General features: G+C 36.1%; 4 protein-coding genes across 6 annotated transcripts; 2 read left to right on the top strand and 2 right to left on the bottom strand.

Moving 5' to 3' along the window:
• The first annotated feature begins 26,357 nt into the window (after nt 1-26,357).
• On the top strand, nt 26,358-76,825 carry WDR17 (WD repeat domain 17). Its single transcript, XM_032186851.1, has 31 exons — nt 26,358-26,405; nt 26,829-26,929; nt 36,054-36,182; nt 38,924-39,107; nt 40,904-41,134; nt 45,100-45,351; nt 46,023-46,145; nt 46,496-46,683; nt 47,867-48,035; nt 49,875-49,966; nt 51,058-51,140; nt 51,845-51,931; nt 54,367-54,531; nt 54,983-55,185; nt 55,294-55,443; nt 55,534-55,664; nt 57,463-57,588; nt 59,427-59,582; nt 59,865-59,929; nt 60,317-60,449; nt 61,922-62,013; nt 62,939-63,038; nt 64,101-64,240; nt 66,676-66,696; nt 67,901-68,012; nt 68,716-68,857; nt 68,953-69,055; nt 69,918-70,019; nt 72,255-72,350; nt 72,532-72,715; nt 74,435-76,825. The coding sequence occupies exons 2-31, from the start codon at nt 26,864-26,866 to the stop codon at nt 74,552-74,554; spliced, it is 3,945 nt and encodes a 1,314-aa protein (XP_032042742.1). The 5' UTR covers nt 26,358-26,405; nt 26,829-26,863; the 3' UTR covers nt 74,555-76,825.
• A 58-nt stretch (nt 76,826-76,883) lies between these two features.
• Nucleotides 76,884-82,979, bottom strand: SPATA4 (spermatogenesis associated 4). The gene is made up of 6 exons (XM_032186853.1): nt 82,891-82,979; nt 82,682-82,811; nt 82,170-82,288; nt 81,553-81,773; nt 78,883-78,996; nt 76,884-77,988 (listed from the first exon to the last, which is right to left on the bottom strand). The coding sequence occupies exons 1-6, from the start codon at nt 82,977-82,979 to the stop codon at nt 77,912-77,914; spliced, it is 750 nt and encodes a 249-aa protein (XP_032042744.1). The 3' UTR covers nt 76,884-77,911.
• Nucleotides 82,980-85,328: 2,349 nt separating this feature from the next.
• Nucleotides 85,329-124,020, bottom strand: ASB5 (ankyrin repeat and SOCS box containing 5). Of its 3 annotated transcripts, none has more exons than XM_032187347.1 (10): nt 124,000-124,020; nt 114,057-114,193; nt 113,726-113,980; nt 111,336-111,628; nt 91,288-91,367; nt 90,057-90,164; nt 88,375-88,525; nt 88,107-88,241; nt 86,096-86,287; nt 85,329-85,830 (listed from the first exon to the last, which is right to left on the bottom strand). In XM_032187347.1, exons 4-10 carry the CDS (start codon nt 111,529-111,531, stop codon nt 85,703-85,705), a joined length of 990 nt encoding a protein of 329 aa, XP_032043238.1. In that variant the 5' UTR covers nt 111,532-111,628; nt 113,726-113,980; nt 114,057-114,193; nt 124,000-124,020; the 3' UTR covers nt 85,329-85,702. The 3 variants fall into 3 exon arrangements, with proteins under 3 accessions (XP_032043238.1, XP_032043239.1, XP_032043240.1); XM_032187348.1 differs by lacking the exon at nt 124,000-124,020 and adding an exon at nt 114,837-114,879; XM_032187349.1 differs by lacking the exons at nt 111,336-111,628; nt 113,726-113,980; nt 114,057-114,193; nt 124,000-124,020 and adding an exon at nt 99,405-99,679.
• SPCS3 (signal peptidase complex subunit 3) lies at nt 123,759-131,618 on the top strand. Its single transcript, XM_032187350.1, has 5 exons — nt 123,759-124,074; nt 126,379-126,452; nt 129,149-129,225; nt 130,624-130,739; nt 131,192-131,618. The coding sequence occupies exons 1-5, from the start codon at nt 123,932-123,934 to the stop codon at nt 131,322-131,324; spliced, it is 543 nt and encodes a 180-aa protein (XP_032043241.1). The 5' UTR covers nt 123,759-123,931; the 3' UTR covers nt 131,325-131,618.
• Nucleotides 131,619-144,179: the final 12,561 nt, after the last annotated feature.

The following is a 144,179-nucleotide window of genomic DNA, read 5'->3' as shown; positions in this document are numbered from 1 at the left end:
TAAACATAGTAGTCACTAGCAAAATATTCACTATTTTTTCCTATGCTATATCAGTCCCTTGATTTGTTTATGCTATTATCATCCTCTTATTCCCCACATTAACTACAATGATTGCCCAAGCTTTCTCATACAGTATCTAAGCATATCTAACAATACTGTGACCAATTTCACCACTAGAAACAGGATTCTAAGTGAAAGTCAAAATGACTCAAGAAGATATCACAAAAGGTTGTTTCTTTTTCTTTTGTTTTAGACATGGTTGTTGTTTTTTTCCGGGTGGTGTGGGGGGGAGGTGGGGTGCACACTCAAGAACACTTCTTTTTTGAAAGATCACTGAAATGCTGCATATTCCACAAGCAACATTTTGGAACAAGCTTTTTCCAACAGACTCCCTCCCACTCACTACCAGCAGTATATATTATTTAACAGAAAACATTACTGCAATTTTGTTGAGCCACTGCTTACCCACCTCAACAATATCTGAAGCAACCACTTCACATGTTTAGAATGACAGAAACAGTCACCTACCAGCACTAAATAAATAGTTCTCTTGGCAAGAACCTGGGTGCACTGGCATGATGCCACCAGCGCCTACTGTCAGTCTGTGCTACTGACCTGCGACAAGTCCTGGGTCACAACAGTCAGCACCACTATTGCTGCTGTTTGGTGATGTTTGGGCACCCTTCCCATGTCTCCACTTTTACTAAGAACAGCTTTAATATGGCACAAGTGGCAGTTTAAAACAAGTGCTCCTACACAGTATTATCATTCTGTATGCAGCATATGATGATTAATAACAGAAATATGCACAAACATACAGAAATACGTTCAAAGCACTGTAAGAATCACCTTTGCATTTTTTAGATCTATTTCTACCAAAAATACAGAGCACATTCTGCAATTTCAATGCATGCTGGCTGGCAGTGCAAAAGCAGATCTACATGAAAGAAATCAGTCCATCAAGACTGAGAAGCTGAGAATGCTGAGAAGCACAGAATATGATATGAAGAGGCTGCACTTGAAACTGGAAAAAGCCCAGATGTGATATCAATAACACATTTGCCTTTCCTTCATTACAATAAAAGGATTTCAGAAGATAAAGAACCAGCATGAGAACATTTAAACTATTTTTTTTCAAGGTTCTGCTCTTGGAAATAACAGCTGCAGTACCTTGAACCACTAGCACAACCAAAGAAGTTTCTATTTTTAGCAGCTATACCAGACTGCATTATTATGTGAATGCCTTTTACGCACACATATGATGTGCCAGCAGTTGAACAATGAGCAAGAGTAAAGTACTTGAGATTCTATACATACTTCACATTGTGGAATTACAAATATTCCAACTAGAAAAAAAAATAATTAAATTATTTTATATTAAATATATTAAATATATTCTTAAATTAAGAAGCTTAACCTGTGTTTTTTATCTGGGTATGTCTGATTCTGTATTTAAAAAAAGAATCATTGATAGGCTTCATAAGAACAACATTATAAATACAGATGCTAACATTTTCTTGATAGCTGACAAAAAATAATTTACTTTTTCTGCAGGGCACAATCTGGAAAAACTTTAATGCATGTATTCTAAAAGATGCTATGAAAACAACTTATCTTACAGACTACAGTCAAATGGAAGAGCCATTCCCATAGAAGTGACGTGGAAAGTTAGATATCATTATTTTATTATGACTGTGGAGATGAAGACAACTCCACTGAAAAGAAAATCTTTAACATTTTCTACAATATTCACGTCTATGAATGAATAACAAAGTTGAGTCTACAGGTCTGTGAAATTGTGACTCTTCTACAACTGAAGAGGGAGCCATACCCCACTACTACTAATATAATGCCATATTATACAATATTTTCTTTAGAAGAGTGGAGCTTGAGGGCTCTAACTGACAGGAACAGAGATTTTTCACTCTGACTCCTTGTATGAGTATATGAGCTATTCCTCAACAACATAGCAGACTACAGTTGCCAAACTCCAGCTTACGACACAGCATTTCCAAAACAAAGTGAAATCACCAATACCTAGGTTGGAAAACTGTGTGGTAACCTTATAAGCAATCCTCACTCATTTATCTCATTTATCAAAATGTCATATTTTTACCCAGGTTGAATAGCACATCATAATCCACATGACTATCTCATGCTGCACCACAGTTAAAAGCTCCTAGAACAAAAAGGATGTAGTGTCCGTTCCCCTGCTTTTTTTTTTTTTTTTTAATGCCAGACATGATACCCAAAACATTTTCTAAGCCAGTATCTGTGTAAAAACCTGCTGATCTGAAGTCCAAGGGAAAAAACAACCCCTCCTTGAGGTTTTTGAAGGGACTGAGACTTGGAATCAGAGTCACCTGAAAAGTCTTGCTGGGAAATAAGGGAAGGTGAACAGAAGGACATAATGAGGCCTTGTCAAGGTCTTTATCAAGACATAATAGTATTTTTAGGTTCTCTACCTCTAAGCAGAGATAGCTATAGTGCCCAGATGATTGTATTTAGTTTATTAGTTTAGTTTTTTAAGAAAGGGTATGAGCCAATTCTGTTAGTGTATTACTATAAGCCCCTTGAACATTAATCTAACCCATTGCAATCAACATCAGAAAGGCTATTTTAAAAGAATTAACACAACCTCTTTTATTTTCATAGATGCTGAGAGAGAGGTTCTTTCTTTCCACATGCAGGTTCATAAAACAAGTTAAGCCGACGCAGGGCTCCTACAACACATGTGTTTTCCTGGTCCTTGCTTTATATTGTCCTTAGTTACCTATCACCAGCTTGATACATGCTGGCTTCAATACAAACTGCACTCCTCCATGAACCAAACCAACTCTAACCAAGCAGAAAAAAAAGAAAAAAAAAATGGCAAATTTTGTAATAGCATTAGTGACTTGAATCAAGATCAACAATTTTGACTTCAAGAAATTCCTATGATTAGGAACTGTGTTGTCTTCTGTGTCCTCCCCCATGACGTGCTCCCTGTCAGACCTTATCTTATCCTCCAGTCCTCCATCTGCAGGCAGGCAGGCAGATGCACCCACATTCAGCACGTCCTGCTGAGAAAAACATTATCAGCCTGACTTCACTCTTCTCCTCAAAGAAAAAGCATTTCCATTCACTTTAAAAACAGATGATGAAGTCATTGTGATTTTTTAATAGAACAGAAGTGACTACCATAGGCTACAGGAAAGGGGAAGGCAGAAATAAATGTCATAAAGAAAAAGCAGGATGGTAAGAGATAAAATTATTCTAGATAATGTTCCCATTTTCATTTAGTTCCATTGTCTTTAAATGCTCTGTAGTTAGAAACTGTGCTCCACTTCTCACGAATTCTCAGCGAATTTAAAACTAAAGGGAAAGATGAAGGAATGGGAAACGGTTTATAAAAACGTTTTCGAATCTAAACCAAGAGCATCCTTCCGACTCCGGAGCAGAAGGCTCCTACCGGTTTCCAAAAGCGCATTGCCCTCTGCTGGGCGCGCTCCCGCACAGCAGGACTCTGCAGCTCCTGGAGCCAGGCCGCCTGAAAGCACCAGGGCTGGCAGGACGTGGGTGTTCCTGTGTTAGTGCTTTAGATGTGAAGTCAGCTGCTGCAGAGAATAAAGTCTGGGGTCTGTTTGTTGTGCTTTTTTTTTCTGTTTGTTTGTTTTGTGGTTTTTGTTTTCTTTTGTATCAGGAATGAGTGGTTTCAAGGAGCCACATATCTTATTTATTTATCTATTTATTTATTTATTTATTTATTGCTAGCTCTTGCTGTAAAAGGAGACCCTGCCACAAACCTATTATCCACACTTCCCTGCTGCTCTACAGGACACCAAAATAAGCAGTGTTTAAGTTCAGAGAACCCCAGTCAGTCCTCTGAGTTCACTCAACAAATGGAGGAGTCTCAAAATCTTAGTAGCCAGCCGGCAGATAGCAGGTAGGAGCATTTGCAATGCTCCCATGTTTACAGGGTCTGGTTTTGACCTCGTCTTTATACAGCAGTCACAGCATAAAAGAAGCTCCCGTGTACTAACTTTCATAATGAGGAAATACTTCACCAGGCTTTAAACCTGCTCTTTTTGTGCAGGCTGGAAATATCTGCTCAGATAAATTGTGTCACTATCTATTTTTATGCTACAGTGCATTAGAAGATTGTAAAGAAAGCCTTAAAGAAATCCTCTCCACTGGCCAACAGTCAACTCACCTTATTCAGCTGTGCCAAATTAAATACATCACTGACATATGCTGCAATTCAAATATAAATTGTCTGCATGTGGTGCACCAAATAAACAATTTCTGAGAACACCAATTCAAAGTCAGTATCTTTTATGCTGATCTTTAAGATTCCCAAGTCAAATAATCCTGAAGGAAAAAAAGCACTTCTACATCCTCAAAACTAACCCTGCTGATGCTACATTTCTCAGCAGTGCTGAATGAAGCAGTCAGCCTCAACAAGCAGTGTGTAAAGCTGGGAGATGAGGTCCCAGCAGGAAGGCAAAAGCTTTGAGCCAATTGCTGGAGAAGAGTGTTCTGAAATCTGCAAGATTTGTGGTTAGAGAGGAAAACTCACTTGGCTTATCTTTTCTAGAGCCACAAGTAAATGTACCAAGGATTAAGGAAGGAAATAAAAAAAAAAAAAAAAAGAAAGGGGGGGAGGAGGGAAGGGGTGGGACGGGATGGGAAGGGAGAAGGTCATATAATGAAGAGCAAAGATTCTAAAAATATCCTTATCTATGATTTGGTTTGGATATCATTGTCTTAAGCTTCAGTTACACAGCAAAGGGGACATTGTAATGATTTCAGATTTGGTAAATCGTATGGTACAGAGTATTGGATTAGGACTGTGTTGAAAGTAATGGAGTATCTACTGAAACTGGATTATGAATGTTCAACATTATGAAAAGCAAAACTAGTTATTTTGTTGAAGAATATATTACTCTTGTTTAGGCAAGTCAGGCAGATATATGTAACTATTTAACAAGTATAGCAGACCAAAAAATGTTTTTGCCTTATTATCAGTTGCGTTATATAAGTTTTCAGCAACTGATAAAAAAAAATGCAATTATTACGTTTCACATTCTGTATTTGCACAAACACACATATATATATTTTTGCTTACGAATTCTGGAATGAAAGCAGACCACCATTTTTTTTAAATGTTCAAAAAATCTGAGCAAGACACAGCCACAGAATACAAAACACATCTTCAGAGCTGTTAGAATGCCAGTTGCAAGAATTAGCAATATGTTTACAGAGTGCCAAACAAACTCAAATCTATATACTATGGGCTACAGAAAACTTGACTGTTATCCTTCATCTGAAACATGTTTTCTAATTGCACATAAAAGTAGATTGTTACACTCACATATTTAAGATGGTAAGTAATATGAAGAATTAGCATTCTCCAGGAGGTTAAATTGTTAACTAGAATTACAAGTCCAAAAACTCATCAGCTCCATCCAAAACATTTGATATTAACCAACACAAAATTATATATATATATATATATATATATATATATATATACACACACTAAATAACAGCTACAGATAGGTATTATTCTTTAAACATTCTGAGTAAACTATCAAGATTTTACAACACAAATTCCACTACCGGAAAAACAAGACAGTGTTTCCACAGGAAACTGGTTTAGTTTAAGGGGTTATTTTCCTGTCAGAGATGTTCAATTTCATGTATTTCATCAAAAAGAAAAGCTTGCTTTTGACAATGCCGAACATGTTAAAAACTTACATTTTGTAAAATGGGGCATCTAGTTGGAAGGCATCTGATGAGAATTCACTGCCCATGATTATTTCTTCTATTAATCACATTGACAGAAGACAGCATGAAAGCCCTAGCAGAGAATAAATTGAACAGCTTTCTGGCCCCTAGACAAATTCTTAATGCCAGCAAAGAGTTTTTATCTACAATAGCTGTACAATATCAACCACTGACTCTGAAACATGTATACATACCAACATCAGAGGCTAGTAGAATTTCTAGTATAGTTATTATTAGAAATTAACATATTGATAATTTTAATAGACTATGGAAATATGTACTTTCAAAGATAACAAACTCTAAAACTCACTGTTAAGTGTCTAAGTGTCACTTAACTGTGCACATATACGCAAAGTATTCAACTTTTTTGCTTCCATTTGTTGCCAGGATGGATTAGACCAGTATGAATATCTGCACGCTTCCCACAGGCAAGAGGGACAAAGATTATTTCTTGCTATTCAGGTTAAGAGAGCAAGTTAATAATAAGCCAGTGCAAGTCTTTCCCTTTCACCTCCCATTTTGTGTTAAAGCTAGCTATATATTTTGAATCTTTCTCAGGTTTGTTTTTTCAAGGCATCAAGATAAATTCAGTTTACGTTTCATTTTTTAATTTGGGTCTTCTTGCTAGCAAACTAATTTTACTATAAGTCTTAGAAATACACTTGAAAATACTCCAAACAGAAATACATATAACTGCTGAAGTCACAAAATGGAACAGAAATAAGCAGCTCAAAAGGAGTAAAATGAAAACTCATGCTCCATGAGCAATCACATGCAGACTGAAAGAAATTCAGATTCTTAGTGTAATATTAAGCCCATCAACTAATCAATATATAATACTCAATTATAAATTATAATTTGTGCCTCAAACAAATATTTTCAAAACTATGCCTACCCCAATAATAAACGAACTGTCACTTGCACTTATATCAATGAATAAGACTGAGTTTGTACATATGATTAGGCAGAGACAGAATACATAATGTCTATGGTCAACTGATTTTTGTTTCCACATTTAAATAACGATTTGCAGATGAAAGCTACATTTCATTGTAACACCACAGAAGTCTAAAAGCAGATGCGTTCTTTCTTCTCTTGCAAAATTATGCATAAAAGAAGGTATGTTTCCTACGCTTTTGAAGGTTTCAGACCTTTCATAAGAGCTAGTGGGAAGTTAACATATTTTATGTTGATGATGCGCATGTCAATCTTAACAGTCATCATTTATTTCTCTCTTGCTATTTACTTACGTTAGAATTACACTCTTCAGTAATTTAGTACTGCACCTACAAAAAACAAGAACTTATAATGACATGCAAATGAAATTAATACATCTATATAAAGCACAATATCAACCTAGTAGCAATTCCTCTAGGTTTGCCAAACACCAGTTTAGGATATGCTTATGCATAAATGAAAATTTTAAAAAGGTAAAAAATTAAACAAATGAATATTCTAACTAGCTTGTGTCAGACAAGTTTTGAACAAATTTTGTCTTTTCCTTCCTCTGTTTTGGTTAGGATAGAAAAAATTACATGGCAGATCAAAACAGTAATACAACCAGACACATTAGTCTAGATTACTATAAATCTGAGCCACTGTGACAGCTCTTGAAAATAGAGTTCATTAACTAGAGCTCAAAAATGTACAGTTTCCAACACCTTAAATTGAAATGGTACAATGCATTTATGTACTACAGTAGTTCTGTTGTACTTGCCTAGCAGTATGTTTGAGGTTTCAGTAAACTGTGAAGTCACAACAAAACTGACCTTGATATTCATCTGTCTGTTTCAATTACCTCCAAGTGAAATCTTGCCCCCACTGAAAACAATGACAAAACTTTTGCTTGATATAATGACAGGCAGAATTCATTATCCCAGTAGCTCAGTACTATAAAATTCTCTAAAAGGCAAGTTTTTTTGGTGAAATGCTTCTATAAAAATTGTTACTGTACATTTTATTTAATGTAGATTACAGATTTTTTTCAATATGAAAACAACAAGGTCTGAGTTCTGGATATTAGTCCAGTTCCAGTTACATTCACTATGTTCCTCTCCTGAAAAACACTGATTTAGCCTCCAGAGATGAGTAAGCAAGCATGAAGAAATTACACCTGCATGAAAGCACCTGACAAGAAATATAATATCCTATTTTATTCAATGAAAACTGAAGGATTTGAGTGACACTGAGGTGATAGGAGGGCGGATATAGGACAGGGAAGATGCTGGAAATAAATGTGAAAGAAGTAGAATTGTTCTTTAATCCTCTATTCTCTGCATATGAAGGGTAATACTTATACCATCCTAGTATATATAAGAAGAGTATGTGAAATCCAGCTGTTGGGTTTTTGTTTTTGTTTTCATTTTTTTTTAATTCTTCAGATGAAGAATTAAACTGTCACTACCTGATATCACATTCCTTGGTATTGACTAAGTGATCATCCCGTACTTACGCTGCTAGTTTTCAACCTGTAATCAAGAGAAAATGACAGGAGAAGAAAGGCAAAACATTCAAGTAAGAGAAATCCTGCCAAGGAGATGCTACAATAAGGTAGATTTAAACATTAGAAAAAAAGCATAATAAGACAAAAGAGTTGGAAAAAAAATGATTAGCTGTGCACTTGGTCCCTGAAAGTCTACTCAAAGATAAAAGAAACAGAAGAGGGGCTGAAAGGAGTAGCAAGGAAACAAAATAGGCGGGGACAACTGAAGTTCATGGGAGGACTCAGCCAGAGCAGTGAAGAGATGACTTCACAGATCCAGAAGGGCAGAGATCAGACTCTAGCTCTCCCTCATGATCTAGTGTACAAACAGTGAACTCATAGGACTATCTTAAAAACAAAGTTCTAGCACGAACAGTAAATTGACTCCAGGCAACTTCTGGTCTTTTTCTCAAAAAGCAGTGAGGTATGTCCCAACACATGCCACAGACCCTGCAGTGGCTGCATGCAGCACCATTGCATACCCCCATCCCACTGTGTGCCCCAGGGAGCTCCACAGCCCATACATGTATCAACCTTAGCCTTGGCACTGAATCTGAACTCATCAAATCCACCATATCTGGATCCAGCTGGGGTTGTCAGAACACGACAAAAAGACTTTTCTAGCCAAAGTAGTAACTTCAGTCTTTGTGTCTCAAAGCTGATGAATCTGGGCCTTAGCAATGCTGTGACATCTGACTACTTGAGACAGGGTCAGGCACCCTGTGAGACACTGTTTCCCACTTCCTGACATTAAAACACTTCGGTTCAACCTTTATAAACATACATAAAGAAGCACTCAGCAACTGCTTTGCATGAGTGCACAATACAAGCAAGATTTCAAATGCATGCAGGTGTCTTTGTAGCATTTTTAATAATGGCCAAACCTTTTAACCTGAGCCTGATGCTGATATTGCATGAACAACATCCCACTCATATGCTAGCCACAGCCTCCCACAGCCCTTTGAGGGGAGCCGTGGTTATGGACTGTAAGGGCACAGCAAGGCCTGCTCTATCCCTCCAGTCATTCATGCTGAGACTCTCTGCACTTCACCGAGATTCACGACACATCATTCTGCCTCGTGGCATCTCATCCTGTCTCATGGCACCTCAGGCCTCATTTTCTTATGAACCTAACTTGGGGTTACTCCGAATTCATTGTAAGTGATAATATTTGCAGCACAAACAAGGATAAATTTAAGCCAATTCATCACAGTTGTAGTAGCATTCACAATATATTCTTCATCCTTTCTACCTGCAAAGAGTTACTGAAAATGACTAGAAAATATATTTATCATTAAAGACTAAAATTACTGCTGTTTTCTGCAATTATCTAAAACTAAACAAATTGAGTGCTTTGTTATAAAATTTAAGCAACTCATAACAGTAGCTTCTGAGTCAATGCAAATATTTCAGACTTCTTTATCTATTAGTTCAAATTAGTGCCAAGATATTTAGGAAAAAAGAAAGAAACACAGTTTACAGGGTTTAATTCATGCTAAATGTAAGATGAGAATAATTGCTTCAAGTTTAATTTGAAATGTATGAAATAAATCATTTGAGAGAAAAGATGATTGCTACCTGTGTAATAGGAAGTGTTGTTAGTGGGACTGAATGACAGGATAGTTAATACCCTTCCCTTTCTCTTTATATCTCCAAAGGCTATAAAGAGGAAGGAAGCAAGCAAGAGGGAAAATACAACATACCTTGAAACCAACAGGTCTATTGACTACATATTTTGTAATATCTGGGAAAGTTATAAATGTTAGTTCTCATATTTATCATTTTAGGTTTTTCATTCACTTTGCACTTGATATTTAGTTATGCAGTACGCTGTAGTGGCCTCTGCAGAAGACACTTTAAGACAGCAATTTCAAGCAAAATGTCAGCAGTATACCTTGGTTGTACAGACCTATATGTTGATAGGAGTGACTGCTATATGACCTGAGCACACACAGTGACATGTGCTGCCTTTTACAATACAACTTGTACGTACAAACAGCAAGAATTCATTCAAATGGAAATGAAAATAATATCTATTATCCTTCAGGGGAACCCAGAAAAGAAATGAAATGATAAAAATATTGCTTACAGGAAGGGTGAGCACAAATGCAAGGTGTTTGAGGGGTAGGAATTAAAACACCTGATAGGTGATAGGTGATGCATGCTGTCCTGATGCAGAGGCTAATAACAGGAATATGAGGAACAGGTAAGAAATTTAACAGAACAGTTATGAAATATGAAAAGGACTATACTGTGAAAAGACAGCATTTTTAACTTCCAACACTGCTTTAAAATCCTCAGATAAGGTAGAAATTTCTGATTCAAAAACAAACAAACAAACAAACAAAACAACAACAACACTAAATGAAATTGTCCATATTTAATTGATAGGCAACCTTGAGGCAACCTTGACTTATCTTAAAGCCAAACTACAGCAACCAAATGGCCCTGATAGGTCTCTTCATTTTGTTTTACAGGGTGATCCTCTCTGGAACACCAACTTGAAAAAAAGCAGCCAGTGATAGAATTGTCAGATAGAAGCTGTCTTTCTGATATTGCTGTCAGATAGAAGCAATAATGAGAATTGTCAAATTCAGCAAAGTTTTTTAAGAGTAACAGAATGAACCTAGGAACTAGAACCTAGTGAACATTAAAGGAGGATGGCAAGGATAATCATTAGAGGATACTCATACCAGTCCAGTAAGTACGCTTAACAGCTGTATTCCAGTATTTCTAAAAGTTAACCCTAGCAAATGCATGATCCTAAGAAAGGTGCTAGTAACACTTAATAACACATAACGCTTTCCCTTTATGTTATGTATATATGGTTATTCAATTGTTTCTTGGAGATTAAAAAAAAAAAATTAAATGATTCGGAAGTCTGTAGAGTACTGATGAAAGCTTACAGAGGTTAATGGCTTATGATTGCTAACATTTCAGAGCAATTTCCCAAAAATTCACAAGTCACATGGTTTTCAATTGGTCAGGTGTAAGATTCTTTCTGCATCTCAGTAAGAGAGGTGGCTCAACATGTATAGGAGTTTAAATGCTATTTCCTGAATATTTAGAATGCGAGAGTAAAGAATGAATCCTATGTCCTTTCTGATGCTAAAACTGCTGAGGTGTGTCAGCATCAGACAGTCCTCTTAAAGGCGGCCATGGCATGCTGCACAGAATTCCCATCTGTGGAGAGGTTCAGCACACCTTGGCACCTGCCACACTTTTAGAGTCCTTTTCCTCACCAGATAACCACTAACCTCTCAACTAAAGGTGATCTTTTTTCCCACTACTAATTTCTCACCTAAAGAGTGTGAAATGTTCGCAAACGACAGGTCATACATGTCAGAACATCAGGTAGGACCATCTGTACATCCTCTTGTAACATCTGCACATCCTCCACAATACCTGCAAGCTAGCGTAACAGGGTGTGGGGTGGTGTCATTCTGTGGCCACTCAGTCTAAGAATGGGCACTAGCTAGGGAGGCTTAGCAGGGTCAGCATAGACATCAGGATCGTTTCCTCTGTGTTGTAATGCCTTCCAACATGGTTCCTACATGTAAACAAAAGCTGAGATTGTGCTATAAAGCAACTATTTGTGACTTAAAATATTAAAGAGTTAGAATATTAAAATTTTAAAAAGCCTGGACAAAATAAGTGCTGCATTTTTGATCACAGAAGATGAAGCTAGGGCTTTGGATGGGCAACAGATTATTTCTGCATTTTTAGAGTCCTAATTCTGAACTAATTTGGGTTGCAATGATTGTACTCTGGCTTTACAAGCCTTAGCCATTTCCCTGTCCTCAGTAGTCCTCTAGCACTGTATCTATTCTGGTCTATTTAGAAAGGAGAAACACATAATTGCATTTTCCAGACCTTTGCTCTTTCTGCCTTGAAGGAATCCTGCCAAACCAATAATACCCAGAGAAGGGAACAAAATATGCCTTGGCGCTTTTTGGATTCTTAAATATTTGTTTAAACTACCATCAACGTGCCCTTAAAGTTATTTTTTCACATTTGGTTGTGTAAAAAAAAAAAAAAAAAAAGAAAAAAAAAAAAAAGAAGGGAAAAATATAGCAGAAAGGGAGGTGTTTTGCACCAGGAGATTCTGGTTAGTTGTTATCCCAGTAAGAGGTGCACCAAGGCAGTGAACAGCATTATTTAAAAGGCTATTTATTAGAGTTAACAAAAAAAAAAAAAAAAAAAAAAAAAAAAAAAAAAAAAAAAAAAAGAGAGAGAGAGAAAGAGAGAGAATAGTATAGTTAAACTTACCTTCCTTCAGATGCCAGGAATCCCAAGCTGAGCAGCATCAAATAGGCCTCTGAGCAGAAAGCAGCACACTGTGCAGACCCTGTCTGTGGAAAAGGTATCCCCATGGTGGTCATTTGAGTCACTATAGTATTTTCTTACAAGAAAACAACTCTATTAATTATTTCCACTGCCAAACAGAAAAGATGTTCACATGAAGACTTCCTGCTGTGGTTTTAGATAATGGCAAGGATAAAGATAGATAAATAGATAAAGGCACGTGCTGTAACTGCCAAGTCCCAAGCAGAGGCTGCCTGCAGGCTCCTCTCAATGAGCTGGCTGAGTTTATCTTGCAGCTGAGGGCACCTGCACCACAACACAAGCCTGAGGAGACCTGGCCTCCAGCAAACCGGGGTGCTCTGAGAGACTGAAAGATCTTGGGGGACTCCTGTGAGACACTGGCTGCAACAGCAGGTTAGATACCCACAGGCAAGTGCGGGTAAGTGCTCCAGTGTCCGAATGAATCTCACCCCAGTGCGAGATTTTGGAGCTAGGGCCTCCCCGCCAGCCGGGTCGAAGTAGTGAGCACTCTGGGTTGTTAAAAATGCTGCTTTTTGAAAAATATTGCTAACCATCAGCCAGAAAGAATCTGTCATTATTCACTTCCCTAGGTCATGCAGGATCTCTGCGTTCAAAATCTAGCTAGTACAAGTCATTATGGGCAAGTGGGACTTCCTGATTTTGTCTGATCTCATTTGCAAATGTTGGATTCTGTGACAAATATTCTACTTCCAGAAATTAATTCTAGGCAAACATAATGCTGTAACTACCAAGTGACAGCTTCAACAGTCCTACCAAGGTGGCAGCTCCTCCCAAGGAGTTCATTCTGGATTATTAAAAGCTATTGATTTTTGACATAGCAGGGACTGTATGCATGTAACAAAACAAATACATGAACTAAATGTAAGGAACAAAACTTCTTTCATGTATTTTCTTTTTTGACACCATTCTGTAAGCACTTCTCAGCAAGAATGGAGAAAAACCATCAGCAGCCTGATTGCTACATGGAACCCTTTGCTGAAAGCAGTTCAATAGCTAACATGAGATAAAAATCCACACGATCACTGCCAGGCAGCAGGATAATGATAGCACAGGATGACTAGTGGAAATAAAACATTCCTATTGAAAAATTAAAATAAATTTGTATTTGCTGACTCCCACCAGAGGTCAGTCACATCATAGGAATAAAACAAAAGTCAGCAAAGTTTAAATACTCATTGATTCTACGCATGGTAGAAACTGAAACTCCATTTTGGACCCAATCTAAAGTTCCTTTTCTACTCGTTTTATTGAATGATTCACATCTGGGATAAATGCTTTCTATCTTGATTTTATAAAGCAAGTAAAGGAGAAACTATTTAACTCTGGTAAGAAAAAGAAACAACTAGTTTGGCTTTCAGTGATGGAGAAAGAGCAAGACACGTTTCTGTAAAAACCTAAGGTTCTGGTAACTATAACTAAAGCCCCAGATAAGATTTTGTGTGACAGAAGTAGATGGCAAATAAACCAGCACATTTCACCACGATACCTCTTGTGATCTTGAAGTCACAGAGAAGTGGATTTGGATTTGTCCTTAGTAGTGCAGTAGAGAGACACCTTGCATAAAGGAGTCTGTACGTATGCTGAGATTAATCACAACTCTTGGCACTTAGCAAAAAATTGCATTATTTTTCTAGCTAAATAAAATAAAACACAGCATAACAGACTTTGTAGGAAGGAAGCAATTACAGCAAAAAATTTCTCTGTCAGGTGGTGTGTGTTGGAGCTGTATGCTTTCCATCCAGTAAACCATATATAAAATGAGATTCTATCTACTTCCTCTCAATTTCTTCTGCTAAATATATATATATATATTTGTATAGGAAGTGTCAGGAGTTACACAGTAGGACAGCAGACAGCACCCATCTCCTCAGGCAATGGATCCTTTTTATCCAGAGAACAGAAAAAGTAGACAGTTTTTTCTTATTTGAACACTACCTGAATGGACTCCAACTGCAGGATGTTGAGGTAGTTTTAATTAAAGAAATCGAGAACTGTCTTTGGAGTTGTATTTCCCCAATTTGTAGGCTATACCCCCACTATTTGTATTGCATTGACATAAATAACAGCACTGGTGACACAATGAGTTGAATCAGGAAACCATTCTGACTAAAAAATAATCCAAGGAGAAGCAGCTGTTCAGTAAACAAATAAAGTTTCCCAATGCAAGTCACCATCCACCTGCACAAACAACTAGAGGAAGAAAGAAGTAGAAAAGGAAAACAGGTAGATGGGAAGGGACATAACTGAACAGGGCTACAAAGCTGGTGAGAGGCCTGGAATGCAAGTCCCATGAGGAGCATCTGAGGGAGCTGGGGTTGTTTAGTCTGAAGAGGAGGCTCAGGGGAAACCTTGTTGCTCTCTACAACTACCTGAAAGGAAGGTGTGGGGAACTGGGGGTCAGCCTCTTCTCACAGGTAACTAACTAGTCATAGGACTAGAGAGGATGGCCTTGGGTTCTTCCAGGGGAGGTTCAGGTTGGAAATCAGAAACATTTCTTCTTAGAAAGAGCAGTCAGGCATTAGAACAGGTTGCCAAGTGAGGTGGTGGAGTCACCGTCCCTAGCGATGTTTAAGGAAAGGTTAGACGGGGCCTTAGAGACATGGTTTAGTGGGTGACGTTGGTGGTAGGGGGATGGTTGGACCAGATGATCTTGGGAGGTCTTTTCCAACCTTAATGGTTCTGTGATTTTATAAATGAGCGCTGTTGTCCAGTAAACACCTGTGGACTGAAAGCCCACAAGAAGTACCTGATAGCTCCAGGTAGGTGGCATTAGGCCCAGCAGAGTGGATGTCATGACTTGTTGCTGATGGGATTAATCTGTGTGTAACGTGGGCTCTACAAATGAGGCACTGATACAGCTAAATGGCTCGGGATTCATGTCATCTTAAAATGCTTAACTTTTTCTATGATCAGACTGGGGCTGCGTAAATACCTTTTAACTGGAAATTTTTAACAACGGGAAGTTTTGAAAATGAGGGCTGAGCGCACAACCACCCCCTTAGCCTCCACCGGACGCCCGGTGGGCTGCGCGGCCAGCGCCCCTCGGGGATGCTGCCGATCCCTGGCGCACTCCCAACCCCTCCGAGCCGCCGCCGGTGGCGCTGCCATGACAGAGCAGCGGGCAACCGTCACCTGCCCTCCCCGCTGCCTGCCGTTAACGGCTCCAATCGGCGCGCGGCGGGGGCGGGCCGCCCGGGTTGCCGAGGCGACGGGGCTGGGGCGCCCCTGTGCGGCGGCGGCGCTGGCGGTGGGGCTGCGGGCGGGCAGGTGAGGGCCGGGCCGCGGGCATAGGGGGGAGCCAGGGGTTGTGCTGGGGTTCGGGGCGCCCTGCTGCTGCGTGCGTTGTCTCCGCGGGTGTGGTTGCGTGGAAACGGACGCTTAAAGTCGCGGAAACCAAGGGGGAGCGGTCTTTGGAAGGGGTAAAAAGGCTGGAGCTGCTCGTCCTGCCCCCGGAGGGAAGGAGGGAGAGCTCTGGGGTTCGCCCTGCTTCCTTTGGCTGGGAGGGACGGATCTGGATTGGGGGCAGAAACAAGCACGGAGAATTAAAAAATTCTCCAAGTGCAAAAGCAAGGCATGCGCTAAGCAAGCAAAGCTCACGAAGGCCAGCTGAAGCAGGCTCTGCAAATCACAAAGTAAATATTTAAAGCTGCTTCCTATTAAATAGTTCCTCTGATGTCTTAGGGCTGTTGTTTTATGGAGTACCGATCTGCTTTGGAAGGCTTGAAAGCAGCAGGTGTGAGTGACATTCAAGGCTGGGAGAGTTCTTCGGTTGCTTGGGGTGCTGTAGTAAAGGTCATGGTCCTGGATTTCAAAACCAATAAGGGGCATAGTGCTCTTAATTATTTTAACCACACCATGATGTAAAACATGTATAGCTGAAATTTTGTTTTTGTCACCCAAACTGGCTGTTTCAGGAATATCTTTGATGGACATACACTCAGTATTTCAAAAACATGTGGTAGAGAGTCCATTATGCCTCTGATTCGTTCTAGGGTTTAAATCTCTACTAGAAGTGTAGAGCTTGTAGTAATTACTCTCCCTCACGAGGTATCTATTATTTTCTTTCATCTCTTTGTTTCAACCAGTGTCATCCTTTGCACTCTGTTGCAGCAAATCTGGGAGTCACTGGGCAGCTCTGGCTATTTAAGGGAGCCAAAACGCAGTGATATAACTGTAATTTAGCCCTTTGCTATAAGGAAAATTTTCCCATAGGAAGAGCATAAGTCCTCATTTTCTAGTGAACTATTTAACTCTGTGGGCCAGTATTTATTTTCAACGGCACTAATAGGAGATAGTGTAGGGAAATATTTCTTCTTCCTGCAGTCCTTAAGTCAGAATTGACGTGGACAATACTGCCGCAAATCCTGGTGAAGATACGGCATAACTTATATTTTGCTGTTTTGCTTCTTTTTTTTTATATGCAGTAAACAAAGAGATGTGGGCATCAATACATTGAAATTACAGCAACTGGTTATAAGTGCTGAGGATTCACCGGTAGGATATAGGTACTTCAGTGACATAGAGTGTCATTCAGGATAGGAGTTACTTATGGTAGCAGCTGAGCTGTGCTCTGGGCACTGGAGAAAGAGAGAAGCTTTGTACGGTATTTTTTCCCCATTTAAGTACTATAATAACTACACCCTGGCTGAATCCATTGGGGCTGTTTATTCCTTATCCTGTTCTGGCACAGATTGGAGAAGTTGTTTTTGCTGCTGTGTGTGGCAATTTGATGGTCTCTTGAAATCAATCTCTACCTGCAGCATTTAGTGAATGGAATTCATTGCATACTTTTGATTTATGTTCAAAAATCTTAAGTTTTGTTTCTGTCTTGGGTATGGTTGTTTACTTTACTTGCTCCAATTGCACAACATGGTTTTTGCCTCTTATCCAGTAGCTTTTTAATGAGACGTAAACTTCCTAGCTTGCTGATATCCTGAACCCTAAACTCTGGTTTAGACTTTTCTGTTTTTTCTTTTGCAATCTGGTTAAAGAATTATTTTGTTGTTGTTAGAGTTGTTGTTTTGTTTTGTTTTCTTCATGTAGACAAAACAAGATGTAAGAACACTAATTAATGCTACAGTTTTCATTCTCTAAAATTTCTGTTCTAGTTGCTACCAATTATCTGAAAACAGCTGTATTGGGAGACTGCTGATGTTGGAATGAGAGAGGATCAATCAGATTCCAGAGATAAATTTCATAAATAAGTTGATATGCCAGAATATAAAACTAAGACTTACTCAAGTGGGAGGTTAGCGTTGAACAGGGCTCTGTAATTGTTTGTTACTAACTACAGAATGTTTTCTGTACTTAACTTGCTAGTTCTGAACATGCAGGTGGTTGTATCCCCTTCAGATTTCTAGAGAATGGAGTGTGGTCTTGTTGCAGGTAAAGGGTTTTCTGGTGACAGTGCTTCCTTTGGGTCTTCTTGCTTCTGTGGTTGGTAGCGCACATGTGGCCCCTTCAAATGTCTGAACAGAACTGTTAAATCTGCAAACTGCCCTGTAAAAATTGTGTTTTAGAACATTATCTTGGAGACAAACATAATCCAGCATTGAGCTGTTTTCACGGAAAAAACATCTTGGTCTTGCCTGTGTCCAGCTTTACCTAGCTTTGTCAGTTAGCATTGGCAGATAGGCAAGAGAGTACAGTTTGATCACAGACAGCTGGATGCCATCCACACTTTTTCTATTCAACTTCTTGGCTCACCAAAATCTGTTAATGACTACAGAGAGATGATGAATAGCACAGGGACACGACCAAGCTCTAAGGGATTTTAAATACTTGCTTTGAGCTTCACAGACAGAATTATTTCTCTATTTTTTCATAAATTTTGTCCTACTTGTAAGTTATGTATTTTTTCTTCAGATGCTGAAAATTGTTTTTTGCGAAGTAAAGTTCTTGGCGTGTTGAGATAAATATTCTGAGGAAACCTTTTATTTCTAATTTATATTTAAATATCATTTCTATGGCAGATACTAAATAGCAAGTGCCATTATCTTAACATCCAAATCAGAAAAATACATTTTTAAAAGTTATTATTAATATATTTTCTTACAGATGTGATCATTATCACTCCAGAGACTTGTACTATCACTGTCTAAACTTTTTTCTTTGAAAAACATGTTAGAATGGAATGACTTGCATTCTAGGTAGACACATCCTATGGACATGATACAACAAATACAGGTAGTGTCTTTCTTGCTGTGCTGTCTGCTGGTAAACAAATGGGTACTTAGCTTTGCATATGTCCAAATTTAGTACATGTGCAGTGATTATGTAACTGAGACAAATAATTCAGTATAAAATTAGTTTTAGGTTATAAAGTAAGGTTATAGCTTTTCTCAACACATAAGTGGTGTGCCCTTTTTGTGTTTTTTCTAAGAAACTTAAAAATAAGAGATATATACATTTCCCATTTCTTAAGTTGTATGTGCTCTTCACTGAATTTGAATGGAGGCATTTATTGAGCAATAGTAACTGTGATACTGCGTACATACCCGTTTATATTTTTTTCTTAACAGGCGTTAAAGTTATCTACTTAAAAGGAAAAAGTAAAAAAAAAAAAAAAAAAAAAAAAAGCAACCAAAAGTTTCATTGGATTTGTTTTTCAAGATCCAATTAGGAAGATACATGATCAAATTGTTTCTATTGTTGGCAGCTAGAGCTTAATCTTCATAAACTGATAAAGCTTAGTCTTAAAAGAAGCTAAGACTTTGTCCTTGCACCCTTACAGGAAGGTTGTTGTAAAGTTCCACCCCATTGCGAATCTGGTGATGATGGTGCTGTTGCATATGTGTTACTAACAGCTTATTCTGATCCCTGTGGGGTGGCCTGGTCATCCTGTTTGTCATCTTGTCCTGATAAATCCATACAGCTTGTTGGGAAAGAGCAAACGGGGAGGGGGAGGAGGAAGGAAGTTCAACTGATTAGAGCCCTGCTTACGTTTGTACCATCCGTAGCTTGGGATGAGTAGGGGGAAACCTAATTGCTAAATGACCTCGTGGGACGTAGGATCACTGACAGGTTAGCTGTGTTGTTATCCTGTAATTGCTTATTGCACAACCTTACTGTAAACACTTATTTTAGGATTTATTTTAGCATATTGAGGATCTGTACACACTTCTTACTCTAACTGTAAAAATTCTTAAAGCATTAATTAATAAATAAAACCTGAGGATTTCTAACTGGTTTCTTTACTGTAGATACTGATGCAATTATTTTACATAATGCCATACGTATTACGAAAGAAAAATAATGCATTTCTATGCTCTTGTAACTTAAGTAGTTTTTTAGAAATTTTTTGTTCTTGGGTTTTTGTTTTTCTGTCTTTTTTTTTTTTTTCCATGAAGACTCATTAATTCCTATCCTAAATTCTGTGGCTTCAAAATATGAGAAAAGAACTAATGCAAACTTGTAGCACTAGTATATAGTCAGTAGATAGTTTCAGTGCTGTGACAGGGTATAGTATGAAATAACATCTACAACCTGGATTGACAGAGAATGAATTTAGTGACCTGGATATTCTCTCTTATGACGAAAAGGCAGAGAGAGCTGGGCCTGTTTAGCCTGGAGAAGAGACGGCTGAGAATAGGTCTTACCAACGTATGCAAGTAGCTTCAGGGAAGTTTCAAGATGATGGGGCCGGACTTTTTCCAGTGGTGCCCAGCAAGAGCAACGGGCACAAACAGAAACAGAGAATTCCTTCTGAATGTGAGGGAGAACCTCTTTACTGTGAGGGTGATGGAGCGCTGGAACAAGTTGCCCAGGGAGGTTGTGGAGTCTCCCCTCTGGAGATACTCAAAACCTGCCTGGACATGATCCTGTGCAAGGTGCCAACCTCAGACACTCAGACTGACTCTGTGATTTTTTTTCACAGAATTTATTTAAGTGAATTCAGAAATGATGTGTAAATATAGCCCAATTATTTGAAAATCATTCTTAATTTTGAAATGTGCTTAGTGCTACTGTTTTACAGTAAGCATGTGTCAAACCTGCCTGTCTTAAGAAACAATGTAGGCAAGTGTCTGAGTATTTCTCTGTATTAGATTTAAGCAGAAACCTAAATATGGTTACAAATCTATTTGGAGAAAAATAGAAGCACATAATTGATTTGACACAAGATATCAACTACAGTTTATTAAATAATAGCAAACTGTCTGGAAAAAGTGGTACGTTAAGATAGGGAGATTTCTTACCCTCTTATTCGTGAAAGTCTTTTGTCAAAACTGAAGTGAGTTCTTGACTTGAGATGTTTCCAAATAACATGAGAGAACATTGTTAGCTTGTTTGTTACATCTGAAAATAATGATCTAAATGTCACTGAAATCTTCTATCCTTTGTTTTCTAGATAAGCTATGTGTGTATGTTAGATTCAGGAATATATTTTAGTGTATAGGGATTGAGGCCACAATACTCTTCAGCTTATCCTTTATGACACATCCCATGTCATGCCTTTATAGAGGGCAGTAGCTTAATCTCTTAGTGAAAAGTTACCTGCACAAGAGTGTCCCGAAGATCAACTTTCATATCATAAACAAATGGAAGAAAATCATTAATTTTGTAAGTCTTGAATTTTGTAACTCTGAACTTTACCCACACATGTTGATGTTTTTATGCTAAAGTATCACAATTTACCATCACTTCGATTTTATCCTTGTCGTTTTTGTTTTTGTTTTGGTGTGTGTGTGTTTATGCCTTATAAGCCAAACTTTGGGGCTAATTACTCATCTGTTTTATCTGCATTACTGGAGATGGTGACCAGCTCAGGCACTGTCATTATACTGAAATTGTACATCTATCCTTATTATAAAAAGCAGAATGATTAAAAGCAGTTGTAAAAATAAATAAATAAACAAAAAACAACAACAATCCAAAACCTATCTTACTCTTGTTGGACTCTGTCTTAAAGGAAATTTTATAGTGTATGTGCTTTCTGTGTTGCTGAGGAGCCACCCTTAAAGTAATCAGAGGTCCTCATTGTCAGTGAAGTAAGTCTTCATTTGCAACGAAATCCTCTTCTTGAAGCAAGAGGAAGCTTCTGATTCTGAAATTATATTAAACAGTTTAGTATTCAACTGCTTTGAGACTAACTTGACTTAGGAATGCAAATAAGGATTAAAGACCCTTGTACGTGTGGTTGAATGATCTGCTGTCACTTCATACTCAGTAGTTCTGTGAATATGCACATTTTCTGTTATCCTTGACAGATTGTGCTCAGAAACTAGAAAAGCAATTTCATGTGAAGTCTCAATATCTGAGACTACAAATGTTACTAAGTGGTAAAGCTGAAAGAAAAAAAAATAGCATAGCAGAGTACAGACCTGATTTCCCCAATATACACACGTTATGTGAAGAGTTCCCAAACTTATTGGTTTGTGTTCTGAATTCTATGGTAGCACACAGCTGCTTACTACAGTTGTGCTGATCACATATGTAACATCCCTCATAGGAATTGCTTGTATGTGTAAGTAGAAATGGCCATTATTACCTCCTGTATGACCTACCCACCCAATAAGCTGTGTACTCCATCCTTTTCCTTTATCTGCCTAGTTTGTGTTCTTCATCCTGAATCAGCAAGCTTCTATGAATCCCTGTAGCTTGTGGTTTCAGAGCTTGCAGTTGTGGGGTTCAGTCCATCTACACTTTATATGGTCTTTTGTTTCAGTAGAGGCTTGGCTTATGGAGCATCCAGGCATATTTGACACTGGGGAGCTAGACAGTATAGCAGGTTCCCCCCGTCCCCACTGTAGCTTTCACCTTATTAACCATATCCTTTGTTCCACTTCTGTCTGTCTACCCCATTCTAACTCGCTTGGGAGATATCAAGCAGATCAAAACAAGAAAAAACATCTCATGGCACCAAGACAGAAGTTTTTATTTCTCTGTTGAGGTGGAGGATACCAGTGACTCAGTAAGCAGAGGAGGTTTTCAGAACCCACAAGTAGTTGAACATTACCTTCTCAAAGCTAATGCTGCCAGCAGCAGCAGCTTCTTGCTAATCAGTGTCATGCTGTGAGAAGATAAAATTGGCCATAGGGATGCAAGCTAAAGATCCTTCTAAATCAGAATCCAAAGGTGGTGACCTCTTGCCAGCCTACAGGAGTGCCTGACCTGTTGGTGATGTGGATTTGAGAGTGCTGCTACTCTGCATCTCCTGCTTCACCAACACCCAGGCTCTCGTTGGCCTGAGCAGCCCATAACTCTCTCTGTAGTCTCCTGTTGTAGGTACCTTTTTTTTTTTTTTTTTCCCAGTGCTGGGAGTTTAACACCGTGTTCACAGCAAGCTCTGCTTTGGTGCAGCTGTATAAATTTGGATCAGACTGTGAAAACAGCTAAATTTGGGGAAAGACATGTGAGAAACCTTGTCTGGGACCTCCATTCACACACCTCTGCCCACTGGCTCTAGAGCAGTATTAAAGCTTGGGCCCCTGTCTTTGTCTTTTGCCCAAATTGTGCCATGAGGATGTTGTGCCCGGCCTTGCTGGCTTCATCCCTTGGTCTCAGATTTGCCTTGTCCTTGTGAACCTGTCTGGTGATCCCTGGACTATCAGCTGAACCTGGTTGTCATCACCAGACCTCTTGACTACCAAGGGACTGTGCCCCTAGTCAGCAAGGCCACCCCCCTGTGTGCCTTGCTGTTACCTTTGGCTCCTGGCTTCAAATCCTTGCAAAGCAGCATATTCGTGATGCACCCTGTTAGTTTTATCACAAGTAGGTAAGAGCTCTTCTCCTAATGGAAACTCATCCTACAAGTCCAGACAAAGGGATAAGGAATAAATATTGCACAGTTATGTGAAGGGGATAAAACAGTGTGATCCTGCATTGCCAGACTACCTGTGTGGAGCTGTAGAATTTGGCCTGGCTCATTCACAGCCCTGAAACACAGTCTCAGTGTAACAGTGGGACTTGGTGAAGGCTGCGGTGGTTGGTCTGGACAGCACTCTTGAACACATTCTAATGTAACTGCAGATGCAGAAGGTGCTAAGCATTGTGAAGTTATCCAAACCAGCATTACATCCAGAATACTATTTTTGTATGCGTTTAGTTGGTTTAGTTTGCATATCTCACTTGCCTTATAAAACGTGCGTGGCAATTTTAAAAAGCTGAAGTGCTGCATCTGGCAAGATACCAGAGTATGATCTTTGATTTCTCTAAAATATGTTTTTATAATTGTATATATTTCTCTCTCTTATATTACAACTCATAGCAATGCAATTTCCACCCCAAATGATAAGTTTGAGAGAACTAAACATTAATGGATCTTTTTGACTTGTATCACACATTGACAATATTATTTTCTTTGTATCATATGTTTACATATTAATTAATACGTATGCATAAAAACTTCACTTTCTAAAATACAGTTACTTTATCAGAATTGTTCCCTAGGAGGTAAGTCCTGACTCTTAAAAGTGTAAAATAATTCTTACGTTTGCTGAGTACCTATTTCCAAAGGGAGGGTTGTGAAATATTTGCGTCGTAGCATTTTTCATTAAGTTGATATCAGCTCAAGAATTAAAAAATTATTTCTGCATGAAATGAATAAGATTTTTTTTATTCCTTCTGGAATATTTTAAATAGATGTATTGGGCCTTCTGCTTTAAGGCTGTATACACCTTAAAGAAGTCTCTTTTGGTCTAATCTATTCAAATACTTTACTAATATCCAGTGCTTGAACAAAAACTCAGTTTTTCAGTTTGTTGTATTAGGACTTTGATGTCATGGTACCTTTGGTTGCCCTTAAAAGAAAGAAGAAAAGAAGACTTGCTAGCTGTACAAGTGGATTTTTGGTTAACTGCATGCTAAGTGATTTAGGAAACGTTTAATAATGTTAAATTTAGTTATAGAAAATTAAGGGATTATATGGTTTGAGATTTTTCACATATCTTTATTGCAATATTAGTACATGGAGTTTTACTTCATCCTCCACTGGATGATTACTGTTTTTTGCCAGCAGTTGGAGACGGATGCAGGAATAGGCAAAGATAATTGGCCTATGATGCATTTGCAGCTACTAGTGTTTCTTGTCTTATTTTTTTCATATATAATTGAGACAAAGCTTTTTGCTTTATTTACAGGTAATCATAACAGTTTTCAGCAGTTTAAGTTCCCATCCACTGTCACGTGAAGATTTTAATTGCATCTATACCTTTGAGCTGAAAGTATCACCAGTTTGTTGAAAGGGTAATACAGTATCTCTATTCATTTAGTCCCTGATGATCCTGACACTAAATGTGAGCCGGTGTTAGGTTCTCTTGACAGACTTGTCATACTAACGTGTTGGTGCTCAGACTAGAAAACTCAGTTCACGTACATCGTGGAACTGCTGTAGGCTTTGAACAGCAACAAAGCTCAGTTAGTGCTTAACTAGGGGTGATGATTAACATCGTTCAGAATCCTGAGCAAGGTGCCCTTATACAGGGGCAAAGCAGCCTGTAAGCAAAGGCTTTCCTAAAAATAGTAATATAAATCTGTTTGAAATTGTGATTTTAGGGTATAAGAAGCAGTAATAATGCGGGTATGATTCGTTTAGCATACTGTAGAATTTTCTTTCCCAAGAGAGGTACATCAGCAACATCTTTATCATTTAGTCATAGACCAAGACTACTGTCAGGCATTTCTTCAGCTGTGTGAGATGTGTCTGAATTAATCCTGTATTTCCCATATATTTTATGAGATTGCAACATACACAGAATTGCTCATTGTTTGTGGTTGAGGTGAAGTCTTGATAGGCAAATAATCTGAAAAGTTTCAGTAGTAGGGTGGGAAGTTCCTTTTCATTCTCGTGTGTTTGTCTGGAATACTACATAACAACAAACCATCTTTTGTTAATCTGGGAATGCCACTTTCCAGAAATGTAGTGGGTGTCTTGATTTATTTTATTTCTTTTTCCCCTGGGGTGTCATAATTTCTGACTAAGAGGTTAAAAAATAAAAGTATTGCTTCTATTCTTTATTTGCCTGCTGTGTATTTGAGAACTTAACTTCTTTGTGATAGTCTTAATGGAAACTGTGCTGGAGTAGGACTGGTGCTGACACTGAGGTGCATAGTGATGTTGAGGGAATTCTGCTCTTTTAAAACAGAGTAATGCTGACCACCAACACCGAGTTAATATCTGACACTTCAGGCTGCTCTTTTCTCACTTTGCTTTGTTTATTTGTTGACTGAACAATTCTAGCTTTTGCATTTGTTGTATTAATAACTGGGGAAACAACTTGTTAATCCAGTCCAGAAGGGCATGGGTTGTCTGGGTTATAAGCTTCTTAGGGAATTGGGATTTTTATTTTAGTTCTCTGGAATTTCTTGAGGATTTGGTAGTTGCTGTAACCACACAGCTGGAAAGTTTTGTATGATAACGTCCTAAAGAGCACAGCTGATGAAATGTGCTGCTGCAGTGCTGAATTGTGGTGTGAACAATACATTTTTTATTTCCCTTCCCACCTCTTTTTTTTTCCTTGGTACACTGCGCTGTCTGACATGAAACTCAGGAGCATACCAAAAAATTATAATTAGCTGCAGAAGGAATAAATAATCAGATCTATGAGACTATCCTGAAGGAGAGAAAAGAAGCATTCCGATGAATTAGGGAAAATCAGGCTTTCTACATTTCCCAGCCCCTGCCGCGAGCCTTTCAGGCTCTGCTGGCTGTGATGGAAATACAGTGCTTTTGTGGGTTTTTGTTTGTTTGTTTTTTAATGTTGTTAAACATAGGATGTTCTGCATTTGCAAAGGTTGTGACCACTCCTCCTCTGCCAGTTGAAGCCACTCCCTACATAACCCAAACACGTTACACGCCATGATTCTGAAGGTATTTTACATTTTAACACTAGCTTTTGTGCAGTGAACCACTTTTCTTACAGACAGTACATTTTGGGGGGGGGGGAAGAAAAAAATGTTTGTTTTTTTTTTTAGGAGGCAAATAAGAATGATTCAAACAGCACCTCGTTTTCAGAGCTCAGAAGCACTGTAAAATCAAGCTTGAAACACTGACCAGCTTTAATTTAAAAGACAGCAATATGTAATTCATTAATTGTTTTAGTGCTGGTTTCTGTGTTCCAGTTCAGAATCCTATACATAGATAGAATGTAAATTGCTGCTAACAGCATTCAGATTATATGTTTAAGAATTAAAAGCTTACTGGTATAGAATCATGTCATAGAGTTCAGATCTGGGTAGCGTTTAGTTTTGAATAAAGTTTAGCACTGAGCTCATCATACTTGCATATGTTCAGGTTTTGTATTTTTAGTTTCCACTGTGCCTTCTGTCATGGCTTGGATGACTTACATTTCCCACTGGTTTGATGAAGATGATTGGTATGAAGGACAACAACGAGTAAGATTTGTTTAAATTAATATTTTTTCTTATCTCCATTGTTTCTCTTCTTTAAGCTGCTGTTTATTACATTACTAGCACCAAAATTAATGTTTCCATGGTACTAAGAAGGGATTTTTTTGGTACTTTTATTGGGATCTAGAATCATAGATAATGACATCAAAAATGATTTTAAAATGTTTCTAGCTGGATGAAATATATTGGAAGTTCAGTGGACAGCTGTTTGTATTTTTAGTTTGCATAATTTAATGACTAGAACCCTTTAATATCTAATGAGATAGAAATAGAGCACTTAAGCTTCTTGTATGGGGAGGAAAGAATATACTCTGCATGGAATAAACTAATTATAGGCGTTAATTGAATAAAACCAAGCAAAATTGGGGGAGATGAAATTCATCTAGGTTCATTTCCAAGTTGTACCTTGGATATTTGTGCAGTTTTTTTCCTAACATTTTTCTGTAGAGGAGGAGTGGTTACTATAGCAACATTTGCAGGATATCTTGAATTCCTTTTATGTTTGTTAACTGCATGCCTTGGGCAAGCTTGATCTACTGCTGCTTTCATAGATTTAGGGTGAGAAGTGAACATAAGTCACATTTCTTGCACTGTATTAAGCTCCTTTACATAACCATGTATTTTTGTAATTTCTATTCCTCATTTTGATAGTATTTTCTTAGCTGTTGAATCGGAATGCAGATGATGCTACTGAAACATAAGGGACAGCAGCTTTTTTAATTGTATTGTCATGTATCACTTGGTAATGTCATTTATATGTTCGTAAATATTTAAAAACTAGCAGATTTTTAATGCTTTTTCAACTGTTGTAATTTTACATGTCTCTTACCATATGAATGTCTCAGATGTAGAATAATCTGTTAATCGGTGTTCATCAGGGACTTGGATGTGAGATGTGCCCAGAGGTAAATTCATCTGATATCACAAGTTCTTTCTTGGCAAGTAGCCAGCACAAAAGCAATCTTCTGGTGATTGTGGTAGCTCTGGGTTGGAAGATGAGAACAGAATTCTTATGGAGGGAATGAGATGTTTTATAGCGAGATAAGACGTGGTTATATGTATTATATAAGGCATCTAAAAGCTGGAGTTCTTGTACCAGATAAATAATAAATACTCTAGTTTTGTTACCACTGTTATGTATCTCAGGTTGATTGTATGTAGCTCAAGATTCCTGGAGATGTATTAATGAATCATCAGCATTTCTCCTTAGTCTGTTTCAGACCCTAGTATTTCTATTTAGATTGTCGTTGTAAAGTTGCACATTAAAAGATACTCACATTAAACTATACAAGTAGTGTAGTCAAGAAAGTCAAGAATGCTCCTTTGCAAAATTTTTGCCAAGTTAGTTTTTGTAATGTTAAATTATTATCCTTACATTTTCTAAGCAGGGTATCTGTCTTAGATTAATGTTTTTGACTTTAATTTTTGACTTTAATTTCAGATAAGAATTTGTATCTGCTTTAAAATTCTAATAGTCATGTCCATGAGATGCTTCTCTGTGTGTTGTGGAAAAGGAATTTGAAATTGTGGAGGGTTTATGAGTGTGGATTATAAATATAAAAATATATCCTTAGTGATGTTTTCATAGCTAGTCGAAGTGGCTGAGTTAAAAATTCATACAGCACCTACTTTATTATAATTTCTAATACCTGAGTGCTTGGCTTTGAAATAGTGTTCTATTACTGTTGATTCCCTTGGATATGTTTATATACTTCTGACCTGATATAATATAATTATATATTATATATATAATTATAATATATAATTATATATTATATATATAATTTATATATATAATATAAATACAAAGAGAAACATTTGATCAAAATTGTTTCAAAAAAAAATTTTTTTTGTCATTTACTACATATCTTTGCCCCATGTCTGATGCCATGTCATCAGACATGGGCAAAAATACCAGTCTGCAGAAGGACAACTCTGATTATAATTGCACAAATGATGTATTCGTGCCTGTACAAAGGGATTAGGGGAGCAGATAAATGGAAGAATCTCTGTTTGCTGAGCTGGCACATAGTGCTTTGGCTTTGTGTTTATTGTGGAGGTTTAAAATCATTGTGAAAACTAGTAGAAAGTTTTTCTTTTTCTTTCTTTTTTTTTTTTTTTAAAGGTGTGCTTTTCCTAGTCAGTGTCTGACTAGTGTCATAACTGATTATGCTCACTTTGAACACTTGTTAGGTTGTTTTCCATGCATTAGGAGATTTGCAGCCAGCATTTGCCTAACATGAATCTAGCCCAGGTTTTGGATATTTTTGAAGAATCTTGCTAAAATTCAAAGTCGTCTTCAATTATTCAGTACACCGAAAAACTGCTCTGTCTTGCAGACATGAAGAGACTTCTCGTTATGCTTAAAGACCTCCATGTTTTTAACGAGGTGAATTCTTTGTCTATTCTCCGGTGCTTCGAACTGGCAGTTGAATAGGGCAATGAATGTGAAATGCTGTGGTTCACACATCATGTTTTCACCTCTAATGGATTTTCCTACAAAGTTGGACGCGTATGTCGAATGTTTTTTAAAGAGACTTTTTTATGTCAGTAAAGTAGGTCTTTAATTATGACATTATCATTGACATTCCCGAAAAATGGGGACGATGGACTGGATGAGAGGTAATACTGGTGCGTGCCACCCCTACAGGTGTGACAGCAAGTTTTCTTTGTAAGAAAACATACACACTTAATTGAATGATAGTGACAATAGAACTAATGGAAGCAGAAGCACTTGACACCTGAGTACATACAGCTGCTCCAGCTGGATTGACCAGCCTTTTGGTCTATACAGAAGTGTAATGATTAACGTATGGATACTGTATATTCACTTCTGTGCACATGCCACTTTGTAGATGTACTCATATGGACCCCAGAGGCTCACAGTGTGGGTGCACGTTATTTGTTGTGGTTGATGGTTGTAAGTTTGGGAATATTTGCAACGTGCAAGCATAGCTCCTGGTAATTAAAGGGTGCCAAGTGATGGCTTTAAACAGCTGTTATTAATGTGTAAATGTTGCTGTAGTAGTCAGATAAAAAACAACAAACAATGAAATGCACTGAGTACCTGAAGCAGAGGAAAAGGAATTAGGTTGAAATTAAAATGGTGCCTGTTAAAGAGCTGCAGTTGCCAGGCTACTGACACCGCTGCTGTGTGTGTGGTGGGTGCGACACAATGCTCAGTCTTTTCTCCTGCATCCTTTAGTAACTGCATTATTCTGTGAACATCAAGGTTTAGTTTCTTCATCTGTCAAGTTAAGTGATATAATTCAACAACCAGAACAAGATTTTACATTTTTGGGAGCAGCAAGGTATTGGAATGAACATGGAAATTCGTAAGTGGTTTACAAAAAATGATACCTATGCTAAGGTAGGGATTATTAGGCATTTATCTCTAAGTCATTGATATATAGCCATGTCTATGTATCTAGTCCATTCAGATGTTATTTTTAAATAATATTACCTCTGTGGAATACAGAATTTCAATTTATTTTTTTCCTATATTTAGCAGCAAGGAAGGACTTTAAATGTTGCTGCTCATGCCAATTGGGGAAAAAAAAAAAAAAAAAAAAAAAAGGTTTTTGTTGTCCTCCCTCTTCCCCTCATCTCCTTGGAAACTGTGGGCATCCTTTGATAGCTTTCCCAGTGCAGTATTTTTATATTCACATTTTTTTCCAGTGTATTCTTCAGAGCCTAGTATAACTGTTTGTATATCCTTTATATTGAAAGAAAATATTTTTAACAAAAGATGAAAAAAAATCTCCATTATTTAAAATGCAACATGTATAGTCATATATATGTCTATAATATATATTCATTTATATTGCATTTGTAGATTTTTGCCATTTTACTCGTGTTGTTTTGGTGAATGCTGTTTTATCCCATGTACTATAAGCATGTCCAACAGAAATTTGTAATGGCTGAAAAGACCTGCAAGAAACTGCTTTGATACAAGGTACTTGAGAGACGTAACAGTGTCACGCAACTGCAATTTCTTCTTCAAGATACAATTATAATGCATTTCAAAGCAAATGTTTCTTACTAATTACAATATATTTAAAGAATAGGGAAAGGGAAATATTAACAAGGTTAAAACAGCACATATTAGCAAATCAAGTTTAAAGTGCTTGTTAAAATACAGCTCAAAATATTTTACATATGCAATGTAGTTTCAGTTGTGAATATTTTTATTTTTTTTAACCTAAGGAAAAAACTGTATTAGGAATCAAAGTTTAATAATGCTTCCTAAGCATAAGCTACTAACTGGAGTGAAATAATGGAGTATCACAAAGCAGCATTTTTTATCCAAATGGTAATCTTACTGAGGGGACATTTTCATTTGGATATCAGATCTTAAGAAAAAAAAAAAAATACAATATCAAAAACAGTTGCTTTAAATTTAAGTTATGAGTGAAGTTTCTTATGGTGAATTTCTTCAAAAGAATTAAAGCTACCTTTTGTCTTTAACGTAAGTGTGGAATAAAGAGAAAGCATAGTCAGATGTGTTCTTTTATTTGGAAAACAGTACTTGGTGCAGCATACCCAGTAAAATTTACAGGCATACATTTAGAACTAGGCTGAAATAGTTTTTTAGCTTTTTTTTTTTTAGTTTTTAGTTTTTTGATCATGATTAGTGTAGCCTGAAATCTAATCAGTGACGAATGCATTTGAAGACTTAAAATATCCTGAAACTACACAAATGTCCTGATAAAACAAACAAACAAAAAACATGTTAGGTCTCTTAGGTGTGTTAATAAGCAGCATGGAAAACATGGATATAGTACTAATAATGGAACCACCTCCAAACCCAAAGTGCTAGTCAGTTTTGTGTGATGATGGTAATTGTAAATACAGCAGGTGGTGGTTGTTCTAGATTGCAGCATTTACGCTTAAAATCCTTCTCAGCTGCTTAGAATAATATTTTCTTATAGATTAATTTTCATATAGTCAACAATTACGTTCCTCTCTCATATGAAGGTGAAAAAGACAATCTTCTGATTATGATAACAGGATTTTTTTTTAATATAGATTACTGTGGAATCCTACAAGACAGGTATGCCGTTACTATGGAGAGAAAAAAAAAAAAAAAAAAGAAATTCTGGTTTATCATCTATTTGAGTTTTTAACTTCCAGTTAGTTTTGCCTATAATCAAACCATGAATAAAACTAGATTTAAAATATTTTCTTAGAGATTAAACTTCATCAAATCAGGAATATAAAGATTCCAGGTAAAGAAAGAAGTTTGTTTTTGTTGTTGTTGTTGTTGTTTTGTTTAAAAAAAAAAAAAAAAAAGAAAAGCAAGAGAATATGTACAAAATATGAGACAAATCTGTTAATTATATGTATTTGTGGACTATTAATTTTTAAAGAAGAGTTCATTTTTTAATCACTTTTATATGCAGTTAATCTATAAATTAAACCTATGAAAATCTAATGTTATGTATCTACCTTCTGATTATTCATGTGTTTAGGTTTTGTTTGTTTTTTCCAATTTTCATTATTTTTGTGTTCACAAAAATTTTTTGTATCCACAGTTTTAATTGTTAGACCATTACTTTCTGAGTTTTAGCTCATTACGCTATTTTGCGTTTTAGTAAATTTTTATGTAATCAGCTGGATGACTTTAATTTCAGAAAACATGGCTGTTAATGGTGCCAGCTATTTTTTTATTGTGACTGGAAGAAATCTTTGTTGCAGTTCTAAATGCCCAAAACACAAATATTTCTGAATGTGATTGATACTTGTAAAGAAAGGGCCTTTGGATTTTGTAATCTTATTAAGAAGTAAAAGACTAAGTGGCAAATTCAGAAACTTGGAGACTATTTACTTTTGTCAGTTTGTGAGAGTGGGGGTAGCGATGATGATTCGTTAATTAATAAGATAAATTGATTTCCTAGGGACTCTTATTGATAGCATGAGAAGGATTGTAAATGAACTGCAGGGTAATGCAATTTATAGCATTTACGGAATGTTTATGTGCCAAGTATATGCCCCAAGCACGTAAGAAAAAAATTAAAATAAAATTAATCATTCAGCTTCGTTTTCATCCCTAGTATTGGAATTTCATTTTAATACATACATAATACTTTTCTCATAAGTTTTTGTCGATATAGCCTGATAGTTCCCTTTGCACTATAGGTCACTGCTGTAGTTGTACAAAAACAACCCTTACACTTAATCAACAAATGCTTTTAGCGTTGCTTCATATCAAAAGTCTTTTTTTTTTTTTTTTTTTTTTTTTTAATTCCCTCTCCTTTGTGGGGCTTAAATTTACCTGATGCTTGGTAAATTGACCATAACTCTCCTCACCTTTTACATTTATAGGCACAGTTCCTTGAATTAAAGACCCCGTCCTCCTTACTCCATGTAGTGTTTTTCCATATAATGTCCTTCAGTCTGTTTACCTATCCACAGTATAAGTATGTCCTTAAATGAGACATTCTTTAGTGTAGTTGCAGATGTAAATTGTCATGTGTGGACCTTACCAGAGCCCACGCTGAAGCACGCAGCGATATGGTGAAACTCAGCTAAATTTTCCTCCACCCATCTGCCCAAGAAGAATCTTTTCTATGGGTGCTCTTACTGATACAAGTACAATAGTTTTCCTTGGATTCCTTCTGCAGTCATTTGGACTTTGTTCTGACACTTAGATCACCATGTTGTGATCCACCTAGTCATCCTTATCAGCCTCAGTTGCAGTTGTTAGGCCACTGGAGTGATCAAAAAGTCATAAGTATGTCTTCAGGTTGATGGAGTTGGCATTGCATCCATTTGCAACTGGGTTGAACCTGGCTTTGTGTCACATGAGGACTGGTTTTTAAGTGATTCAGAAATTCTGTAAAAATTGGTGGCCTTCCCTACTCATCTGCTGTAAATAAATTTACCAAGGCTTGTTGTGAACGTTTTCTTACATCTCAGAATCACAGAATGGTTGAGGTTGGAAAGGACCTCTGAAGCTCTAGTCCAAACCCCACCCTTGCTTGAGTGGGGCTGCCTGGAGCAGACCATGTCCAGACAGCTTTTGAGTATCTCTAAGGATGGAGAGTCCATAACTGCTCTGGGCAACAGTCACCTGCACAGTAGAAAAGTGTTCCCATATGTTTGGGCAAAACCCTGTGTTTCAGCCTGTGCCCATTGCCTACTGTTCAGCACCACTAGAGCCTGGCTCTGTCTGTACAGCCTTCCTTCAAATATTTGTGCAAATGGATATGATCCTCCCCAAGCATTCTCTTCCCTGAAGAGTCCCAACTCTCTCAGCCTTTATTCGTGAGAGAGATGATCCAGTCACTTGCTCATCTTCAAGTTCCTTTATTACATTCTCTCTACTATGTCCATGTCTCTCATGTACTGGGGAGCCCAGAACTGGACCCAGTATTCCAGGTGTGGCCTCACCAGGGCTGAGTACAGGGGATAACCTGCCTTGACCTGCTGGCAGCACTTCTCGTGCAGCCCAGGATACCTTTAGCCTCCTTTGCCACAAAGGCATGGTCCCTCCAGTATTCTTATTACTACTACTTTCATGGTTTATTTATAAAAATAGCACTAAAAAATTGTTAACATACTAAATAAATAATGAAGTGAGCCTCTCCTTAGCGGAGACGCTTTTTTGGTTCAAAGTGTTCTGGTTTATTCTTGTAAGCATGTAACTATGCTTCATAAATAATAATTTAACTAAACTATTTCTGGATACTTTCATATCTCATAAAAGAAAACTTTGAGTTTTCTGCTTCTTAGTGAGTTTTTACTCTGAGCTCCAAGTTTGATATGGTATATAAATGTAATTATGGTTGAAGTTATGCCAGAATGTACTTCCATATGCAATAACACTTGCATTTCTCAAATATATAAAATAAATAAAAAATTTACCTCAATAAAATAGTGAAAGGCTAGTGCCTGTCACTAGTATATGCATATGGAATAGCCAAGCTATCCACAGATAAAACCTTAGCAGAATTCTTTCTTCACATGCATCTAAATGACTTGCCAGATTTCCTTAATAAATAAAACACAAACAAGCCCTGTTGTGTTGCTTTTGTGTTTTTTCGTTTTCTAAAAAAGCAAAATAATTAATGAAGTCCTGATGAAAAGTGCCTACTGATAGGAAATTATTTTCCTAATTTAGTGTGCTTTTAATTGAAAGTATGTGTTTGTATTGATTTGTTATGTTTCATCTTGGTAGCATTTAATATATTGAGCCTTTGTGTTGGTAACAGTGTTTTGGTTGAAGATATTGCAGCACTTTGTTAATGATCCATAGTCTTATAAGGATGAGACTGAAGTGAATTGTACTATAAAATTGAGAATAACAGTATGATAAAAGTATTAATATGCAGAGAGTGAGTAAAGGTTCAGCAAACAATTCCTTTGTAAATGTGTGCGTTCTTGGTATGTCAATGGGGAAATGGCCATGCTCATGCTCTATCTAGCCAGCCTTTTGACATTACCATTGATCAAATATTGACCTAGGCATGTAATTGATCTGGCTCAATAGGGCATTTCTTGTGGTTTTATGTTAAAGTCCCCTCATTTTAAGCACAACAAGTAGTTTGAGAAACAATATTACAAAAATGTCTAGTATATGTTGGTTTTTTTCTTACTATTTCTTGTGTTTCACTGTTCTTACAAGGATCTTGTGTTACAGCTTTTAAATTCCCTGCAAGTGGATATTTCCGTCATACATAGCAGAGAAAATTTGCACTCACAGTAGTGGTCAAATATTGTTTGTGTGATTTTGTGCAGAGCATTATGCTTTTATTTAGAAAGTTTTGAACCTGAGTGTAGGAGAAAATAAACATGGTGAAGAACAGCTTCAGCTACTGCAAACCAAGATCTATTCAGGTTTTCATGTGCTATCTTCCACTCCCACAAATAGACTCCTGTGAGTGGTTATAAAATCCCTGCCATGCTTCACACCGAAGCCCGTGAATGTCTGGTCAGTGTATTTCTGGTTGTTTGTTTATACCTCATAAACACAAGATTTTACTGTTAAAACATGAAGGTTAGCTATATTGTTAAGATACGTATGCATTAAGCATGGGAACAAAACTGCATTGTTCTTTTGTTTAACATTCTGCCTTCATGTTGTAGTTAATGATTTTCTGTTTTAAAGGCAAAAATGTCACAGGTGAAACAAGTGGGTCTTTTAGCTGCTGGATGTCAGCCGTGGAACAAAGATGTGTGTGCTGCTAGTGGGGACAGATTTGCCTACTGTGCTACCCTTGCTATTTATATTTATCAGGTAAGATTGTTTATATTTAACAGACTAGTTATTTTACATTATTGCTTATCTCATTTTGAGCCCTTTCAATATATGTTTCTATTATGCTTTTGAAAGTATGATTACTGCTGAGAAGATATCTGTATAAAACTCAATCTCCCATTCAAGATACCTCTTTCAAAGTATTTTTTTTTCTGCTAGTTAAAAATAGTGCATAGAGTTGACGTGTAAGCATTGTATTTGAAGTTGTACGTATCTGGAATTATTTGTAAAAGGCTCTCAATCCAGCAAATGTCTGAGATGAATGAAAATCTGTCAAAGAATAACAGCTTTTGAGAGAGAAATGAAGCAATTCTTTGGTTTCATTTGAAGCTGTAGCGTAGAAGTAGTAATTTGAAGCAGTTTTTAATCCGCTCTGGGAAACTTTGAAGATGGAGCTACAGAGCTGTGGATTCAGTGGCCCACGTTATCTTTGGTTTGGAATAACTTATTACTTTCTTTGTTTCTGAACTGCACAGCAGTGTGGTCATTTACAGTCCCCGATTACTGTGCATCAACATGTAAAAAAAAGTATAAATGCTATCACATAGAATTTTCAGATTGAGAAATACTGCATGAAATAAGGATAACCTTACTTGAACTTCATGAGTTACGCTGCTTGTGGGATTAAAATAAACTTTTCTGTGTCAGGTTTGGGGTTCCATGTTTGTTTGTTTTTTTGTTTTGTTTTGTTTTTGTTGGTTTGTTTGTTTTTGTTTTTTTTTTTTACTGCACCAAGCAAATTAAGGAGTTAGGTTTCAAACTCAAGGGATGGAACATGGAAATGTAGATTAACTGTAAAGAATGCATTTTAGTATCCTTATATAAAAATCATGTTAGAGTGCAGTTTTTAAAGAAATATAATGAGCCTGTTGCTACCACCTGTGGGGGGCAAAGAGACTGTGTGCGTGAGGTGCGAGCAGGTGGATGACCTGGTCCACCTCATGGCAGAACTCAAGGAGGAAGTCGAGAGGTTGAGGGATATCAGGGAGTGTGAGCATGAGATAGACTTGTGGAGCAACTCCCTGCATGACCTGAAGGACAGGCCCCAGGGTGAGACACCCCAATTGGGGGTGGACCCTCTGCCCTGTTGCTGTCAGGCAGAGGCAGGGGACCTAGGAGTTGAGGAGGAATGCAAACAGGTCCCTGCTCGATATCACAGGCGATGCCCTCCCCCACCAGCCCGACCTTCCCAGGTGCCCTTCCACAACAGGTTTGAGACCCTGGAGGTTGAGAAGACCAGTAGCTGAGGAAGAGGTAGAAAATCTTCCCAGGAGGATGTCTAGGGCAAGGAAGTCAACTCCACGCCTCAGGACTGCCTTCACCAGGACAGAAAGAAGGGTGATTGTTGTGGGCGACTCCCTTCTCAGGGGAACAGAGGGACCTATTTGTCGACCTGACCCTACCTGTAGGGAAGTCTGCTGCCTCCCTGGGGCCAGGGTCAGGGACATTGCCAGAAAGCTTCCCAACCTGGTTCTCCCCTCTGACTATTATCCTCTTTTAATAGTCCAGGCTGGCAGTGATGACATTGAAGAGAGAACCATCAAACGGGACTTCAGGGGACTGGGACAGTTAGTGAATGGATCAGGAGTACAGGTGGTGTTTTTGTCCATCCCTACGGTGGCAGGAAAGGGTACAGAGAGGACATGGAAAGCCCACCTGATAAAGACATGGCTCAGAGGCTGGTGCCAACACAGAAATTTTGTTTTTTTTGACCATGGGGTGCTTAACTTGGTACCCAGCCTGATGGCCGCAGACGGGTCCCTATCTCTAAGGGGAAAACTGATTCTTGGCCAGGAGCTGGCAGGGCTCATTGAGAGGGCTTTAAACTAGGTGAGAAAGGAGACAGGGCTGAAAGAAGGCTTGTTAGAGCTGTGCCAGGGGTAACAATGGCAAGGCTGGGAGAGAAGGCAGTGGCCCAACTGAAGTGCATCTACACTAATGCACGCAGCATGGGTAACAAACAGGAGGAGCTGGAAGCCATCGTGCAGCAGGCAGACTACGACTTGGTTGCCCTCATGGAAATGTGACACACTTGCTGGATGAAGGAAAGGCTGTGGATGTGGTCTACCTTGACTTCAGCAAGCCTTTTGACACCATTTCCCACAACATTCTCCTCAAGAAACTGGCTGCTTGTGGCTTAGACTGGCGTACGCTTCGTTGGGTTATAAACTTGCTGGATAGGTGGGCCCAAAGAGTCGTGGTGAATGGAGTCAAATCCAGCTGGAGGCTGGTCACTAGTGGCACAAGTGTGTTTTAGGTTGGATATTAGGAAGAAGTTTACTGAGAGGATTGTGAGGCATTGGAATGGGCTGCCCAGGGAAGTGGTGGAGTCACCATCCCTGGAGGTCTTTAAAAGACGTTTAGATGTTGAATTTAGCAATATGGTTTAGTGGAGGACTTGTTAGTGTTATGTCAGAGGTTGGACTCGATGATCTTGAGGTCTCTTCCAACCTAGACAATTCTGTGATTCTGTGATAATAGTTTATAAGTGAAAACAATAGAATGCTAATAGTGCTTGGGATAATTGAATATTTGACACCTTTTCAGTGTAAGTAAAATACATAGGAATTTCATTTATTTAAATGTCAAGTACTGAGAATTGTTAATCCACAAAAATTTCATTTGTAAGCCTGTTACATGAGCAGTTCTCTGACCCAACAGTATTTAAAGTGAGCTTTCAAAATATGTATTTCTAAAATGAATTTTTACTTTTTGTTTAGCTGGATCACCGTTACAATGAATTCAAGCTCCGGGCAATTATGTCTGAGCATAAGAAGACAATCACAGCCATATCCTGGTGTCCGCACAATCCTGATATGTTTGCAAGTGCCAGTGCAGACAGTTTAGTAATTATTTGGAATGTGACTGAACAGAAAGTTGTGGCCAAGCTGGACAACACAAAAGGTACTTCAAACATGGAGATCTATTTTTCAATAAAGTTCTTTTCATCTCCACGTATCAGAAATACTTGACATAAAGTAAATTCAAAGCATTCAGTAGGCCAGTGGTTTAATAATTGCATAACACAATATTCTTCTGATTGTTATAGTTCGTTTTAGAAAATTATGATAGTGTGTTAGAGGAAATTGCTCTGAAGTATCTAGTAATTGGTGAAAAGTTTATTTTCTCTAAAGTACTTGACCAACTGAAGAATTTACTTTGTCATTGATTATTGGTTGAGCAGAAATAAACATTTTTTATCATAAGAAATAAGAATAAATAATTAAGATTTAAACATTGGATCATGTATTTTCATGATAACTTTACAGTTAAAGTGAAAAATAAGATGTAGCATTCTTTACAGAAGTGAAAGCAAATAACATGTAGTGTTCAGCAGGTTCAAGTATAAATTATCAACGAAATTGAAAAATAGTTTTTGTTTAAATACCTTAACTCTTGTCCACCTGCATCTTATCTAAGGACTTGAAACTGCTGACAAGATTGTAATAGAGGTGTAGGGGGATTGAAAGTCTATACCTGTCACCTTTCCCTGCCCAGTTCTCACTCATTCCCTTCAGTCAAAACCAGCACCTGTATTTCTGTTCTTATAGGCAATCTCTCCAGCTGTGCTTGACTCCTACATTTGCTTTCTTGGAAAATAGGTGTAACCCAAGGACAATCAGTATCTCAGGTTCTTCCAAGATATTTTGGGACTCTCTACTCTGTTCTTTTCAGCGGATTTAGAATACCCCTGAAAATCTTGTGTATCATGCATATCCTGCAAAAGGAGTAAGTAGGGAAACACACGATGATTTGATCTAATCCAAACAGAATATTTGCTCAAATTATGCATTAATATGAAAGCTGATATTTATTTTTCAACACATTGCTTGCTTAAAAAGCTACTTCAGCCAGTGAATACATGTGAAGTAATATTTTTTCTTATTTTAAATTTTCTAAAATCGTATTATTTTTAGGATAATATACTTAAACATCCTATTAACAAGGTAGTATTAAAGAGAGCAAAAATAGCATTAAAGTATCAAAATAGGAACAGTTGTGAATCTTCATCTTGAGAAGTTTGTCTTACTGTCATTCACCCCTTCAGACACATGTTATTAAATTATGGGGATAATTAGCGTTGGAATTGTTAAGGTCAAAACCTTTAAATGGCAGTCCTCACAGGTAAGTGCTACGCAACAGAGTTAACTGGCAGATGTCCAGAAAGAAGTTATCAAGAGTTTGCTGTAACTACAGAGTTTTCCAGTTCTATCACAAATACCTGCCTCTGTTTTATTTATCCCTAGATTAAATTATGTTTTTTGTTTGTTTTTTTTTTTTTTAAAAAAAGAAAATTGTAAAATTGTCAGTATTTTACTATTTTACTAGCTTAATAGCAAATAGCTAGCAATAAAACAATAGTGGTAGATGGAATTGTGAATGAATGACAGGATTGTTTACAGGATCAGATTTAACCTCTTTCATATATGTGATTGGCTTTGGCACTAATGAAATCAAATGTAAGTATCATGAAATACAGCCGATCAAAGTAGTATTAAAATAATTTGAGAAATATTTCTGCTTTCTGCATATGGATACTTGTAGATTACTTTTATATTGTTTAAATTTCAGTCTAATAGTTTTTATGTAGAAGAATAATTGTTTCTACAGCTTGTCAAGACAGTTGCTGATACTGGGCCCAACAGTAATATACTGAATTTCCTATTCTGGTTCTAACAAGGTTTACCTGTGTGTTTCAGGAATTCCTGCGTCACTTAGTTGGTGCTGGAATGCAGGTGATGCAGTTGCATTTGTGTCCCACAGAGGTCCCTTGTACATTTGGACTATCTCAGGACCTGACAGTGGAGTAACTGTACATAGAGATGCACATAGTTTCTTGTCAGATATCTGTCTATTTAGATGGCATCCGAAGAAAAAAGGAAAAGTAGTCTTTGGACATACTGATGGAAGTCTGTCTATTTTTCAACCAGGTAAAAACTGATACTGGAATATATATGTATATATTTTTATTATTGTCTGTTGCCTCTTTGCATGTAATTCTGTTTTTTTTTCATTTAGGTTTTAGAAATATAGGCACATACATAAAACTTGTTCTTAATTCATAGTATTTCTCTTCCTTCTATATCACAGAAATATATTTGTTTAGTTGAAGTGTGCAGAGCATTTTCTTTCTCGCTTCCCCCTTTTGATAAGTCTAACAAACTTTTTCTGGGGAATGATAACAGCCACAATTTTCTACTGAATTTTCTGTATTTCCCAGTAAGTTTGTTAATCCAAATAGACAGACTTGAATTTTTCACTAGTCTCTTACTTTGATTCTGTTTGTTCTAGAGCCCCCTGCTTCATATTCTAGAGTCTGCTGACTTTTTCATTTCATTTAATGAATAACAGTGTGTCAGAATTTGTGTTAGAGAGTTTAGGATTCTCTTCTCAAAGAGACTACTTGGGCAAGAGTTTTTCTCCTTATGTTTGTAATGCACAGCGCATGTGTATGCATACTTCATTAGCAGAATACTAGACTAATTAAAAAAAAGTGTTTTGCTGAATAAGGACCTGTCCTTTCAAGTTAAAATTCGGCACTCTTTCATAAACAGTTTTCTGTGAAGACACATAACAATATGAGATGGACTATTTAGATTTTTTTTTTCTTTTCTGTCTATTTCTTTTTCCTCCACTGAAACATGATTTTTCAACTTTGAGAAAAAATAGTTCTTTAAATAAATCATTCATTTTACACAATGTTATATTCCAACAGCCATTGAAAATTTGTTCCCCTTCAGTTCACTGTAATAAGTTGTCACTAAGGATGTCACAGAAAATAAATTCCCTTGCTTCAGCAATGCTGGCTGACTTAGTACTAGCATAGGGAAATTAAAATCTGTTTTAATATCACCTCTAAATATGTATCAAACAGAGTTTTCATGAATAGTTTGCCTAGAATTATTTCAATATGAAAATAGCATTAATAGCAAAAGGATTTAAAATGTCAGAATTTTTGTCATGCAAATAGAACATTGGCTAAAAAGCTGGCATCAATGGCAGTTCTGTATGTACCACAGTACAAGTTCCATTATTTTTTTAATTGAAAATTGTTCATACTGAGGGGGGGTGGGGGGTAGACAAAAATTTTGCTTGTATCTATTTAGAGTATTTTTTTATTTCGTTATTATTGTAATATTATAAATATTTTCTAAGATCATTTAAAAATAAAAATAAATAACAGTGGTTTTCTGTTTTTAATCTATATAAAATTATTGGTTTCCAACAAATTGTAAATTTATATGCAATTGAGTGATTTTTTTTTTCAGAACTTTTCCACTGAAATTCCTGGATATAAATAATGCAGGTTACTTCTTAAATTATTTGGAACTGCAATTGACACTTGAAAATGAACTTCTCAATTTTTTGTTTTTAAATTATTTAAAATTTTACTTTTACAAAATTTTTCAAGGAAATTAATGCATTTTCTGTTGGATTCTATTGTGTGTGTTGTTTTTTTTAATTCCGAACATACTTCTTTTAATGAATTGGATGTAAGATAATTTAGTCAAATAGGATTTTTATTTGTTTTTTTTAGTAACAAATAATCATGGATCTGCAGAGGTCCACTTACAAATTAATTGTCAGAGCTAAGTAGCAAGTTTTACTATGTGGGATGAATTAGTTTGACAAATTCAGATGTATTCAAGACCACGCACTAACTGAAATACCATATTGCTGCCATTCAAAGCCCAATCTTGCATGCAGTAAGAAAATTGAGTATTTCAAAGGATTATATTCCTGAAATTAGGACAATGACATTTGAGCAATCATAATGATTATGAAAGTACACAGGCAAGTCCTAGTTTCTTTTTCCAATGAGTACCCTTACTGTGGTTACATCTTCATGAATGACTAGTTCTTTAAATGTAATTGCACCTTCATGAACTACTAGGATGTCTTAACATTTGGATATAATTGAAAATGTAGGCTTATGTAAGCTAACTAATTTTATCAACCTTGGTTTTCTAGTTTACAGTTTATAGTCATTATTGATCAGATGTTTGTAACTGGTGGCTTCTAAAAAATAACAGTACTTCGAACAAAGGGATGTCAGTAGATTAAATATAGGTCCTTTGTGTTTATATTTTTATTAAAAAATAAAAATAAAAAAGAGATGGGCAGGGAGCTGGCAGTATCCAGTACAGGCTAGTAAGCTAATATTTTGCATTCTGAGCTTAAAGTTCAGCCCTCATGTACCTACTGTAAAATGTGTACAATGGCTTGTTGGACCAGGACTTACTTAAAAATCAATTTAAAAAAAAAAGTTCCTTTTCCATTCTTTTAAAGGGTCCAGTCCTTTTGCAGAATAAGTAAAATACACTTATTGTGGACACTTACTGATTCTACAAAACACTCTCTAGAGAGAACCTGAACATCCACAGCTTCCTGTTAAGTGTTTGAGAGTGCAGTGTGTTGACTTGTTGAAGAATCCAGTCTTTCTGTTTGAGTCACTGCTGAATAATTAGCAGACTACACTACTTACGTCTTTCTCTTGTAGTTATACTTTCTTTTAATTAATTCCAGATTATCCATTTTTGTAGCAGAACATTTAGTGTGAAGAAAATACAGGCAAGGATTTAAGATTAGTAACCTATTTAAAGAAATACAGTGCAGTCATTTAGAACCAGGTGTTCTATACTAGATTACCTTTCATTTGTTCTCAGAATTAAGTACAGCTTACTTAAATCACCTGTGACTCAATCACATGATTCACAGTACAATTGCTTTCTTTTAATAGAAGATAAAATTTAACAGTTAGGGGTTCCCATGAGCTTTTATTCCTGATGCTTGAGAAGAGATGACTACACCTTAGCAGTTTTCTTGTATAAAAACATAAGTGGAATGGAGGAATCAGTTTATGCAGCTGTTAGTTGTAAAATCTTAATTCATTTGCTCAATTTCTGATAAATGATGGATAAAGTTAATGCCAGATACAATGTACAATAACAGAATTTTTATTAGAAAATAATAGTTATTTTAATATTAAGAATGTTCCACAGTGATCAACATTGTTTCTTTTTTGGTTCTAGTTGGGATAGGCTTTGTTCTACACAAAATCATAGTATTACTTAAGTTGGAAAAGACCTCCAAAACTATCAAGTCCAACTGTTTAATCTAGCCAAATCTGCCACTAAACCATATCCCTACGTCAATCATTAACTAATACAGTCAGGCCTTGGCATTTATCAAAATATGATTAATTATATTTTTTGTTATTAAAATTGAAAAGTAAATTTAAAACTGAATAGTTGAAGATGTAAATTAATTATTTCTAGAAAAGTGGTGCAAAATAGTGGATTTTTTTCTTAATACAAGGTTATCTGTTATGCAGGTGTCAAATTCGATATCTAATGGCTTGTTCTGGCTTTAAAATGTATGAATGCTTCATAATTGCACAGGTAGTTTTGGAGAACCAAAAAATTTGAAAGCAATTGTTTGTAAACATTACTTTGCTACTATTTTTTTCTTTTTCACATTGCTTTTCTTTTGCATATTTTTGCTGTTGTGCAAATGTAATACGCCTGTTATGCATATTTGCTTATACTAAAATAGCTCACATCTTCAACTGTGCTGCATACCTCTTTGCTCATGGAAATTATTTGGACAATGTATATTTAACATATTTTTCTTTAGTATAAAATTCTGTTGATAAATCTGAAAGTTGTTTCTATCTTCTGCTGTATTAAAAAAACAAAAGTCTTATCTGATGGAGCTAGGACTACTTTAAGTCAAATATTGCAGTGCCAGCTTCGTTGATTTCACTGGTACAGACAGTAAGGCAAGCTGCTAACAATTTCAGGGAGAAACAAAAATTAGATTTGCAATCCTTGTAAATATCTCAAGGATATATTTGATTTCATTTTGAAATAACTGTATTCTCGTACTCTTAAAGGCTCTAAAAATCAGAAACATGTCTTAAGACCAGAGTCTCTTGAAGGAACAGATGAAGAGGATCCTGTTACAGCGCTGGAGTGGGACCCTTTGTCAACTGACTACCTTCTTGTTGCTAATTTACACAATGGCATACGACTAGTTGATTCTGAATCTTTGTCCTGTATCACAACGTTTAATTTTCCCAGTGCAGCAGCATCTGTTCAGTGTTTAGCCTGGGTTTCTAGTGCACCAGGAATGTTTATAACTGGAGGTAAGCCTTTTCTTTCCTGATTTATGGAAAAGTAGTGAATATAGCACTGAGTCTTCTGTTTCTTAACATTTCTACAAATTAAAGTATACATGTGTTGTACAAAGAAAAAGATGTATGGAAAAGAACATGAAATGACAATAAGCAGTTTTTACATATTTTCTATTTGTGGGGTACAAAAAAGTGATATCAAAGTATTTATGCTAAATAATGTTTTCCTTATGCACACTTAAGCAATATCATTAGAGTTTTTTTATGGAATAGGAATGAACTGAATTGGCACTGAAGGGTGCCAATTCTTGTTCTTCTGCTTTTCTTTCTCTATTTCCAGAAGGATTTTTTTTTTCCTTTTTCCTGCTTCTTTTCTATACTGTAGTTTCAAGGTAGTATAGTTTCAAGGTAGGAGAACCAATAAATAAGGAAAATGAAACTATGAGATTATTTTTATAAAGAGAGAGTTTCCATAGAGTTTATCAGCTGAATTTTAATTAACTAATGTTACTAATTGCTATTGTTAATAGTGAAATTACCACGGAGACAACTGTGCCTGCCTATAAATATTTTTAGGATTCTAAGTTTAATTCATTGTCTTTTTTTTTTTTTTTTTTTTTTTTCTTAAACAGACTGTATACATTAAAAAATTAAAAAAATAAATTGTTCTTTTTTAACCACAGATTCTCAAGTTGGTGTGTTACGTATTTGGAATGTTTCACGTACAACACCTATAGATAATTTTAAATTGAAGAAAACGGGTTTCCATGGTTTGCATGTACTAAGTTCTCCTCCAAAGAAAAAGTGTAAGTTTACATTTGATTGTTATTCATTACAGTTAGAAGTAAGTTAAGAAAATATTTTTGTGAATCTTGGTATACCCAAGATGATCTCTGAAAACTTTTCTTGGCTCTCTAGTTCTTAATTAAGCAAAGTGCTTGCTCTCTGGTGCTGATGGGTGGGACAAATGAATGTGTAAAGGATCAAACTCTTTATAATGTCCTTCTTTAGTAGGCCAGGCTTTGTACAGCAATTGTCCATTTATTTTTCCTTTTTAAATCTCTTTGTAATACAAAGCAATTTCCTCTATATAATTATTATTTATTGCTAAATGGAAAATTAAAAAAATAATCTTATGTTTCTATTTTTTCTTAAGCATTTTTATCACCATCTCCAACTAAAAATCATCATACATCCTCGACAAGTGAAGCTGTTCCTCCGCCAACTTTAACCCCAAACCAAGCATTTTCTCTTCCTCCTGGTCATGCTGTCTGTTGTTTCATGGATGGTGGTGTGGGCCTTTATGACATGGGAGCCAGAAAGTGGGATTTCCTTAGAGATTTGGTATGTCTTATCTCTGTCTTTGGAATGACAATTTTGCTTATATAGCTTTTCTTTTTTTTTCTTTTTTTTTTTTTTTTTTAACAGCAGAAAACAAACAGGAAAAAAAAAAGGAATAAAGTTTTTATAGGAATCTCAAACAAGTTTTATCATTAAAAAAGAGACTAAATTTGTTGTTAGCCAGTAAAGATTTAAGGGTGTTATGGTGGTGGTGGTTGTTTTGCTTTTGTTTTATTTCTTTTAGCTAAAATTTTAGTTTAATTTCATCATCTCCACTGAAATATTACCTAAATGGCTTTCTATAATCCAGAATTAAGGTTCTAGTCAAATCTGAGAAAAAATAAAAGCCACTCAAGTGGTGAGGTCCCTCAGTTTAAAATGACAAAGACCAAATTATTTTTTTTTTTAAAGCAGAAATTCAAAACTGAATTTATCACATATTAGGTAAGCATCTTCACTGGTCTGTTGGTTATTTTTGACGATTTCTCTCTTTTCCTCTTTCCCTACTCCCTTTGCACTGAAAAATGCCAGTAATTTTCAGGTGTACTCCAGTAGGTGTTTGAATAGAGGTTAGTGTTCCATGTTAATTTTTAATAGATTTTTTCTGTAAAGAACCTGAGGCTTAACATTTTTTATATTATCTATTTTTCATGCGTATGTCAAGTTTAACGAGGACCATGTCTGAGAAAACAAGCAGTTGAGATGCAAAACTTCTGAATGATTGAAGTTTAAATTTCAATAGAACAGTCTGTTTTAGAATACAGAAAATTTGCCCTAATACTAGTACATTTTTTTCAAATATAATCAAAATACAGAGCTTTATTATTTCAGTCAGTTTATACCTGAAGAACAAAATTATTTCTGTTTTACAATTTATTTTTTCTTGTTTTTGTCTAGTGTTTTTTTTTAGCGATATTCTTAGCAACTCATTTTCAACGGGCAATGCTAATGCATCCCTGGCATTCCATCACCTTGTTGTTTTAAGGCAGAATGTTTCTGTTTTTAATAAAGATCTATGAAGGGAAGGAGTGTTATAGTCCAAGCTATTTTATGTCTTTTAATTTTGACTGATTAGCCATAACATATAGATTATAATATGGTTTATTTTAGAGTTTGTTCTAGAGTTGGACTTCTGGAAGAAAAAAAAAAAGTAATAAAAATGGATTCAATATTTGTTTCATTTAAGGGACATGTTGAGACCATCTTTGATTGCAAATTCAAACCTGATAACCCTGATCTTCTTGCTACAGCTTCATTTGATGGCACAATAAAAGTTTGGGATATAAATACTTTAACAGCAGTTTACACATCTCCTGGTAATGAGGGGGTTATTTATTCCATTTCTTGGGCTCCAGGTAAGAATATTTTACTTTAAGTCTAAATGTTCTTTGAATTAGCATTGACTTGCAGCAATTTGTGTTATAAAAGTATTAGTTTTAGGTAGGAGGTTGTCTTAAAAGTTTATAAACATAACTGAAGTAATATCTGTAAAACTTGTAAAAACTAGTGCTTCAGAACTCGTTGAAGCTCACCATTATAAGGACTGATCTCTGCCTTTCATACTGAGACTAGAGGAACAAAGCTCTGCAAAGTTTTTCTAGCACTGCATTACAGAGATGATGAGGCTTCCTATGCACAGTAGGCAAATGATTAAAGGAATTTAAATTCTATTTTATGCTGAAAAAGTGGAATATATGTGTTCAGTTCAATCTCATCCTTCTTCAGGTAGTATTCTAATCACTGAAGAGCTCCACTTTTACTTTTCTATTTTTTTTTCATTATTATTTTTGGGATAGGGAGTAGCTTTTCCACAAAGTGTCTACTCTTCCTTAGAGAAGCCACTGAAGTTGGTAGGAAATTTTCTTGTTAGAACTGTTTTGCAATCCATTTAGATGAACCTGAAAGTACATTTCTGATAAAGTTACTGATGTCAGTAGTTGATGATAAGAAAGCTTTCTTGTGATTTAATTATTTGGACAGCAGATACAGTTGTTTGCTTTTTTAATTCTTAATTCAGCTCAGTGCTTTGCTCTCCTATGATTCTAGTGGGAAGCTTAATGTTGTCTGTATAAGTGAAATGAGAAGACACTTAAAAAAAAAAAAAAAAAAAAAAGACAAAAAAAATCTTACACCATGTTCCTCTTCACAGATAATTTTTTGTGCTACATGGAAATTATGACAATATTACATATGTTTTTACATCTTTTTTGTTATTTTGTTCCAAAATTTAAATTCAGTTTAAATTCAGTATCTTGCATTAAGAGAATAGTTTGTTCATGATGGTGAGGGGAAGAATGGGGGTGTTTTTGTATTCTAAATTATTAAAAAAGTAAACTTAAGCCAATTGAAAGTATGTCCTTAAACTTTTGCTCTTAACTTGTTCTCCTTACACTTCATTTTTGCCCACTCCAGACAAAACTTTTCTTGTTTCTTTCACATCCCATACTCCCAGCAATTTCCTCTCCACCTTGTACCATCATATTTCTTCATTCCTAAAATACAATCCAATGCATGCCACCATTTGGATTTGGTCTCATAAGACCTTTAAACATGGTGATACCTCTTTTTTTTTTTTTTTTCCCCTAACTTTCTCCTATCTGAATCTCTTATGTATGTATGTTCTAAACAGCTTTCTAGACTCCTCCTGTATGGATTGCCTTTTTTGCCTCTGAAGTACAGTATAAGTATATGAAGTACAGTATAAAACAACAGTGGAAACTTACCTGTGTCACAGGGTTGTTTAGCAAAATTACAGCTAGATAGATGATCACTGGGGTGGGGAAGAGCCAGTGGCTGTTGGATTAGGCCCAAGTTATGTGACCTGTAGCATTCTCCCTGATTTGTCTTTAGTATATATGGAACTTTAAAAGCAAATGCTTTACTTCAAACTTGAAATATTGAGACTGTATATGTTTTTCAGTTTCAGTCGTATGCATAATGGACATGACTTTTTTGTCACCTTAGTTGCAAAGCTTTCAGCAGGCATTGACAATACTTTTGCAACTATTCAACTTCTGGTTTGCCCTTTTTTCAAAATAGGAATGCAGAAACATAGGTCAGGCTTTTGCTGAAACTGTTATTTGCGACTTAATATCAAATGCTGGCCTTAAAGCATGGAAAAACTGCTGTTTATGTGCATTGATGACTTAATATTTTTTTTTTTTATGAGAGCTTATAAATGTCTTTTTTTAAAGGAGATCTGAACTGCATAGCAGGTGCAACATCCAGAAATGGTGGCTTCATCTGGGATGTCCCAAGAGGCAAAGTGATAACCCGATTCAGTGAGGTATGATGAGCCTGCTTCTCTTTTGTCTATTGCATATAAGTTAGTCATTCCTTCTAGTGCCAATAAATGATGATCTGTCACGTGTTCTTAAAAGACGATATAACAAAAATGTGTAGAAAGATTGATATGGGTGCCAGTTTATCTCTGAGGCAGGTGAAGTTTTTCTTACTTCCTAGGAGTAGATTTGTGACCTGAGAATGGTGAAGCACCAGAAGGTCTCCATTATTTTAAAATTGTTTCTGTAGCGATACATAGGAAAAGCAAAGACAATTTTTTCTTAAATGTGTATGGACATACAAACGTCAAAGCATAAAATGGTGAATTGACGTTCCATATTTTAAAATGTAAGCCCCCCCAAAAAAATTTAATTCCCTGAAGTCTAGACCAAGAAGCTGCATTTTGCAGCACACTAGGCAGTATGGTTTATTTACAATCTTGCCTTGTATTACCTGTAATATATGCAGGCTTTTACAAGTCCTGAAGTGGTACCATAACTAGTTAGTGGCATAAAGAGCTATTTAATAATGTAGTATTCTGTACTATTTTGTATATTCTCAGTATATATATTCTAATATTATGTTAGACAGACATAGTTAACTGTGGCAATATCTGCATTGGAGGAAAGGGCTGCTCTTTAAGAACACCGATATGGAGAAAAACCTTTTTTAATAAAATAAAGCAAGCAAATGAACAACAACAACAACAACAAAAACATTTAGAAGTTCTCAAGTTTTAACATGTAGAACATTGGAACATGTGCTACTAAACATCTGTTCTCAAACACTGGTCCTGATGCATACCCCAGTTAAGTTTTCACATACCACAATTATTCATTCCTACTAATGTCATTATTAGAACAAGCAGCTAACCTTTATTCAGGCTTCAGATTCATATGAGTTGCTCATTCTTTGTCTCTTGGTTCCTGGAGAGTAGGACAGTTTTACTGTCTCTGTCCCTCTGTCCTCAGTCCCAGTTTTCTGGGAGAAATGGGCTGAAACCCATAGGAGAACAAAATAAAGCAGATGAGTCAATAGATAAGAGAAAAAGGGGTGAATTATTTCTTATTGATAGGTATTTTGCATTTTTTGAAGCATGGAAAGAATGGAATCTTCTGCATTGCCTGGAGTCATAAAGATTCCAAAAGAATAGCAACCTGCAGCGGTGATGGATTTTGGTGAGTGTTACTGGAAGAAAAAAAAATAAATTAAAAAAAAATAAAACACCAAATGTACATCTCAAGTCAGTGAACTTTGGCAGCACCATCGGTGATTAATTTTAAAACCGTTCTCACTGGCCAAAATTTGGTGTATATAAATCTCCTGTATTGTTAGGCTATATTTTTCATGATTTTAAGAAAAAATAAAGGAATTGTATCCAAAAGGAGTAGTTTCACTTTGATACTGAAACCGATTACTGATTTCTACTTAGCCAAGAATATTCTTCTAGGTTTCTTACCTGTAGGCATAGAGGACACTTATCAAAAAGCTATCCCTCTTGTCTTCATTGTTTTGTTTTGTTGTTTTTTTTAAAGTTTGTTATTTCAAGGACTAGAAATCACTATTGCAGAGCAAACTAAAAGTTACGATTGTATTACTAGAGGAGGATAATAGTTTATTTGCAAAAATGATCAAATGTCAAGCAAGAACATTGTTGTGTATATTTTTTCAGTACATTTTCAAACCTTTTTTTTCCTTTTCTGCCCACATTCTTTAAATTCTTTCTGTATGCTGTTTTTTTTGTTTTGCTTTTTTGTTTGTTTGTTTTGTTTTTAATTTACTGCTATTTGGCTTATTTGTGTATAATCAAACTTGAGTTTTGGATAGCCTACTCAGAATGGTAGCTTTTTTCCTCCTAATATTCTGTTGTAATTGGTTTCAGTATTATTCGAACCATTGATGGCAAGGTTCTTCACAAGTACAAACATCCAGCTGCAGTGTTTGGCTGTGATTGGAGTCAAAACAACAAGTGAGTAAAAATTAACCCTAATAATTGATACGTAGTATTTAATTGGATTAATGCTATAAAGTAACACAAAGTTATTGATTTTAGAATATGATACTTACTGTTATATTAGAGCACAGAAATTGTTTCTGTTTCACAGTAGGATGTCTGTAGTAGCTCTGCATTTCCAGTAGTGTTCATTTCCAGTAGTGTTCATTGTCTGGTATTCTATTTTTTTGTGTAAGACAGTCTATTTAACTTCTAAAAAGGTTATCTTTGTACTATCAGGAAGAAAACATCTCTGGTTTTAATTCCATATAATGGCAAACCTATATGAACAGGTATGAGATAACCACTTTGTAAGGTTTGGGAGATACATAAACTGCAATGAAATAAGGCATGGGGATCTCTTAAGCTACTTTTGAACACCCTGGACATCCACTAAGGCACTGCATGTTACAAAGAGATACCAACTTCAACCCTGAAATGAATGTGATTATGTCAATGATATTGTGCCTGAGACAGTAAGTTTCAGTCCCTCAGGTGATATTTATTTCTACCAAAACATAACAATGCAAAATAAGTACTTCTAGTTCTGGCAACCTGTACTAAACAGAATTACAGATTAGAAATATGCTGTTAGATCCTTCTCAGAACTGAAGCTTAATGTAAGAAATTTAATATGGTTTTAATACATGTCTAATTATTGCTGGTTGTCCAATTCTGAGAACACTTTGATAGTGATAAATATCCGTAAGTAGCTATAAGAAAATTTATGTCTAGATAAGTTGCAATTCTTCGAAGTAAAAAATTCCACATTAATATTATTAATAATATTAATAATACCACACATAATGTCATCAGAAGGAACCCAGTATGCCTCTACACTTTGGCAATAGTTGATAAGTGTGTAGCTGAATAAGAGCCATATTACAGCTCTTCAGTTATTACATTATATACTTAATTTGAAATCAACTCCCTGAAGATGAATCAAAATGTAACTTGAAGTAACACACTATAATTTTAAATGTTTGTACATTATGTAATCTTATAAATTGATAAAAAGAAACACTGAAAATACGTTGCAGCATTCTTCCTGAGTAACAAAAAATAATATTTGAAAAACTGAATCTATCAATATAAGGCTTATTTAAATATTTTTTCAAAGAATTGTTTGAGAATACTCCACATTCTACTATTTGGCTTTTGTTTAGTGATTTTTTCAATTACTTCCGATGACAAAGTAGTCATGCTGTTCTCTACATCTCTTCTGAATTTTCAGTTTTGTCAACTTGTTTCTTGGTGAGTTTCCTAATACATAGTTCGTTCCGATAGTGTCTATAAAGTTTCAAAAGAGAAGAGGAAAAAAACATCTGTTTTAGGACTCACCCTCCTCGACTACTTGTTTCACTCACCCATACTTCATGGGAATTGTAGAAAGCTATGTGTTCAGATAGTTACAGTCTGTGAGGGTCAATGTTTTTCATTACTTGTGCTTTTCTCTGTGTATTTCAGTAAATTATAAAAACATGCAGTACGTGATAAAAAACTGTATGTAAAAACAAATACAGATGTCATTGCATAGACTAACCAAAGGATTACAAGAAGTTTAAGAGTTAATTTAGAATATGTCATTTGAGTGTGACAAGAACACACTTCTTTTCTTAGATAAATACACGAAAATGCAAGGAATACAGTTGTCAAATGATTTCTGAGTTATAAAATTGAGTTGTACTTGTCATACAAGAGATTAAGCAGCAAACTGAGGTTTCAGTGTATCTAATAATAGGAATGCTTTTTTTTTTTTCTAATACTAATCCTAGCAACAGAAATAATTGTCTTCAGACCGTCTAGTTTTCATGCAGGTACGGACAATTTTGTGTTGAATTTTTAATATAAATTTTTACACCAGGATTTGAACTCAAGTTTGTGTTAAGGGAGAAGCATTGCAGGGGAATTTGGTAGCTGAAAGCTGACTTACACGTGCTGGCCATCGAGGCATGGAAAAGAGCAGATATTCAATAGCAGGAAAGGGAGACGTTAGATTGGCTTCCTTTTAGTGACTGCTAAGCTGAATATTTAGGAGGCAACTGCAATATTGTGCAGATAATTGCTAATACCAACATGAGAATTTGTTGTCAAAACCAGTTATACGGTAGTTCAATCTACTAATACTTCTGTGCTGAGTTCTGAATAGAGTATACTATTTTCAGAAATGCTTGGTCAGACTGTAGTGCAAATACTATTCCCTATTGTAACTAATGGATCTTGGTCTTTGTCTTTTTTTTTCCTGATTTAATCTGAAATACGCTTATCAGTAGTGACATCATAAAGTAGGAGCAAAATAAGATACTTTAAAAGTAAATTGTAAAATATGCATCATACTTACTTCTAAACTCAAAACCCTTGAAAATACTTTTCATGATTCCAGGGACTGATTTTCCTGTTTTATTTTGCAGAGATATGATAGCTACTGGTTGTGAGGATAAAAATGTTCGTGTTTATTACTTGGCAACCAGCTCTGATCAGCCACTGAAAGTTTTTACAGGGCATACTGCAAAGGTGTTTCATGTACGATGGTCTCCTCTGAGAGAAGGAATCCTCTGCAGTGGCTCTGATGATGGGTGTGTATATCTGAACTATTAGGAAAATTTAAGATCTTTAGTTGCACTGTTTCTGGCACCTTAAAAAACTCTGTGAATAATAGTACAAATCTCTGTTTTGGTCAAATTAAATGTTGCTCTTCTGTTAGTTTAACACAGTGTTTTGGCAGCAGAATAATTATCTAAATTTGTCACAACTGCTGTATCAATGCATTTTTCCAAATGCTTTCCCAAGAGCAGAAAGTGCCTGATGCTTGTTAACAACAGGAGTGAGGCAAGGATGATACTACATGCTTATTCTGCATTTAAAGATACAGGTGCAAGCTTTGGTCTTGAAAGAGGAATTATTTGAAAATAAATATTCCTAGAAATAAATATTCTGAAGTTTGAAATGCTGGCTGGAGACAGTCTTATTTCAGATAGGTGGACATAAATCTTTTAATGGACATAAATCTTTTGTATCCTTTTTCAGTACTGTTCGAATATGGGATTATACACAGGATGCTTGTATAAATATTCTTAGTGGACATACAGCTCCAGTACGGGGACTGATGTGGAATCCTGAAATTCCTTACCTTCTAATATCTGGCAGTTGGGACTATACAATTCGAGTCTGGGACACAAGAGATGGAACGTGTTTGGACACAGTTTATGATCATGGTGCAGATGTGTATGGTAATATTTTAAATATGTTTTATTTCTGTATTAAAATAAATTTTAATCAAACTGGCTTTTAGATAAACTTAATTATTTGACTATATTTTTAAATGCTCTCTCTACTAGGATTAACATGTCATCCTAGTCGTCCATTTACTATGGCTTCTTGCTCTCGGGACTCCACTGTGAGACTCTGGTCATTGACACCTCTTGTAAATCCTATACAAATAAATATCTTAGCAGATAGATGTTGGGATGAGGTTATTGGTAATATAGGTAAGTAAATTGCATATACAGTTTTTTTTAATTTTCTGTATGTTACTATACTTAAGGAAAAAAAAAAGTCTAAATCTTTGTGTTTGTTAGATCGTGCTGTGGAATCTGGTGCTCCTCCTTTGCTGTGTGGTAAAGTTTCCAGGGATATTAAGCAAGAAGTGGAAAAACTGACAGGAAATCCTCGAGGAAAGAAACTAAGATGGTTTTCAGAATGTTTTTCAGTAAGTATTCTACAAACTTAAGGATGTCAGTCAGGTTAAGGTTGTCAGTGTTCTCTACGCACTCTTCTGAAGTTAATCTCTAAAACAAAAGTTGCTTTCTCCTCTACCATTTTCTCTCTTAAAGGAAGTTCAAAAATACACAGAAATCAGCTCTCTTAACAATTCTGCTTGTAAAAGCATCCATGACTGAATTGTCACTTGTGAACATCAAACTTTCATAAAGGAAGATAGGTGGGATAGCTTAATTTGTCATAGGAATAGTTTGCTTTAATTAGAATCTTCCTTTGAAGAAAATGAAAAAAATACATTTTATGAAACTACATTGGACTTTTTTATTTTAATCCATTAAAGGAACACCTCCATTCTGGATGAGGTTTGAACTACCTGAGTGTCTGTGCTTGAACTGTTGGGAGATGTGGATCACTCATGCCCCAGTATCCGTCTAGTGATTTTGCTCCACTGCACAGTAACATTTCCTATAAATCATTACAGCCTTTTTGTGCAGTTCAGTTAAAATTATAAACTACTAGATACCTGTGAGTGCCTACCTACATGGGAGCTGAAATTGATGTAGAAAAAGGGCAGAAATGTCCTAGAAATTACAGTTTGTGTCAGACAATTGTTATTTAAGTGAATGTTCTATCTACAAAGATCAAACAAAAAATACAAAATATTTTCAGTATGTTCAAACAAATGTATGTTTTGATTTCTGGCTAAAGTTTAAGGTATAATGCAAAAATGTTGAAACACTTTTCCTCAATTACAAATCCTGAAATTTCCTGACTTTTATTAAAAATATTTTTAATGCAATTCTTTGTTTTACAGAAGTTACACATTTGGATGTCCTGTATTAATTCTTGAGTAAAGCTATTATGGAATATTAGAATTTTCTAACAACAAACTTTTTTGATCATCTCTGTGCAGTGCTTTTTAGAGTCCAGAAGCTAAGTGTTATGCTTACACTATTGTGAGTCAAATGACAGCTTTCATGGATTGAAAAAGGAAAATTGAAAAGAGAATAGTGATTTATTTTTTTCTAGTACATTCCTCTGCTTTTTACCAGTTCAGAGATGACTGGGCCTCTAAACATGTATCCTGTTATTCTTTAAAAAGCTCCTTCAGGTTAAAGTTTTAATATTTTTTCTTTTCATCCTTTTAATGACTCATTCACTTCTAGACTTCATTGAATGTTAAGCCATCATCCTTGTTTTACAGAGGGGAATATTCAAATATTAGACCTATATGAATGCTTAAAATTTCAACGACAAAAAATTTGCCTTGAGGACCTGCAAAATTTTGTGTGTATACTGTTATATGTATCTATTTTAAGATTTTAGTGTTGTAAACTGAATTGTGGCAGCTGAGACTTGAAGTTGTTTCTTTACCTCACCCATTACTTCAAAAGAGAGTAAACAACTACAAAAGAGAGTAAACAACTGTTTGGGTAGGTCTTGCACTCCAGCAGCTGAATGTTGTTTTATGCCTGCAGTAACCACCACATAGCTAGTAAACATCTGGGAGCACAAGAGAGAGCTCTAATGATGAGCTCTCAGCTGTGGCCACACATAAGCAAGAAGGTGAATTCATGAATCCTAGTGTATCTTTAAGTCTTTGAGAAAAACAAAGAGGTTGTAGTGTCTTGAACTGTCATGTCTTCATGGTAAAGCTTCTAATATTAAAATGGTCTGAAATTACATTTCTTGGAATTGACTGAGAAGTATTTTCAAGGTCTTTACAAGTTTAATTTCTCTTGAACATTATTGTAATTCAACTTTATTTTTTTCCCTAACAATTCTAGCCTCCAGGAGGCAGCAAAAATTTGTGGGATTTAGTTGCTGTAATAAAAGGACAGGATGATAGTCTGCTTCCACAAAACTACTGCAAAGGAATTATGCATATGAAACATCTCATTAGATTTAGAATGGTAAGTGAGTAGTAAACATTACCTGGTTAATAATACACTCAGTATTTCACTCTTTAAAATTAGCACTTGATGCTTTACAAAAGGATTAGAACTTATCTCGTGCCTGAAGATATTTGTGCATTATCAGTTCTCTGTGCAATATTAATCTGTTAGAACAATGGCATCTAGGTGAGTCTGTTTGACTTCATACATACTCAGTGTTAAAATGCTAGGCTACATATAGAGTACTTCTGTATTCAGTGAAATTAAATTCTTTGTATAAACACAAAAGTTTGTAGTTGTGTTCAGATGCAGGGGCAGGAATTCATGTCTGAAAATGGAGGAGAGGCAGCAGAGATACGCAAATATGCTCTGTGACTCTCTGGAAGGAGGAGTGGAAAAGAAAGAACCTGTCATTAATAGAAATACACAGCTGAAGAGTGACTCGATTGTGAAATTCCAGAACCAGGCCACAGAATTATTTGTAGTTGCATGTGTTGAATATGCAACCAGATGTACAATTTGTACAGAATATGGGGCTATGTGGTTCTTTCAGGGACTTCTCAGAGAAACTAATCAATCCTATTCTCTAATGACTGGAAATAGAGGAAATAGAGGAAAGCAATCTAGTGGTATGGATTAGAACATGTTTAACTGTCCCCTCAGGTATTTATTCCCCCTTAGGAATAAATACCTGCCAGGTATTACCTGATGTTTGTTGTCGTAGGTTGTCTCTTTTGCATAACTTACTAGACTCTTAAAGAATGACTGAAGTGATGGAAATTTTCTACTGGTGATATTGACTATAATTATAGCAATTACTTTGCTAATACTATGAAAGAGACAAAAAAAATAAAAAAATAAATAAAAAAAAAAAACATTTATCTCAGCCAGCTAGCCTATGAAGAAGAAATTCATTCTTGATCCCTGCAGTGTAAGCAATCTCTTATCCATGTAACCGATGTTGTGAACTTGTAACAGGTGAGTCAGAATAACAGCAGTAAATGCTGCTTGATCTGTGGTTAAATGGTCCCATCAATTAAAAGCATTTTGTTACCTTTTTGTCGATTTGGAATCCTGCTTAAGCCCTATAGGAGAAGGTAGAGATAAGATAGTGCTGACATCCTCTGTATATCTGCAAATATCTTTTTTTTGTTAGGAAATTGGGTAATGTTTAATAACTGGTAAAAAACATTGCAGCAACTAGACATTTCATGAGGAAGTAGAGACCTAGAGCAAGTGTGCTTTTTGTTTTTTGGTTTTTTTTGCTTTTCTTTTGTTTTTCTATTTCTAGCAACCAAAGTTGATTTATTGATTTATTGGAAATTTTAACATAAAAATGACACAGAAGATAAAGCTGCCAAATAAGAAAGTAATGTTGTTTGTTTAAAAAGAAAACAAACAAACAAACAAAAAAGATGCTTTGCCTTTCTTAGCAGAAATTATTATTTCTTTATTTGGAATTATTATAAGAGTAATAAGTCATTTCCAGCTCTATGCTGGAATTTAATTTGCAGCTCCATTCATAAATATTTTCAAAAATACTGAGATTTTTATGATGGACAACTGGGTGGCTTAGTGTTGCATATGTGAAAATGTTTGAGAATGAAATGAAAGTATGTAAAAGATGAAAGGAAGATAAGGAAAATGTATATGTGCATCAAAATACTAACAGTTGTTATAATGATATAAGTAGTTCACTGTCATTTTACTGTAATCTCTTAGAATTAGTATTTTCTCTAAAGGATTCTTTCTTATAGCTTTTATATTTTATTGTAATGCTTGATTAAAATTCATTAAGAAAACTTGTTTTCATCACAGAAAACCAACTGTTGTACTCTTTAATTTTTTTTTATCAGTCCAAAGCACAAGAGCTGACAACAGTAAAAATGTCCAAGTTTGGAGGTGGTATCGGTGCACCAAGCAAAGAGGAAAGGCTTAAAGAAGCTGCAGAAATACATTTAAGATTAGGACAAATTCAGCGATATTGTGAACTGATGGTAGAGCTTGGAGAGGTAAAATATCAGACCATTATTGAAAACAATAAAATACAAAAGTTTATGAAAACCAGCTACCCAAGCAAAGCTTGTATAGGAACAAAAGGGATAATAAATCCAGAAATAATTGATTCAGATATATTGTTTTTAACATACACAGACTAATAAATAGCTAATTAATATTTTAAACCTTTTGATGAATTTATTGTAATGGAAGAAACATGAAATATAATTAAAAATACAGCTCTTTCCCAAAATAAACTGCTCAGATATGTAGAATGTATTCCTGCTTTCTTCTAGTGGGACAAAGCTCTCTCAGTTGCACCTGGTGTATCGATGAAATACTGGAGGAAGTTAATGCAAAGGTAAAGTGATAAAAATACAGTGCTGAATTGTAAATTCTGTTCATAAAATGACATAAGTAGGAAAGATACCAGTAGTACTTGGGTTCTCTGACAAGATTATAGTGATGTTATGTTTTGTTCAGTAAGGTTTGGGCTGGAACTGTCAGGGATTTCAACAGTGATTGGGGGTATGTAAATCAAGTTAAAATGTTAAACATAAATTACAAGTTTGACTGGAAAGTTATTATGCGGTAGAGAGCAGTATCCTTACAACTTGGAAGTCTTCTGAGATCTGGTAAAGTAGATGTTTCAGTGAACTTGAACTTCATCTAACACCTGTACCATAAAGTTTGATGAACAATTTTATATGTAGATCTTTCTTGTTTGTTTATTCATTTGTTTAATTAGGAGAGCTGATCAGTTGATTCAGGAAGAAAATGATGATGTCATCCCATACTGTATAGCTATTGGAGATGTAAAGAAACTAGTTTCTTTCTTTACTTCAAGAGGCCAGCTTAAAGAGGCTCTGCTTGTTGTGCAGGTATTATTACATATACCAGTGTATGCAATAGCATTTATGTATTCATTTCTATTCTGAAGATGACAAGCATATTTAAAAGGCTAGCTCTGTTCACATTTGCAAAATGGCTAAATAATGAAACCCTACTCTTCACTTTCATTCTTTATTGGCCAGTTTTTACTCAGAAATTGTAAGAAGGTATCTCATGCTTACAGATTTTAAGTCTGATTCTTCTGAATTGCAGTCAAACAACTATAATGAGAGCTGATATAGTTTTTGGTTACGTAAAAAAATTAACTTGATTTTATCAGTCGGAACTGCCCTTAACTTTTAAGGCATGTAGGATTTCACTTGCATTTCTACGAAGGTCTTGAGTATACTGCTTCTTCTAGAATCTTCAGGCAAAACCATTCAATTACAGTAGAAATCAATATAGGAAATCAACAATGATTCTATCTATGATTCTAACTTTTAAATGAATGCAAAAAAAAAATAGTGTAACCTATTACCAAGAGGGACATGTCCCTTCTGCTTTCTAATGTAAGCACAAGTTAAAGGGTGCACAAAACATGCAAGACTGATATTTTGTTTCACTCTTTCTCCCTGTCATTTTATTATTTTTTATTATTTTTCTTTGTCTGCTTAGTACAGCTTGTTAAATAAACTGTCAAGATATGTACCTGGCACGTTTTCTCATGCCTACCTGTTCTCAAGTGTTTAATTGGCTCATACCTGGGAACTTGAATAATAATGCACGAGAATTGGTCCCTTAGAAACTGTCTATCTGTATCTTGTTAAATTTAACAAGTTATAAATTGTGAACCTCAAAGCACTTTAACACTTTAAAAATATCTTCACTTAATTTTTGGAAGACAGGCATTACAGGGTTTGCTTTTATTACAATTAACAGAGTAGTCTGTGTCTCGAATGTTTAATCAGATAATGTTAAGCAATAAAATGCCAGGACTTAATTACCATTTTAACTGAGCCTTGAATTTTAATGGCATTATACAAGCTGCACCTTAAAGGGCATGAAAGAATTTCATTTTAAGCCACACTGATCTTTTTCACTTAACATTAGAAATAATGTATTTCAAGAAACAAAAGAGGTTTGTTTTATGCCACTATATAAACTTTCCAGATTGAATGGATTGGCTATGTGGCCATGCAGTTCATCCTCCACTCTAAGCCACTTTTTCCTAGGAGAGTAAAAATCAAGCTTGCAATCTTCACTGTCCATTTGAAGTTTATTGAAAAATTGGAAGAATGCAAGGCGTAGGGAGGAAGAGGTCTCTTGCTTCTGTAGAATTTCTTGTATGGCTACATAAAAACAGGCTAAGATTTAGCTATGTATAGGTTTGTTGGTCTAAACGTTTCCTTTGTTATAACTGGGCTTTAGAATTTTTACAGATCTCAAATTTATCTTTGAAAATAACATTTAATGTCAGTTTTGATTGGCACATTAATGAATCTCTCATTTTATTCACTTCTAGGCAGCTTGTGAGGGAAATATACAAATGTCACCACTCTCCACAACAACTGGATCTTCACATTCTGATTTAAACAATACAGATGATTATAATGAGTAAGCTTTTCTAATTTATAACTAAAGCTTCATTTTGGTGCAGTATATAATGTCATCAAAAAACATAAACCTTAGTGGTTTAATTTGGCAACAGCAATGTAGAATTTGACAACAAAATATTACATCTTCTAGTATTTAGTTAATAGGGAGACAGTTTCAACTAACTGATTCTACAGTGTATAATTTCCCCACTTGCCCTTTCTAGTTGCATTTGTCATATGTATTATATAAATATTATATAGGTATCGTATAAGTATCTTTTTTTTTCTTGATCTTTAAGGAGCTGCGCTATTCCTATGCACTTAAATATTTTTAGATTTTTAGTTTTTTTACGTTAGAACTTTTGAGAAGTGTAGAGTAAGACTTAGTATCTGTAAGACCCTGTGTTTTATGCATCTTCATCTGAAGGCTTCACTGGTTTTCATCAGTGAAGTTTCTAAAATTTACACTAATAGACATATTTTCTTTGTGTGTGCTGACAAAGAAGCCACACATCTCTCCTTGTTTAGAACAACACTTAAAAACTTAAATCGCGTTGTCATGCTGTATGTATAGTAACAAAAACAGTTTGGAGCCTGTGTAGCTACTTCATTTACATGCACAGTTTTTGAGTAGTTGGAGTGATATTTATGCAGTGTTCCCAGGTACAGAATAAATATCCAAACAGTTGATCTCTCTTCCCTCAGTCTGAAGAGACATTTCAATGCTGGTGTGGATTTTGTGAAACTGACCCACCTGAATGTGTACCAACATAGGTGGATTCAGCTCAAACCAGCTACATTTTTGACTGTGTGTGGTGTCCTTATATGTAAGTCAAATATAAAAATTTTAGGGTACATAAACAAATGTGACTTGTATCTAAATACAGAACCAAACAACTGCAACCTTAAAGCGATCTTGCTGAATTCATGTTTTGTTACTGCAGGCTTCTTCAAAAAGTCAGTAAAGAATTGGCAGAATGGTATTTCCAAGATGGCCATGCGGTGCTTGCAGCATGTTGCCATCTGGCTGTTGAAAATATAGAGGTAACATTGACTTTCTTATTACATCTTTACATATTGACAGTTTTTTCAAATATGTGCCACATTCTAAATTCTACTAACTAAACTTATTTGCTCTGTATTTATTTATATTGATCCTTACAGTATTGAAGTTAGTGGCAGAACTCCCATGATTGAATTTAAAACAAGGTTTCTCTCATGCACAGAACATATGTTGTTGTTTAATTGAATTTTAGTAAATAAAGTACTTTTTATATCAGAAAATATGCGGTACATAAGTACCTTATATATATACATAAGTATTATTGTTTACTGTTTATGCTGACTAAAAAGACCTACTCAGAATTAAAACTTTGTTGTACTACAATGAATGTAATGTCCATCAAATTTGCAATATAAATGAAGTAAATAGGGAAAAAAAAAATCAGCCCAAAAAATATGGCTGATGTGTGAGGAACATTATTTTTTTTGTTTGTAGTTTTACATATTATTTCTTTTCCTCATGGACTTTCCACTGGAATTTGTTGTTGTGGACCCAATACGTTCTTCCTTCTCTGTCCCCCCAAATGAGTAAAATTCCATCTTAATATGTTGTTGAGAGAAAGCAATCAGTTAATGCCTGTATTTCAAAACAGACACGTTTCAAGTTTTGTATAGTCTCTTACTGTTTAATATGCTATTATCCCTATCAGATACTTCAGTTACCCAAAGAAAATATGAACAGGAAAGTCATTCCTGTTTTTTATATTCCCCATTTAATCAAAAGAGGGGGAAATATGTACTCTGAATACTACTGTCCTTACCTAGGACTAAAAGGAAACACTGTCATGCTTGTTATGTATGACGTTTAATCTCTCAATAAAGGAAGTTTCTGCTAAAGGAAATCTATTTGGTTATTTGAAAACTAGTACACATGGTACGTGATGGTCTCATTCAAGAGGCCCAAATTTTATATGAAAGTTCCTTTAATTAATGCTTATTTTGTCCTGTAAAAGGCAGTTTCATGGATGAATGTCATATGCTCAATGCAGTGAATCCACAAAAATGCTTGTGTCCCTTAATGATATAACTTTTTCATTGAGCAAGCTTGCGATGGCAAACCTGATTCGTGGAAATGAACTGGAGTTGGCAATCAGTGTGGGTACTGTCTTAGGAGAAAATGCAGCGCAAGCAACACATTATGCCCTAGAATTACTAGCAAGAAAGTGTATGACAGTAACAACATGGTAAGAACTTTTTTTAATCCAAAGATGATTTCTTTCTTTTTTTTTCCCCTGACAAAACAATTAAGGTGTTTCTCATTCTGATACTTATATATATGTCAGACCACTATGGGTAGATAGATGTCTGCTTGAGTAAAAATTAAACTTATGAAGCATGGAGAATGCAAGTGTTCCACTTTATTCTCAAAATACATTATGTATGCATTGTAAGGGAGAGAAGAGTCCTTGTCATTTGGAGTACAAAATGTGCTGAAAAAGCTAGGTACGTACTTGGGCAATAACTAACATAGCAAGTCCTAGTCTGTACTCAGTAAAAATGACTGCTTCAGACAAAGTGAGGCTAGAATTGAATTATAAAGTTAATAAGCACAGAAGTTCAGGTAGGATTTGCAAAGTGATTTTAAATACCTGCTTTACAATATAAAACCCTGAGAGACTGATGTATTATTTTACACCTGTATTGGATATACAGGACAGCTGACAAGATCTAAAGATGAAACAGGTTTACTGTTTAATTCACTTACTGTTAATTTCTCTGTTGCACGTAGGGGAAACTTCATCCCTCTGCTAAACTTTCTCTTCTTCCTCATGGTTGTTTTACTTTGAAGGGTACAGTTTGTGTCTGTTTGTTGTCCACCAATGAAACAGAAAATCTTGCTAAGATATATTTGGAAGCTGTACAGTGTTTCAGAACTGACATTCAGTAAACAACATGTGTTTAAACAGATACTGTAATCAAGACTCAGTTTTGCTGCTGAAGTTGGTATTTGCTCAAGCATCTGGGGGTAGCCTGAGAGAAATATAGTGGAACTCATTTCTACAGAGCATTTAGCCTAGAAAAAGAAGCAATGCAGAAAAGGATATAATAAGAAATGGATGTCTTGCTACTTTGGATTCGTAATGATTCAGCATGTCCACATTGCACCAAGTCTAACAGAGTTGTTCCATCAACTCCATCTGCATCTTCTAAAGTCTCTGAAGCTGTTTCTCTGTTCTCCTTGCATTCATTGTGAAGATTGTTTTTCACCTGCAGTGCTTCCTATTAAAGGGTATTTCACAATTGATGTATATATCCAGTTCCATAGTTAAAACTTGTTTTGATCTCGGTGCTATAAGAAACACTAGTAAAAGTACAGCCTTTACATGTAAGTATGTATATAAAATTTCTGCAAGCCTATGGCATGTCTACATTCCAGTCTATAAAGGTACACATAATAAAATTTTAAACTAGTCTGGTGTATGTTGCCCAAGTATACATCTGGATTTATCAGTGTGTTCCATATGCTATACAGAATATCTGTTACAGCTATACCATGCAATCCTTGATTCTGATTTGCAGCCATTACAGCGTATTCTTCCATTCTGTAGAAAAGATCAGAGATCTATATTTTGTAATAAAGAGATGCTAACAGCATAGTAGTATAAGTATTTAGTCATCTGCATGCAGAAGATGATGAATGGTGAAGCTGGAGTTCGAGGGCATCTGGGCTATTCGTTGAAGGCCTTGCTTTTTCTTTATATTGATTATTATGCTTAGGGAAATCCACCAATCAAAAGCATTTCATTGCCGAGAAACAATTGTGTTAATTAACTTAATTAATTCCTCAGGGAATACCAGAAGGCCAATTGCTAATGAAATTAATTATTGATGGAATGTTTTTCTAGAAAAGCTCTAAAATATAAAATCCAAACAAAAAAAGTCAAAATCAAAGATGCATACCCTTCCTAACCAATCCAAGTCTGCAACCTTTGGAAAAAAAAAGTGGGCATTTGGGAAAAATGAGTGAACTTAATAAGGCCATTTTCATTTTATGTGTGTTTAGTGCCTAAATACTGCTAAAATGAACTTCCTTCTGCTATTTAGGCTAGTGGCATTTCACTTGAAACACTGAATTCTGCATATCCTGACTCAGACACCTTATTTTGTTCTTGGGGCTAATTGTCATTTTTTTTACAATCCAATTCTTAAAAAAACATTCCACATAACACAGTTTGAAGCCATTATATGAGGTTTGCTCTGTGTTTGTTGTTTTTTTTTTTTGTAATAAACATTTGATTTCAGTTTTCAGCTGAGCAGTTTCTAGTCACTTAAAAAATTACTACATTTGAAGTTGAGTACATGTGACTAACTGATCTTGAAAATAGTCAAAAATTTTGAAATATACTATATTCTGAAAGGGCCTTTCTGTATCTTAGAAAAGTGGCTATTGCATAATAGTAATAATAATAAGATAACACATTTTCCAAAGACCTTTTGGCATTAGGTTTGTTAGGTTGTTAAAAGGCATTGGAAAGATTTCTTTTTTCTTAAACACAGTCAGCTAACTTGGCTATTAGATTTGCTTTTGTAGATGTTCTATTATATTTTTCTTCTGTATACAAAGTTAAGAATACAAAACAAAGTTTTATTCATTACTGTTTCAATGTCTTCCTTTTAGCTCTCCATCACTTGGATACAGGTATTATGCTTCTTTCTAGAAGGAGAGATTAGAAAAGTATGTGACTTCACTAATGCTAAAAATAAATTTAAAATGTGTCCTCATTATTTAATCATAGATGGGAAGTGGGGTGGAAAGTAGATATTGGACAGCAACTTGCATTTTTAAGCCAAGGACTGCATTCTGACAAGCCAGGGGAACTCAGTAGGAGATTTTGCCTTACACAGTGGCAAGTCAGTCTTGTGGGTCACAGGAGAAATAATGCCTGCATGAGTAAAAGAGACATAAAACAATAAGAATAATTAATTATTTAAAGCTCAATATTATTTTTTTTTTTAAATAATTTGCTAGTATTTATGTGCGTTCTCTCCAGCTGCTTCTTGTGTAAAGTAGGATGGGGAAGTAAACAAATGGTAAGAAGTAGAGAATACTTCAGAAACATCAGTCTGCTAAAGCCCATTTTTTTGTGTTTAATCAGAAGGATTAAAATAGGTATCATTCTTTTCTTGTATAATCTTTTTTTATCACAGAAGCTGTAGCCATTCTGAATGACTGAAAGATGTTTTTTGCTGATGTCATGGTGCTCTAAAAGCCTTTTACCCTCAACTTCTGGCAGTTTGACTGAGGATATCGTTTCAGGACAGAGCCACACCACCCTCTTTTTTTCAATGGGAGAGGTCCTACTTTCCCTTCCAATCGCTGCTCATGTTTTCTTCCATCTCACTTGGAGGTGGTTCTTACACTTGAGGATTGCACAGTTGTTTAATTCAACCACCTAAAGCAACATTAAAAAAAATCTAGAAATTAAATTCTCAAAAAAGAAAAAAAATAATTCAATTTTTGCAAGGTAGTGACCTGGATCTGCCTACCTAGTGATGATATGTGCATTAGAGAAATTGATGAGGGACGGGATGATGCCTTTGAAAACTGGAACAAAAAGATATAAGAATGGAAGGGAAGTGGAGATCTAAAGGAAGGAAGAGGTAGAACCTCCTTCTTTAGGCCTTAGTAAGCTATTGATTGAAATCTTAAGCCTCATTTATTGTACCAAAAATAGACTCCCAAGTTGCTTCTGATCTTACCTGGAAATAGCCTTTTTTTTTTTTTTTTTTTTTTTTTTTCCTCCCAGTAAACTCATCTGTGTAGAAGGAATGTAAAGGGAAAACTGTTTCATTTTATTACAAACTATCAAGAATAACAACATGTTGTCTTTGTGTTTGTGCAGGGATTTAGCAGCCGATCTTCTTATGATGATTCCTGATAATAAACTGCATTTGGTAAAGCTATGTGCTTTTTATCCTGGATGCATAGCAGAAATAAATGACCTACATGAAAAGGTACAATGAGAAAGAATTTACCTGGATCCTAAAAAGAGGTTTTGTAATGATTTCAGAATGTATAATGCCAAATAAATTTAAGATGTTTTTTTCACTAATGTTCTTACATATGTTCAATATATTTTTTTCTCTTTCAGTCTTTATTGACTTTATTTTCAGTACAAGAACTTTAGTTCTTTAATTCTAGTGTGTACAGTATTTTCATGGCACAGGTTACTTCCAGAAGTAGCTTATGATCTTCATCATTTTTTGTCAATAGGATTTATAACCTCATCACTGAAGTGCAGCCTAATCATGTCTTGGCAGATCACCTTTTTGTAGTACCCCGAATTGTTTTACATCTTGATGTCTTTAGTCTCCTTAAGCCCTGCCCTTCCCTTCCCCCCCCCTTCGTCTTCAGCAGCAAAGGAGTCTGCTCCACTAACTCCCTCCCTTAAACTCAGGCTGCACATCTTCAAAGGAATAGTAACAAATTCACAAAATCACTAACAAGTGAAGCTGATACTTACAGAACCTTCTCCTTCAGCAGTGTCATCTCTACTCTAGATGGCTTTTTAATGCCTATTATATGGAGGTATGTCATTCAAACATTATCTTCAGAGAGTTTGATCTTAATGATATATAAGAGCTTCAGTATTTCTGTACATCTTAGATGGTTGTTTGAGTATTAAAATAATTCTTTAGCAAAAACCTTGTTTTCTAGTGTAATCTTCCTGATGCAGAAGAATGTATGCGATTGGCAGAGACAACTGAGGCAGACGGAGATATATTTGAAACTATAAAGTACTATCTGTTAAGCACAGAACCAGAAAAGGCTCTCCCTATTGGCATTCAATATGTGAAAGGTACTTAAATGAAGAAACTTTTTTATGCATAAGTAATTTTGACAGCCTGCCTCTTTAGATATTTTTCTATTATTTCTATTTCTATTTTTCAACAGAACAACTTCGTGGCTCAGATTGGACTTTAGATTCAGTCTGCCCATATCTTGACCTTCTAAGTTACATACGTACTGAACAATTAGTGTTGCATAAATGTAGCAAGTGAGTATGTTTTACCTGTTTTTAGAAGTGCAAGCTTAATTAAAGGAAACATTTGGAATAAAAAGCTATAGGTACACATCATTAAAGTATTTTTTGCTGACTAGAAGAGGGCTACAAAAAGATTACAACAAGCAGGCTAATTCCCAGTATGGAGAATTGAATGTGGAATTCTCCTAAATTTAGCAAGAAGGAAAAGGTGTTTTTCTTCTTCTTTCTCTGTGAGGCATTTACAATGGGTGAGTCAAGGTTGGCCGTATTTGAAGAAGCTCATTTGGATCACAACTTGTTTCCGTTTCCTGAAGAAAAGGAGTAGTGTACCACATACTATATGGGTTTTTACGTCAAGGAAAGTTGTTACTCTTAAAATTAACTCTGAAATATTTGGAGTGCTGTGGTTTGCCTTTCATAAAAAATGTGGTTGAAGCTAGGTGTTGGGGGTATCTGCACAAGTGTATGTGTGAAGAAAGGAGCAGAAAGCTTAACTCTTACCTCTGGTCTGTGGGGAAAATTGATGGTACTGAAAAACATACAAATATGTGAGACAATTTTATTTACATTTTTGAGTTTTATTACATTAAAATGTCTGAGTGCATTCTTTTCGCAGCTTTATGTGATTGGGCTTATTAACTGTGTTATACTTGCCATTTAAATGTAATAACTAAAAATCAGTACACAGCAGATTAAATCTTTTTTAATAATTACATCACACCACAAAGAAAGTGAACAGTCAGCTAACGTGTATTACCCATGAAAGATGGACTGATAAATCAGTTTTTAAAATCATATACTTGAATATGAGTTTAAGGTTTTTGCAAATGCTTGAAATCTTTATTGTTTATGATTAATACTTGTCCATTTATAGGTTTCGGAATGAGTTGTTGATTTTGTGTGGTTACATTGGTGCTTTACTTGCTATCAGAAGACAGTACAATAGCATTGTACCTGCACTTTATGAATATACAAGGTAATGTTAAGTTTTCAATAACACTTAGAAATCTCAATCCCTAATACGATGTATGCCATAGATAGTCCACACTTCTCCCCCACAAAAAAAAAATAATCTGAGGTCTCAGTTCTGTGAGTGGTGTATAGTGGTGAAGCCATGCCTCCTATGGAGCCTTCTTTACTTTTTTTTTTTTGTGTGTGCATTATGTTAATAAAAGTTTTTGAGTTAGCACAAGTTGTGAATTCAGGATTTCACTCAAACTTGTAGTTCTTTATGAAAAACATTATTAGAAGTAGATGAATATTCAACATTGCCTCCATGCATGATTAGAACTGTAACTGTAAATATATAATTTTGTATCAGTGTAGACCACTTGGGAAGACTTGTTCAGTAATGACAAGGACAAGCTGTGACTGTAGACCTCATGACTTGCTTGATTTCCCACTAAAACACCTGTCTTGACCTTCTGGCACTTGCTAAGCTAACATCCCTATCTGCAAGCATTTCACTTTGCCTAGCCCACTGACTTGGCCCAGCCCAGCCTAGTTACTTGACTTGACCTGACTTACCTTTATCCACTTGATGTGACCTGGCCCATTTGACTTGATCTCACCAACTTGACCTGACCTGACTTGGCTTAACCTCATCCGCTTGGCCCAACCCATCTTGACCCTACCTGACCTGGTCCGCTCAGTTCACTGGACCTGATCTGACTCCATGTGGCCTGACCTTATTCGACCCAATCCAACTTGTCTGTACTTGACCCAACCTGGCTTGACCTACTTTGACTTGACTGACTTGACTCAATCAACTCAACTTGAAAGGAGAAAAAAATAAGTTCTATAATCTCTATCTTATCTGGTAAATAAAATAGGTTTATATACAATATTTTAGTATTCCTTCATCAAACTATAACTATTATTTAGTCTTCCTCTCTGATTTATAAGGACACTGCTGTCCAGATAAGTAATTTCCATTTATAGCATAACCTCTCACTCACAATTTGGCACCAACAGATCTTTTGGGTTTTGTCACCCATTTTGCTGTGTGGCAAAGCCATGTCCAAGATGTCACTGATTTTGTAATGTGGTCTGCTTTGGCATTGCTCCAGCTTATACTGTGACACTACCTGCAGCTTTGCTAAAAATTACAGCTCGTTTATAAATGTTGCATGTTGTCCAGTCCTTTTGAACCCTAAACTGTGAGTTTTCCTGATGTTTTATCATAATTTTCTACCAGCAATAAATAGCATAAATTTAACAGATATTAAATCTGTGTATTTGCCCCATTTCTTTGACTCCTCTCCATTATATTCTAGACAGCACTCCTTTCCTCTTAGCTACCGTCATCCCTGAAACCTGAGTGTACAAACAGGAAAAGGAAATAGCACTGTTTTTATTTCTTTTATGAGCCACAGCTTTACATATTGGGGAAAAAAAAATACAAGTTTCTACAGAAGGGCCATTCTGATACAGAAGCGAATAGGCTAATAACAAACAGAGACTGTGATACCTTGACCGTCAAGCTTTAAGTTTTCTTGGGATTTAAAGAACCACTGAACAAAACTGCTCTATTTTTTTTTTTTCTCAGATTGCACAGTATTTTTGGGATTCATAGGTTTTTAGATTTCAGGCCATCTGCAACTGGATACTTGTATACATACATGCTTAAGCTGCACATTTTTAAGGCAGTCCAACAGAGATGGAAGCTTGCTGAATTAGGTCTGGTAGTAACTGTCACTTGTATTATATTTTAATTTAAAATAATAATAATAATAAATCCAATGAAAGTTTTTTGAAACTCTGTTTTCCACAGGTAATCAGATAAAACAAGGCTATCCCAGAGCATGTATTAAACCACCATCATTGTAACCATATTTTTATCACATATTTTTGTGCCCTTACTTCTAGTAAACTTGTCATAAGAAAATAGAAGCCTTAAAATATAGAGGCCTTAAAGAAAAAACAAAACAAAACAAAAAAAACAGATAATTGAAGAGAAGCTTAATGAAAAAAGTATACTTTTTCTAGCATACTAGAATATCTGGTAATTTACTATTTCTATGGGTTTATATTGATGAATATATTATGATGAATATATTATTATCCTTCATATATTATGAAGGATCAAATGCTAAAGTTACATCAAAATATTTTGATATTACTATTGTCTATCTTATTTTTCTTTCAAGAAAATATTAATTGTTAGAATTAATTTGGAATTTAATTATTTTCTTATTTTCTTTCTTTTCAGTCAGCTTTTAAAAAGACGAGAAGTATCTGTACCTTTGAAAATTGAACAGCTCGCGGAGGAATTAGATGCATGGCGAGCTTGTACTCAGTTAAGCAAGTAGGTGCAAAGTATGAAATTAGCATGAATGAGACTGCTGGCATTTAAATGTTTATTTGTAAATACAGTATTTATCCTTTTGTAAAATTTTAACCTGAATGTAAAAAATTGCTATTGTGTGGACGTTAATTTCTAATGCATAACGTACGATGGTTGAAAAATAAATGTCTTTTGTTCATAGGCCAACGAATGAATTGCCACGCACCCCACCATCTGAATCACAAAAAATGGTGTATTCAATACTGGTATCACGAATACAAGAGGAGCCTCTGAAAGGAATGGTTGGGCCAGACTATGTCACTGGATCAAATCTTCCTAGTCATTCTGATGTTCACATCTCTTGTTTGACGGGGCTAAGGATACAGGTACAGTTTCAGAGAGCCAAGATATTCTGTCTTGGTGATAGTGTTGGCTAGTTGTGAAGTTACCGTAAGTCTAATGTCTAGCCCGTCGTGGGAGGAAGAATCTTTTTCTTGTTGTCAGAGTAGCAGAAGTTAAAGAGGACAAGTGCTGAGATCTGCTGTGTTAGAAAAGCTATATAAAGAATTGTCCAAACAAATGATTGCCCAATTTCCCAAACCAAAACTTTTGAATTTCCATGGGAAAGACAAATTTGTTTTGCCAAATGTTCTTTTTAAAGTGCTTTCAACTTATTAACTCCTACCTCACAGCACTTTAAATTAAAAAAAAAATAATCCCGTTTTTCTGTTTTCAACAACATACTGACATTATTCTATTGTTAGAATTAATTGTTATGGAAATGCATAATATAAAACTTAAAATTCATTAATTAAAGCCAAATATTAGAAAAGTAAATATTCAAATATATTCATTTTTCACTTGCATAGGGCTTTATGATCAAAATGTACTAGTCCTTTTAATGCTTCTTTGGTATATGTTATTATTTTCACAAACGGGAAATTGACAGGGCCTGAAAACACTACTCAAAGGCTTCTTTCTCCAAGCACTGGTTCAATGCCAAATTACTCTCTTGTATGAGGCTATTTCCACTGTCCAGTGCAAGATGCCAGCCCAAAGAATGAGAGGGTTGTTGAAGGATTAAGAGGGATGTTTTTGTATCAGAAATTGGAGATCACAAAATGCTAATGAGGTCCTTGAGGTAAACAGAATTACAAACTGAGCATCCTCAAGTCTAAAAGATTTGCTGCCAACGCCTCCACATTAGAACATAGTCTTTGCTGTGTCTCAGAGGAAAATACATGCCCCATGTTAGTTGTTGTTAACAGCCACAGAAAGATGTCATTGTTATAATCCATTTGACAAGAATATCAAGTATGGTATCACCAGTTTGTCGTCTACAATATCCTAATCTCTGGATTAGCTAATATTAGGAGTTACTGCTTTAGGCATGCGGATCAGCTCACAATTCATTGAGTTAATACTAAGGTACAGTAGCCTAATTGCTTGGTTTTACAGTTTTAAGTGGTAAATTCAGAGAAGAAGGCACTTAAAACTAAATTGCAGCTTTGACACTATTTTATCAGATGAGGAAATTAGCAGATAGCTTTTCTCCCAACAGATAAATTGGTGTTTTGTCCTTCATGTTTTTCATAGCGAACAGTTGAAATTTTCCTGTAGACTGCATGTACCTTCCATGCAGGTGTTATATATATGTGTGTGTATATATATATATATTCATATTTATTCAGTTTTAGGATGAAGAAACCCAAAGATCACCACAGATAATTACAGTGAAGTATGTATGATATTCTGAAGAGAAAAAAAAAATCTTATCTCGGACTCTTACTCTACAGTTACATTTTGCCTGAATTACTGGCAAACATATAGAACACAACAATTATAAAAAAAAATAGAAAGATTACAAAATGTTGGGTCTCCAGGTTTTAGAAGATAACCAGTTCACTTAACAGTTGTGCATTACAAATTCAGCATCAAAGCTTTGAGTTGACCAGGTACTATTTTTGCATAAATTTAGGTGACAGATGTAAATCTAATTTTTACATGCTTCTCAGATGTAACAAAATGTGCTGGTCATTCTGGTAGTCTTTACTCAATACTTGTGTACTTTGTTTTTTCCCTCTCCAAACATTTTTGCTGTACAGGGTCCAGTGTTCTTCCTTGAAGATGGAAAATCTGCTATTTCACTGAATGATGCTTTGATGTGGGCCAAAGTGAATCCTTTTTCACCACTAGGAACAGGAATACGACTTAACCCATTTTGATGCGGTGTTTTCCTCTGTTCTTTGTAGTGCTTAGAATAACAGTTTAGGGGTTAATAGCAATTTAACCTTGCTTGTCAAAGGACAGAAAGATGGCAGTTGATCCATCCTGAAAGGCAATTACTTGGACTTTGAAAACTGTAATATGAGAACAAGAAAATGATTTCTATATAAATGTTTCTTGATAATCCAAAGAAAAATTTGAGAATCCAAAGAGAAAAAGTCCTAACTTAATTGACAGCCATGCCTTTTTTTAAAGTAAGAACTGTTGTCAGACAATGCAGACACATTTCTGTTAAATTTGTGTAAACAAATGCCTTGTAAAGCAGTAGGCAACTATCTGCACATTATCAAAATACAGATAACAAACTGTGAAATTCATAAACACACTTTTAAATACATAGTGACTTTATGGATAGCCACTGCAACCCATTTTTAGAATGACTGAAATCCTGCAGCTGATTAACACATTGTGTCCCCCTTTTTAATTTTAACTAGTTTTTACATACAGAATTCTATAGCAAAAGTAATATTTCAAGTGCTTAGATGACTTTTTCATCCATTATTTACGTGCTTTAACAGTAATACAAATATGTTTATTAATATTTTGTTTAGATAGGTTTGAATATCTACATTATAATACTCTATTTTCTAATAAGTTCGTCTTTGGCAACTGTCCCCATTATAGTTTCCTAACCAGAAACTAAAATGTATAGAAACATTTTTTTTTTTAAAAAAAGAGGGTTTGTAAGGGACAAACAGCAAATGTATTGAAATTATTTAAATACATTATATACATTTAAAATGTTTTCTTTTTACATTTTATATTAGTTTTAAATACACATATAGTATGATGGACCAGAAACAAATACTTGTGCATATATTTTTATTTACTAATGCTGTGCTCAAATGGGAAGAAAAATATGTCAATAGAATACAATGAATATTTAAATTTTAAAGATGTATATAGTATGGAATTTAATTATAGGAGAAATCTTATAATTGGAATTATTCACCTGTAGAAAAGATGCCTTGGTTCTTTTCAGCTTGATGGCCCACAGTCAGAAATCTACCTAACCCGTTGTTATGTTTTTTGCTGCCACTTTAAAATAAATTTTAAAATCCCGCTAGTTATATGAAATATAAAGTTACATTTAGAAATAGGCAGAATTATTTCTAGAGCAACTCCTGTAAAATAAGAAGTAACACAAGGTCTTTTTAACATACCTTATCCAAGACAACCCTCAATGGGTCAGTAAACAATGCCCTCATCTAAATAGAAGTAACAATGCCACAATGCCAGAAAGATGGGATGGAGATCAGAAATCAACAAATCCTATCTTTTTTTTTCCATTTTATAAAAGTTAAGATTTCATTTTGTCTGTTTTAGAATATTATTACAGGATTTCTGGTATAAGATTATGTTGGAAAAAATAATAGCTGCTTTGTAATCTATACAAAAAAAATTCTGTACATACCTAGGTGTTAGAAAAATTTTTCACTTTTTGCAGGTATTGTTTGGGAGATGTTTTCCTTTGTCCAACCCTGTGGAGCTTGGGGAATTAGAGTTGGATTTCAGAAATAAAAATTCATAGTTTGTGAAATAATTTTCCAGCAGTCAATAGCTGATGGGTTGCTTGAAAGACTAGTTATCTTTTAGTACACACAGGATTGTGTAATTTAATACAAAACTGGAGAGCACAGGTAAGAACTGAATGTGCAAACCTATGTCTGATGATAGGATCTAAAAGATTAACTGAACTGCCACTCAGCTCTATTTCAAACTTATGCTGTGTCTTAAGGATTTTACGAATACATCATAGGTCAAGTATCTTAGAAGACATAGTATTACTGCATCAATTGTTGTGCCTAAGTTGTGCCTTAACATGGAATCTTAGACAAATTTACTCCCTCTTTAAACTAGAGAGTGAGGGTTAATAATTGTTGAAATACATTGTTTGAAATACAAAAAATAAGTCAAAGGGCACTTTTATATTGGGATCCATCAGGTAACAGTCATTGTGAATAAAATGAGGTTGCATTTCTTTAACATAATTGTACCCCATCTGGTGAGTGAGGGGAACATGCAAAAAAAAAAAAAAAAAGTTAAGTGTTTCTGCTGCTAAAACTGTGGTTGCAACTGTCAAAACATAGCTACGTTATTTTCAAAAAGAATTTCAGGTTGTTTGTTAATGTGTGACTTCATTGTCCAACACAGCTAGTCAAATACAAGTATTTTCCTTTAATATTAAAGAATCCTTTGTCTTCAAACAATCGTTTGACTCTTCTGTAAAAATCAGTATTTCTGTTTGAATGAAGAAATTTAGCAAGCAATTTTATTTAGAAGCTTTTTAAAGCATTTCTTTAAAAGAAATTTAGAAGCAATTTACCAAGTGCTTCCTAGTTACTATAAATCTCAGTATACCTAAGGTAAGATTTTTTTCCATGATTGTATCCATGTATAAAATCATTGTTCTATTGAAAGAATCTGACCACTGTTATGATGTGTCTGTAAGCTTCACAGGCTGTAGCCAAAGGTGAGATCCTCAGAACAGAACAGCCTCCTAGGTGGGTTCCAAAACGATAAAAAAAGTGTCAAACTATGAACCTTTCCCATTGCAAACACTGCCTTTAAAAATTAGATATGACACTTTAAATCCATCTTGTTGAACTCTTCAATGGGAAAAAATATTAAATCCCAAATGGCAATAATTTAAGATTACACTAATGCAAGAAACTGCCGTCATTCTTACCAGAGAAAACAAAAGTAAACTACAAAGTCTAGAGACCTGTTTTTTCAGATTAGGTATTAGTATTTTTAAAATTTGAAGCTTTTATGTTTATATAGAAAAGAAATAAAATTCAGAATTAACTTTGCTTTAGGTAAAAGTACTAGACCAACAGGAGGAAAAATAAAGCTTTTTTTTTTTTTTTTTTTAAATCATTTGTGAAGATCTTGTCTTCATGTCTTCCTATCTTTGTATACTTCCATGTAGTAGTTATACTTTATGGGTTCTGATCTTGTATCAATATCATCTGTATCAGAAACTTATACTGATAAATATCAACTCTAATGAAGCTGAAAAGGAAACTAGGCACTATTATAGAAACAAGTAAATTAAACTATTTTTAAAATAAATAATAACAAAAGCTGTTTTGTAGAATGTGACTACTATTAAACCAGCTTTTTCAATTTATTTGGCTTAAAATGGAATTGTTCCCTAACAGGCAGTAAACTGAGATTTTCTTTGTTGATTATACAGTCAAGAGAACTGTAATTGGAATGAGGTTTGTGTTTCAAAGTTCCACATCTCTCTGGTTAATCCGTTCAGTGGTATCCTGGAAGGTGCTAAATAACCATCATAACAGAGGATCTGTCAGCTTGTTGCTCTTGGAGTTCTTCTCCACATCTGTTTTGTCTCTCTTTCCTGAAGAATCTAGAAGCGATTCAGAAAAAAATGTAAAATTATTTTTTTTAAAAAGGAGGGGGTGTGAAGATTAGAAGTATTAAAATGCTGTAATTTAAAGGTCAAAGCATTGTTTTAATCAGATTTAAATGTAGCGTACAAACTTATGGTTAAGCTTTTAAAGAAGGCTTCATTTTCCCCTGTGAAGGCACCATTTTAGCCCTACAGATGAGGTCGAAGCTCTACTATTTTCTGAGGGTATGTTTGTTTAAATTAATACAGACTATCCTTGAAGGGAAAATGGAAGAACATATACAAACAAGCTGTAAACTTATTAGTCAGCTCAATTTGTGACAATTGTTATCAGTGCCCGAAACAGCCCAACAAGATGACATCTGTGTGCCTAGGGCCATCATGTGGTTCAGCGTACACCAGGCTTAGTAATTTGCTACAGAGCTGACTATGCTGATTCAGTTCCCACTTCTCCAGGACTAAATTCTACAGTTCCCTATGCAGTCAAGCTTATTGCTTAAGTAAGGACCACATCTACCCATTCACACGTTCAACAAATTGAAGATCTCCATTATGTAACGAGCAGGAAAAAAAAAAATATTTCAGTATGGTGAATGTATTCAAAATAAAGTTCTGAGGAAAGTAAGAGAAGCACTTTTGAATGTCAGAATAATTTCTGCAGATGCAAGACCAGAGAAAACCTTGAAGCAATTTTATGTTAAAAGAAAAAAAAAAATACTACCAAACTCCTCTAAGCTGTCTGTTTTCTAAGAAATTGTAGCTGATTTCTTCAAGTTTTTAAACATGGAATCTTTTGGTTGCCTGTATAGCTAAAGTACACCCAAAACCACCCAACATTATAATCTGAAAAGATTAAATTGAGAACTTAAATGATGTGAGAAAAAAACTTACATGATGGAGCAAATGCTTTTTCCTTTGGGATACTAGCTATGTTTGTAGAAGACGTTGTGCAATTAAGATGGTAAACTGTACGATGTCTGAAACTTCGTTTAATGTTAAACCGTCCTTTAAAGCAAAAATCACAAGTTGTTCATTTCAGCAGTATGTCAAGCAGAGTTGATCAATTCCCCAGTTTAGTTGTAAACAGTTACTGTCCCCCCCACTTGACTTAAACACCCAGACAACCATGGCAACTGTATAAAAATAAAATAAACCCTCTAAAGAAAAGGGGAATTACTAAACAAGTTGTATAGTAAAAATTCCCTGTATCTTGTTTTCAAGCATAGTATTTTTCATATGTTTAAAAAAAATAAAATTAACTTCAGCATTTTGGGACACAATATGCATGAGTTCATAAATTAGCATGAGATAAAATGTTGAGATTGCACAGGTATGTCTTGAAACCACACATTCTGAATTTCAACAATTTCAAAATATTTCAAGATGTCTTGAAACCACACATTCTGAATTTCAACAATTTCAAAATATTTCAAGAGTATAATCATTAAGTCAGTGTAGTTAAACATACTACTTGGAAAAGTAGGTCCTCTACTGGAGAAAACAAAAAACAACAGAGAAAAAAAAAAAAAAAAAAGGAAAACTTATATACATCCTGATGTGGATCCAGAACAAACTCTTTGTTTGTTGTCTGTTGATCAGAATACTGAAGCCTCTTCAAACACGTTAAAGATTAAGTTAGAAGAAATGCTACTTGAAATGTGATTTCTGATTTCTGTCTGCATAAGCTTTGCTTACTTCTGCAACTACCGTTGATATCAAGAAGCTGGAAGAACTCTCAGAACTCATACTCCCAGTACATGCAATGCACAAAACAGAAAAAAAATTAGAAGAGACCTCAGCCCTGGTCTATGGCATAGAAGAGACCAATCCTGTAATGTTAGGCTCAGATTTGGTGCCAGCATTTTTAGAAGGATACTAAAAATTCACAGAAGCATAGAAAAAGGTTTCAATATGAGAACAAACCAGAGAACTCAATCTAAGTTGTGAAACGCCATGGGCATAGGCTTGATATTTTTTAATTGATACAGAGCATCTTTGACCAAAGGAGGTTGAACTACATAGCCTGATGATCTCTTCAAACCTCAGTATGGGTGAACTGGTTGTGATGAGACTGATCCATGACTGATGTATGTGCAAACATCTGCAAGACTGAGTTTTTTGAAGGTCTTATCCTTTGTCTTGTAGAAGAGAAGAGTAATAAACATTACAATGAATAGAATTATAATAATTGATTTTTAAAATGTTTTTGCTCTGTTGAATGTTGAAGATCATTTGATAATGCCAGTGAAAGGCAATAACTGGTCTGATTCCTTATCCAGTAAGTCAAATTAACCTAATAAACAAAAGGAGGAAATAATCAGCTGTTATATTATCCTTTCACATCATCTTATAGCTGAAGAAACCCAATTCTTTTCCACTTCTCATACATCATGTGCACCAGCCTTCTAACCACCGTGGTGGCCCTTCCTGGACTGACTCCAGAATGATAACCTGTGTTTTGTACTGGGTAGTCCAAAACTGAGGACAGTACTCCACATGCAGTCTCTTAAGTGCCATAAAGGGGCTAAAAATCAATTCCCAAATGACTGACATATTGATCTGTTACTAGCAACCCAAGATGCTGCTGGCCTCCACTGCTGCAAAGGCACTATTCAACTTGTCCACCAGGAACTGTTCTTTGCAAAGCTCCTCTTTAAGTGGCTGCCTGCAGCCCGTAGCAGTGCATAGCTTACTCCATTCCCATGGCAGGACTTTGTGATAAGCATCACATCCTGTCAGCCCATTTCTCCAGCCTGCTGTGGTCTTTCAACCTGAAGGGACCTTCATCCAGCATGAATGTCCCCCACTTGCTATGAGCGGCCTCCATCGCACCATCCAAGTCACTAATACAGACATTAGGCAGTGCTAGCCCAAAAAGTGATATCTGAGGCAAGTCACTCGTAAGAGGCCATCATCCAGACTTCATCTAGACTTTGTCTACAACCAGTTCCTTGAATCTGACACTCCAGCCAATTTTCCATCCACCTTGTCATCCACTTTTCCACTCTATGTCTCAGTAATTTGACTGTAAGAATACTGCAGGTCTTGGCTAAAGGTAAGATATACAACATCCACTGCTATCCCTGTGAACCCAGAGCTGTCTATTTCTTCAAAGACTAACAATGTTAAGTTACAGCATCTCTGGGTGTTGCTTCAACAAAGAAGGGTGAAGGAACTCTGCAGCTTCTTTCAGTAATATGAAGTATCAGAGGGAAATATTAATTGTCTTAATGGTGGAAGTGTTATTAAAATTAACTTTGACTCCAATAATATAACATTGATATACTACCCAAGGAACATTGAATGCAGCCACACAGTGGTCATCAACCATGAAACTTCAGAAAAAATTCAAAGATTGTACTCCCAACGCATCACATCTAAAGGTTCTCACAGTATTCCCCAGCCACACTGAGGCAAGCAAGACAAAGACAACCAAAGCAGGCCAGCTACTTGCTGCCTTCAGCTGCTGTTCAGAAATTTCGAGCTGTAGCTATGGGAAAATGTGGCTGTCCCAAGCTCTGGTCCTGCTTCAGGAAAATAAAAAACAAGAGAAACACTCACGTGGATCCTCTTCCCTCTCTTGCATTCTCATTCTCATGTGCATATTAATGACAGCATTAGCCTTCTGTCTGTTTATGGTAACACTGGGTTCCATCATTATTTCTGTCAGCCTAATGTTATTCTTGATAGCCTTGGAAGCTGTTGATCTGGCAACCATTGGTAACTGTGTCTGGTAACAGTAGTCTGTAAAATCAATCTCCCTGTCTTGAAGGCTTTTAATACTGGGGAAAAAAAAAAAAAAAAAAAAAAAAAAAAAAAAAAAGTGTTTGGGAATTAATTACAGTAAGAAATGGCTAAATATTAGTTTTTGCAGTTCTATAATGTATGTTATTTTCATTTTCAACAAATAGAAACCAATACACAAACTAATAGCTTGACTAAAATGATACATAAAGAGCCAGTCTAGGAGCTGAATGGAATCAAGCAGCAGTCAGTACCCAGGGCTGTGGGCTCAATCCACTCAGTTACAGCTCCTCAAGCTCTTCTTCCAGAGTCAAATTTCACATTAAAATATATTTTTCATTTATGACTGTGCTATTTCTTGCCAAATTAGGATACGGTAAGAAACATTGATTGATCAACACCGTTGAAGCCATCTATAGGCATCATCGACTCACCATCTGTTTGTCAGCAGGGAGTAGATGTCCTGCACCAGCCTTTCTGCTGCTCCTGGTTTGCAGTGAATTGTTCCCTCTATCAGTTCCTGGGCCACGCTGAGGTTATATTTTGCAAAAAACTTTATGCAACAGGAAAAAAATACATATATATATACATACATATATATATACACACACATACACGTATCTTCGTGCATGACCAAGTGCAAAGATGCCTGTCTTTGAATTTGTTACCCAGATGAGATTTTTCTTGCTGTCCCATGAAAGGTTACTTCACCATGACAAGCTTTCAGCATGAAATTTGTACCAACCAAGAGGACAACAAGCCCAGCATTCCCGACAGCAGCAGCTTATCCCAATTGTGCCAGTTTTACACACCGCATTCTTGTGGAGCAGGAGCTCAAAATGACAAATGATGCACTTTAGGCCTCGTTAAGAAGCCCCAAACTGTCCATTAAAATTTTAGGGGGCGGGGAGGGGGGCTATAGCGCGTTGCAGCGCGGAGCCCTCACCCGCTGCAGCCGGGCCCAGTTGCTGAGCTTGGTGGGCAGCGAGCTGCCGGTCCCGCAGGCGCGGCTCCGGATCTCGGCGGGGAAGTAGCGCGCCAGGATCTCCGCCACCAGGTACCCGTTGGAGAAGTCCCTGCCGAGACAACACGAAGGGGCGCTGGCACCGGTTCCCGCTCCCCGAACCCCCCTTTGCCCGGCCCGGCCCGGCGCACCTGCGGCAGTGCCTGGGGCAGGCGGGGAGGTCGAGGCTCTGCAGCCAGCGGAGCACGGCCCGGGGCAGCCCGGGCTGACGGGGAGCCATGGCGGCGCCGAGCCCCGCTCCTCGCCTCACGGCAACGGCCGCAACGGCTCCAACGGCCGCAACGGGCAGGGCCGCGCGGCGCTATGGCGCTGGCAGCACCGCGGAACGGGACGGGCCTCATCGCCCCGCCGTTCCCCATGCGGCCGCACTACGCCTTTGTTTTATTCATACAAAGGTACGGCACCTGGTGAAGAAGGATCCTTGTAAGACTGGCTGTGTTGTAGTAGTTTCTTTGCCAGGGTTCTGGCTTGGTTCAGTATTTGTTTCAGGTCTGGTTCCTGATGTTTTAATACGTTAGCTAAAATGTACCTCATGCTAAGAGTTCAACCCATCAGAGCTCCCCTGTACAAACGTGACAGTTTTCTTCAGCTTCTGGCTAGACAAAGGATCATTTTTTGGAAAGGATTTTACGGTCCGCTAAGGTCGTTTGTTTTGTTAGCGTGTGTTTCTGGTATGTGGCATTAGAGTGGTCTGCTCTGCCAAGGACCTGTTCCACTACGCGGTCCTGCCAGGGCAACAACCCACGTTCCCTATTTTGTTTGTCCCTGTTACATAGTAACAGAAGCCGTTCCCGTCCTCAGTTGGCTCAGTTGGCTCAAGTGACTCTATTTTCATGTTATTATCTGGTAGCAGAAGATTAAAGATTATGTGGAGAACTGTATGTTACCTGAGATTGAAGGCATAAAAGTACTACTGCCAGCTGGTTGGGGTTTAGTCTCCCTGCTAGGCTACCCTGCTGTAGAAGTAAAGAGGAAGCAGATCCCAATAGCTGCAAGCAGTTAAAATGATCTTGTTTGCTTTTTGGATGATTGCAGGGATCAGTGGTAATAGACACTGCAAATGCCGTGAGCATGTGAACATACCTAGGGGAGGTGAGACAAGATGGTAGGCACTGTAATGTAACTCTCAGCAAAAGTAACTTGTTTTCCCGAGTCGAATTTGAAAAGTTCACACCTGAGGATGACAGCCTGAGTGATCGTGTTCCATATATAAATGTCCAGTGGTGCTGTGGTTGTTTCTTGAAGTAATATACAGTAATGGTATTGTACATAAAACCAATAAATTACTAGTTTCTGGGTGAAAAACAAAACTACTGAATTTGCTCGCTATGTACTCAACTTCTGTTACGAAGAGTATGCACAGTATGGGGTCCTAACCCATCTAGCCTGCCTTTAGAGTGACTCCAGAAGGGGCTCACACTGGAGCTTTTTGCAAGGAGCAGATGTAAATTAATATTCCTTTTAACAAGTATAGGGGTCAGAGAGCTGGATTTTATTAGGTGCACATAAATTAGCAACTGAGTAAGCATTCTTCTTTGTGAAAACTTCCTCTATAGTTAGTTCCTCGCTTAGCATCTTTCCATAGTAACGTAACTACTGAAAGGAGTCACTAAAAAGGAATGGAAGAAGGTGAATCACAAGGGCAAGTGGTAAAATTTCAGGTACCATGCTTTGGTTTGCAGGAACTGAGTGCCTGTCACTTAGGAAGTTCTCAATGAAGATCAAATTAAAAGACAAAAATTAGGAGTGTTATATTTAGATTATCTAGTCAGATCACCTTTTTTGATAGGACTAGTTATCATTACCGTGCAAGAGCATGAGTGCAGTAAAAATCTTTTGGATTTTCTGATGTCCCCTGGAACTGTCTGCATCCCTTCTCTGGCTAAAGAGTTGAAAAATATAATTTCAGAATGGTCACAGAAATGCCTGCATTCTGGGATTCTGAAACACTTTTTTTTTGGAATTGGGAACCTGTTTATGAAATAGACAGTGGAAGAAATAATAGCTTTTTCACTGTGAGACCTGCCACATTACAGGGAATTGATGTATTTCCAGAGCCTTGCATCCACCTCCTGAACTTCAGGTTGAAGATGTAGTAGCCTTAAGAAACCTTGCAGATGCCCTACAATCATGTCTTTCTCTGAGGCAAATAATTAATATGCCCCTAAGTTATGATAGAGTACTGTTATGAAAAGATATGGAAAGAGCCCAGAGAATCCTGTTACAAGAGGGTATCAGAAAGTATCTCAGAACTAAAGCTTCTGAGGGATATTCTCCTAGAGTTTGTAGACTTGTAACTTCACTAATTTTTAAATTAGAGAATCTACAAACTATGCATGTCTGGGAAAAAAAAAGGTCATAGCACAGAATTCCAGTTCACAGCACAGGCAGTATTAAGGGAATTTTTCACTATCATTAATGAATTGTCTATATAAAGAAAAGGAAGAAAAATTGATATGTATTTATTTTTTATTTTTTTTTTAATCAATGGATGTAGCATACCTACTAACAAGTAATTTTAGGTACACAAAAAACAGAAATTTAAAAACACATAAAATAATGACTCCAAATGGACAAACTTAACAAATAGTAATGAAGAAACTTTTTGCAGTTCAGGTGTGTCAAACAAATTTTAAAGTATAAATACAATTAAAATTAACAGCACTAAAGCTAATTAGTAATTAGTGTTAAGCTAAAGCTATACAATCATTTCCCAGAGTATCAGCACACATTCAATTCAGCCTTATTAGCACCTTGGTACCAGTTGCTGAATGGCTCCCAATTATTATTACATATCAACACCAGGTGTCAAAGATTTGTTTTCTTAAAGTAATATGCAAAAGGCATTTTTTTTCTGCCCAGCAGTTCTTTAGGTAAAATATACAATAAACAGAAAGAAGAAAAAGTATTTGTTATTCAAGCTTCTAAAGGTTAATTACTATGTTATCTATACTGTAAGAAATTCTTCAGTATTGTTGGCAACTGGAGTTGTGGCACAAGATGCAGTCTGGCTCTTCCCATGTAATTTCTGATACGTAGTCGGCAGAGCTGGCAAAGAGAAGAAGGTGTGGCTGCAAAGAAAAAAAAGAGAGAGATGTATAATTATATAAGAGCCACTGTTTTGATTTGCAACAGCCTTGCACAATAATGGTATCTCTAATGTAAATTCTTTATCCTTTTTATTTTCCTTTATGGCCTTTTTCCCCCTCTCAGAGATAAAGACTAGGGGAAACCTTATTAATAAACAGGCAGATATTCAAAAAAGCAAGGTCAGGGAGGTTGAGCAAATAATTTATTTTTAAATAAAAAACCTGCACACAGAAATGATCTGATTACCTTCATGGAGTAGCAGCAGTCTCTCCACTAAACTGCTTGGAGCAGCTAAATCTACAGGCCTCTCAAAATCTGTATTTTTGGCATTTATGTCTGCCCCAAATTCAAGGAGTAAGTTTACGATCTCTGTACTTGAATGCTGGGCAGCAGCATGGAGTGGAGTTTCCAAATGCTTTCCTTTCTGCACGTTGGCACCTGGTGGGTATATGCGTGTAAAGAAACGTAGAGAAGAAATTAATTAAAATTGCAATTGACTAAATAAGATGCTAAAAAAAATATATATATATATATATCCACTGTCTGGGGATTCCAACACTTATTTTAGCCATTTTATTAATTTTATTGTATACAACAATAGCTAATCATATTAGTGATTCTTCTGATCCCATATACTTTTCCTAGATAGTTTTATTAGACAGAACTAGATTTTAAGGGAAAACACTTTATAAAAAGGTGAAAAAATCAATTATAAAAATTATAAAAAGTACATGTATAAAAAAATTTGCTACAAGTAAAAATAAACTTTTCTTATGTAAATGTTTAAAAAGAATCTCTAAACTGGAGTATTTCAATTAAAATGGACTAAACACAATTGCAATAATGAATGTCTATTCATGAAAAAATGTCCACAAAAGAGCTAAACAAAATAGATAGCATGGAATAACTTCCTTGATAAGCAAGCTGTTACTCCCTCCTAAAATTAGGTTTACCTCAATAGTTTTCTAGACTGTCTTGTAAGATGAAAAAATAAAATTAAAAAAAAAAAAATAAATCTTGAGAGATCTACTGAGACCAAAAATTAGCTTCTGTACCAAATTTTCCAACTGATAAAAAGTTTTTGGCCCTTTTAATTCTCATGTGAATAAAATAACTTTAAAATATCACAGGCAGAGCAATTCAATTTGAAGTCCAAATAGGTCACTGTTAGCAGTATTAACAACTTGAGAATATTTCCCCAGTATAATTCTCTTGCCAATTTAATTGTCTATTTGCTTTTCACTTTCTAATACACTCTCACAAACTGATCAAATAAATTCAGATAGATATAAATAGTTAATTGTATTGTCAATTTACATATCCTATTCTACATTAGGGCAATAATGAATCTAGAATATCCTGTTACAGTTTTTATTGTGTGGTAGTATTCGAATCCCAAAACATGTTAGTTTTATTTCTGGGGCTCTTAAACCTAGAAATCATGAAATAGGATAGTTAATAAGACAAAGAAACTGACTTCAAAAGAAATAATTTAACTGTTCACTTAAGTAACCTGCAATTAACTAGAAAAAAAAAAAAAGTGCAAAGATGGCAAGGCTGTAATTATTCAAGTATATATTTTCATTCGTTGTTCTGCAGGATATTTGGAGAAGCATTCTGCAGGATGCAAAAACCTTGTATCTCATTGCCTGAAATGCAACAAATAAACCTTTCTGCAGATGATGTCCCTGGACTTTTTCTGAAAGAAATTGAACCTCCAACTTATATTTTTGTTGATTAACTACATAAAATGAAGTTTAGGACTAACTGCCATTTGCCTTACCTCTTGTTTTTGCAGCTCGGCCTTTATGCTTTGTAAAAAAGATCAATCAGAATATGCTGAAGAATGAAAAAGTGTAGGACTACATTGCTAAAAAAAAAATCTGTTGAAAACACAATCGTTACTATATTAAAAAAAAAAAAAAAAAAAAAACTTTCTCAAAGCTAATTTGCTAATTTTTACCTTTGTTTTTCCTACAGAAAGTGAACATCTACAAAGCTGAGGTACGTGCTGAAAATTCTGAACACCCATTCTTATTGGTCTTGTTCCCTTTTCCCCTCACATGCTTGCTATGCCGCAAAATAATGAAAGATATGGTAAGTTATTATGAGCAAGCACACACTACAGTAAACTTGCAAATACCACCCCGCAAGCAAGGGTTCTAGTTTTGTTGATTGAGCACAGCTCACTTTAAAAGTGAGTACAGCATGCATAATTCTATAAACTAGCAGTACTTTTATTTAAATCATGACGTACCTGCATAAAGAAGCTTTCGAATACAGTGGATCTGTTGTGAAACACACGCTACATACAGAGGTGTTCCCAAATGGGGCAGGTCTTGGTCAACATCTATACCCCAGGATATCAGTACCTCCAGACATTCACTGTGCCCTGTCAGTACAAAGTAGAACAGGTTGCTCAACGTCAGTAAGCTGTCTCATTGACAAAACTGGACACACTTCTTAACACTGTTATTGAAACATTTGTCCACTACTCCATGTTTGTTCAGAGGGTAATTTCTTACCTCTGCTGGCCGCTTCATGAGTTGGGGATGGAAGACAGGACTCCCACTGAGCTTTGGCACCATACTCTAACAGGAGCTCAGCGCATGCTGCACTGCCTCTTGAACATGCGTTAAATAAAGGTGTCACTCCATCAATTGTTGTAGCATTTACCTAGAATACATAAAATATAGGTAAGAACAGAATTGAAAGAAAAAATATTTTTTAAAAACAGAATATGGTTAGAAACTGCTTTAAAATACAAAAAGAAAACAAAACAAAAAATGTTTAGAATAACAATTTAGGATAAAATAGCTTAACTGCTCAGTCCCTGTGCTACTGTCTTCCTCTCACCATACTCCCCAGGTGAAATCAGTTTACTGGTACTCTTGTTAAACTACATCAAGCAAAACAAAATACACTTGGTATACTGAAGACTATTTGGGCAGCAAATAACTGTTTTCAGAAGTCATTGCACCTAGCTCTTTTAATTGATACAAAAAATCCACACCTTGTATCCTCATGGGGACCTTCTCTGTAGCTCTGTGAGACTGCAAGCTCCATGTGGGAATTATTTGCCATTTTCTTCTATGTTTTTAATCTCTGTGTTGGAGTGATATTTCATGGGACAAGACAAGGCTAATAGTGCTTGCTGTTCTGATACCAATGTAGCCATCCCTCAGTTTAACTGAATATTCTCAGTATGAGAGAACGATGAGAGAGAGTAGGCAAAATCGTGAAGGCTGGTGATACTAAAGTACAGGTATTTGGAGAGAGGACTCTTGCCTATCCTCTTCCATGCGTCCCCAAACACATGCCAACAATTAAAAGTACTACAAAAAAATTAAGATAGGAAAATAAAAGTTGTTCTTATATTTTTGTCTATAGTTTTGTATCTATAGAATCCTTGTGCTAGCTGAAGTGGATAGGAATTAGTTTTTGGAACACAACTACGTTTGTTTTTTTTTTCTATTACTTACACATATTCTAGATGTTTCTGAAAATTTAATTGAAAGGACAATAAACATTTCCATTGCAAAGATAAGAGATCTGGGAAACTATAATTGATGGGGAATCTGATGTCAGCACAGATTGTAGTGAAAATTGTCTGTGAATTCTTATTTTTGATTTGGGATAACAGGGAGTCTGTATCAGGAGTACCGAAAATAGCCAATGTTCTTCTGTACTCAGACCAAAGAATTTTAAGAGCACACAAGCACAATGTGACAAAACATTCCCAGAGGTATTAAAATATAAGTCTCTAAGAAGCCACTCAGTGAAAGAGGAAACCAGCAAGGAAAGACGCATTCAGAAGTTCAAAAGATAAATGACGTAATGAAATTCAGAGGAGAAATAAGGCTGGTGACACACTGCTAGCAGATTCTCTCCAACTCATTACTCTGTCTTTGTGCCATCCCACCTCTCATCTATTTTTCCTGTTGCTGTTCTTTTGTTTGAGATCTACTCTTAATGTGTTTTTTTTTTTGTTTTTTTTAACCTTACATCTCTCTAATGAGGCTTCTTTGACCCATCACTTTCCTTTGCTGGCTTTCAGATAGCAACTTATCAGCTTATTGTAATTACATTAAGTAAATGCAATTAATAGAGAGAGTACAGAGAAATATCAATATAGAAAAAAATCAAGGAATATATCCTCAGTTAAACCAAAGTTAGCATTGGACTTCACATACAAAAACACCCTTACATTTGCTCCTGCTTCAAGAAGGATTCTTGCACATCCTACATGATCTCCCAGGCAGGCTTCATGAAGTGGAGTTACTTGGTCAATAGTTAGTGTATCTACATTGTAACCCTAAACAAGATATGAATGACATATGAAGACACATGAAGCTTTTAAGAGTCATTTGCTCATACTATTCAAAGGAATAATTCATAACACTCTAAATAGGCTTAAAACTCTACTTGCAGTAATTAAATCCTCAGTGAGCATATAAAGAATCTTTCAATCAACGTAGATAACAATAAGTTGTCATTTTTTTTTTTCTTTAAATCAGTTATATTAGAACCAGAAATAGGGGTTATGAAGAAGGAGCCTGACTCTTGACAGCAACAGGACAAAAGTCAAGAGACACAAGTTGGAATGTGGTGAAATCCAATTAATTATATGGGGGAAAAAATCTCACTGTGGAGATGGTGAAACCCTGCAACAGGGCTTCAGAGAGGTTGGGGCATCTCCACCATTGGTGGTCTTTAAAATTTAAAGCCCAATAAGGCCCTGAGTCTAAACTGCCCCATGATTTTAAGATTCTCTGATTTACAGTTCAAAATGCCTAGGGAAATCTAATAAATTTTAGCAAGGAGAACACTTCGTTGGTTGATAAAAACACCAAGCTCTTGAAATTTGCTACAGTAGATACTGTTCAATTCTTAAAAGCTAATAACTGCATTCATCGAATGTTATTTAGTATACTTTATCAGCATTGTAGCAACTAATATGACAATACTGTAATATTAACATGTAATGGTATACAGTCCTCTCCCTTTGCTAACAAAATCCTTTTTTTAATCACAACTGTGCAACAAACCTAATCTTCCAGTGACACCTCCCTCTCAATAAGTATCTTCCTGGCTAGCTCTATTTCCTAAGGACTTTTTAAAGCAGTGGAGCAGATGATCCTTGTGGACCCCTTCCAACTCAGATAGTTGATACATTGATTTACACCACACAGGAGGGGAAGACTGATAGACATTTAGTTACAGCTTTGGTAAAGATTAATTTTTTGAGGTTTTAAAACATACAAAAGAAATATTTAAATATTATATCTTATTGTATCAAAAATTTGTAAATGTGAATTTCTCTGAAAAGTTTGGGTGAATGAAAGCAAAGCAAAACATACTAAATCTGGATTAATTATCTATGCTGAGAAATTAAGTAACATTAAAAAAGAAAGCAATTTTAAGAACACAGCCTTCACCTGTGACAATAAAGTCTTTAGAGAAAGAAGACGTCCTTGACTGGCTGCCTCATGCAGAGGTGAGCGATCTGCCCAAGAACCTATATAATAACAACATTTATTGAGTAAACCATAGGAATAAGGAGGCTTTTGGAATGCACAGAGCAAAGCAGAAAATATAATGCACAGAATGAAGTCAACTGTCCTGTGGAAATAACTGTTCCCCTTTAAAGACTATTCAAAATGATCAGTTTATAAACAGTAAAAAATATATTAACTGTATTATATTGTTAACTGTAAACATCTATAATAAATGATTATGTAGTACAGAGGAGAACAAACATTGCTATATTGATTTCACTGCTGTGATGTAATAGATGCAGTGATTGCCATATTTCTAACTTCTACTTTTTCATTATTTATTTTTAAAAATCATATAATTTATTTTAGCAGCTATCATATAGAAGTTTACAGGCTTCAACAAATTGGTATTTAAACCTAAAACAAACATAAGCCTGCCTGAAAAAGTGCAGAAAGCACTTTTTTTTTTTTATTAGAAATACAATTTGGAAATCCCTCTGCATGATGAGATTAATCTGCTGCTACATAAATTCAAGAAGAGAAATACAGTGAGAATTCATACTGCAAAAGGTTGCTATAGTAGGAACAGGATATTAAGTCCTGAAATTATTAGCACTTAGAATAGGTAGTTATGCTTAAAGTAAAGTTTTGCATTTATTTTCAAGGCTTGTCCTGCACCCCTCTCCCATCCAATTAAAAAAAAAAAAAAAAAAAAAAAAAAAAACACAACTCCACAACCCCTAACTCCAGCCCAAGTCCCAGAGCTCTCCTGTGGTTCCTGCTGAAGAGCCTGCCCTTTCCTCTAGAAGACTGGCTACTGACAGCCCTTTCATAGCCAGATAGAGTTGCAAGCATAACCGGTAACATTTTATTGTATGAATTTTGCAAATGAAGTTTTGAAAGACTATGTAAGAAAGAGCCATCTTCAAAATACATTATGAATTATCGATATTTATTTCTGTTAGAAAAAGTCACTTGAACTCTAAGGTGCTGATGTAATACTGGTGAAACCTGCAGCTTTCTAAATCTTGCAGTTCTTCCTAACACTGGCAGATATTTTTTTCTCACCTAGCTGTCTGGAATGAACATATGGGTTAGGACTAGGACTTTTTTGGCTTCCTTACCAAAGTTTATACGGTATTTTTAGTTCACCAGTCATAAAGTCTTTGTTGATTAGAAGCAGACAGCCACAAAAATGGCCAGCCATGTTTATCATCATTTAATTATGGCCACTTGAGGGCAATCCCCCAGCTGAGTGACTTTATGTCAACTACCTGCAGAAGCTGCGGTTCCACCTTTGGAACCATGCTATGGATTTGTTGCCAGCTATTACCATTATGTTGAAATCATCCAAAATGTACAGTTGTTAAACAGTATGGTTCTGACTTTGTTCTTTATCTTCTTCCTCTACCATTTATTTCTCTGTTCATAGTTTTCTCACAAGAATTGAAATTGGAACTCTAATTAGAAATAACTGTATGAGGAGAACAAAAGGAATCCTAAATGGGCAATTTTGTAATATTACTGTTAGCAGCCACTGTGTTACAGATTTATTTTAAATCAGAGTGAAAAGTTAATGTTACCTTTTTTTTTTCTGGTGTAACTTACTAAAACAAAAAAAAAAATCCTTGCCAAGATTAAATGCAGTATTTTTCAATTTTTACTTCTAGTAGGAACTACTGAGCTAAAAGACATACACAAACTGACTGGAATTTTAGGGAATATTACACAATAACTGAGCTCAGAAATCTTACTGACCTGATTTTTCAAAATACCAGTATTTCCTCTCTGCCATCCCAATAAGCTCAAATACAGTTACCCTATTGTAGTAGCTTGAATGTGTGTGTAATCACTATGAGAATTTTGACTGATGTTTTCCTCCTTCTATCCTTCTATAGCAGTATCTGAACCAGTACTCATGTTGTTCTAATTCAAATGAAGCTAAATTCATTAAGTTCTCCTTTTGGCAGCTGCAAAAAATCCTCAAAAAGAGTTAAAAACTGCATTTAGAGGCTGCCTTTGAAATGTTTTCCTACTTTCTCCTCAGATAAGAACTTCTCTCTCTTGATGGTTTACCCTACTCCTAAATTAACAGGAAGAAAAAGACACAACTGTTATATAGAAAAACAAAACAAAACAAAAAAATAATAATACAAAAAAAAAAACTAATAATATTGTAAAGTCTATAAAATCTTTATCCCTATTAAATGTACTCATACTTTGGACATTTTTTGTGGCTTTGTATAATTCTAAACCAAACGAAGATGCAAGCAGAATCTGAAAACACCGTTATTCCTGAACACCATTATATTTGAAAACACCTTTCATTCCTCCATCTCCTTCCCCCATGGATTGCTCAGAAGAATAACTGTTAATATTACAATGTCAGTGAAATTTGAAAAGCAAATGATGCCAGATCCCATTCTTAGCTCTGTTTTTGCCCACCTTATATCCCAGCTTTCAAGTAGGCATCAAGCAGCTCACTGTTTCTGTTAAATCCATTAAAACCTACATGTTTGTACCACCTCTATTAGAAAGAAAATCTGTAAGCAAAATACTGCAGGAAAAAAATTGTGCAAACCAGGTTTGGAAAAATTCTTTCACATTCCAACTAATTTATTGGTACGCATAATAATCATTAAATATCACAGGTACAATAATACATTAAAAATAAATACAGAGCATAAATAAACATCAAAGTTGTCTTAAAATAAATTCTTTGTCTAGCTCACTGCCTTCTGCTAATCTACAAAGCTTGCTATGGCTCTTACTTAGAAAGCATTCACGAGAATATAAATAAGGAAAAATTTTAATTCAGCGTTGTCTGTAACAACAGTATTAGCAAACACAGTCTGTTCCAAAACTGCTAATGTATTAAGTCCCTACTGATGTAGTCCCTGACAGACGCTGAATACAAAGCATCTCAAACTATATTTAGAAGCCACACTAGTTCCAAGCTTGCTGGCATAGAGTTTACCAGGAAGGGCAGCCTGCACTGCTTTGTAAACACTAATAAGAAAGAATAAATATATTTAGTGTATTAACAGTCATAGTTAAAAACAAAATTACAAAGTATCATACAGTACCTAAATCTCCGTCTCCCCACGGCACTTCCAACCAATTGCAATTATAAATCCTACTCATTTCTTTCAATCTGAAAAATAAATAAATAAATGAACCTGCTCTTGCTAGTTAGGCCTGTTCTCAATACTCTCCAGCTATGTTTGGAAGGAGATCAGCAGCTCACTGTAACATGAACTTTCACCCTGCAGTAAACACAGCTCTGAAGATATGAGCATGTGCAGTTGCCAGTTTCTTTTCTTATGCTAAAGGACAGTGGCCTTTTATTTTTTTTCCCACATTTCCTTTTTTTTTTATGTAACAAAAGTGCCAGCATCTGTGTATTTGCTTCCCAAGACAGCTTAACTTGAATTTCAACCCAAGAGAAACTCCTAGTGAGATCAAGAGAACCTTGAGCTAAGTAAGATTTGCAAAATGAACTCCCTTTTTAATCTCATTCAATTAGTTGGTATCCTCAAACATCATTATTAGTGCAGAGATTTCTAAGGGAAGCACTGGCAAATGTTTATAAGTCATTTTCCTATTTTCTTAGAAAAGAAAGAAGCAGAGATATTCTCAATATGTTGCAAATGCTGCTTGATTTGCTCAGTGGAATGGGTTTGTATTTTAGCAGTTCACTATTGCCTATTATGTTCTTAACAATTCTTGGGCTATTAAACTGTTTTTAATAACTAATCTAAGCAGTGAAAGTATCAGTCCACCCCTAAAATTGAGGATTTGCAGTTCAGGTTTTGATCTATTTCTGTCATTAACATTATTTTCTTCCATTTTCATATAACCTGCACTCCTCCACATCTACCTACAATTACCTGTAAGCCATTCCTGCACAAATAATCATAGCAGTAAAATACTAAGTAAAAATATTTTAGTTAAAGTCATTAGACCCAGTCATTTCATCCATTCAAGTGGCATTTAGGTATTTCATTTCAGTATTTTAAATCATCATTACTTTAATTTGACTTTATGTGTTATAACTTTATATATATATATATACACACACACACAAACGTGTAAATATACACAGACAAAAAAATGAAACTTTGGTTGATTCACACCAATATTCTTTCCAGTGCTTATCATCACACAGACTTTCAAAATGAGGGGATTTCATTCCAACTGCAAAAGACAGCAATATCCTATTCCTGAAACCACACAAAACAAAACTTCTTTCCTCACACAGTTTTGTTTGTCCATCTACATGACATGAATGCACATTATACTTGCCATTCTGGTGCTATATTTACTGAATTAGTATTCAGATTATTTTATATATCCATATCTAGTAGCATCTTCCAACCTGAACATAATATTTAATAATTGTATATTGTCTTTTTAATAGCATTCTCCCAATACCATAAAAATACTTCAAAGCCCTTATTTAATCCACGTTCATAGCATCATCCATTCTATGGAACTATAACTATTTGGTTCCTATAACTAGGAACCAAAAGATGGAATTTTAAGGCTTGTAGTGGGTTTACGTGGCAAAGTTTTGGTAGCAGGGGGCCACAGGGGTGGTTTCTGTGAGAAAGATCTAGAAGCTGCCCCATGTTTGGGAAGGGCCCCATTGTTTTCCAGATCTGAGCCAATAAGCAATGTTGTTTTGCGCCTCTGTGAGAGCTAATTGAAAGAGCTAATTGTAGACTGACCATAACCCCCATTTCCCCGTTCCCCTGTGCCGCTTGGGGGGAGGAGGTGGAAGAGGGTGGATGGGGGGGGGAAGGTGCTTTTGGTTTCTTTCCTTTGTTTCTCACTTCTCTAGCTTGTTAGTAACGAGCAATAAATCTTACTATCTTCTTATGCTGAGGCTGTTTTGCCCGTTACAATAATTATTGCGTGATTTTCTCATCCTTATCTCAACCCTTGAGCCCTTTTCACATATTTTCTCCCCATTCCTCTTTGAGGAGGGGGAGTGAGAGAGCTGTGGTGGAGCTTGGCTGCCCACTAGAGCGGAACCACTCGAGCGGAACCACGACAGGCTCTAATTGGAAAACTAATATAATAGTGTTTTTTTTCTTTTTGTCTCTGGAGTACTTAGGTATTAGAGTGTACATTGAAAGCATGGTTTAATTATAGCTATGAGAGCACCAAACTGCTGAAATTTCATGCTTAGATAATAACCACGACCCACCAACAAACTTTTAGGTTAGACGACTGCTTTTAAAACACACAGGGGCCGCAAAAAAGACAAGAACATAATTTTATTTTAGGGATGGGGCATAAGGAAGTTAGCTCTTTTTTCTTGTGGATTCCTGCCGTTGACTACATTCCTTTCAACCTTTGCAACATACAAGAATATGGAGGGTGTATTTCTTCTGTATATAAACCTAATGCATTCTCAGAACATCATCCATCTTGCACATCAAAGAAAGTAGGAGCTTTGTGGAAAAGTACAGCAGGTGAACCTGTTGTCAAATACTGTTATTGGGCATTAGAGGATCAAATCACTGCGGCCCAAGCAACATTGCTTTTAACAATTCCTAAATCCTGAGCACTACATTATGCTACGTGAAGGCAATGATAGTGACGATGGCAGCAGCAGCAGCAGTTGTTGCTGCTGGCTCAGAGCCAGGCCTCTTGCACACCCAGGAAGAAACATGTCAGGCCCTTTCTCCTGTCACATGAGAGCACAGCAACAGCTCCCCTGCCCATTACTCATGCACAGTCTGTTTTTTCTGTCTTTTTGGAGAACCAACGACAGGCTGGATATTCCTCTGGACCAATGTAGCTTGCAAACTCTGTGTGCCATAGCTAGAGCACCAAAATCTAAAATCACATTAACCTCTAAATCAGTAGATACTTTTAGACCCACATCGGATTTGACAAGCATGTGGAGCAGCTGGTGACATTGTAAGGCTAGTATTGTTTCCTTGGACTTTTATTAAAACAAGTTTTTCAATGGACTGTCAACTGGAAGCTGACAGAAGAGGAATACTGGCAATCTGAGCTGACTTGGATCTTTGGAGCATTTCCGCCTGAAGTAATTTTGTTCATCAAAACCAGTCTCGGCCTTAAGCCAGACTGCCAGCAATTTGCCCCAAGCTGTGCGCAGAATTGTCCGTATTTTCCCAGTTTGACAGAGTGCATGCAACACGTGGTGTAATTCCTAGCCATAGAGGCAGTAGCTCACTGGCCAGCAAAGCTGGGGCTAGTGTGTGCTGATTTTTGTCACATCTAGGAGATTTTGCTCAAATAGCCTGGTTACGGACCCTCGTGCCAGTAGGCTAAAAACCTTTTCATAACCTGGCTCTATTTTTTTCCCTTCTACTAAATCTTAACGTTGACATGCCTCCTGCCACCCCATCACTTTTAGCCTATTTTCCAGTCTGCGTATTTCATGCATTGCTGTATGACTTCCTCTTCCTCCGTTCTGCTAGGGTGCCTGGGGAACAAAATCAGGATTCAGTAACTCTCACAGACGGGAACAGAGAGGGAAGTAAAGTGCCTTCTTCAGATTTAGTATTAGATATACTTGTTATTCAAGTGAACGGCGACAAACAGAAGCATCAATTGCAACAGCAGTCTCCTGGTACTTTAGGCTTCAGTCATACACCCCGCTAGTTGGTCACAAGGAGGCTGTAAGTAGCTAAACCATGTTAAGATAAAATCTTCAGAAAAATTTACTTTCTGTATTTGGCTGGGATTTTGAACTTTCCAAAACTTGGCTAACTGGGGCTAATACGTTTTAAGATTAGAAAAGGAACCCTAACCCTCAGGGAGCAGCTGGTGCTAACACTGGTAGACAAAACATTTGTAGAATTTCTTTTCAGTCTGATGAAGAAAGTTGTTTTTTGCGGGAACTGCTGACTTAAGTAGCTGAAATGTTCATAAATAACAGTTACTATCAGGAAATCTTAGCCCAAAAGGTGAACAGTACCATTGCATTCAAACAGCTACTTGGGAAGCTATGGTAATTGTTGCTTTAGTTCTTGAATATTGCTTAATTCTAGAACTGTCAGTACTGGACAAAGGTATTTCTGTAACATATAGCTATGTTTTACATCGTAAATTCATAATTATGCACAACATTAGCAAATCTCTCTTTCCTGTCTCCTGTCCCTTTAATACTCTTATTTTCCTTGAGTATTTTAACATCTCCACTTCTGAAACACTTAAATTTCATATAAGATAAACAATACAATTTTTTTTGTCTTTTTCCCCCCCCCTTACACAGCCTTAGGACATGGTCAGTATTACTTATGACCATGATAACCATTTAAAAAAAAGTCCGATTAGACTCTCATGATTACTCAAAGCTCCCTTTTACACATTTGTTTTCTGAAAACAAAAAACAAAAAAAACAAACAAAAACAAACAAACAAACAAACAAACAAAAAAAAAACACAAAAAAAAGGAAAATGTGGCTCAGGCAATAGCAGTCCTAAGCACTTCTTTTATAATACAGTTTGTTCTTCATTGCCTAAACTGCCTGTGTGCAATAACTTAATTACCTCATAAGTACTTTTCTTTGCAAACCCTTAGAATTGTAATTTTCTCCTTAGTATCTCAGTTCAGGACACAATAATTCTGTCACTTGTAGTTCTTCCATTGCCTCTTGCTTCTGTTACCTGTAAACTGCTCTTTATATATAAAGTTACTCCTCCCCCTCCTTTCATTCTCTAATTTGCTGTTGTAAATAATTAGCCTTCAGTATCCAGTTACCTTGTGTCCGGACAGCAAAAGTCAGGGTAAGTCAAGCCTTAAACACTGCCATAAAACAAGTAAGACAGATAAACAAGAAAGGGTATTTTAGATACCTGATAAGAGTACAGAAAAAAAAAAAAAAAAAAAAAAAGTAATAAAATATCCTCAACACCCTTGAGTTAACACATGCAAGAAAGCAGAGTGCCTTTAACATAAACATGCATTTATATTACAGCTCAAACAAACAACAACAGTTTAGACCTAGAACATGGTAAATTTGGTCAGGTTAGCGTATTTCAGTACACAGTTTCTGAAATGGCTGCTGTACTAACCTTGGCTGGTCAGAATACCCCAGCTAGGTTTTCGTTTCGCAGGACACTCCCCTATACTTTCTAGGCGTCTTTTGGGGAGATTGTGGCTCCTCTGAACAGCAGTGCTTGTTGTCATTGTTTGTTTCTGGAGGGAAGTCTGGCTGTCATTGCTGCAGGTATTCCGGTCTGACAAACATCCACAAATGGATTTCTACTACCTTTTTTCCTCCTTTCGTTTTTTCACAAAGGCTCTTGTACTTACTGTAGAGTAGCTACAACACTGAAATCCATTCAGTAACATTTGCTAGCTTGGACTAATGGGTACGTAGCGGGGGAAGGGAAGGATTGCTCTAGCATTTTCTATTTTTAAAGCAGAGAAAGAATCAGCTTAGCTACAGCATGAATCTTAACTGTTTACACGATTTAAAAGGATAGAATGTGTTAATTTTTCAATAACTAAATCAAAAAGAAAGAGATTATTAAAGCATAAGTATTCAGTGCTTTGTTTCTTGAATAACAAGCAACCTAAAACAGGAAAACTAAATCTGTTTTTATCACACTGTCAAATCTTATAGTAAGAGACAGAAACAATAATTATTACTGCAGCAGGCCTTACTCGTATGTAATGTGCAGTTAAGAGGGAGATTTTGGAATCCAGAAGAAGCTGTGAAATTATTTTTTTTTCTCAAGTAGGGGAGAAAGGTATCCTATAGATGTCAACTAGAAACTACATCTTTAATTTAAAAAAATGGTTTCACTACCAAAAAAGACTACATTGGTTAACTTCAATGGGTCTGATCCCATTATGAAAGTAAGGCTGCAGTCTTGTCATGAGAAGCAAAAGCTGCTATTTCTTAAACAAATAATGAAAACAAGGACAACCAACTACTAGTAGCATTTTTGTTTGTTATTATGTATCACACTGATACTGCACAACAGAAGTCTGCAAAGAGAAGCAATCCACAATAAAATTCCAGCATGCTATTTCTTTATGATAATAACAAAGATTAAATGATTTCTAAGTGATTTCTTTGTAATAATAACAAGTAGTTGTGCTGCCTTTACTTCTGCCTCCCCACCCCCTAATACTTCCTTCACTAACCTTTTCTACTAATACAAAAACTGGCCATCTGTAAACTTTATAGAAGGAAATTAACATTACTGGGGTTTGCTGGTACTGTTCTTTTCAGGTTTTCTTTTTACTTGACAAAAATGAATCCCTAAGATACTGGAATTATACAAATGTATTTCATGAGATTTTCTAGATCCCTCTTGTTTTTCCTTAAGAGAAAATCAGAGGCAAGTTTATAGTTGGGTGGGGTGAGGGGATGATGAAAGAGCAGCCACAATTTTTTACCTTGAAATTACAGAACATGAGAACTGTCTTACTGGAACAGTGTTACACTGTTTACAGAACAGAAGTAGGTGGGCGACTTCTATTCTCACAATAGAGAACAAAACTGTGCTCTCCCAGAGGTTATGCTCCTTTCAGAAAGTTCTTTTCCTCAGATATTATCTAGCTGAATCAGCCAGAATGTCTAACCAACTGTGATAAGTACCTCTATATATCCAGCAATCAAACTCTGCAAGTAAAAGCTGGAATAGAGCTTTTGCAAAAGGGTTTGCAAAAGGGTGGACATTATATATAACCTTAATACTAAAATTAGTCATCAACTCATCGTATCTTCCTCAAGAAAATAAGTATGAGAAAATACAGCAAATCAACAAGAAGCCTTACTAAGAACATGTATACACGTGTCTGTGTCAGGAAGATATCAGCACTATTTTCCATGTGAGAATTAACTGATGACAATTTCTGTACTTGGCATGGCTCAGAGGCTCATCTCAGTTTTACATTTTATTTGCATTTGGAATGGAATCCCAGCGCTTTCAGGAGAAGGTGGTGAGGATTAGGATCAAGCAAAGCATTTGGCACTGTAGGGCAGGGATTGACAGTGGGCTGGGAAGACAAGACCTACATGTTTCTGTAGGAGTGGGTGAAGTTGTCAGCTGACAGTGAAGCTGGGTCCTTCAAGTGGAGTGCCACAAACAACATGGACGTAGGTCATACTGCTTGCTTCCCACAGATATTCCAACCCACACGTTATTATTCTCACCATCCACACAGGTGTGACCACGCAGTAGCAAGAAAAACACCACATACACAGAAAGCTTTCATGGCTTCAGAGAAGACTCCCTGGTGAGTCAGCAGCACCTGCTCATTCTCCTCTACAAAACTGCATAAGAAGCAATAAGCTATCAATGAAGGTAGACTACCCCAAAAATCTGCCAGCTTCAAAAATATCTCTATTCCATAGACACTTGCCATTCCAACATAGTTGGAACACTTTGAAGGACATCAAAGCACAGTAAAAATGTATGCTGTTTCTTCGTGCTGTTTCTTTAAAGTGGGCAAAGCTCTTCATATTCTGGGCAAAAGTCATATCAAAACTGTACGTAAATAGTGTTTGTTTTTTTTTTTTTTCTTTGAAGTGAAAGCTAGACCAACATCAGAATCAACTAAAAATGTATTAAAAATATAACTGTGATGTTGATATGAAGAAAAGATGGACATATACTTAAAACCGTGTGGTAAGACTGAAGAACCAGGTATTTCATTTCCACCCCTTACATGGAATTGCTATGTGATCTTGCTCAAGTCAGCCATCCATGCACTGTGTGCATCAACTTTAAAATGAGCATCAGTTTTCTCTCAACCTCATTAAGTAATAAAGCCACTACTACTTGAAATTACTTGGGTTTGGTACCTAGATTATGTTCTTCAGATTTTTTTTTTATTATTATTACTTTTTTGCTATTGAAGACAAACATTTCCAAAATCCATTACAAAACCTGTAACATAAATCTAAGTAGACACCTATGTATGGAGAAAATATCATAGACCACTATTTTGCTGCCCTGGTACACAACTAATTATGGATAGTATTCATGTTATGTATATGTCCATTCGTATATTCATGTACCCATGGGAGCAATGCAGCTAACCATCTGAAAAACTACAAGAGGAAGGGGCAGACACTACAGTTACAAAAAATGGAAAATGGAGGATTTTACTGATGAGTTTGGAATTCTGACTTAATTTAACTGACAGGCTTTGAGTAAACCACTACGTTGTAGTTGACTTATAATTAGTGCTTTTATATCCCAATAGGCGAACTGTTAGAGGAAACTTCAAAGCTATTTTCTTCCACGATGTTTTTATCCAGATTTTTATTTAAAATAAAATCAGTACAGTTTCAAACATTTTTTGTGTCAGCAACAACAGCTCTGAGTTTACAGGGGCAAATTCCATTGGGAATTCACTCTATTTTCAAGGCTATTCGTAAGGCCATGCAGAGGCAACTACGATAACATACAAAAAGATGCTTAAAAAAAACAACCAAAAAAAAAAAAAAAAAGAAGAATCCTTTCAACACATGATAAAGCATGATGAAGCCCAATGCAGTATAGTCTGAATTCCAATAACATTAATTTATCTTAAGAAGGATTGGACAAAATTGCACTATTTTCATATGTCACAGATTGGTGTTTTTTTGTATGCCATACTCCTGAAGTAAGCCAACTAATGTGCCATTTAGCTTCCCAAAGTGTTTTGTACTTTTAGAATTGGTCACTCTACCTTTTTGGTCAGTATTATCAGTCAGTGACTGCATGGAGACTACCATGTTATATCCTGGAACAGGACTAGAAACTGGCAGCAGCAGGACAGGAAAGGACTAGAACCCCCTTAACAACAACAAAAAAAAGATGCTTGCATGTACTTGCGTATTTCATGGCCAATTCAATGATATAATTAGCAGTCAAGCAGAAGCTTAGGCATTACCCAGGTGTCCCCAACCAGTTCTCTGTCCTCCACATCTTGACAATGCCAGCAGATATATGTATGTAGATAATGCTTAAATGGTTCTATTTATTTAACCAGAGATGGCTAGTTTTCTATGCCACTATAAAGAAAACCAACAATCCTACTACAGACTCCATTTTACAGTATTCTAACTCTCTGTTAGCTGGAAATCCAAAACAAACCTGGGCTTCGGATATTGACAGAGAGCATAAAGGGCCAAGGCATGAGACCAGTAGTTCACGTGGGAATGGTACAGCACACCCCAGATTGAATCTTCAGACAATTAACATGAGAGCCTTAAAGAGTGAGATGAGATCTATTGCCAGAAAGGCTCTAGACATAGCGAAAAGTAACATCCTCTAGTGCAACAGATGGAGCATGCCATAATGGATTTATGACCAGCCAGGCAGCATTGCTGCAATCATGAACAGAGCTCAGTACTTAGGCACGTAATGCATTCCCCCAAAGCCATCATCATCCAACCCTGGCAGAAGTTCACTCACTGCTTGCTTGCATTGCAAATGTTTGAGAACAAGAGAAGAGTGTGAATAGCAGAACTCTGGCCATAACAAGTCTATGGGTGCGGGAAGGAACATCGCCTTCAGGGAGCTATGCTATTTTGGTATCCCCATGATGCCTATGCCATGCTGCTGCTGTAAAAAAAAAAAAAAAAAAAGCAAATACAGGTGGTGCATTTGAGCTTGCCCTAACCCAGTTCAGGATCTTCCTCATGGCTTTGTTTTTTGAATAGTTGCCTGCAAGGCCTTGCAGGTAGATTCCTCTATCATTTGCTCCAGGATTATATTTTCATTTTATTGCTGTGCACCTTTAAAACTGTAGGTTTTAAGCTACAACAGAGTTCAAACAGTTTTGTTTGTACTTGTTATTCATCTTATTATTCATCTCACCCAGAAAAATAAATCAATTGATGAAGGGAATTTCCATGTGAACATGTACGCAAATCAAGCATGTCAATAGGATCTGTGATGGTGACAAGTTAAAGTCCACCTTCAGAAAAGACACATATTAAGGAAGCACACATGAAAGATACTGATCGTAATATACAGCCTGCAGTGATGGTCTTCCCAAGGAGGTCCTAATGTACAAATACAGACAGGAATAAAATAAAACACAAAGGAACCTACATGATAGGATAACTCACTTCCCTTCAGGGAAGCAAGCATGAAAACAGGCCCCAGCAGATACATTCACTGGAACCTTCTGTAGCCTCAGAGATTTTCTTTAAGGTGGGGAAAGAGCCAATGCTTGCCAACAGTTGTGTTTAGTTTTTGCTACTACAGACAGGTCAGAGCTCCGGTTGCATGAATTTCCATGCCAGTCTAGTTGCATCACATAGCCTTCACCAAAATGCCTTTAAGGTATCAAAATTATGTTCTTCAGGGGAGAATGGTTCTGGTGTCTTGTAGATGTTGGTGTGATTTGCTCCACTCTAAGCAAGTGTCTAGAATCTTGAGATTTACTCAAGACTCTTCCTTGGCCGTTATTTGTCATACTAGGCAAAGTTATTCCGCATGTAAGAGGGGATGACAAGCTCCATCAAAAAAACTCCCTTCTGAACTTTTCAAAAAGAACATTCTCACTATCTTAAACATTTTTACACCATTAGCTTACGTGCTGCATATGAAAAACAAATGCTAAATGTGGCGCCTTACACTGAGTGCTATGGTGAATAGGTATGCCATACAATATTCCTATCATTACTAAATGAATCTCTATTGTGTCCAGGAAGCTATTAGAGGTCTTATACTGCTTTTATTAATAGAACTGTGATCTCTGTGGAATGCAAGTTGAGAAAATGCCTCGTGCCTATCTTCCCTACCTAACAACTGTTGCTGAGTGACATTATCAATTGCAACTTGTTAGAGTAGAATAATAGGAAAACTCTTCTCTAATCATTTGCTACAGTTCAAAAATCAAGCTTTCCACATAGTGGATCTCTAACAGTGTAACATAGCATTATTTCCAATTTCCAAGTTGTATTTAATGAACCTGGTTGCTCGGGTCTTCCCAAACAGTGCTCAATGTACAAGAAAAAGCAGGGAACAGCAGACTTAATACTATTTACTAGTCTCATAATCTTGAAAGGAGATGGGGACTCCAGTCTTAAATGGCATAATCCTAGCCATTGGCTTAATTTAGGATAACTAGGAATAACTAATGTACTGGGCATTTCTACCATGCATGGCCATGGCAGATAAAGCAGAGAAGGGTAGCTTAAAACTTGCCATGTTCTGAGATATTCCAGATACTCCAAGAGTATCAGGAGTAGACTTTTATTTTTTTAACCTATAAGAAACAAGAGCATGTTCACCTCTCCAGTTCTACAAAAATAGTATAGCTTTGAGAAACTGTACACAAACACTACAAATACAAATTCTGCTTTCAAGTAATTTTCAAATACAACTTAAAAATAGTATAGTTATGCATAAAGTGATAGTCTATGAAGATTTTTGCCAAGTTGACTTAATTAAAAATAGGATATTAAAGAATAAACATTTCATGTTGTCAGAAGTACTTAACTACTGTACATACCCCACATACCTTTCTAAGTGCATGATTAGTTGTTTGTTGCTTACATTAACTTCTGCCAAGTTATTATTTTAAAAGAAGGTTCCTCTGAACACTTTCTGCTTGCAGCTAAAAGCACTTTGACAGCTACTGAATATCAGTTTTAATTTTGATAAAATTAATTCCAGCCTAGAGAAGAGAAGGCTCTGGGTAGACCTTAGTGTGGCCTTTCAGTACCTAAAGGGGGCCTACATGAAAGCTGGGGAGGGACTCTGTCAGGGAGTGGAGTGATGGGGCAAAGGACAGTGGCTTTAAACTAAAAGTGGGTAGGTTTTGTTTAGATATTTGGAAGAAATTATTTACTCAGAGGGTGGTGAGGCACTGGCACAAGGTACCCAGAGAAGCTGTTGATGCCCCATCCCTGGAGGTGTTCAAAGCCAGGCTGGATGGGGCTTTGGGCAACCTGACCTGGTGGGAGGTATCCCCACCCGTGGCAGGGGGTTGGAACTGGGTGGGCTCTAAGGTCCCTTCCAACCCAAACCATCCTGTGATTCTATGAAAACAGAATTATTTTGCCTTACACAGTTTTATGAATGGGAATTATAACTCCAACTTCTATTATATTATCTATATTAATCATGTATGGACTCTTCCATATAAGCCAAGCTCTCAGCAGTATTTCCCAGTAGAGTTTATGTCTTATGGTCCCCAAAACATCTAACAATTAGTTATGTCTGAAGATTTTATGCACGTACTTTGAAACCACAGGCTACTACCTCATCCTAAAGCAAAGGAATTATAAAAATCAGCTCAATCTCTAACTCAGCACTTATATAGAGTACTTTCATGGTATGACCAGCTGATTGGTGTAGTAGGAAGAGCCTAAAGGTTGCTTTGATCTTTGGGTTTCTGTCAAGCAACAGATGTACAAAAGCCTGTTATTAACTCTTCACAGATCCGGAAATACTGCAAGAGAATTAATCATACTGTGCAGGTCACTGTCACTGCAGATAGCCTATTAAGGAGCTAATTATACCCCAAATTAATCTGCAAGTAAGTTCATTTTTGTAGGTCGGTTTATAGGGCACAGAACTTTAAAACTGAATAAACATACATGTGCTTTGACATTTCCCATAAAATAAATTAATAAAATTATTTTTATAGAATAATTAATAAATACATATTCACTTTAACACAAAAGCTAGGTAAACATAAAAGCTAGATAGACAGAAAAGCTAGGTATCATAATCTATTTATAGCACAGCTATAAGTGCCTGATTGCAAAGCACTTAGCTCTAAATAACTAATCAGTCCCTTTCAATTCAATGGGGCAAGTATGTGTATACGAGTAAGTGTTTACAAGATCAGTGCCAAAGTAACTGATCCAGTAAAATAATCCAGTAAATTGGACCTTTACAATAGAGTGGATGCCTTTTTCATTTAAGTCTTTTATGCTAGTAATACCACTGACTTCACCAGAGGAAAAAAAAAAAAATAGAGAGTTTATTAAGACATAGTGTTTAATCCACTTTAAACAAATGTAAAAGACTGCATCGTTCTGTCCTGCATTTGGTGCTATTCAGTGTTTTAATACTGCAAATACTGATGATAGACTATTATGTTTATTTTTTCTAAAATCTGTGGATGACACTGAACTGCAGGTGCTGTAACTGCTCAGAGGGAAGCAGTTAAAAATAGATTTGAGTAAAATGGAGAAATTGCATGAAGTTAGCTGAAGGCAAGTATTATACTTAAAGGGGAAGAAGCAAATGCATAATACAGTGACACTGTTTTAACATGCGGTTTATAGTTGGCTACAATCCATAACACTATATTGTTGGGAAAAAAAAGCATCACCGCAGGAGGTATTACATAGGGTATCACATATACGGCACGTGATATGTGTCCCACTTTTGTACAACCAATAGTTCCACTGGGTACACCCATAAAGTGTCAGCTGGAGCGCTCCGTTTAACATGAGAAATTAGATGTGAATAAAGATGTCTGTGAACTGTATATGCACTGGCACAAGTCCAGACAAGGCAACTACAGTAATTCCAGGTCTAGAAAACAAGATTTAACAGACCAAGTGAAATCCTTTGTTCTAGAAAAGACAAAAACTACAGAGGTGGGAACATGCATGCTAGTAGTCTTTAAATTTCATACTTGGAGAAAAACTGATAAAATCATTCATTATATAAGACTTATGTAGATCTCAGGTTAAGTGGGAAGCATTCTAGTGATGAGAAACAGTAAAAATTGGCATCAGTTGCATAAGGACACTGCAGAAATCACTATTACTGAGCATTTTAGAAAAAGGTTAAACAAATATTTAACAAGCGACCCTTTTATATTTGGTACTTGAGGGTTGAAATTACCTCTCAAGGTGCCTTTTAGCTGTACAGAAAAAAAGTTTTACTCATACTTCATCTTCATAAACAAACTATGTGATTTATAATTAGTAGAGATTTTATACACACGTTTCTGGTCTTATCTGATGCTGGACACTGACCTAGTTCTTATATTTCAATGCCACATACACCCTATAATAATTTAAAATTAATTATGGGCGTTGTCCCAATCCAGCTGTTCACATACATGTGAGATCTAAAGGATAAATTTAACACAGTAGACCGCAGAGAAAACAAGAGAGAAGATATTTCTGAAATCTGAAGGAAGAAAACATGATCTGTTTCACTTCTATCTAGCAACAAGACTGCAACAGGCAGATGATACAGGTAAAGCTGTCTGCTTGTGTTCAACGAAGAAAAAGTCACAAAACTAAGGCAGTCAGCCAAGAAACGTGTGGTTCCTAGGGCTCAAATCCTGTATTGACCCATACACCTTCAGTATGATAAAATTAGTTCCATGAAGTACTAGTGCTCAGTACCTAAAATGTCCTCAATTATTAAAGCTTTGTAAAAAGCATGGCTTATTTTAACTCAAAAACTCAATTTGCTAAGTATGGAATAATTCCTGTGGCTAGTAGCACATTTCCAAAGGCTCTTTTCTTCAAAATTATAACACTCTATCCTAGCTAGCCTTTATAACAGCAAAAAGTAATTTTGTAATATTACAAGCAAACTGAAAATACGAGCGTTAGCAGAATTTTAAGAGTAATATAATCAAGTTAAAACTAGAAAATGAAAACTAACGTTTCCTCTAATAGGAGCTACTCCTAAGATACTATAAACTTCAATTAGGCAATGATAGGCTATTTTTTTTTTTTTTGTGGGCAGGTTTCCTGCTGAGACTTATCTGTTGCTTAATAAAAAACACATAACAGGATTGGTAATCAGGTAGATATTCAGTATTTAATTTTATTATTTAATGGTTCAAGCTGTGGCTTCACATGACTTATTGAACATCTTCCAGATATTAGTTTGAACAGGACATTTTGTTCACTGTATTTTATAAACTCTATTAAGGTATCTCCATACTGTACTTCACAAACATAAAAAACCAAATGCCACAACATGGTGTGAGCTAAGACAATATCATACCCCCTTCTACAAACACAGAGCAAAGATGTAGACAGAGTAAGATAAAATCATGATTTTGAAGAGTCTTATTAGCATCTCAGAGAGCAAGGACCAATCCTGTTAATCATGACAAATGGCTGAATTTGTAGATTATGAAACATTAGCTAAACACTTGCTTAGAACTGTTCCAAAACTAGACACAAACACTGCAGGTTGGACAGTGAAAAATACAGTTTACACACAAAATATTTGCATTAACTGTTCCTTGTTTGCTTGTTTTGTAATAAACCAAACAGAAAAACAGAAACTCCACAGTATGTGTGAGATTTTAAAATCAATATAAATGTCTGCTACCTGAGCAAAACAGCAACCTGCAAGAGTGACAGATTTTCGTCTTTTGTATGGGCTGACTACCAGAAGGCCAAACATACATTTATTTGGTTATAATAGCTCAGACATCTGATGACTGACCTGGATTCAAAAGATGACATAGGGAAGACTATTTTGCTTTTCATCTTGATGCATTTTATTCCTTTCCCTTTATTTTTCCCCCAGTCTTTTCCTTCCTTACTCAGATTTTGTGTCTGTCTTCACAAACTGATCTGCCTTAGAGCTAAAAGGAAGTTTCTGACAAAAAGTTCTTCTTGATTTAAAGCAAGGGCTACGTACCATGTACTCTGTGAGTATTTTTGCCAGTGGGACAGATGGTCAGTCCTTTCCAACCTGCTCTAGTGAACACATGTACATACATACACCCACACATACAGCTATACATATATTCACACACAAGCACACATACGTAGTAGTTCAAATGATCTGATTAATATACTCAGATGTAAAAACCCTGGGTTTCAGAACTTTCTCTAAATCACACAAAGAAGACATGATATAAATACACCTCAAGTAAATGTTCTGCAAAGCAAGCTAGTTTTTTCTAATTTTCCCCTTCACATTTAACTCAAATTATTTCTAAGGTAACTCATGTTACCTAGAGATGAACGATTAATGTGATAAAAAACAAGACAAGTCTTCCTGTTTCATTACCAAACTCAAACTTTCAGTCATCTCAGAACACAAGGAGCAATCAAAGACAAGTGAAGCAGCAGGGATCCCATGCTGAACAAAAGCACGGCTCAGTCAGTTAAGAAAAGAGATTTCTGTCTTCTGTGGCCAATAAAAAGTATTGTATGAAAATGGTACTGGCTCACCAGAGATGAGCTTGTGGCAACAGTAATGCCCAGTTCTTCCAAAGTTCTGCCTGAGCAAACAGGAAAACGGAATTTTCAAAAGAGCTTTCAACCCAGTAAAATGTGGTTTTCACACAGATGCCCAAAAGCTCACCCTGACAGACAGTAAGGTTTTCTGATGCATTCCAGGATGCTCATTCAAGGTACAGAAAGGACTGTTATCTTCCCCATCCCTCCATGCGTTCAAGGACAGGTTGGATGGGGCTTTGAGAAACCTGGTCTAGTCAGAGATGTCCAGGCAGGGAGAGGTAGAATTAGGTGATCTCCAAGGTCCCTTCCAACCCAAACTATTCTATGATTCTATGATTCAAATAAATTATATGATAACTTTAACCTAATCAAGAAATAATTCTCAGAACTATCTAGACTAGTTTCACTAGAGTGTTGCAAAATAATAATATGCCAAGTGTGGAAAATTTCACCCACGTGTGGCTAAAGTGGGAGCAACCTTAGAAGCAACTGGGGAAGAAAAATGTCTTAAACTAGAAAGTGTTTGGCAGCCTTAGGCACAGGCCTCTCTCCTAACAGGACATTGATTGTAATACTTCAGTTTTATTCTGAACTTAATATTAATATGCAAAAACATACTTCTACTACTAATAATAATTTGCTTAAAGAATCTAACAGTGTTCCTTAAGAATTTTCTTAAAAATAACAGACAACTATAGAAAAAGCCTTCCTCCTACATATCATTTGACAAACTGAATATAAAAAGGCTAGCAGATAAGTAATTGCCTGAAAATAATAAATAAATAAATAATAATGCTTAAAACCCACACAGCAACAAAGAACACAAACTTTAGTGATAAGATTGTAAATACAAATATACCTTGTCCTTGAGGAACTCCATAAAATTCAGCAGCTATCCTTGCTGCTTCCTTGCGGTTCCCTTTCACAATGTAGAAGTGACTGAGTATAGCAAGGCTGATCTTCACAAAAAGTTTAAAACAAAAAAGGGAAAGTATAGTAAAGTAGACATTGGATAGCTGCTGGGCAAAAGGGCGACTTTCTTCTATGACAGTCATTGCTGCAGCAAAATCTCTCTCAGTGTTTGGGTAGGGCTCTCAAATGTGTTGATAAGATCATATGGCTCCAGCTACGCACTCTTGGGAACAACTGGTGCTGAGGAAAGAAAATATCAGCTGGTCATGATGCTTGCTGCTCAAAATATGAGGATTATTTATACTGTACATAGTATTGAGTTCACTACCACTCCTGCTGGCCTGGTGATATTCAAGTGGGACGGAATATAACAGACACAAGTTGCAAGAGCCTGGATTGTACTTGTTCCACTTAAAAGGTCTGTTTAATTCCAGATTCTGCATTTCTAATTCATTTATTTATTCTGTTTATACACGTTTAAAAAGACACTATCAAAAGTATTATTATTATAACCTACAATTTCATGTACTAAAACAGCTAACTCAGGTAAATAAGTCAGTTTCTGCTAAAATAAGTTCTGCTTAAGTACAAGTGCTCTTTTATGTTAATTCATTTTGTGTTTAGCTAACATTTCTCTTTAAAAAAAAAAGAGAATCACATCAGTAAATACTTGAAATACACATTAATAAAGATACATAGATTTTAAAATAGACCAATTTTGACAGCCTCTTGTTATTTTGTTCAGGCTGAATAAAATAGCTAGTATGCATGGCTTATAGCATTATGAAAAAAAAAAAAACAAAACCACGACACAGTACTCAGAGCAGGTAAGAATCAAACTCTAACATGTGCTTATAAATAAGATCTCAGAACATTTTAAATAAAGGCAGTAGTAAATATACAGCATGGAAAATTTCTAGTGCTTATGATACATATTTCGTTGTGCTGTATCATATTATTTTAAGCTAATGATATGGCAGGTTTTTTTCTTGGCCAGTTTTAGAAAGGGCAATCAAAGTTCCTCAGATTTTTTAAGAATTAATTTGCTTATATACCATAAGCTGATTACTCATAGTTATCAGAAGTCACACACAAATTGTTCCATTAGTGTGAGTAATTACTAATGAGTAAATTACGGTGTCACAACATGACACAAACTGAGGAGCCACAGAACAGAACTAGATTTCTAAGTAAGCTGTGGCCCTAAAATAATTGTGGCAGCACAGGTGAGGGTCCTATTTTAATTCCATTATACTTCTTATTAAATAAAAAAGAAATAGTGTCATTATAACTAAAAATACTCTTAAAAAACTCTGTAATCTTAAAGTGAAACACGGTTTCTATTCTACTCTGGATTCTCTTGTCTGATAGTCAAAAAAACAACAACAAACAAACACATTTTAGAATGTTGGCAACTGTCCATGAGGAACAGTGGGTACGATCCCACTGTGCATCCAAAGATCCCCCTGCCTTTAATGAATAGCATAGCAGACATTAACAATATTATACAAAATCATATTGCTAAAGGAAAAGAAGGAAAAAACAAAACAAAAAAAAAAAAACCACACTCTTATCACCTGGCTCCAGGAGTAATTACAGTAAGAAACTGTAATGTTTTCTGAAAATTACATTCAAATAAAACTTTCAAGTGAAGAAAAGACAATGATAAAAGAAAAGAAAAGAAAATAAAGTGTGCTTATAAATAAGTACCAGGATTTTTAGCAGACAGGAACTAGACTGTGCTTATCTTGAGAGAGGCAAACATTCAGTTTTTTCTTGAAAAAAAAAAAAAATCTATGCAGAAGTCAAAATAGTAACTAGAAAAGGAAATAAAAAGGTAGTTTACACTGTAAACTATATTAGTCTGTGAAAAAATATATATGTTTTCTCTTACATTTTGTTTATAGACATTTTCTCATCTAGCTAGAATAGGAACTGCTCTCCTCATACCATAGTTAGAAGTAGAAGTGAGTACTTAAAATACCAAATGAAAATCCCTTTTTATATTTGGCACATTGTTATCTGACACTGAATTGTGGTGTCATGTTTTCCATAAGGATAAATAGGCATTATGTTCTGAGGTAGCACTGCCAATTTCCGTTTCAATCATTAATAGAAATGGTATTTTCCTTAGTAACATACCCAGTATTGGAATTTCAGACTTCCATATTTCTATGTGTATTACTGAGCCTAACTCGATCAGAATTCCCAAGCCACCTGAAGTACTTGTTTTTGCAAATTTACAATGCAGAATAAGGAAGAATCAATTATCTCATAGGAAATCTTTATTTTCTTTACAATGTTTTTTGTTTTTGTTTGTTTGTTTGTTTGCTTTACCTGACTGCATATTGTGTCATCCAGTAAGTGTTCTTTCTCATCTGGACTTCTCCCATGTTTCATTAATTAACAAAGCAGCATTTCTTCGTAGACGTGAAAATCCAAATAGCAATTACTATAAATAACAGATGGAGTTAACAGCAGCACTCAGAGTTAATCTTCCCCTTACAATCGTGTTTCCTACTTCTTACAACTGATGTAGACAAATCACTGAACAGAGAAATTTCTTAGGTGTCTTCTTCAGGTTGAATTTTTCTGTAAAGCATCAACAAAAACAGTAAGAGCCTTCTCAAAATAAGGTTGCAGATTCACGTAATATTTTGTAACTAACCTTTCAGAAAATCCCCATTGATCTGTACATCTTCTGCTTTTAGAAACAGCACAAAAATCGAGCAGGAGAATTAGTCCTGTATCAAAGCTTATCTTCCGTCCTCTCATAAATTTCCTTCCACGGCAGTAAACTATATACTGACAAAAGTAATAATAAGTTTTGAGAATTTCAGTTCACACATACAAAGAAGCTTGCAAAATTACTCTCCTAATAATACTTCTACTTTCTCTATAACTCTCTCATATTTCTAGCTTTACTGGAAACACTGCAACTGCACAGAACTGAGTTTACCCTAGTCTAAGGCTTCTAAAGCTCACCAGAAATTGCCATTTATAGCTTGTTGGCAAACTCATGCTTCCAGGCATGCAGTTATGAAAACAGAACAACAGTTTAGATGTTAGCATTCATGTGGCATTTTGAAGGAATCAACAATGTGAATACTGAGACTTGAACACAAAATAGCTGAGAACAAGCCGATGCAGACTGGGTGAACAGGAATGGAAAGCTATGGATGTTGGAACAGAAATCAGAAAGTAGAAGCACAAGTAAGGAATTAACAATGATGCTATGCGAGAGCAGAGAAAAATGGCCTGTAAATGTTCTATTGCATGGCAATGTGGAGCAATTGGAGTCTGATCTGCAGCAGTGCAGAATACAGATAGCTTCCAAATAGAGATGCATCATCAATATGCAACAAATATACATTATAAAAATATAAAAGCATTTGAAAACAACAGTGATTTAATCTGGACATTCATATTTAGTGTATAATTTTGACACCTGAAAATGAAATTTCTCTGTGCCTCACTTCCTCACTTGGAAAATGGGTTTAGTAGGACTACTTAGTAGCAGGATTCTGAAGGTTACTTCATTGCTGTAAACAAAACAATCAAATATTACAGTGAAAGCAATACTAAAGCTAATTAGGTACTTAATTTTTCTTTTAATACAAAATTTGGATAACAAACCTAAACAGAATGAAATACTTCTGAACGATCACTGATTTCATGATTACATCATAAGGGATGTGTAAATTATTCTAACATTTATGGGTTTATCACAGCAGACAAAGAAATGGGACCAAATTACACTGAATTACACTGCAAACAAACAGTATTAAAATTTTTATTTTGTGTAAGAGCCGTCACAGACAAGGATCTTCCTTGCTTGGCATGCTAGCATATTCTCAGCAAATAAAACAAGTATAACATAATCATTCATCCTGTGTACTTTCCTGTTTTCTAGCAATTAACTAGCATTTTAATTTTAAATCCATGTAAAATCTTTCAGATGCTGGACTTCATGGTCTTGTATTTCTTTTTAATGTAGCTTGCTGTGTTATCATTTCTAACGAACATACTTCTGACTATTAAAGTTAGAAGTATTGCCATTTATAATGGCAGTAAAAGTGGTTAATGTCAAGCTGTAGTCCTGAGATTAATAGAATGCCAGACAATGCCAGACAATGCCAGACAAAGTAGCCTGCCCTTTAATATATTACTGAGTAGTGGCCAAAAGCAGAAAGAAAACATTCCAGCAACAGCATATGATAATTTAAAGTGTTGAGGAAATTTAATGCAATTTACCCACAATCCAAGCAAGTAACTTTTAGGAAAAATGTATGCTCTGTTTTCTACAATTCATTACATAACCACAATAATGAACTCTGCATTATTTTGGGAATTCTCAATACTTAGAAGAGTGGTGTGCTTGATTTTCAGTAAGTTAAGAAAAATAACATAACTGATGTAATATTTAGTTTTTGAAGGCATCTTTAAATACCAAAGACACAATAAACGCTTAGGAATACAATTTCTTCATAGCATATCCTGTGTATTTACTTCTGGAAAATACACTTCTCATTAAATCTTTTAAAGCAGTATCTTTAAGTTAGATTAATGTATGCTGTAGAAGTGTAATTATAAACAAATTATTAACAGACTTCAGTATTTTCGAAATGCATCTAAATATCTGAAAGCAAGTATTTTTTTATTATTTTTTTTTGAAGATGAAATATGCAATACAGCATAAGGAGTTACTTGTATGACACTCTGTCTGCATGTCTTTCTCTCTCTATACACATATATAAGAGCTCCAACTAAGAATATACCAGATAGTCATACTGGTTTTGAAACTTTTGGTTTATATCAAATATAACAAAATATAATTTAATGAAATAGGATGCCAGGGAGAGGAATGGAAAACACTTAGATGCTTTGAAGATTGCATTATTTTATACAGTATATATAACCCACCAGTAGAAACTTCAAAAACAACAACCTCAAAACTTAGTTCAAAATAAAATTAGAAAGAAGTCACTAGTTCTTTTACTAAGTTTTTGATGTGACCGTTGACAAAAGACTCAAAAATGCTGAGAAGCTAGAGCTACTAAACAATGTCTAATTCAGTAAGAAATACTACGTGCTTTAGTGACCTGCTGACTTGTATTTTAATAGATGCATGAAATGTTAATCCTCAATGCTAAAAAATTTTATTTGACTCATCTAAAGCTGTTGAATGTTGTCGTTTCCTCCTGAATATATATTCTGAAGCATTACTTTCCTGTAACTTCCCGTTTGAAGCAACTGAACTAAATTTAGACATAGAGCAACTATTTTTTAAAAGGCATTTGATCACGTGTGTTGTCATGCAAAATGTTGACATTGAAGGTAAAGCAAAAAATGACACACATACAATGAAACCTTTAAAAATATGAAATGTTCTTTTCAGGAACATCTGTAATAATTAGTAATAATATTACACATCCAAGCTTAAGCACAGAAAAACAAACAAAACAAAAAATCACCATTATCTGATAGCTAGATGGATAGTTCACAAACTGGAGTGATTGGAGGGCATGAAACAGCTACTGGGTCCTCTTCCAAACAGGAACTGAAGCTCTGTAGTACAAGCTTTGTAAAGAAAGAAAGAGAAGAGAAGAGGTAGTGGACCTACAGATTTAGTGTTACTAGTTTGGGGGAATGAAAAGAAGAAAAGTGAGAGAACACAAACTTTGGTCTGAAGAAGTCAGTTTGACTCAGATCCAATGCTTTTTCTCTGCATCCTGTTGCTATCTTTAAAAATTATTCAAACCACATGACACTGCTAGATTGTCCACACAAAAGCCTTAGAGTTGTATTGCCAATTGAAGCAACACTAAAATAAATAAAGGCCTACATCTCCTTTTTACAGCTTGTTTTCATCCTGATGTACCCTAATACCACATCTATCCAGAATCTACACAAACAATGCAATGTGAAGTTGTAATTGATATCCAGAGCTATGTTTCTCTCAGACTTTTGCAGTTTTTATAAGTTATTCTAGTCTCCTGCTTGTCCAGATAATGCCATGCAGTAATATCTTATGTGTTGCAAAAGGGGAAAATCAGGATAAGCATAAAACCCTTCCCTCAGTAGTCATGCTCTGATGTCTGACACATACTCCACTAGAGGGCTATGTATTTAGATATCATTTTTCTTCTCTCATGAGACTATGAAACATATCAGATCATTTAAAAGCCTTGAATGCACAAAAAAAAAAAAAAAAATTGTCCCAAGCTTTATTAGATATGTAGTTTCTCTACTTATTTTGCTGTAGAACATTATTTTTACTGGCTCTCGAATTGCTAAAGAAAGTCCAGATTCATGCCTTCGGGTGGATACAATCACACTTTTTCTTTCCTCCGCTGTTTTAAAACTAGTACTCTGATACAGTTTAGGTTCTATATAAATCAAGCTCTTCCAGTATTGAACCACATGAATGATGCAACCTTGCCTTTGTAGTATCATAAAAAGTTTCCTTAATCTATTGATAACTTTTAATGACTTTAAATTGATTTTATTCAGGTGGTTTGTCTTTCCTGCCTGTTGAAAATACTACTCCTGTCTTTGGAAAATAGTTCTGACATACAGACTTACATATCTTCATTTCCTGAGAATTGAATTACTTCTCAAGGATTTAAATATAAATTGGTATCTCTCGACATTCCAGATTTTCTCTGTATCACATATATTTAAAATCACAAAAAAGTGATTATGAAATTCCAGTTTTTCTACTGTCTCAGTTCTTTTAAAGAATACATAGAAGTTTTAAAGCTGTATCACTTTGTTATGCACCCACTGGATAGCTGCTTGTCACAATGGTGATAGATTCCACTTCAACTACAAGTCTAGTATCAAACAATCCCTGCTATCAGCAACATTATCGTATGAGCATGCTTGATCTGCTTAACCACTCCATCTAATTGCTGACAGTAAAGTCTATATCTGCACTACAGAAGTGAAGCAGATATAACTGACCTGCTTACAAGTAAATTCAATCTGAGTTCTGCTAAGAAACATTTTAAGTTTGTCCTACGATATTTATTTCAGTCCTGTTGAGGCAGCTACCACAACCCAATTGTTAAGAGTTCCATAGCAGAAGATTCCAAGAGAAGTCGTGTGCATACTTGGAGACATTACTAAAACCAGAAACATGTCAGATGGCAGGCGCACACAGATTGTTGACAGATAAATTCTAAACCTCGGGGGGGAGAGTCTTGCTAAAAAGTTACCATCTCCAGCTGCCCATTCCTGGAAATCAACAGGAAGTATTGATATTTAGCCACTCCAGTTCAAAATGTGGCAATTTAATTTTAACTGCTCATTAAACTAACCTACTGGACATCACAGTGAAAAACACGTCACCACCCATTCTGCTACAGAGATTGTAACCTCCAGTTAATGTTTTTGTTACAAATGTTTTCGTTTCCAACCATATCTATATGCTTGCTTCCTCTGCAACTAATTTGCCCACTTCCTTAGGTATGAGGTACTACAGCTAATATGTGTTTGATATTTTGAACCACCCTGACAGACCTAATTTTGCTATTTCTCTAGTAGGCAGTGCAAGCACCCTCTATTAATCTGAATTAATGTGGTTGAATATGACATTTTTCATTTTTTATAGTTAATCTTTTCATTAAACTGCACAATGTTACATTCTTATTAAATAGCTGTCTATTTAAAAATAAACAAGCCAGACACATTCAAATACTAGAACAGCCATGATTTGTTTTTATTACACATAGAGTTAGTATATATCTAAAAAATAGGGTTGACAGAAATTTTGTTTCAATTGATTGATTTCAAAAGACCAGTCTTGCAACTGTAACTAAAGCCTCTCTGCTGTCTTGAGGCCTAGACAGACCTCAGCTGTTTGAATTAATACTTTCTGGACTTAACTAAACTATTTGGGATTTATAGAATATCATTAATTACCTATGTGTGAGACCCTCAAACTACGTCATCCAGATGAGATGATTGTTGATTACTCCAAAGTGAAAAGTTTGCTTGAGATGATATATCTGAGTTGTGAATGTTTTTTGTCACCAACTTGAAATCCTTTCATAATTATTAAACTTTATTCTACACTAGGGTCTTTTTTTCATTCACCTTTTAACTGTTTTTTTTCTTTATTATAAGTGGCTTCTAAAAAAGTGAAATCATCAATTTCTTTTAACTTCATACCCACTTTCTTAATTTTTGTTTTGACAGGTTTTCTTCTAGACTAAATAAAAGCGGCTTCATTTGTCTCCTTTTTGAGTAAAGTATATTTCGGGTGCCTATGAATGGTATTAATAAAAGGAAACTACTAAGTCAATTTCATAACTTGGTAGGGCTGAGATGATACCACGAGCATATGTCCAGGGTCACTATACGCTGACTCCCATGGCTAGTATTAATATCAGAAAGGTTTTTCCATCCACTAAAATTGGTATCAGTTAAATGATATCATCATGGCAGAGCTATCAAAACATTCTTTTCCGCAAGCTGAGGCATGACAATCTCTGCTTGGAGAGATCTCTGCTCTCTTACAGGAGATATAAAAATACTTGGTGATGAAGAACTTGTAACTGACTTAGGGAATGAGGTCAAATTAGTGTGAGGTGGATCAGTAGCACACATGCTTCTTGCCACAGAATGCAAAGCACACTGAAGAGTGAAAGCTTCAGCTAAACCAGTGATGCATGAGAGGTCTTTACCTTACATGGCTGCATATGTCATGGAATGGGCACTAGCAAGTCTGCTAGAAGCCAAAAATGAACTGTGGTGGGTGCCAAAACATACTTGGTTGGTTATGGAGACAAGAATATCTGGTCCCATCTCCCTGTGCAACTGAATGAGACACTGTTATAAAACATCAAGTTCATTCTGAAATCAGAAATTTTAAATTACCTGATATTTTCTTGCTGAAGCACTAGGAACAGTAATGTAGGTGCAAGTGAAAATTTTTGTTTGGCTACCCTGGAATTCTCCATACTTTGTAGATCCATAAAGAAAAAAATAGAGGTGAGAAGAAGATTAGAAACAAAAACCCTTTGATGCAGTCCAGAAAGACTACTCCGTTAGTCACAGTCTTCCCACATCAGTTGTAAAAATGGCCCAGTCAGAAGAGGTGCTAACTGAAAGGGGGCTTTTGCAACAGGGATGAAAATTCCACAGGCTGCTGCTCATGGCCACATTTGCTCTAATATCTGATGACATTTATTTTAATCTTTATCTGCATACCGCTCTCTCTCAGAAGACTACCATCTTGAGCTGCTGACGGGGATCAATCCTCTAGAAATGCTGATGCTACGCAAAAAGAGCGCATGATTAATACATCAAAGAGTACATAAGAACACAATTCCAAAGTGGAAAAAATTCTGGCGAAGGGATAAACAAGTGAGAGTTCTAAGCTTCAGATCTGCTCCCAATCCCCTCTCTGCATTTTATTCATTTCTTTTGTAATGAAAAATTGAGAAATTTCTTGAAACAAGAACAGCCTGAGCACTGCCAAGACTTAGTTGCTTTGCTGGTCAGGAACTTAGTACAGTGCTCAGATATACTGGCCACCTTACAGCATTACATCTTGGAAATGGTCTCCCAAACATTTCCTTCTCTCCAATATTGTATACATTTGTTTTAGTAATTATGGTACTTGATCCATTCAGACTTGCACAGCTTATGTAGCTGATACTAACTTCTGATACTAATATGATGCCACTATTCTTTACAAAATGAATGGATTTCGTATTTTTCACAGAACAATTTTTAACTTACAAGCAAAGAGCTATTATGAATAAACCTCTTCTCTTCTTCCTTAACACCTGCCTTCATCCTTCCAAAACTTTTCTCCTCTTTCGATTTTGCAAGATTTCAGTCACAGAAAAGCTACAGATGGCTTCTTTGTTCTGAAAGAGTAATACATTGGTCCTTGCATAAGCAACACGATTTGTCTTCCCCTGCATACTGTGCTTATAAGTGACATTTAGTTAAAGGTTCTCTTAAAATACATTCAAAACAACATGAGCAACAGCCATATTTATTTGTCATAAGAACACGGAGCTTACATGAGTTCGGCTAGATCTTTTGATTTCAACTTGCTTTGGTTACTTGAACAATGCTTTAGAAATTTTAATAATTTACTCCTACAGTTTCCACCTCAATTGCCTAAGTTTTCTGCAACAACAGATTTCTCTAATATCGAATATCTATTCTCACTACAGGAAGGATATCAAGGTGCTGGAGTGTGTCCAGAGAAGGGCAACGAAGCTGGTGAGGAGACTGGAGAACAAGTCTTACGAGGAGCAGCTGAGGAAGCTGGGGTTGTTTAGCCTGGAGAAGAGGAGGCTCAGAGGCAACCTTATCACTCTCTACAGGTACTTTAAAGGAGGTGGTGGTGAGGTGGGGATTGGTCTATTCTCCCACGTGCCTGATGGTAGGACAAGGGAGAATGGGCTAAAGTTACGCCAGGGGAGGTTTACGTTGGATATTAGGAAAAACTTGTTTACCATAAGGGTTGTTAAGCATTGGAATGGGCTGCCCAGAGAAGTGGTTGAGTCACCGCCCCTGGAGGTCTTTAAAAGACGTTTAGATGTAGAGCTTAGTGATATGGTTTAGTGGAGGACTGGTTAGTGTTAGGTCAGAGGTTGGACTAGGTGATCTTGGAAGTCTCTTCCCACCTAACAGATTCTGTGTGATTCTGTAATGAAAAACTCTATATTGCAACTATAAGAACTAGAAACAAGAACAAAGACAATCAATCCCTTTGTGTGTAGGTATAAGAAAAGAACAGTGTTCATATTTGGAACTGTGTTTTCAATTGTAGCAGAGATTATGTTACTTCTGAAATGTTTAGTTTTCCCAGTTTGCAGTAAGAATTTCCTTTTTGCTTCTACGTCTTCAAATACCCTGGTGGAAAGTACCACTTTCCAGTAACAGTTATCCAAGGTTTCAGTAACACTTCATTTTAGACCATAGATAAAAACCTTTACCTCCCAACCTTATGTTTTGAATAGCAAATCAAAACATAAAACTATAATGAGTTAAAAACCTTTACACAAGCAAGTCTCTGTGTTCCGTGAGCTCTTCTGGTATGTGAGAAAGACACAGAACTACCAACTGCAAACCAGCAAAGAGTTTATCATCAGCACACTGCTAAGGAGCCCATCCTGTTTAGGTCTGCAACTGATTTCAGTATGGCAAATGCATGGGACACACAGAAACCAACAGCACGTCCTCACAGATACCTTCACATCCTAAAGTTAATAATAGCGCTAAACAGAGATGTGCAACAGGTATTTCAGCTGGGTAGAAACACACAGCATTAGTACTATCTTTTTTTTTTTTTTTCCTTCTATCCCCTACTTTTATCTGCAAAGATTTTATTTCTTCCTTGGATCTCAAACCTGACTCCTGGCCAGTTACAGGGGAGGGAAGGAAACAGCACCATAAAATATACCTATTCCAGAATGGCCTGGCAGCCCATACCTTCTTCCCACGGTGTCGTTAGGCACCATGAGGCCTTTTTAGACCCCTCTATCTTAGCTCCCGTGCCTACTCCTTGCATTGATAGTGCTGGACTTGCAGGGTGGGAAGTGAAATAGAAGTGAACCACTGCTGACACCTGTTGTCCACCCTGGGGAATGTGTGTGAATCAAGCCTGGTCTACTTCATACAGTTAAATACACAGATGCTGTTGTACAGGCTCCCCAAAAGACAAAAGCATTTCTCACCTAGGCTTACAGTACAAAACTAGAAGGAAAGGGAGAGAAAATGATGTCGCCTGGACGACACCCTCCGTCTTCCCGGTTCTCAGACTCATAACCTCGCAGGTCCATAGCACAGGACTGGGAACCCAGGAGGGGCCTGGGACGATGAGCCAGAAGCCACCCCACTAATTAAGTGCAGCGTTGCTAGCACAAATGCTAAACATTTCAAAGCGAAATGTCAACCCACTCACGAGAGCAGGGTGGAAGGCTAATGTGTGGGACCACTGAGCCCTTTGGTGAAGAGAAAAAATTCTAATGGTAAGAGGGTTTATATACTAATGCATGTGCGATCAGGTAGAAAGCAATAGGAATACTGTAGGAAACAGTGTAACGAATGGCAAGGTGAAGTGCTAAATTTAGTAAGATAGAAAACAAGTAAAAAAAAAATCGAGCTTCACTTCGTGTTATTTCCATTTTATTAAAATAAAATTGCCTTAAAATAAAACGCCAGAGCCCTGTGGGGACCCGGCTGCCACAGAGCCCGGCGGCTGCGCGCGGCGTCATTCCCGCCGCGGGCGGGCGCGCAGGCGCGCGCGCGGTGCGGGGCGGGGCGAGGCGTGGGGCGTGGCGGGGCCGGCCGGCGGGGGGGGGGCGTGCTCTCGGCGGCGCCGCGCCTCTCCGTGCCGGCCGCGCGCCCCTTCCTCCGCGGCCCAAGGCAAGGCGTCGCCGCCGCCGCCCGCCTCGTCCCAGGCCGGCGGAGCAACCCCTCACCCCACCCCACCCCCCCCCGCCCCGCTCACACCCCGCGCCCGAGCAGCGGCTGGAGCCCGGCGGGCCGAGCCGAGCCGAGCCGAGCGGGGAGATGAACACGGTGCTGTCCCGGGCCAACTCGCTCTTCGCCTTCTCGCTGAGCGTGATGGCGGCGCTCACCTTCGGCTGCTTCATCACCACCGCCTTCAAGGAGCGCAGCGTGCCCGTCAGCATCGCCATCTCCCGGGTCACGCTGTGAGTGCGGGGGGCGAGGGGCCGCTAACGGTGGGGGGAGGGGGTTAAAGGCCGGGGCACGGTAGCGGCCGGGGGGTGGTAACGGCTGGCTGCGGGGCCTGCTCGCGCCCCTCTCTCCCCCTCGCCGTTAACGCCCGGCTGCCGGAGCAGCCCCGCTTCCTGCCCGCTGCCCCCTGCCGCGGCCAATGAGGGAGCCCCACGACGGCGTCCGGCGCCTCCCGTCCCGGGCGGAGCTCGCGGCGGGCCGGGGCCCCAAGTGGCGGGCGGGGCCCGGGGCGGGCGGCCTGGGGCGCGCTGCGCCGAGGGGCCACCGGCAGCCCGCGGGTGCCCTGAGGCGGGGCCGTGGCTTACACAGGGGGCAGGGTGCATGGCAGGAAGGCTGTGTGGGCTGCGGGGACTTGACTGCACCGGAATTAACATACATATGTATACAGTTTAAATTGCTAGTTCCCGCAGATGCTCCTTCTAGTAACGTATTTTCCCCTTTTTTATGGGGTGTGGGCGAGTTGTGGAGCAGTAGGCCGACCCGGGTGGCTTGTCTTCCTGTGAAACCGACCAGGTGTGGAATATGTAACACCGCACCGAAAGCGCCTTGCCCACATGACACAAGGCGAACTTGTGCCAGCGGAACTGTCTTTTTCATATTTTTTTTTTCAAAGGAAACTTTGTCACAGGAAGCTTGCATCAAGTTAAGCGTGGGGCTGTAGTTTCACAAGTGGTTGAGCTCCCGCCATCAAAACCTGAAGGCCTCAACTCGGGCTTCTGGTGGCGTGGTCCTTTACCAGATGGAACACGAGAATAGGGCACACTGGACACCTTTCTGAGCTGCTCTAACTCCCTGTTGAGTCAAAATGTAGGTTTGTTTTCTTACCGGTTTTGGTTAGTGAGTTAAAGCAGCTGATGGAGGTTTAGAGCCACCCCAAGGGAAGTGGCAGGAGTGAATGGCTGGCAGCAGCCTTTGAAAGGCAAGATGAACCCAATTAAAGAGTGGGAACTGCAGTCACCTTTTGGATTGGCTTAATACCTCAAGGAAGCAAACCCATACTTCTAGTGGGTTGAGGGTTGCAAACAGCATAAAACTGGCATAAAGAGAGACTTAGAGTGTTCTGGTGAGCTTGACAGATGTGAGGTAGCATACTAATGCCTAATCTGGATGAAATTTATACTTCCAGTCCTTTCAGTGATGCGCAGATCTGATATTAATGAGAAGAAGAGGCATTACACCTTAGCTGTTTTTTCTTAAACTAATAAAAAGTTCTGCAGGCTCACAGTTTAAGGCTTAATACTTACAAAGGTGTTGATTTTTGCAAAGGGTTGGAAATGTCTACCAAGTCTTAAACTGGTCAGTTTTGGTGGTATTTTTCTTGACTGCTGTCTCCAAAAGTGTTTTTTCACTGGTAACCTTTTTTTTTCCCTCTGAGATTATTAAATGTAATTTTCCTGAAATTATATTTTACTAATTTTCACAGTGAAATAAATGCAATTGATAAATTCATAATTACTGATACTTTTGTTATGTGAGAAATTAGGGTTCATAGTTCATTGCCAGCCTGCATATGGTATTCTTGTAGACAGTGAGTTTGGTAAACTGATAAACTTCGATAATATGAAAATATCTGCTGTGCTTCAGTGTTATTTTCCAGTTTCTTTTTTAATGCGGTTTACTGTGGCAATGTCAGATATTTCTCAAACAGCAGATTTGTAATAAGGTTCCAAAACCGTACGGTAGAAAAAAGTAAGCATTTTCTTTCTACTGCTACTTAATGACTATAAATGCCAAGGAGAATTTCTGTAAGTTGGGAGAACTGCAAACATAAACGAGAGTTTATCAGCACCTTTGGAGTGTCTTGTATGAGACTGAGCAATAGAGGCTTTTTATGTAAAGTCAAGAAATGTTATTGAAAATGGTTGCCAGCAGACAGCTATGCTGCTGGTTTTCGAATCAGATTTATATAGCTTGGGATGGGTAATGCACCTTTTGCTAAAAACAAAATGTAGTGTAGTTGAGGTACAGACAAACGCAGGTTTTTATTAACAGGCAGAAAAAAAAAAAAAAAACACCTATAGGCCGTTTGTATAAATTACATTGAATTCTCTGGGGGCAAGGCTTGTCATTTGAGACTGGGTCTCCAAACCTTCTGGAAGGCAGGCTTTATTTTATAATGTGGTTATATTTTAAACAAATGTGTTTAAAAGAAAGTACAGGAAATGCATGGGGGAAGTATGCAATAAGAATAATAATTTATGTAAAGTGTGAGAGAGAAATAATGAGAAAAGATAATCTTGTGTTTTGTTTTATCTTAGAAAAAATGTGGAAGATTTCACTGGACCTAGAGAAAGAAGTGATCTGGGATTTGTCACGTTTGACATTACTGCAGATATCCTTAATGGAAAAAATGGTTTGAGAACATTCTGAAATGAGAACATCTTGACATTTATTTTTGTTACCTTATAATCTTCAGATATTCAGGACTTGAGGAAAACCAGCAATTTGTCTTAAAATCTAAATTTAAAGCAGTGAAAAATAGTATTTTTATGGGGCATAAAAATAGAACCTGGAATAGTTGTTACGTAAATGACACTGGGTGAGGTGCTTCCTCTCCTTTTTGATACCTACTTTTAAAATAAGGTTCTGTAGGGAAGTGCAGTGCATCTAATAATGGGAATTGCATTTTAACGCCAGGACATCATTAGCATTAAGTGACGGTTGTATTGGTGGTTTGAGGTGTGAATTAATTGTAGGGTTTACATAACACACAATTTGGACTGTCGTACAGAGTCTAGGAACTCTGATGCAACTTTCAAACTTGCTGTGAGGCTTTTAAAATTCTGGCCACGTAGTAGCTGTATACAAGCACCTGTCTTCCTTTAAAAGATACTGCATCCTTTTACTTTCTTAGAAGTTAAACTGTCAAATTTTTATTGTATACTAATGTGAAATTCACCGGGAAGCGTATGAGGTACTACAAACCTAATCACATTAATTTTTGACCTCTTTCGCATTACTGATGCCTTTGGGCAGCTTTTCTTTTTGTATTTTTCTTCTTGACTTCCCTGTTAGTCTGCTTTTATTGGGAAGAGAGAGTGGTTTATGGATGTTCTTTGTTTTTGTTTGGGGTAGCTTTTTTGAAGGTAGAGGGGAATCATTCTTAGGATTCAGGATCTTGGTATTAAAATAGTATTTTTCTGCAGAAATCGGTACTGAATATAAGGCATCGTGCTTTACCTTAGGTGATTACACTAAGCCTTGCTTTGAATCAGGGTTTCAAGAGATTCCTGGGATTTTTCCCTGTCTACTGTTTTTTGTCACTGTGTTAGAAAAGAGGTTGGTTTCCTCTGTGCTTCAGCTTCCCTGTTTTGGAGAATGATACACTGTGTAAGCAACTGAAACAAATAACAATTCCTGAATGAACGAGAAAGCTGGATAAACAGGTTAGCCAGATTGTTGCAGGTGTTTGTTGTGCAGGAATGAGAGGGATTAGTTTTATCAGCTGGAAGCAGGAGAGGAGAACTCCTTATGCTGAGTTTTTTTCCTCTGAAATTCTTAAAGGTATTAAAACCAGAGACTGAAATTATTCCAAAGTTGATGAAATAAATTGTATACAGTGTACTTGGGAACAGAACAGGGCGAGTCAGAACAGGACCTCTGGAAGACACGTTCTTATTCAAGGGTTAGTCTGCAGCGTGTGGATGTTAAAGATTTCATCTTTTATTAATTTTGTTTAATGGTAGCAGTAGTTTTAAATTTAATTATAAAAATCCTGAATTAATCTTTCATCCTTGGCATAAATAAATCTTCCGGTGTGTAGAGTTGTAAAATACAACTTTCTGATAGTTTTCGTTGGATGAAATCTGTAAAAAGATATTGGTGCATTGGCTGCCTTAACTAATGGACACAAGTTGTTAGTCCTAGTGAGAATTAAATGAAATAACTGTTAAAAGAAAAACCTAGGGAAAGAAAAGGGGAGGAGGCAATTCTCAAAAGCTGTTATGAGTGTGCTTAATACATAGCTCACTTTAGCAGTTATTCTGGAGATCTCTCGTATGGGATTTCTTGTTTGTTGTTTTGAGTAGATGACTAAAATATTCAAGTGAAATAGCTCCAGCTATTCTTGTGGAAACAGCATTTAATTATGTAATTCTTTAATTTCTTGCCTTTTGTTGAATTAGAGGCTTAAAAACATGATTCAGACTCGGGTAAGTGGGAAAGAAAAAGAAAAAAAAGTTCTGGATAACTGGAGAATACTGGAGATCTGTTCTGGATACTGGAGAACAGAATAAAAAAGACGGCATTTTTGTAGGTTGGAGGAATAGAAGGTTACAGTTAATCTTTATTGTCAATTAAGAGGTATCAGCAATCACACATGGTGTGTTTTATTGCTAAATAAACAATAGGCAAGTATTCAGAATATCAGCTTTGTTATACTGATGGTCTCAAATGGCAGTTGTCAGTTCTTTACCATCAGTCAAAATCTGGGTAGAGTTTTGTTACAGTCTAATACACTGGTTTTGTAGTAGGTAGGTAATTTGATAATTCCCGATGTCCCTTCCAATGTGATAGATTCCAATCTACTGATTTCTCTAATGTTATCGGCTCTTTGAGCTCTCTACACTCAAAATTTTGTTTGGTTAATGCTATTATATCTTGATCCACAGTTGGATACCAGTGTTATTTGATAGTTTTTTGTTTTTTGTGTTCAGTGTTCTTTGATAAATAACAGTTTTGAAGGTATTTTCTGAAGAATTCTATCTTGCATATTATATTTAAGATTTTGTAGTAGACCAACTAGCAATAGATTATAGTTACTGATTTGTAATGTTAAATATGGAACTCTTAAATCATTAGAGGAAATAGCTGTTAGTTGTGTTGTTATTTTTTGTCTGATTAATGAACCCTGTTACTTTAAAGTGATGGAAGTATATGTTAGAACTCCTGGAAATGTTCCGATTTACAAATAAGATGAAGTATGTTGAAATGTAAGAACTCACTGTAATTATCATAGTCTAGTTAGATCTAGTAAAAATAAAATAAGATTATGAAAGTACAATATGGTGTTTTCCTTAACGCACATACATCTGCAGAGTATATTTGACTGGAATGTTAAACAATTGTTTCTATATTTGTCTGCAGAATATTCAACAAAAAACAATGTAAGTATGAAAAAATGTTGAAGCTATTACCCATTTTGTACTGCAACTATTTTTAACATTCTGAAGTTCTGCTGGAAAGAGTTAAGGCACCAGTGTTTCCTACTGGCTTGGACTGTTTTCACTAGCCTTTATGGTTATTATTTTCTTGACAGTTTAACTGCAGGGTTGGAAGTTCAAAAGCTGATGAAACTTGCTATGTATCTAGCAAACAGGAAAAAATGTAACGCATGCCTTGCTTTTCACTTAGAATGGTGGACTGTGGCATATTCACCTGTTTGTGCTGTCTGTTTAACTTTTCCCTAATTTTGCAGTTGACTGTTGTTAGAGATACAGTGGCCTTTGGTTTGGCCAGATTTAGTGAGTCTTTTTTTTCTTTGGTTACATAAATGTTTGCCCAGATCAGCTACTGTAGCCTCATTTGTTATCTCATCCGATTTCTCAAAGTAATTGGTTGTTACTGGTACTTCACTTTGGATAGTTTTTTTCCACTGGTCTGAAAGGATCTGTGTGGAACAGCCTATGGAAGTTAACTTTAATCAACTACTGTACTGCTGTGGTAACACTGAACGCTGTTTTAATCTAGTATACTTATATTGCAAGGATATAGTGAAGGCTTTTTTATCTGGCTACATAAAACTATTTTTACACTGTATTTTTTTTTTTAAATATGCTAGGTGTTTTATAAATGCTGGTGGGTATTGCATTGTGCTAAAATAGTTTTTAGGTATTTTTATTAGAGACTGGAACTTCATTGTTTTGCTTCATCTTTTAGTGTTTTGTTTTTGTTTTTGTTTTTTTTTTTTAACTTAATTCACCAGTTCTCATAAACATTGAGAAATACCTTGTCTCATTTGGGCTGTATGGTACTAAACAAGACTATAAGGATACCCACGTACCCTTCTTACTGTGCAACTACTTAGAAGAGCAGTATTTCAAATACTTAAGAATGTTTGGATCCATCTTTTAATGTGTTGATACAACTCTTTGAATTATGCTTGCAATTCATGCAGAGGTTTTTTCCATTAAAGTCAGCAAGAATGTTAAATACCTGGACAGTGTAGCTCTATTTGTCTTTTGTTTGAGACAAAGTCTAAATGCCACCTTAGATTAGAAACAAGTTTTGCAATTCAAAAGGAACACCCATCATACTTTGCGAGACTTTTTAAAATAGCATTGTCATGTTGTATCAAGCTATTCTTTGTTGTTCCATTTATTGTGCTGCACTTCAGTGTTCAGTAGTAGTAGTTTTCCCATTGGTCAATCATTATTTTTATTAAGTTAGTTGTATGAATTGGAAATATACTTCAAGGTTTTTAGGTGGATAATGCCTTGAAAATTCAGTGACTGGAAATTCTCTGATAAGTTACCTTGCTGATTTAACTATAACTGCATTTTTAGGCTCTGAACCAAGTGGTCCTTTGGGACAAAATAATGTTGAGAGGAGATAATCCAAGACTGTTCTTAAAAGACATGAAGTCAAAATACTTTTTCTTTGATGATGGAAATGGTCTTAAGTAAGTAAATCATATTTATTGTTTGTTTGTTTGTTTTTTTAATCCTGACATCTTGATTTATTTGCATTTTAATGTATTTATATTGCTGTGGTAAGGTAACTATATTCTATCAGTCTATTGTGTCTTCATAGTGTTGGGATACCGTGTATCCCAAGATTGTCATCTGCTTCTGTAGACTAGAAAACAAAGTACTTCCAATATTCTTGTTGGTCTCTAGAATTGGTTCCGTGCTGCCCTAAATTCTAAAGGAGTTGAATAATAGTAAAAAATAAAAATAAAACCAAAAAGAGTCTTATCCAGAAAATAGATAATATTTCATGAAGTAACTACATAAAATCAAAAAGTTGTTTCTGGACCAGGAGGACTATTTGTATCCCAAATAAATTAATGTTTGTATTTGTTAATTAGTTAACTTCAGTACTTATGCTGATGTTCTTTTGTTGCTTTTGCAGGGGAAACAGGAACGTCACTTTGACTCTCTCCTGGAATGTTGTACCAAATGCTGGCATTCTACCTCTTGTGACAGGGTCAGGACATGTGTCTGTACCTTTCCCAGATACCTATGAAACAACAAAAAGTTATTAAATTATAATACCGAAGCAACATATTTTTATACTTGTATATTGTGAATAAATTTTATTGCAATTTCTTCTCACATCCCATGCCACCCTCCAGTGAAAGGTACTTAATTTCCTCAGGTCTAACAGCATAGGAAAGAAAATGAAAGGTTTTTTTTTTTGTTTTGTTTTGTTTTTTTTTAATAAAATATTGAAGCTGAAACTTAAAGGAAAGGTAAATCATGAAGTAATGGTTTTGGGGGGAAAACTGAGGAATTTTTTTTCTTGGCCATCTGGGTACAAATCTACCTTTCTTTTAAATAAACATTTTTATGCCAGAAACTAGTCTTACTGTTTTTTTGAGGTACTGATAGTTATTTTGTTTGTGCAGAACTCAAAAACATTGACAGGAATGAAATTTCTGTGAGTGCCTGGAAGTTCGGTTTTAGAACATTTTTGCTAAATGCATGCTTGGCGTGTTGCTGTGAGGTAACCTTGGCCCTTTCTAGGACTGCCAAGAGCTACTTTGAAAAATGATACATCATTGTAGTCAGACTATAGGTCTTGTTTTGAGTGTCATTGATGCAGCACATTTGCAATACCATACTATAAAGCATTTTAATAACTTTATAAAACAGATAATACAGCTATTCTTATTGGAAGAACTAAAAGAAATCTCAGTGTGTTAAGCTTAAGTCAATAAGGAATGTAGAAGCCTTAGCTGAACATTTTATTTTTGTTTATTTTTATTAGGATCTGCTCAGCGAGAAAAATGAGCACAGTGGTTCTGGAGAGGACTGGGACAACTATTAGGGGGCCCTTCATAGCAAGGAATGAGACATATGTTCTCCAAAACAGTCTGGGAAAACATCTGAAAAATATGGGATTTCCTATGGGAACAGAAATTGAAACAGAATATGGGCAGATTTACTAGCTTATATGAGTGTAACTATACCTGCAAGCCCACCTGTTCTTTTATCAACCACAAAAGATAGCAGTGAGTAGCAGTTTCAGGCAGAACCTCTGCCACAACAGTTGTGGCCTCTCACTGGTTGCATAAACATCCTGCTCTGCGTCCGTCCACAGCTATGGGCACAAATGCTAAGAGGACAGAAAGAAAAACACACGGTATCAGGATTGTCTTTTGGCAAAAAAAGGTAGTTTATACTGATCAAACAGTGTTTCTTGCTCATCAGGTATCCAGGAGAAGGAGCACTTGACATTATTGCCTTCCTGACATAGTTACTAATATCATGTGTATACTCAAACAATGTATGGTGTAAATTAATTTATTGCCAAACACAAAATGTTCTGGATGTGTTGGAGATTTTCAAAAAGAGCAAATAATCTGAAATTAAAGCTATGAAGAAATTTTTTACTACTGTAAATCATGGAAAATGATTAGAAGGGCATTGTGTCAAACATCTAGAGGTATAGATGCAAAACATTGAAAAACTGAAAAAAGACCACCAATAGGTAGTGGTTCACCAATAGATGAACACAGAATTATGTCTAGATAGAAAAATGGATGTTGACTTCAATTTGCTTGACTTTTTAAGCAATGCGAAAACTGGAAGACTGAAATCAAAAAGACTCGTACCGTGTGCAATATTTAGACAAGCCACGTGGATATAAAATTGCATCTATGTGCTGCCTCTTACAAGTAAGGTGATATGTGATGAGACAGCTGCAAGTAGGGAGAAACTTCCCATAGAACAGGCTGTCTTTGATAAACCTGCTGTTCTATAGCATTAATTTCATTCTGAAAGATGTTATGTCCATTGTCAGAAAGGAAATGAACAATCTAGACAGAGATAATTGATCTTTGACCCTAAAAGTGTACTAATCAGATCTTGTTCTATTTCTCCATGTGCTTTTTGTTCACCATCTGGGGGGGAGGAGGGAGGCCTGACTAAAGGGGGCTGTGACATTTTTACATTTTTTTTTTAAATGGCTGAACTGGAGACATTAAGTGAAACATTCAACACTTTCATATGTTTCTTAAGATGGCTTATGTGGTTATTTTAATACTCTGCAATTGTAGTCATGCTTTATAAAGCAGCTGATTACTAAATGTGATGCTTTTTAGCTACAGAAAAGAAAAAAAATAGAAGGCTGTTAGGTGGAATTCTGTTCTTCTAGTGTTCCATATTGAGAGTTTCCATATTGAGGTCATAGTATGGTATTGTTGATTTGGGGTACAGATACCATCCCTCAGAGCTACCGGTGGACTAGGGGACCCTGGAATGGCTTGGAGCATTGCCAGTCGAATTCAATTCATGGCTGGAGTGATCTTAGATCCTGTCTAACACAAACCAAAATCCAACAGAGATGTTGGATGTGTTGTTCTGTGATCTCACTTTTAATTTTATGCTGCAGAAGCTATACTGCTGTTACTAACAAGCCAGCTAATTGCACCTGCTGACATTAGGACACTATTGGCATACAATTGCTACAGGATTCATTTCTGCAGAAAATGCTGTTTTGGGTATCAATGGGACCTAAGAAAAAGAGAGGAGGTTGGAGCCATGAATAATACAGTGCAAGTAGTACATTCTAGGTAAAGGGTAACTACTAAGTGGGGCTCATTTCTTCTGAACCATAGAGGGACTACAGATGACCCCTGGGTATGAGGACAGATGAACAATGATGTGTTCTGTTATGACTTTCAGGGAATGTGGTGTTTGTACTGAAAATAACACCTTTTTAAAAAGCAGAAAAAGCAAAACCAAAGCAGGAAGGAGAACTACTGAGTGTACTTCCTAAATTTAAGGTAAAAAGTAGTGTGACAGGGTACTTTCACAATATTTCCACCACTGGAAAGGAGTTAACTTCTGTTTGCTGCTTTTGGCTGCAAGGGAAAGTGGTCTTCTCCTTTGCTGGGAGCTGACCCAAGAGCTGGCTGATCTTGAAGAGACCAGCTTGCTCTTTAAAAAGGAACTTTTAATATTTATGAATTATCCCCAACTGACTATTTACTTGAACTATAAGTAGGTATATTCTCTGTTGGCATAACAATCAGAGAGCTCTTAAAAAAAAAAAAAAAAAAAAAAAAAAAAAAGTCCAGAAACTTTGTCTTTTAACAAGCAAACACTTCGGTTTTGAAGTGTGAAAAATAAAAACTATTTTAAAGTCCTATTTTAGGACAAGTTTTCATTTGTACCCACCATGCTTAAATGAATGTCACTTCTCTGAACTAGTGCTGTATTCCACAGATTAGCATAATCAGCACTCTGAAATACATCCTGTTTTTAACATGCTTTGATATAATTTTTTTTTTTTTTTTTAATATTATAGAGAACTTAATACAGTCATAGAGAAGAAAAAAGGTCTTTTTAAATATAATTGGGCAAAATAGTGGGGGGATTTTTTCCCTTTAGTTTTGTTTTTAATTGAGAAATAAGTGTTGGTTGGTTGGTTTATCCACAAATTATTTTCTTGAAATGTTTACTGAAACTTATTTCTTGTGGCTTGGCATTCAACCACATCACTGTATGCCTTTGGCAGCACTCGTCCGATGAATGTAAAGACTGTCTATGAAGTAGATGTTTTAACTTCAAAGACAAGGACCCACAGTCAGAAAACATTGGAGAGAAACCTGCCTTCATTTCTGAAAAATTGTATATTCCTGCCAGCAGACAGTACCAGAATTTTGAGATACCAGAATTGTAACTTCAAGCATGATGCCTGCAGCTTTTCTAGCCTTTTTAGGTCATTGCAGTGTTTGAGGTAAGCTCAGACTTACCTGGGGCTGAAGAAGAAACCACAACTTCTGAGTTTGTGCTCAGGTTCTCAGAGGCAAGAACTTGGGTTTGTCCTGAGGGAAAGGTCACCATAGATGAGCACTTAAATGGCACCGTAAGTGCTTGCTCCTGGCTTCTCAGCCACCTACAAGAACAGGATGTTCCCTCTTCCCTTCTTGGTTCAGGGAGTAAGGAGGCAAATTCCTCAGCTGGTCTCTGTAAGGCCTTTCAAAAAGCCAAATGACTACTGTATTTTGTTGTGATAATTCTCAAACCATTCAAAAGAACCCTCTTTTAGGGAAACAAATGGCCTGTGGTTCATATAAAAAGAAGCAAATAGCAGCTGATTGTTCTCTTAGATGTGTTACTAACTAAGTAATGCCAGTTTATTTAGCGATATGTACAAAGCAACCAATTTACTTAATGTGAAAGGGCTTGAAACCCCTCTGTAGGAAATTTAAACCAAACCCACCCCCGATGCATTTCAGATAGCAATTTATTGAGGTGCTGAAGACAGTTCTTGTCTAAGGCCAAAAAAATGTGAACTCTTACAGTAGCTTTGGTTTCTATTTACTGATTTGAGCATGCAGCATGAAACAGAAAGCACTATGTGCATGAAAGGATAATAACTATTTAGAATATCTATTTAAACCTCTACTGCCCTGCACGTAGTCTTATTTATGGATTGACACTATAGATACTGAAAATAGAAGGACATGTAGAATATAAATTACTAGTCATTGTTTACGTTTTTTTTAATAACTTCCTTCTGAACAATGAAGCTAAAGCTGGTTGTTAAATTGCTTAACAGCCAGATTCAAATAGAGTTCCTGCATTATTTTTGGATTACATACAGAAAATACCATCTCTCTCGAAAGGGTTTTAAAGGACATTTTGCAGAAGCAGTTCTATAAAATGAAAAAAAATAAAATAAAAGATAATACAACAAAAATTGGAGGAGCAATTGCATTCTGAATTTGTCTCAGAAACTACATAAAAAGTAAATACCTGACAATCTTTTGAATTGGAAGGATGCTATTCCAGTTTATTTGGCTTCTTCATTTTGGAAGAAATTTGAGACTTTCCTCTCTGAAAAACAATTTAACTTCATACAAACACGCATATGCTTTTTAGTATGAGTCCCACTGTTAGAACACATGTAAATATATGTCTTACGCTATTAAGATCAGGCATATTTTTACTAAAATAAACAAAAAACATCAAACAACTACAACAAAAAAGCCCCAAACTTAGCTTGAACAGCTGAAACTACTGCTGGATCTTATTCTGGGGCCCACCCTGAGTGCTCTCAGCTGCATTTTCTGATGTCATTTTTGTGTACCTACACTTTCTTAGAGAGATGAAGTAGGCATACCATTGTTAAGGTTTCTTATCCTGTTAATAGTGTCACGCTGATAGTCCTTCCACATAAAATAATATTTAGTTTATCCACAAATAATTAAGTTGTTTTTATTTGCCTGGAAGGATAACTAGAACCTTTTTTCTCTCTCTTTTTTTTTTTTTTTTTTTTTTTTAATTCTAACTTCAACATCGTTGCATTTCTGATATCTACTGGGTGATAGAGGGAACAGTGAAATTCTAATTCCTCCATGTGCAAAGTATTAAGGAACAACAACAGAAAACAACCACTCTCTGAATCAATCTCACATTAACCAGAATTACAAGACATTTGAATTAAAAAAAAAAAATGGAGCCAAAAAAGAGGAAATTTCAAAACTCAGAAGTAGTCAAAGATGCCATTTGACCCCATGTCCTTTACTCCCTCCCCCAAGCTCTGTGCAGATGAAGCCCACCAAAGCCACCTGTAACTCTCAGGTGCATAATCAGCTGCATGCCCTGGTTAGCAGTGCCCCAGGCTGCCAGTACTGAAAAAATAGCTGGTACTCCTTAAAATCACAACTGGTAGAAATAGATCAGAGAGAATGTGTTTATTCCCAGCGCTAGAGGCTGGTGAGAGTGAACAAGCATTTTTGTAATTTTGAGACATATTTATATTATGTCCTTAACATTGGTAACAGTAATTGTCATTTCGCAGCAGTAATCCAGTGTTTCAAGTGTTTTACAATAATTATCTGTACTTATTTCCACAGACAGGCTGGCATTCTGAAGCCATATCAGCACTGCTTTTGCAAGTGACCACCTCAAAATTACTATGAAGCCCTTTCTAGAATAGTCTCTGGTGTTCGACCGACCTCCTGCAGGATTTGCACCACCTGGCTTCACAGGTGCTTGCTGGGTAATAATTACCTAGGGGTAATTGTTGAGGGCTCCCTTTGCAGAACCAGACTTTGGGCATCATGTGTAGGCTTTTGCTTCTGTGCTGCTAAAGGGAAAACAGGTATGGTCTTATTAATTTGATCTGATATCTTGCTCATAGTTTCTTCTTGCTGTAAGAGAGGGGTGGTGTTGCTTTGTTTTTGTTTTCCAAATGGTAGCTATGGTCTTGGGTGTTTGTTCTGGGGGTGAAGGAGGTGGGTTTGGCATGCAGGAGAGATTTCACAGTGAAGTGATGTGAGTTATTATGAGAAAAAGTAGTTTGGATGTGGCTACAGAAGATTGGGAAACGAGTGTAGGACTTCAATGTAAGAAATGTTTGTCATTAAGAATGACTTGCATTAGGTGTAATGAAGTAGTTGACAAGTCAGGAAGAGAGAAATTTTTTTCATGTCAGGTAGCGATTGAAGATTAAGATGGAACTAGTTTAACTGTGATTGGGAAGTCACAGTGATGAGGTTGGTTGTAGCTGCTTAAGTGTCTTTTTCACACACACACCCCACCCATCCCCCTCCTTTATTTCTGAAAGGTAATTTCTTTCCTTTTTCTATATGTTGTTGAAATCATATTGAGAAACGTGGAGGGATACTTGTGCTTGCAGTCTAGCCATATATGTGGCAATGGCCAATGCTGATATTCCTCTCTCTTTAGGGTTTCCATTTATTTACTTACTTATTTTACATTTGCAAATGTTAAGATTCATTGGTAAAGTGACTTGTAAAACTTAAAGCTGTGATTAAATTAAATTAAAATTACCGTAAATTAAATAATTAAATTAAATTACCTCAAATCATAGATTTCATCAGATATGTCATCCGAGTTTCCTATAAGGACTATCTGATTTCTCAAGTTCTGATCCACTTCCAGATGGCAGATGAACTTTACTTCATTGTAACCTCTCTGTATTCTCAAGTCTCCTAAATGGAGGATCTCATCAGAACTTGTCTTTTCAAAGGTGGTCAAAAAAAACAGAGCTTTGTGTATTTATTCATAGCAGCATCCCTAGAAGTAGTGAAGACTATCGTGCTGTCTTGATTGAAATAAAACTTTTGACCCTGCCTTCTGTGATGTTAATGAGTCATGAAGAAAAGATCATTAAAGAGGAAAATACCTGAAGATAAGTGTAAAACTGTTTGGACGATAGTACAAAAGTAGTAACTACAAGGGTTTCACTATCGTACCAGAAGACTACACTGGGGTTCTGAAACTTTTTTCCTTTTCTGAAACTTGTGTTACTCACTAGTCATTAACAGTGGGGATGATAGAATAGGAATTATGCATTCAGAGATTATGCTAAGAATAGAAAATTGTAATTGTTCAGAGAGCAAAAGTAGTTAGTAAATAAACACATAAGAAGATCTATTTAATATTATCTGCCAAACTCACAGGTGGGTTACTTTGGAAGTGCTTTAAGTGCTTTTTGACTCTGTTGACTCAACTTGAAATGCAGAACAGGAATTCACTTTTTTTTTTTTTTTTTTTTTTTTAATGGGGAGGTGTTTTATTTTTACAAAATATTTAGGAGTACCTTGAGTTGTAGATCTTGACATGCGCAATACTTTACTGTACATGGGAAGAAAAATAAGTGTCACATCTCCTCAGAGTAGATGATGGTAGAATCTGTTATCTTAAAATATTTGTTTGAATATTTAGTCTTAAATTCCTCCTCACCCATTAAGAAGAACTTTAAAAGGTTATCACATACTTTCTAGGAAGGTATCTCTCTAGAACTCTCTGGAAATAACTTACACCAGTATCTATCTGGGATAATTTATATCTATTAGATCTTGCCTCTGGGAAAAGTGGTGATATAGATTAAATTGTTCCATTGAGCATACCCAACTTTCATGCTTTTCTCATGGGTTTTGATGAAGACAGCATTCCCTGTGCATTGCACTGTGTAAGCCATTGATATGGGCACCAGCATCCCACCTCTACCCTGAGATGAGCATAGCAATGGGAGAGTAGTTGAAGCTGTGTCTTCCTTGTCGTGATGCTAGGGCAGCAATTCATTCATTCATCTAAAGGGTTCAGTGGGAAAGACTGTGTGGTTACAAGTTGGCATTTATACAATCTTAATGTAAATGAAACTACCCCAACTGACCTGAGCATATGAATTGATCCTCCAGACAGTAAATTCATGTTCACAGAGCAAGGATTCCAGGTAATTCTGTTTCAAAAGTTAAAATTGCAGGCTGTCATGAAGGATAAGACAGCAGTTTTTTGAAACTGAAGTCGGGTCCCAAAATTTTGGTAGCTTAGTTGCCAGTTGCTGAGACAAGAGTTATTCACTGACTCTTCAGATGCTTGTAGTGGATGTGACTTTGTAAAATGCTTCAGGAATGCAGTCTTAATTACTGCATACAATCTTAGTAGCATACAGCTGGTAGAAATAGCTCTAAACACAGAAAAATTACAATCAATTTCTAACTAAAATACTGTTATTTTGTTGTTGTTGTTTGGGATAGGTAGGGGAACAGTTGCCAAGAGGACACTTTTAATGTTGATGGTTTTATTGCTTTCTAGATTTAAAAAATTTTGCACATGTAAAAACAATGTAATATCAGATAACAAAAACAAGATGTTTTATGAAGTACTTGTGATAGAGCATTTATCCTTAATTTCCCTCATCCTATTCAATTAATCTTTATTAGAAATCTAGGCACTAATGTCTTGAGCAACTGATTAAATGAATGACTTAGAGATGACTGGCTATGTTTATAGACTTTGTGATATTTAATGATAAACTATTAATTTATTGCTTAGTAGGATTATGCTATATTTATATATATATATATACACATTTTCTAGTTAATGCAAGTTCATTGTATTGTATTTAATTTAATTTTGTTGCTTGTAGGTATCCCATTTCATAAGTGTCTGCAATTTAAGTACACGTGCAATCGTATCCTCATAATCTAAAGTACAGATCAGAAATGGGATTTTAATTGAACAGCTTAATGTGGTAGTAGACCTGGACTGAGTAGGAAGTGCTACAAGTACTTCTTTCGAAAGATGTTCAAGTGCTTTTTGCCAATAATTATATATTAAAGGAACTTTCTGATCTCAAGCTGAAAGTGGCTGGGAAATTTGCTACGTGCAACTTAGCATATGTCACTGAAACATTTGTTCAGTACAGGCAGAAATTCACATAGATAAGACCAATAAATACTTTATACCTTTCATAACTGTGGAGTTTCACCAGTGGATTTGGATCTAAGAAATGCATTGGTTATAATTGCTAGAAATCCATGAAGATAGATGAAGTAATAATTCTGATCGGCTCCAAGTAAAATAGTGCTATGTCTTGGGAAAAGGCCATGCTAGTCAATCATTCTTTGATGCTCTGGCATCTAGAATTGCCACTTTTCTGTCGAAATTGTAAAAAAAAAAAAAAAAAAACCTAGAAAGTCAGTCAGGCCCTTGATGCTGGGCCAAAGTCCATAATCACTTTTATTCCACATTTGTAGAACAGCTATATGGCAGGGTGTAAAGTAGTTTTTGCAAGAAAGCAAAGCATGTTTTTCAAACTTGGAGAGTCTAAAACCAGAAGTCTGCGCTGTTTCAAGAATGTGCTGCAGCTTAGCTTTAGAATTAAAAATAATGTCTTTGACCAAGATATAGAACATGTTTGTGGGTTTTAATGTCTCTTGCATTCCTACAAGCTTTTAATGCATTTCCTTGCTATATAAATAAACATTAGTATCCTTTTTACTGTTTAAAAAAGTAAGTTTTAAAAGCTTAACAAATAAGAAACACTGGCAAAGGAACTCCATACCACATTATTCCAGATTAATGGTAAGCTATGTGATGTCTGAAGTCTCAGAGGTAAAAAGGATTGCAGATTTGACGTTCTTAATTATCCTTAAATAAATGGATTTTGTTCTTGCAAGCACTTAAACCTTCCACTTGGATATTTATATGAAAAGTTAATGAAACTTGGTGACATAAAAGCATATAGGTATTGTCTTTGACTTGGTGAATAGTCAGCCCTATTATTTTTCCCTGTTCCCCATTTTTATCTTATCAATGAGAAATTTGAAAAGCAGCTGTTGATGCCATGAAAATGGGCCATAGGCTACTCCTTAAAGGTAGATAATTTCATGTAGGACCTCATCAGTGTTAATCAAAGTCAGTGAGTATCCCAAGATGAAGAATATCTATGCTTTCCTGGATACTTGGCATAGCAACTATACGTTAAGTACATTAGTTCTGTTTCTTTTGTTTAATGCTTATGTTATCCTGTCAGGATAAGGAAATGTTTAAGTACTATAAAAGAATCAGACATTTTAGTGGTAAATGAAAGTTCTACATTATTTTTCTTTATTTTATGTAAGTGCATTGGTTATCAGCTAAGAGTTGGGCCATCAACTGGTTCACAGGCAGCGTGGACTTTTTCTCTGCTGACTTAGCCCTCTATCACATTGTTGGCTATACTTTCTGAACCTGTGGAGGCAAAGGGAGAGCAAGAAATTTGATTCATCCTTTAGCATTCATAAATGTGTATTAGGGTGGAGTAAGATCATGAGGTAAACAGTTATTTCTTCTGATAGAAGAGATGAAGATATGTGATAATATTTTTTTAAGTAGGTGTATAAGAGCTTCATCTCAGTGCCTGCACAAAAAGGACTCTGGCTTTCAAATCTGCTTGGTGAGCAGCTGAGGACTGTCAGTGGAGCGTGAACCCCCAGTACTTCCTGGGGATTCATGAGAGACTCATTACTTCATATAGTTAAAATCTGAACTTTGGTATGTCTTTTTTTTTTTCTTTCCAAAAAGTATACAAACTGTTATCCTTTCATTGAGACCCAAAAACTGCATATGTGTATCTACAGCTCAGTGTAATATTTTAAAGAGATCTCAAGAGAATTTTAGCAATGTGATTTTGGTGCTGCTTATATATCTGGGAAATCAGTTTCAAACACCAAGATTTGTCTGCCCTATTCTATGTAACATAACACAAAATTAAAATAAATTAATAAAGGACTGGAAGTTACTAAGAAGCTAGAGCATATATAAACAACTGACTTGTCAGCTCCAGAAAAACACAGACTTAGCTGCCCTTTATTTATTTTGTGAAGCAATAGTTTACTACTCTTCAATGATCTTAAAATTCATCTCTTTGTTTTGGTTGTTATCCTCCTTTTCCCTCCCACCAAAGAGAATTGCAGATGGTTTGAATTCAGAAAAGTTACATGCACTTGATATTAAATTCAAGGTGCTTTTGTGCTGTCTTTGTGGCAGAATTGTAGCAAACTATAGCTTTCACGTTGCACACCTTCAGAATGGTACGTTATGACATAAAGACTGAGCAGATGTTCTACAGGATTGTTTTCTTTAGTATAGAGATCCAAAAAGAAAATAAACATGAGTGGGGGCAGTAAATTTTACTTTAAAAAAAAAATAAATTATTTTCTTAATTTCATTGGGTTTATGGTGATAATCCTGCAAGGAAAGAGAAAAATCTTGTCCCTTTTTTTTTTTTTTTCTTGAAAGATCAGTTTTCATGGCTGAAGGGGTTCTGTTATTTGATACCCATAATGGTCAGTTGTATAATTTGGAAGTTCTGATTTTTTTTTCCCATTTTTAAGTCTTTTTTTTCTTTTTTTTCTTTTTTTCTTTTTTTTTTTTTTTTCAAATATAGCATTTTGTTTTTGATGTATGTATTAAAGAATTTGTAAAATGTTATACATGAAAAGGTGAAACTAAATGTTTTTATTTCTTCTGTTTTCTGGCTGTTGGCTCCTTAATGCACCATTTCTAAATGATATTTTATCAAGACATGGTGTTATACAGTCTCTTTATAAAACCACAGGATCGTCCCATTTTTTCAAAAATACATAACGACCCGTTAAAAAGACCCGTGTCTTTTCACCCTTTCATGAAATGATGAAATACTGAAAGTCTTCACTTTATCAGTTTATCAGCTTTGGTACAAAGCTTTTGTTGCATTTTCTCCTGCGGTATCCTTCATTTTCTCCCATGTGTTTGCTGGCTTCTGAGAAGTCTTCTTAAATAAAAGCACAATTGTCTTTGTCACAGATGGGACTTTTCTAAGTCTGTATCTTAGTGGGCATTCCTATAGTCCTGCTGGTTCAGTTGGCAAGTATATTTTTTTCATAGCATGACTGAAATATTACAGATTACAGAATAGTGTAGAAATAGCTTTCTAAAAATGTTCAATCTAAACAAAAGTACAAAAACACTAGAACTGCCTATGTTAATTTATTAGAAGTAATGTGCACAAAAAGGTGGGGGGAGAGGGAGAAAGACACTTTTTTTGAGGATTGGATTTGATCACCCCTGCAGGAAAAGTTTGTAAGAAAGTCTAAGACAATTGCTATCTTCCATCTAACAAATAAAAGTAATTGCAATGCTGTTCAGTTTTGAAAACACATTACATCGTGACAGCAATAATTTAAATCTCTTCTTATTTGAATAATGTTTATCTTCCAAAGCATCTTCCTTAATCTAATGGCTAAACTAAAGAATTTGATTCAACACTCTCCAGTTTATATAATTACCAGCAGATGTCAGGCATTCACTTTACAAAACAACTGAGCTCAAAAAGTGTCCACATTCGCAGAAGGATATAAGAGGCTTTCATTTTAAGTTTAGGTACACAGCAGTAGTGTGCAGCTTCTCACCTTTAAGTTAATAGTGACTTTTCAGGGTGTTATGTGTTAAACAGTGGTAGGCTCAATCTTACTGTGACATTTCTGAATATTTGGCATATTTATAATGCTATATATAATAGGGGGAAAATATATGCACATGTACATAAATGATATTCTTGCATTTGCCTTCTCTACCCACTAAGTGTCTGGTGATATTTAAGACAGTGC

This window comes from Aythya fuligula, chromosome 4 (genome assembly GCF_009819795.1).
Source record: "Aythya fuligula isolate bAytFul2 chromosome 4, bAytFul2.pri, whole genome shotgun sequence".
NCBI classification, from domain to species: Eukaryota; Metazoa; Chordata; class Aves; order Anseriformes; family Anatidae; genus Aythya; species Aythya fuligula.
The sequence above is the reverse complement of the archived record's forward strand: the minus strand, read 5'-3'. Positions and strand labels throughout refer to the sequence as shown.

Coding starts and splice junctions, on each gene's coding strand:
- WDR17 (XM_032186851.1), top strand. CDS start 26,864: ATGGCTTGGATGACTTACATTTCCCACTGGTTTGATGAAGATGATTGG. Junction 49,967..51,057: donor TGATAACCCGATTCAGTGAG/GTATGATGAGCC, acceptor CATTTTTTGAAG/CATGGAAAGAATGGAATCTT. Junction 55,444..55,533: donor TGAGGTTATTGGTAATATAG/GTAAGTAAATTG, acceptor TGTGTTTGTTAG/ATCGTGCTGTGGAATCTGGT.
- SPATA4 (XM_032186853.1), bottom strand. CDS start 82,979: ATGGCTCCCCGTCAGCCCGGGCTGCCCCGGGCCGTGCTCCGCTGGCTG. Junction 82,812..82,890: donor TGCCCCAGGCACTGCCGCAG/GTGCGCCGGGCC, acceptor TTGTCTCGGCAG/GGACTTCTCCAACGGGTACC. Junction 77,989..78,882: donor AAAAGCATTTGCTCCATCAT/GTAAGTTTTTTT, acceptor AATCGCTTCTAG/ATTCTTCAGGAAAGAGAGAC.
- ASB5 (XM_032187347.1), bottom strand. CDS start 111,531: ATGACTGTCATAGAAGAAAGTCGCCCTTTTGCCCAGCAGCTATCCAAT. Junction 88,526..90,056: donor TTCTTGAAGCAGGAGCAAAT/GTAAGGGTGTTT, acceptor TATGTATTCTAG/GTAAATGCTACAACAATTGA. Junction 86,288..88,106: donor TCGAAAGCTTCTTTATGCAG/GTACGTCATGAT, acceptor TATACCCACCAG/GTGCCAACGTGCAGAAAGGA.
- SPCS3 (XM_032187350.1), top strand. CDS start 123,932: ATGAACACGGTGCTGTCCCGGGCCAACTCGCTCTTCGCCTTCTCGCTG. Junction 126,453..129,148: donor CACGTTTGACATTACTGCAG/ATATCCTTAATG, acceptor TAACGCACATAC/ATCTGCAGAGTATATTTGAC. Junction 130,740..131,191: donor GATGATGGAAATGGTCTTAA/GTAAGTAAATCA, acceptor TTGCTTTTGCAG/GGGAAACAGGAACGTCACTT.